Genomic DNA, 130,875 nt, shown 5'->3' with positions numbered 1-130,875 from the left:
ACACGCTAATAATAGGCCTGGGAAATGGGAATAAAAAGAAAAGATGGAATAGTTAAAAAAAACTTTTCAAAATGTAAAGAGAAGACAGTGATTAGTAATGCTTGAATCAAAATAAATAAAGAGTTGTGGATAAGAGATTTCAATACTGTGTCCACTGAAACGGCTTCTCAGACACAAAATAAAACATGATTCAAATATGCCTTCATTGGTTGTCCCAACATTTGATTGATTCTTGCAAGTTTGACTAATACTGTAGAGAATTTCTGTTTTCACCTACACCCTATAAAAAGTAAGACTGTGAGCAATTATATAGGGTTTTAAAATGTCATAAAAGAAGATAAATAAATACATTTGCTGCTTGTTGCAAAGAAATGTCAATATGAAGAGCTTTTCAGCTCTGCAGTTCTGTCAATAAACCAATTTCTGTAACTAAGTCATTTTAAATCAAAATTGCGCTTTACAGTGACCAAAATGTAGAATGATGATCTACTTATGTTATAGTTTAACCCTCTGGCTTCCCTATGGACATTTCTGTCCATTTGGATGTTTTTCAGACCTTGTTGGCTCACTACTTTGGTTCTGCATTAGAACACTGAGAAGAAGAAAAGTCACACATAGGACATAAGCATCCTCTTACAAAAACCTCTTTAAAACATCATAGATTTATATTTTTACATACTTTTTCCACTCTATCCAAAGATCTATCCTACCCTAATCAAAAATATATTTTTTCTTTTAATATATAGAATTTGAACCCTTTAAATGCCAATTTGAATACTTTCCAAGGACATTCAAAGGACACATCTAAAATGTACCCCATTATACTCCTTTTTCTAATTAAAGTTTTCACACTATGATTTAAAGGGTTAAAGTTGTATTAACCGTTAATTCAATGTTTGGATTTGGCTAAATAAGTATGAAATTATTTCAATCTTTTTAAAGGAACTAATTATATATTACAAATAAAAGCACTAAAAACAATTACATTACATATTAAGAAAATCAACACTGAATTTAAAAGAGGCGTATTTTTAATGTTCTGTGTACTCTTGTGTGTGTTAAGATGAATGTAATGAGGTTGTTGAGCACACGTCAGAGTGTAAAAATGCATGTGTAATGGTGCATCCACAGTGTTCGGGGGAGACGGAGTGTGGGAGAGAGCCCTGTGTCTTTGTGGGTCTCTTCAGGGAGCTGGGAAAAGACCCACTGTTTCTACTAAATCATCCAGATCTTCCTTTAGCTCGCTTTGTGTCGCTGCAGTGCATTTAAAAGGCTTTTGATGCATTAAAGGGTAAATAACCTTCAACAGACCAGTAATTGCTGGAGTTGGTGCGTGCTGTTCAAGTTCAGTAAAAGTCCAAGATCCAGTCATTTATAATAACAGTTAAACACATAAAGATAAATGTCACCCCAGTAAGCAAATACCCAAAAACTGCATTTAATAAAGTAACATCATTTCCAATAAGGATCCTAAAAAAAACACTCACCTTCAACCTTTAACAAATGTGTTACAAAAAGCATATGATTTTTGTATGGAACATAATAATGCAAATGTAAACTCTGTGTTTGTTAATTTCCCAGGCAAAACATGAACATACGGTAGTGTATTTGGACATATGTTGAATATATAACTACATCAGAATTTAGAAAAGACACTGGTGTCGTTCAGGTCTGAGGAACTGAAGAAGCTACTTGGATGAGGGGCAAAACATCTTTACCCCTTAAACTTTGGTCCAGTTGACAGAATTCAATTTGATTATCCTAAGATATCCATGCAAAAAATTTAAAATATAACAATATACATTTCAGATGCAAACATGTATTCTTTTACACCCAGCCTTTCTTTAACTCAGCTTTTAAAACCCTGCAAGAAAGCCAATGGAAACTGATAAACTCGTCTAAGTTAAAGCAGCCGCCTTAACTCGAGGTCAATCAATACCAGTAATCAATTTGTCTTGAGAGTTTTGACATGTCTATTACTAGCCCCAGTTACATAACCGACTCGCTCATATGTCATCCTTTTCCCCTGCTGCTAAACAAAGTCACGTGCTCTGACATCAGGTGCCTTGTTTACCCCGGGCTACTCTCAGCATCCTCTGCATTTACGTTTGAATGAGAGATCCCATGATGTATTGTGCTAAAACTTCCATGTGCTCACTTCTAACCAGGCTCCGAACACGTGGAGTTGGCCCTTTCACCCCCGCGGGCCCCCTTTTACTATTCTCCTCTTCCTCCACCTCCCTTCTGCCCCAGCGCGTCCTCTGCTTATGAACGCACCATTGCACCAAACTATAATAGACCTCCCCCCTCCTTCCCCTGCTTTAATTACCATGACAACCCACAGGCTGAGCTGAGAGAGTAAAGGGGGGGAAATAGCCGAGCAGGGAAGACGTGAATGAGATTGGGAGTTCCTTTCCTTGACCTTCGGTTTTATTTGTGAGAGGAAAGGTTTCTACTGAGAGAGGCCTGGGGTTAAACTGACCAATCAGAAAAGTGCCACTAAGACACTGCAGCCAATAGTGGTACAACTCGACACTTGTTAATTCCATCGAGAACAAGTTGTCTGAATTAGAGGGAGTGTTTTGTTTCTGTAGTTAGATGCATCATTTTATATGTGCACTATGGGAAAGTTGAATAAATCTCTTTTGTATCGTTAAAAAAAATGACTGGTAAGACTTTATCACAGCTTTAAATTTGTTTTATTTTTATTAAGAGTATAAGAGGTTTTTTTAAAGAGGTTTTTTTATAAGAGTTTTTTATAAGTTTTTTTTTATAAGAGTTTTTTTTATAAGAGTTTTTTTAATTAATTTTTTTATTATAGTTCTGTGCCTCATTTGTTTCTGTACCTAATCTGTGTTGCAACACTGGAATTTCCCCATTGTGAGACAAATAAAGGTTATCTTATCTTATAATTATTACAATTTGAATAGCCTTAATAAAGCATGAACAAAGACTTAATTGATAGTGTTTTATAAATAACTATGTACCCTAACCTTTTAATTAAGTAGTTATAAGCCTGAATCATCCCTAATAAACTATTTGTTCATAAGCTATTAAGTATTTTTCTTAAATCTGTTTCTGAGTTTATTGAGATATATTATGTTTGATGGAGGTTATAATTCTGTCCAATGACACTTGCGGCTGTAAAAACCTGTAAATGAAATGTTTTTATTTTTTGTTCATTATAACGCTTGTGCTTTAAGTATGTTCTTGGAATCCTAATTCAAAGTGACCGAAACCAAAAGAAAAAGAAGAATGTTAGTAGCTGACCAGTAAAGTGTGACCTTTGACCTAATCATTTCTTTGCATCAGACGAATGAAAATGTGTTGACATTAGCATTTTAATCGTTCTGGATGAGATTTATGATGGTACAAAGATTTTGACCTTTGAACCTTCTCCACCCTAACCTTATGGTGTAAAAATGACCACATGTGTTTTGGAGGATCGGTTACAGCAGTTGAACAGTTGTTTTATTACAATTCATGTTTGACTTTGACATCTTGAATTTGATTTAATATGGAGGCCCAAAACGGCAAACAAACATATATAAGTACCGTAAGTACGTAAAAAAGAGAAATGAAGCCTGCGTAAATTCAGCCTGGAAGACCTAACTCCACACATCTACGTCAAGGCCTCCATGGAAGGACCCCTCTCCCAGCGCCATCATTGCACTCAAGCGGGCGCCCGCCTGTCCGTCTGTGAGAGTCAGATCCCTCACTTCACCATGGACTCTCCCAGGTTTCTGCGCTTATCCCAAAGAGGTTATACAGTTTTTCCCGGCCAAGAAGGAGGGTGTAAGGACAGGGGACGTCTGTGTCATGGCCCTCGCACCTGCTCCTCCCCTCAATCAACGCTCTCAAGTGACTCCTCCCTGCTCAAATCAGCGCCCAGGCAGTCGCATTTAAGGCCCTCAGGCAGATGGCTCGACCGCTCAAACCGTACTGCGACCCACCACCTCCCCAGCTCCTCCTCTGCATTCCCCTCATCCTCTACCTTCTCTTCACATCTACCACCACCAGTCTCCAGTCTCCGGGGGGAGACATCTAATACAAATAGATCATGGAGTGCCCATGATTGCAACGTCTTCGCGCAGTGTCTGACACTCGGACCTGCAGTGTGGGGGCGCCCCAGGGCACTGTCCTCGCGCCCTTTCTCTTCACCCTCTACACTGCACGATACGGACAGCTGTGTCCTGCAGAAGTTCTCTGATGACTCTGCCATCATCGGACTCATCACGGACGACGATGATGCGGAGTACAGAGGACTGGCGCAGGACTTTGTGGACTGGTGTCAGCGGAACCACCTCCTCATCAACGCGGGGAAGACCAAGGAGATGGTGGTGGACTTCCGCAGACGCCACCCCACTGCCCCCTCACCAGTGAACATCCAGGGACGGGACATTGAGAGAGTGGACTCATACAAGTACCTGGGTGTTCATCTGAACCACAAACTGGACTGGACTCATAACACAGACGCACTGTACAGGAAGAGCCAGAGTCGGCTCTACCTCCTGAGGAGACTCAGGTCTTTTGGAGTGACAGGGCCACTCCTGAAGACCTTCTACGACTCTGTGGTGGCATCAGCCCTCCTGTATGGTGTGGCCTGCTGGAGCAGCAGCATCACAGAGAGGGAGAGGAAGAGGCTGGACAAAGTCATCAAGAAGTCCAGCTCCGTCCTGGGCTTTGCTCTGGACTCGGTGCAGGAGGTGGGGGACAGGAGGGTCCTGGCTAGATTCACATCTATGCTGGACCATGAGTGTCGCCCCCTGCAGGACACTCTGTCCGCTCTGGAGAGCTGCTTCAGTGAGAGACTGATCCACCCTCGCTGTGTGAAGGAAAGGTTTCGCAGATCTTTCCTTCCTGCTGCTGTCAGACTTTATAACAAACACTGTTAGTCCTGTACACTCGCAATACTGGCCTAACCATGTGCAATTCTGTCATATGTGCAATTACTGTGAAATTCATGTGCAATCTATGTGCTGTCGTGACACATATTCATGTGCAATTACTGTCGTGATCACATGCAATGGTATTTATGTATTTATTTATTTATTTGTCTATGGGAGTTTTTATTTATTTATAGGAGATCTTCTACTGAAAGTGTTTTTCAGACTTCCTATAAGTGATCTGTTCTTCTGTATCTAACTCTGTATCTACCTGCGTTGCACCAATGAAATTTCCCCATGTGGGACAATAAAGGAATATCTTAAATAACTCTTGAATAAAGCTTGCTAAACAGTCCATTCTCGTGGTCTCTTTGTCTCTCCAGGGGGAAATACATGAAAATATTCTTCAAAACATATGCATTTTTTAAAAGGTTTTTTATAAGCAATTAGAGAGTGAGAAACCATAACTGTGGTCACATTGTTTACATTTACTGTAGATTGCATTTGTCTAAAAATGGAAAAAGTGTTGAAATTAAGTAGTAACTCTCTTGATTTGAGTATATTGGGACTGTCTTGTTCTTATTTTTCTTCTAATTTCAAGTTAGAAAATGCTTGTCTTTAAACAAGAAAAAATCTAATTTCAAGTACTTATAAACTAGTAGAATTTCAGAATTTCATTTTCTTCGTGCATCTCCATTTAGAAGACCATGACATTGATACACCAGCACCTTCTAGGATGTTTTAAATTCCAGCATGGACTGATTGTGATTGTGGCTTTAGAAAACATAATGAGGTGAAAAGTCTGTGGGTCAACCTCTGAACACATATGCACACACACACGCACGCACACACGCACACACACACACACACACACACACACGGATTAGGCGTTTGGATTACAGTCAGGATTAATGGTAAACAACAAAGACCAAAGCGAGGGAACAGTATGGACAGATGTAACGTGCAGTGATACGTCTGTGTTGTGTCTGGTTTGTGCTACTGAAGTCCCAATCATGTTTCTTTTTCTGAAATGGAAAATATAGGAAATTCTCAAGATTAATCACTGAATCGATGTAATCAATGTAATCAATGAATGCACATAGTTCTTTTCAATATGCACGGGCATGGGACAATTTAAATTAACTAAATAATCGTATATTTTTATCATACGTATTCATTGTTAATTTGTCCTTCTCTAATTAGTGATGGATACATGCAAAACAAACATGATGCCGTTTTATTCCCATGTTGCGTTTTGGGGCCTAAATTGCACTGTTGTCGTGGCTTTGGCAGGACCTTCTGGAACACATTTGTGTCACTGGTGGTGGTTTAACACACGACGACCACACTTTCTGCACTGGTTTATCTTTTGAATGATTAAATGAATAATAACACACCTATTTGTAAAGCTCCTTGAAAAGTTTTCATTTCAGTTCAATTCAATATGCAATAATATCTTCAAAAGTCTTCAAAGACGGTTCAAAAGGGTTTCCGAGGTTGTTCCAAATGTGTTTTTGCCATTTTAGATATTGTCGTACACGAATATCTCCAATATGTGCTTTTAAATGTCTGTTGTCAAACGGTGATTTCACGACAGAGAAATTAGGTTGACAAAAGCTGCCATGAAGTGCATATAAATGATGTGACTGTGGTGACTTTGTATCTACACGGTAAGGCTATGCTGCAAAAGAAAACAAACGTACTTCCATCCTGATGTAGAGAGAAGTTGGAACTGGTGTTTTCTGATCACTGGGATGCCGAGGGTGGGCATGGTAATCCTGGAGGTTGGGGGTTTCCTTGAGTGATGTCCTCAATCCTCTTCATCGCACGATTTACAACCAGAACGACAAGGAACGATCAAGCTTTTCAAGCATTTGTGCTGAAGCATATTTTGTTATTTACTGCAATAATGATTCGTGATTTAACTGGTTTACAAACTTTGTTAATTATGCACAAAGCAAAACACCGTCCGTTTGTTGCCATGTGGTTTTAAAGTTTTGTTGTCAACAGTGAGAATTGAAGAAGGACATTTTATTTTATGTTGCCTTTTGCAAGAACTACACTTAAACAAATGTGCATTTCATTTGCTGGTGTAAAGCGGTGGAACTCTTTCGACAATGAACTTAAGAAATATTCAAATATTATTAAATTTAAGTATGAAAGTTAAAAAAAAAAAAAGGGAAAATTATATTAAAAATACTGTAAAGAAAAACAAATCAAATTGCCACCCATTGTCTTTTCCTTTTCAGTTAATTACAAGTGGCCATCTATGATTCTATCTATTACAGTTTTTCACAGTTGCTAACACCCAAAAAATTTGGCACAATCTGCACAACCTTCACTTCATGTACCAATCGCTCGCCCCAAGTTGGCACTACTTCACACTCCCTTATCTGCATTAGACTCTGACTTTCCTTCTTTACACTCTGATGTCAATTACAAATCACCTTGCTGTCAAAACACTACACACAATTTCCGGTTGTTGCACACAGTTCTCAAGTAAAATCTCCAAGCATCAACCTATAACACACAATTCACTGGCAGGGACCACACCACAATTAAGTATGAAAGAATATTTATTGATAACGACGATGGAGCTCGGCGATGGAGCTCGGCAATGAAGGTCGGCGATGGGTTGAGACGATGGAGATCGGCGATGGGGAGAGACGATGGAGATCGGCGATGGGGAGAGACGATGGAGATCGGCGATGGGGAGAGACGATGGAGATGGACGATGGAGATGGACAGTGAAGCGACGATCGAGCCACGATCGAGCTACGATGTAGCGACGATGCAGCGACGATCAAGCACGAGAGTTGGCTGGGTAGAGACTCAGGATGGGGCTCTTTCTCAGGTGATCAGCCCAGCCTATTCAGAAACCCCCCCTCCGTAGATGGTGATGTGATATGGTGAAGATGGTAGAGACATGGGGTGGGAGGGTGGGGTCGAGAGAGCTGAGACGACAAGATATGCTGTGAATAGGCCTTATAAATAGGGCTTCTGGGTAATTAGAGGTGTGGTTAGAGAGTGGGGCGTGTTTACTAGTAGAGTATAGGTTGAGGCCTGGTCCCGCTCCTGAACCTCATTTAGCGATTACATCTCCAACTCCATATATTCAAAACACTACACACAATGTTCAGTCGTTGAACACACAATTTTTTTCAGCATGGAGGTGGAAGGTCTACGAACGGAACCCACAGGGCCTGGTCCCACTGCTCCAGGCCATGGAGGAGGCTTGTGGCGACGTCAGTGTGGAGGCCTGTCAGGGCTTCATGCGCCACTCAAGGCGATTCTTCCAACGCTGCCTGGACAGGGAGCACACTGCCTGGACAGGGAGCACACTGCCTGGACAGGGAGCACACTGCCTGGACAGGGAGCACACTGCCTGGACAGGGAGCACATTGCCTGTTATGTCAATGAGGCCCTCTGGCCTGACAAGAACCGGAGGCATGATGGCTCATTTTTTTGTGTGAGAGGGGGACGGTTTACTGTACAGTACTGTACTGTTCTGTGTGTGCTAAAATTACTGTAAATAAATTAGTTTTATGTTTGACTACAAAAGTTTACAAAAGTTAAGGCCTACAGACATTTTACAAAAGGAGAAATGGCACATTTTCCACATTGTCATTCATATGGTGTGTTCCGTTTCTATAATTGTGTTTTCAGCTTTGCACCTAAGTGTGCAGTAAATGCTTGGTAGTGTGCATACAAATGCTTAGTTGTGTGTACTCAATGAATGGTATGTGTGTGTCATTTGAAAAAATGGCTGTGTGTACCAAATGAAAACACAAGTTCCATTTTGTGAACAGGTAAGAGATTTGATGACAAAGAGTCGTCTTGCAAAGGGAGTGTCAGGTTTAGCATTTTGTGTGTGAGGTTTTCAGATCTGTGTGTTCAGTTTGAAAAAAAGCCGTTATTGTTTTGAGAAACGGGTGTTAACAATTGTGAAAAACTGTAATTGTGCAGAGAATAGGGTAGGGGTTAATTCCTGTTCTTAATGTGTAGTGTGTTACTTGTTACACATTCTCTTATAAAATAACAAATACAATGGAATGAAATGTGAGAAACAGAGTTGTGCGTGGCAAAGTAAGAATAAAACTAAGGGTGCGCTCACACTTGCACAAACACCACATTAACATTGGGACTAAATTTGGACTAAACATGGCTAAATGGGACTAAAACAGGATCCAATCAAGTCTACATCAAAATAAACCTTGGCTCAAACCAGGACCAAACGGCACCTTAAACCTCAGCGATGGAACCAACAAACAATAATCTCCAAACAAGAATTGTAGAGCTAAATATCCAACTTTTAATGGTGCTACAAACATACTTTTGAATGCATTGTCAGAAATGTATACTTTATTGTATGTAGCTGTATGTTGTAACTCATTCCTAATCAATACTAAATAAACTATGAATGTTCTGAAGTTGTAGGAGCAGATGTAAAATTATAATTGGTTGAAATTGAAATCACTGTATACAAAAACAGAGATCGAAATACACAGTTTATCTAAATGGTTGTATCCTATTAGCCAGTCAGTATTGTTATAATATAAAGTTTATCATTAGCTTATCTTATCTTCAAACACTCAAGTCGGTGCAGGAGCTGCTCTTCAAAGGGCATTAGACAATTGACATAAGACCCAAAACAAAATATAAATTGGAGAATATCATTGGAAGCATATTAGAAGATGAATTTCCAGGGTACTCTAGCAAGATTGACTGTTGCGCCATTTGAGAGAGAATGATCACTCTACATCAAGACACTGATGTAAAATATGGTTTCATACAGTATTTATACATTTATAGTGTTTTGGTTTTACATTATTAAATTGTTTAGTAAAAGGGCATATGTAGGTCAAACTTAATCTTTTAAAAGCCATTTCTCGTAATGAAACTGCCATTGACGTGCCAGTATAGAGCTGCTGTTAAGCTATGAGATGTTTTTTATGCCATTAGTTACATTAGCACAAACTATATATAGCTTTTGAGGATATTATGCAACACTAGAATCCCAAAAAATAGTAAAAAGCTCATCTGTACTGCAAGTAAGCGGCGGTTTTGTAAACCAGTAAGCGCAAATTCATAAGTAATTCACAGTCAGGAAGGATTATATGTAGAGAAACCTATTATATTTTGTAACAGATCATCCAATAATAATAATAATATAATTGATTGTACAGTTTTTTGCCTTTTGCCGTGACTTAACCGTTGATTTCAGCATAACTAGTGTAAAAGGCAGGTCGGCTAAAAGCTTATCTTCGACGTGTGGATTGCAGTTGTTTCTAAGGAAATGTCAACAGTGTAAAAAACAGATGAAGAAACACATGAGGAATTCTCGCACGAGTCACCAGCTTAATCACTCCTTCCAGAACACTCCCCACACACAAACGCTAACAAAATAGACTGTAGGCTTTATCATACACTCCCTTTAGTACCTCGAAAGCATCTTAAATACACAACTTAGATCCAGCTAAGTTTTAGAACACAGACAGAACGTCAAAATGATTTAGGCTTCCTTACAAAACTGTACATGTGCGTGAAACTAGAAATGTATCGAGACATTTTTACACAAAGCAGAAGAAGCAATAATGCACTACTCGTGCTGCTGCGCGTCAGTTCTTGCGTTGACCTGTCAATAATTGTGTCCTTGGATAAATGAGGTGCGCTGCCGTCAGAAGGCGCTGTCCTCTCCCTCTTCGCTGTGCGTGCTCAGCTGTGTCCTCCTGTGAGACAAGATGGCCGCCCACAGTCGACACAGCATGCCCCCTCTGAAAGACAAGAGACCCCCAATGACACTGTGGCGAGTGCGGGTGAGACGAGTTACTTTAAAATGAATTGTTGATGTCTTAGAAATACAACAGTGAAAGTTAAAAACATTGACACACCTGTGTTTTTTTATAATCAGATTTCTCTTGTGCATGTAAACATACACTAATTATTATGTTATCCGATTATTCTTAGTTCTCAGATTTCTACTGGCCATGTAAATGTACCCAGTGCTGCTTAAAATTCAGACAAATGTATGTATAACATGCAATAGAAGTATACTACATATACTGTATTTTGCATACCGTATTTTCCGGACTATAAGTCACACCTTTTTTCATAGTTTTGGCCGGGTGCGACTTATACTTATATTTATACTTATATACTTATACTCCGGAGCGACTTATATGTAATATTATTTGTTATTTTCACACTTGCAACCGCATTTCATACTCCAGTGCGACTTCTATATATATATATATATATATATATATATTTTCTTCTCTATTATGCATTTTTTGGCTGGTGCAACTTATAGTCCGGAAAATACAGTATTTTATAACTTTAATAACTTTGCACAACCTAAAAGCACAAGTGATTTTATTCACAATCTAGCAGCGATATTTGAAATAAAATGACTGGTGCTGCAAGGAGGATTGTGTGCCAGAGCGTTCTTCTAACCTTAATCCATAACAATAATAACTCTACAGTGGAATAAATGGTCAATGGTCATAGCGCTTTTCTACCGTCAAGGTACTCAAAGCGCTTTACATCAAGGAACCAGTCACCCATTCACACACACATTCACACCCCAGATATACGCAGACACTGGGGGGCAAGTTGGGTTAAGTGTCTTGCCCAAGGACACAACGGCAGTATTCACATGAGGCAGCTGCGATCACACCGCCAACCTGCGGGCCAGTGGATCTGACCGCTCTGACTGAGCGGGGAGTCGAACCGCCGACCTTTGGATCAGAAGACGAGCACTCTACCACTGAGCTACTGCCGCCCAGAAATGTATAACACTGTGGAAGTTCCTCTGCATCATGTCGTTTTCGCGTCTCATTTCTGCCTGGCTGACTTTGTGGGGCGGATGTGTGGAGGCGGCTCACCTTAAGCCACAGTACGTCAGATCATCCCTGCAGACCGGGCCGTACAGAAGATCCAAGGTGAACTCGTGACACAGCAGCTAGAACAAAGACCAGCGTGAATGAGCGAGGAGTGGGCTTTCGACATTCATCCATTCGCGTTTCAGACCGACCTTGTCAATGGTGTCTTTATCTACAGGGATCGACTTGAGCCAGCGCGCCATTGCCCTCGCCTCAGGAGTGGAGCTGTTCTGAGGGGTGGAGGTGTCATCTGAACAAGGAGCACAAAAGGCATTTTACAACTTCATTTCTGTTGCTAAAATCATTATCCAAAAAGACAGAGGACAAGTCTGAGCACATCTGAGCTGACACAAGCCTGCAGACAAGGTGCGGCTGGGATTCACTCGCACAAGTTTGGTGAAATGCAATAACCATAAGTAGTTATGAGTAATATACGAGCCGTACAGACCATGTCACAGCTTGAATTATTAATCACAAAGATGGGAAGTGTGCCTTTTACGGTTCAGATGGATTAACTAGAGAGAATTGAGTGTCATCATTACATAATGCAAAATTAACTACTATTTGGACAAATTGGGTGTAATTGCCATAACCCATATAGAGTCATTTACCAACTTTGTGTCAACCATTCTAGTCATAAGCTTGACTATATTTTCACTGTTTAAACAGTTAATAATATTAGATGGGCAGATTGAATTGAAGCGAGACACACAAATCCAAAATGCTAAACAATAAACGCAACAAGATAGTAAAAGAATAAAGTCTGCACAGCCATATGTGCTCCCAATTTATCGTGCACCACAGATGAGTGAAGTTTCAGGCGTCAGCCCTTCATTGGTCATCAAAGCTAAACAACAGGGCCTTTATATAAGATTGATTAAATGCCAAGTGATATTTACAATATTTACAAAAATCAGAGTTAACAATAGGTTAACTACAACTGCACGCAATGCAACTTTACAAACAAAACCTACACCTTTAATCTTCCCTATAATCCTATCAAATCAGGGGTGTTATTAACTGCAAAACAAACAATGTCCTCTATATTTTGAAGTGTCCTTGTGGGCTGGCCTATATTGGTAAAACTACAAGGCCTCTTTGAAAAAAAATCTGATTTTTGAGAAAAAAATCATGATCTTAATGAAGACCTTGACTTGAGACCTTTTTGTGAATGCACCAATGTTTGCATCATTTCTGTGTTTGTGTTCCATGTCAGTCTGTCCCACCTCTGCAGTTTGTGGTTAATGTTTTCCCTGTTCGACCAACATTTTTCCATTTACTGTAATGTAATTAAGCAGTGGCAACTTTCTTTGCCACCACTTTCAGATTGGCCAACATACATTTACATTCATAATCAAATATTGCTGTATTTTACATTTTGTAGAGTAAGAACTCTACAAAATGTATTGTATTAATGAAAATGTATTGCAAACTCTGATTTTTGTAAACGTCACGTGACATTTAATCCTCCTATATAGAGCACCAGGTCTGTTTGACCTTTATGTCTGATGAAGGGCTGATGCCCAAAACTCATCTGTGGTGCACAGTAAATTTGGGAGCTAATTTAGCTGTGCAGACTTTATTCTTTCACAACCCTGGCTGAATTTTGTCAAATTTTGTACCGACTCAAACTGGGGAATTATTGTAATAATGAATTCAAACCTAAATATTCTCCAAATATTGCCAATAAACAAGGAACAGAAAACCATAAATAGAAGGGAAAAAAAAATTTACTATAAAAAAAAAACATATTACTCCCAGAAAACATCTGGGTAAATATATAGAGCAACTTGTTGTGTGGAGTTCCTCAGGGTTCCGTTTTAGGTCCAGTCCTATTTTTGCTTTAAATAATCCCCCTGGGAAAGATCATTAAAGAGTTTAGTCACGTGCCCTACCACCTGTTCACGGAGCCTTCTGAGATCCAGAAGCTGAACTCCTTGGTCAGTTGTTTAGTGAAAATACGACAATGGCTGAGAAACAACTCTCTGCAGCTAAATGCTGACAAAACAGAAACACGGATCATTGCTCCTGATGATGCCATTCCAGGGATAAACCAGTACTTGGATGATCTAGGCCAGTCTGCTAAACCAAGTCTTAGAAACCTGGGTGTCATCTTTGACAAAGAGCACCACTCTAAGCAGTTGATACGGAACTGTTTCTTTCAGTTGAGGAAAATCTCTAAACTCTGTTGTTCATTTAAGGGTCAGCTCAAAACCTTTGTATTCAGTCAGGCCTTTTAATTACCGTACAGTTCATTTAGGGATTATTTTACTGTTTATTGTTGTACGTGTACTGCTCACTGTAAGTTTTGTGTTTTACTATTTTATTTTGTTTTATTGTGAAGCACTCAGTAACTTCTGTCTTTGAAAGGTGCTATAGAAATAAAATGTACTTACTTACAAGAAATGACCCATCACTCAATTGTGCAGAATATTTTAGGCCAAAGATGTTGTGAGGCATATTTTCACACAGTGGTTACAATATAGTTGGTGCATATTGGGGGTTTCTCAGATGATTACCAGGGCTGTTGTCTGTGCTCTTGAGTTGGTCGATCTGCTGCTGTTTCCCTTGGAGGGACTTCCTCAGTAAGTCCTGGTACTCCTGCTCCTTCTCACTCAGCTGTCTCAGCAGTCTGCCGCACAGGGGAGGAGAGCTCCTTACTCAGCTTAAAGCGTCCTCAATATTACTTAAGGTTAATCACTAGTTTGTCTCCATTGGTCGACGAATTTACACTGGAACCTGTGGCATTATAATTGAGTGAATGTACCTGCTCGTTTCGACTCGCAGTTCTCTCAAAGACTCGCTGAGAGGACAGTTCTGGACTGATGGAGGACTTGGGATCCTGTTGAACGTTGCTGTGTGATGGTAGTCAAACTGCACCCCCTGCTGGTCAGTGATGCTTATCACAGGAGTATTTAAATCTTCTGGCTGCTCTTCAGGACTGCAGTCTTCAGCCTCAAAGGAGGATTGCAACTGCAGTTTGAGCTCTGAAATAAAAATATAGATTCACTGTTATGACGGGAAGGGGCTGTGCATTATTTCTTTGTTCATTTCAGTAGAAAAAAAGTTATTGCTCTCGTCTAAATCTTAGGGAGTGTCTATGCCATACTTAACCATTATAATGACTGTATTTATTGTTTTTATTTTCATTTAAGTGCATTCGTTTGTTTTGAATCATCATGTTGTGTTTTCTGTAAAAATTCAGAATTTTCCAAATAGTGACAATTTAGTGAGCAAATATCTGAAACATTCACGTATGTCGTTAAAATGTCATCATCCTGGTGCAATACTTTCGGTCCATATAACAGCTGTAAATAAGAGTGTTATTATTATGTTATTAAGAGTATAAGAGTGTTTTTATAAGAGTTTTTCTACAAGAGGTTTTTTTTTTTTATACAAGTTATTGTTTTTTTATTATTTACCTCTGTGCCTAATCTGTGTTGCAACACTGGAATTTCCCCATTGTGGAACAAATAAAGTTTATCTTACCTAACCCTATCTTAAAATGTCAATATCAAATGTTCCCAGTACCTGGCAGAAGAACTGTTATTGCATCTTGCACAGCTTGTCTCAGCAGATTATCCAAAGCAAACATCCAATGAGGCTTCACCTGCTGCTGCCGCAAGACTTTTTTCACCTACACACAGACACAAATAGAGCCAAGTGCTTTGACCACAAGGAAAGTGTGACTTCTAGTGACTTACAGCATCCTGGAAGCTGAAGAGCACCACCTGCAGGCTGTTCAGGGGTACTTTTTCAGCAAGCAGCCTTTTCCGGAGTTTCAGGAGGCCAGTGGTCAGCTGTCTCTTGTCTGGGGAGCGTATGTTGTTTCGTAAGCAGCTAATAAGCTCAGTGATGTCATCATCAGAAAGGCAAGACCCATCTCCATTCTAGAAAGAGGAATAGATTCACTATTCTAGTTCTGATTGTCAATCATTTTGCACTGGAAACACTACAGGGAAAACAACCAACTAAGTCATACACTTAAGTCTATACAGTGTTTTGTCTAGGTGGAAATCTCGGGGTGGGCAAGGCCCACGTGTGACCGTGTCCCCGCTTCCTCGCACTGATTCTCCATAAAACTAACATGTATGGCCTCAACAAAGTTTGTTTCAGAAAAATAGGCCTATTTCGTGTTTTAAAAGACAAAGTCAAAGTGTTAGGCCACAGTAGAAAAGCCCATGACAGTACTGATGATGGTGTGACTGACCTGCTGCCCAGACTCCTGGATGTTGCTGACCACCAGGCTGATGTAGTCGGTCAGGACCCTGTACAGAGTGGCTCTCCTCTCACTGTCCTTCCGGAGCATGAACAGACCCACACTCTCCCCAGTGGAGCAGGGGCTGCTCAGGTCTGCAGGAGAGTCATCAGGGATCCTGGACACATGTCACAAACACTGGATATTAACTGGGCTCAATTTCATTACATTTAGTTTTGTAATAACAATTCATTTGACTTTTTTTTTTAAATCAGATAGTAATTAGATCACGAAAGGCCTGTGAATATGAGCGGGTGATTCTATTGAACTCAGATGAAGCTAAAGTGATGAAATGATAAAGTACTAGTTTGTGAGTCATAAAACCTTTTCCCTTCAAACATTGCATGCTTTCGAGTCTGGGTCTGATGAAAACAAATGTAATAAACGATTTGTTGTTTTTTATTACTTAATTAGTTGACAGTTGTTTCAATACTTAATTGGTTGTGATTAAATAATTTGAATGATTGTGTGAAATGATGAAGGCATCTTCACTCAATCAAAGCCCTACACATCAAAGCCACAGCTGAGGTCTTTCACTAGTAACCTGAAGCATTCTTAGAAACTACTCTGTTACTCACGACAGGAAGCTGCTGGTATTTGTAGGACTTTCAGAGACCTCATCCACTTTGAGGCCGGATATAGTTCTTCTGAGGTCCAGGGAACAGGACAAGTCCACAAAGCCAGAGTAGGAATCTTCTACATCTTCTACGTGGATGGACACAGGCACAGAAAGGCTCCTGTGGTAGTCAGCTGAGAGACAAAACACAAAATCATTGAAATCATCAATCAATAATCAATAATGCCTAAATAAATATTTCTGCAAGTCTTACAAGAAGAGAGAAGATCATTAGCTTCAGGTTCTAGAGGAGCTCTCGGTTTCTTTCTTGGGGAGGACTTGAGGAAGGTTTCTGCCAGAAGCCCTGTGGATGTCGCTCTGTCGTCCGGGTTTGGGTCAAAACATCTCATGATGAAAGCTTTGGCCTGGTCCGACATGCACTCAGGGACCTTGGGGTGGATCTTGAACATGCCAACCTAAAAAGGAGAGTTAGTGCCTGAGCTGTAAATATATATAAATATTTATATTTAGTCCTGACTGAAGCCGGTCCCTGAGGTCCTAAGAGTCCGAGATGGTTCATATGGCACTAACATGTCCAAGTATTTTGGTCCTAGGCCATAGAGAGACTTGTACACACGCAGGGGAGCCAGTGCAGAGACTTGAGAACAGGACTAATGTGATGGTACTTCCTGGTTCTAGTCAGGACCCGAGCAGCAGCGTTCTGGATGTACTGCAGCTGTTTTACAGCTCGTTTGGAGAGACCAGTGAGCAGGCCGTTACAGTAGTCTAATCTACTGGAGACAAACCCATGGATAAGTCTCTCTAAGTCTGGTTTAGACACTATGTTTTTGATTTTGGCAATGTTTTTTAGATGATAAAAAGCTGCTCATGTTATTGATTAGATGTGGCCGTTATTATTACCCCCAGATGTCTAACTTGGTTTGTAGATTTTAGAGTGAGACTCTGGAGGTGACCACTAACACTTTCTCTTTGTTTCTGTGGCCAAAGACAATGAGTTCTGTCTTGTCCGAGTTCAGCTGGAGAAAGTTGTTGTTCATCCACACACTGATCTGTTGGATGCAGTGAGAGCAGGTGATTATGGGTCAGTGGAATCACTCTGCCAGCGAGACAAAGTAGATCTGAGTGTCTTCTGGATAGTTTCAGTGTGATGCGTACTAACCTGCCTAAGGCAGCATGTAGAGGTTAAATAGAAGAATATTCTGAGCACTTAACCACTAAACTTCCAGTGGGTTTCTTTGCATTTACCTTAAACATGGCTGCCTGTGGACTTCCTAGCTCGTGAAATGGAGTCTTGCCTGTTGCCATTTCGATGATAGTGCACCCCAGAGACCAGATGTCGGCCGGTTTCCCATAACCCCGAGGTCCCTGGTCTATGATCTCTGGGGCCATGTATTGAAGTGTTCCTGGACAGAAATACACTTATATTAGGCACTTAAAATACATGTAAACTGTGCTAAATGATATGCGTTTGTCATCATCTCACCAGCAAACGTTTCTGTACAAGGGTTGATTCCCGCAAGTCTTTTTGAGGTTCCAAAATCAGAAATCTTGAGTACTCCGCTGTATGTATTTATAAGGACGTTGTCACCCTAATCAAAGTCAGATCAAATTAAAAACATTCTTTTTTAGAAAACAATACTTAAACTGTGAGTGACATAATTAAATTGTCAAGCTTCTTAAGAGGTACCTTAATATCCCGGTGTACAATCTGGTTGTCATGGAGATATTTGAGCCCTTCCAGAATCTGTTTGGTGTAGAAGATAATAGTGGCTTCATTGTCTTTGAGTGGACCCCATTTGGAGCGCAACAGGGAGGACAAACTTCCTGCAGGGACAAGAAGAAAATGTCAATACCGATTCCACCACTTTAGAGGTTACAAGTCTAGAAATACTGTATAAAACCTGGCCCTTTATTTATAAATGTGGCAAAAGAGTGTTTAACGAATCATGATAATAATACAGTTACATTAAAAGTATAAAACTAATATCAATGCAGCAATTTTCCTAACATTAGCTAGTGAATAGTGCTGCTAACATGACTATACTGAATCATCACATTGAACACACTTAGATTTCTTTGCTTGATGAGGCAAATGAAGTGGTACAAATAAGTAGAAGTTAAATAGAAGTTCTTTGTGTGCCTCTACATTCCATAGGGTTGCGTCAGTCCAGTTAGCAGGATGCCACTGGCGCTACACAACTTCCTAAAAACGCTTTGAGTTTGACACATCAGCTCAAACTCTCTCTTCAGTACCACTGCCTGCGCTTGAGTATTTTAATGAGTATGATATATGTCCATGTGCTGGTATTAAAAAGTGAATGATCCATAGTACCTCCTGGGACCTCCTCCATAAAGATCTTGATGAAGCCATCTTGACTCAGCGACCCCAAGTATTGGACTATGTTTCTGTGTTTCAGCCTTTTGTGCAGAGCTATTTCTTCATGGAGCGGCTGGGAATATCTAAAGAAAAGCAAAGTCATTAAATCAATCTGCACTATATTTTTGCAGATATAGAAGAGATAGAAACATAGGTATAGCAGAGTTTATGCTGATGCTGCCATCTTGGATTAAAAAAAATAAAATTGCCTATTATTTAAAGTAAAATGTGCATGAAGTGGAAGAAGTAAACCAAAGCAGTATTAAAATGAAGATGAATGCTTGAGCACAGTACAAATCTACTACTTGGGTGAAAGTAGCAAATAAAGCAAATGAGCTTAAACAAGAAAAGACCAGACTTTTAAAAACGTTTCATCTAATTACAATTTTGTATTTAAAATAACTTATTTTATTCCGCTTTTATTTGTCACCGGCTTAGTCCCTGCCACCCGATAGTTAATTTGTTTTCTAGCCCGCAGAAAGATGTCGCCACAAAATGTTCCTACTCTCTGCAGATTTGACCAACATCGAGATCCAAACACACTCCCGGTGCTCTTCCCCCACGAGAGTCATAAACCACAGGCATTTCTGGCATGTATTCAGAGGTTTGTTGCAGACTCTGTCCAAATCGGGAGTGTGTTATGGTCACTCGTGTGATTTTGTGTCCCTTACGTGCTGTCCTTCTCAGGGATCTCCTTGATTGCGATGCGGACTTGGTTGCTAAGGTCCCTCCCAGCGTACACGACTCCATACGTGCCCTTTCCAAGCACCATCTTGTCTCCGTTCTCGTTGATCTCATAGATGTACTGCCGATGTGCACAGAATGAAAGAGCACTATGTCAATGGAGTTTTCCAGGCAATAAGAGGAATTTGACATGCGGGCGGGAGGAGAGCCTATAGAGAAGCTACAGGTAAATCTAACTATTCTAAGAAGGATAATATAAAACATAAAGATAATCAAGTGAGAGTAAAGCAGGGCTGTCCAAACTCTGAGTCATTCATTATACAGATCTTTGACAGAGGTGTTGTACTTTTAATAAGGCTTGGGACCTTAATTCTGAGTCTATATCACAATACAATGTGGTGTTAATGAGGTTTTAGTGGTGGACTTAATCACAGACATTTGCAGTCCAACTTTGAGTAGAGTAAAGGACACAAAATTAGAAGAAAGAGTGAACCAATTCAAACTATTGTTCACGAGGTTTTCTAAGGACAGATCTGAGAATTCTGAGAAGGAGCTGGCATGCAGACAGGCCACACTTGACTGAGCAGACTAAAAGTTGTTCTAGGTCTGAGTCTGACCTCCAGTATTCCATTATTCGGAGGGTTTAGGGCTGGATCTGGATCTGCATCTGGATCGTCAGCCTGCAGCAGCAGCAGCAGCAGACAGTTCACCAGGTCACAGAATCTACAGGAAAGACAAAAGGTACTATTCAAATGTGGGAAAGACAGGTTTTACACAATACTCTCTGAAGTGGACTGTGGGATGTAGGTCGAATGATTTGAGCTGATCCTGGGGATTTCCTTTAAGGCGGGGAAGGATATGTGACTCATATTGATTACATAAGACTTGGCAATGGTACATGAACAATACCAATGTCACAAAGTCTCTGTCTCTAGTCTTAGCCTAATAACTACATTTCCAATTGAACAAGGACTATATGACCCATGTTTGACTAATCAATCTCTAAGATGTATGGATAGACATTTTGTCATATTTGTCAATGAATATACATTTTACATAGAACAAGTGTAATAGGTTTATCAGTAATTTGAGATCAGTATTTAATCACATAAAACACTAGTAATGTCTAATTAAGTCTTCTTTAAATAAAACAGAACACCCTAACAAAACAGCATTTGTGCATTTTCACAGTACTCAGAGTCTTTTCAGAGCAAACCCTGACCCTCTGAGCTGTTCATTTTCTATGTTGATTCCTCTGCACACAGTGTTCACTCACCCTTTGCAGTGGGCCTCAGAGGGGAAGCAAAGTTGAAAGTCATCAGAATTGTAGTGGACATAGAGGAAACAGCAGCGCTCATCGATCTTTGAAGCACTGATGAAGAAGAGTGATAATCAGTCAACAACTGTCTAGAATTAAAAGTATTTGTTTAACCAGTGAGATGACCTGTATGATCAATACAGACTTCTCAGCAGTCCCAGGCCGTCTGAACCAGGCCCAGTGCCTCTGTATGGGTCACTAATACAAACCCCCCCTGTCACCCCTCACGACCAGAGGGCCTTGTCTCTTGTCTCCCGCAAATAACAGATGCGGGAGGCGCATGGAGATTGCGTTTGGCAATACAAAACAATCAAAGCTTTGATTTCAGCTTTTATTTCAATTAATTATTAACTTAAATATGCTTCCACCGAGTGAGCTCATGTGTGTTTGGACATTTTTCAAATCACAATTACAATCACAAGTTGTAAAACAGTGATAGTCTGTAGAAGCACAACTTCCTCGTTCACTTTTATTTTCGTCCTCGTTCAACCTCAGCGTCATATGTCAAGCGGAGCCCATAATTGGAAGTGTAGAGCAGGTTTCTTAGCAAATACATATTAATTTGTATCTAAATAAACGTGTAAATGACATGGTGTTCATAGCTGCATGTTCTTGAATTTGGCACAACTCTCATTTAAGAAGAAATTTGGCTTGAGAATCTTCTTAAAGTGGAAATGACAAAGAGTTTCTCAGAAAACATTCTTGAATGAGGCGTATTGCTCATGGATACAGCAACAGCACAAGCTACGACAAGATTTGCTTAACCCATTGTGCAACCGATGTCCCCTAAAAGACAATTTGATAATCCTGAGGACCATAGACTCAATGATATTTGTTTAAATTCATGATTCATAGTCATCACAGCATATTATTTAGATAGGAAGCAAATAACCTGGCAACTAGGGCAAAATACATAAGACAACATTTGTAAAGCGTTATCATAATATGATTCTATTCTACCTGACTCCCCGGATGGCAGAGGCTGGGAAAGTCCACTGATGCAAGCCTTTCTGCAAAAATATTATAGACACATCATTACATTCAATCTGATAAAACAGCTTTTGTCAAAACATCACGGAGGAGATCAAGGAATTAAGACAACCCACAATTACTAAAGCATAAACCAAAGTGAGAACCAAAGTGCTGACAGCATACCTTTAAAGGCGATACGTGTTCCAACTGGACAGTGCAGCTTTCATCCTCCTCATTCACGCACACTATGGCAGGCTGGAGAAGTTTGCTGGGCTCAAGAATAAGCACCTAGAAACCAACAATAAAAGCAAAGATTGAGCGTGGAAAATGCACTTTAGGAATAAGACATTTGGTAGGAATGTGTCACGTTACAGGGCAGCGGTCTTTGGAGATGGTGGGTTTACAGGTTTGCAGAAGCAGCTCCATCCAGAAGTCCATGGTCTCCTCTTTAGGACTTCTCACCTCAGGTAACTTGGCAAACTCACGGTACAGGATGAACGTCTCCATAATAGAACCGACAAACCTGAGGGGAAAATATTGAAATTGGTCAAAGCAAAGGCAGTGTAGGATACAATATTTACATTTACATCTTCACTCCATTGATTATAGTTGAAGAGAGATGCTTGTACGAGTGTGGATACAGTAAGCAGGCATATAAAGTAGTCAATACAATTTACAACATGTCTTACCACATAGGTGCTTTAAGCTTGTACAATTTCTCAGAAGCTTCAACAACTTTCCTGGGATCCTTGATCAACATGTTTGCTCCAAGATAGAAGCCAACATCCCAGTAGTCCTTCATCTTCTCCAGGCTGCCCTTTCTCCCGAGCAGAGTGTTTATAGTGACACCTGGGGCCCAAGAACGCAACAGTTACCAATTGAATCACCAGCTGGGAACAAGATATCTACCAGGATTTCACGAATAACATTCTTTAGGTCCACGAGTTTGATTCTATGCTGTTGCTCAAGCCCAATTCGACAATATTCATAGCCCTGGTATTCACTTTTCTGTCATATGTGCAATATTGAGGACTTTTGTTTTGAATTGTTACTTGTTATAGCCCTACTTCTTAATCACCCATGGATCATATTAATGTGATTATGTTACTTGGCTGACAATAATAATGTATTTGGTGAAGTATTCCGTTAGATGTACTCAACTTTAAAGTGAATGTCTACTTATTGTGAAAAATGTGTGTTTGTTTGTTGCACCGTTTGTAGAAAGAAAACTCACCACAAGAGCTGAGTTTTATATTCTTCTCACTAATCCCTCACAGTTTGAAGCGTACATTACCTGACCAAGTATCACAATGTATTACTCTGATTTTAGGATAGTAACTGTATTCTGAATACCACAAAAGAAAGCGTAACTGTACCGGAATAGTTACCGGTGCTCAAAGTTATTAGTTATAGTTACACCAAAACACTGCCCATGGATACATAACTATTAGTTACAGTGAATGCAGATCTTGTCCATCACATATTGGGGTGATTCTATGTCAAAAACAATTGATTGAACAATTTGTGCAGTGTAGTCCTTCTTAATAACATAGCGTAAACACTTGAAAGACGTTATGTGAGGAAAAAATAAAAACGCATACCAATTTTACGTAGTTCAATAGACGTGTCGAATTCATGTCCAGCTGCCATCAGAAGGACCACATTGTTTATGCCTGAATGGAGTGTGGGCTCTGTCTCAAAAGCTTTGCCATACCTAGGAATACCAAACCATCAGTGCATTTGTCCACAGCAAGATCCACTGTTAAATTTCAAAGCATTTATACCAGTAGCTGGCCTGGTCTCGGCTCTGGTGGTCCGTGAACCCTGAGCTCATGAACGTATCTTTGTAAATGCGACCGCACAGGCAGTAGACGTCCGATGCCACCTTCTCTTCAGACTGCACCAGGGGCAGAATGCACTCTAAGGCCTTGGCTCTGTCTCCTGGGTGATTTCTCCTGGGAAAACGGATTAGATAACAAGAACATGATGCACCTGGAGCCCAACATATCATAGCCACACGAACAATGGGATAAAAGACACAGCCATTGTCACATTTTAATTCGATAGCAGCATGTACCTGTTCAAAGCAAAGATGTAGTGAAACTTGATATTCTGGTGTCTAGCTACGAGGCACATGGGAAGGTTGTTCAAGTTCTCCACCAGGTTGATTAAGGAATCGTAGTCCTGAAAGCAAAAGGAGCAGAGCAGAGTGTTGGGTCATCAATCTGAAATGCAAGCCCTGATTAAACCTTTGCTGTTTGTTTGTCAAATGTATCCTGTAGCAAGGACGCGCATGTTGGTCCTGCTTCCTGTGTCCAGTGTGTAATTTAATTGGAAATAATGACTTTATCTACATCTCCATTACCAGCACTGCAGTTTACAATACCCGCTTTTAGAGTGAGCTTTATACAAAAGCCTACAAAATACTTTAGCTTAGCGTTTGATTGACATTTATTATTTAATCCGTATTTATTACAAATAGATGCACACATTTTATGCCTTTTTATACATTCTCAATATGTAATTTTGCCCATTCTAGATGTCTTGGTCAGGACCTTGGATTTGACCTATATTGCATATTTTAGGGGTTACAGTTAAGGAGATGGCTACCCGGGCGCGGCACTGAGAACTCTTTTAATTGAGAAGTCTACAGACAACCCTCTGTCAGTAACAGCAAGTGGTTTGGTTTAGAAACGTCACAAATTAAAAGTCTGTATTGTTCATGGTCATAAAGTCAATTACAAAGCGTTTTTTATATCGCCCAATCCTAATGACAACTAGAAATGGAAAAACTCTAAATGTTCTAAAGTATACTGAAATAAATCTTCAGTATTCACACTGAAAGGTAAAGCCATCCTTTTTATCCTAAGATGTTGATGCTTTGTTGTGTCATCTATTTCATCTATTTATTCTATTCACTTAATTTAGGCTTACTATTTCGTATGCATGTATGGCCTAGTTTTATTCAATTTCTAGCTAAAATTTGTATTGATGCCATTTTATATATTCTAGTCCTTAGCGTCTACTCATTTTTACGTGTGTGTGTGTGTGTGTGTGTGTGTGTGTTTGTTTGTTTTTAGTGCATTATAAAGCACTTTTTGTTACAGTTTATATGTGAAAAGTACTTTATCAATAAAGTTTGATTGTTAACAAAAACAAACATTTCAAATGCTATGCCACAATAATGGTAACATGCTCTTTATTGATTATGTATTTATTTTTTCAGATTATGGAATATCTTTATTATTGTACAGCACAAAATCCACTGTGATATATTTGTTTCTTTAATAATTAATTTCTAAGCTTTTTTGTGTCTATGAAAGACTAAGGGCGTATTCAGTTGGTCTGGATGGTAATTCTCACTGTACTTATAGAAGTGGACTATAAAAAGAAAACAAATGCATGTGTATGACAATCAGCACACGCATTGGACAGAGCTGACGGGGGAAATCAGAAGCCAACACAGCCTTTTGCCTATGACTTTGATAAATTAAGTATCAGCCCCTCATTTTAATATAACATTTACTATAATTTGTCATTACTGTATTGGGTTGCTGTTACCTGGGATCCACACTTAATTTCTTTACAAACTTTGAGTCTGGTCACCCCACCCTCCGCCACGCCTCGAGTAGACAGATTTGCTCATTTCCGCGATGCATGTGAAACAAATGAGCTCATCTGTCACTTTTCATTTACAACAAAATCAAACTCTTCTCACTCCGATTGTGCATAAATCTGATATTTTTCCCTGGTAAGCAGCCATATTTGTTTGATACTGTCAATCACTTCCATCTTAACTTGGAGAGATGAATTTGGTAACCAGACTGATGACTGTTGAGCTGCACAAACAATACAGAGAAATCTTTCTGGAATTTCCAACATTACTGTGGCACTAAGGGGAAAAACAAATATTGCTCCACCTAGTGTGTGAAGTACAGTCATGTTGTTATTTGGCCAGGTCAAATGTGAAGAACATCCGTACTTTCCATTTAGGCCATGCAATTGAGACGTCCAATTAAAAAAAGAAACGAGCATCATGGTGTCTGGGTTTAGGTCTGCCCTCACCTGGATGTCTCTGTAGGACAGCAGCAGGTTCATTACGATATCAGGCGTGAGCAGCTCCACACTGTCCAGTCGAGCCTCGATCTTCTTCAGCTCCTCGCTCAGCACCTGCCCTCGGAAACGCTCCCTGGCCATGCGGATGTCATGTCTGATCGACTCCCGGAAATACTCACTGCAAAACCACAAAGCTACATTTCAAACCGCAAAAGTAGTGTGTTATGATAGTGTAATGACTTTGCGTCTCCTATTCCTACCTAGATTGGATTTGCACATTGTTGAGCAGGTGAACCAGTCTCTCCACCAGAGGAGTGAGGAGAGGTTCCAGTTGGAAAGGGGGCTGCATTAGTTCTTGGATGCCGTTCATGATGGCGACATCACAAGCGAACACTTTACCCTGAGGTGAGACTATATAGGGGATGAATGTGTAACTGCCACACTGCTCCTATAGCACAGGACACAAGTGGAAACATCAAGCTTTTTTAAAATGCATGTCGTATGAACCAGTGTCATTGAACACAATCTTGTCTCATCTTATCGTTCACTTCAGAAGGGAATTTGTCTTATCAAATGTAAACTCAAGGCAGACTTTTTTGAGATTTTTTTTTCAATAGGATTTGGGTGACCAGATGTGCTTTGGCCACATTGCTGCACAAACTCGCCAAGATATCGCCGGATATCAATGGCCATCTTTCGCTATGTTTTATCATAGATTGTGAAGCGCCATCTACCAAGCCTCCTTGAAGACTTGGGCAAGAAAATAATCAAATTCATGGCCTCAAATTAGACAAATCATGAAAAGAATCTGCCAAATCCAGGGAAAGAAATAAGACAATAACAATGCACAGACGGGCTGGTATTTCTAAGTGTCTAGGTATCAATTTACACAAAAATTTAAGATTAATTAAAATATTACCAAAAATGCAGCAGATTACAGAGAGCAAGACAATTTTTCTCTCTCTCTCTCTCTATCTATATATCTATATATATATATATCTATATATCTATATATAGATATATATATATATATATATATACACCCATTTTTTTTTTTTATTGGGACACCCTAAATAGGATTTAATAATTGTTACAGGGCTTGGCCTAGCACATTATGCCATTGAATATGAGACACATGAGATTTCAGGTACAAGGTAGATGGTAGTATCATTTTTGGTGCATTAAATCTAAAACATTCCAGACAAAAGAGGGGGTACCCTGAGAGATGACCCCATGACGTGCCCTGTACGTGCTGTGTACCTTGACAGCGTGAAGGTCACTGTCCTGCTTGTAACTGTAGAGGATGATGTTGTTGGTCATGCTGAAGCTCTCCCTCACTCCCAGGTGATAGAAGTGAGAAGGCTGACAGAACGTGTCGCTCATCTCCACCACTGCTACATCTGTAAAAGACGTGCGACACACGGTTCAAGCACCGGACTATGCAGATGGGCGTAGTCAGACTACCCCGGGTCATGTCAGCATGCCTGCACTTGCCTGAGTTGTAGACGCTATCCAGGATGTCAGTTGTCCCGAGAGAGATATGCTCTAACGATATGGTATTGAAGACTGCGTTTGCTTCGGCGCACGCTTCTTTTACGCATTTCAGTGACAGGTTCTCCTCAGACTGTGGCACCGATGACTCTTCGTTGACGATGTAGGCCACGGACACGGGTCTAGTCCGACTCCGCGGAGAGATGAGCTGTTTAACGCTGGAGCCGAGCTCCAGTGCCAGAGCGTCCTGCCAAAAACTTCCAGCGCTAGTGGAAATCCACACTGGGTCTTTCCTCTTGTTGTGGTCACGCAGGCTCATGCGCCTCCGCTCCGTAGTGTACATCTTGGAAACTTTCTGAACTTAATGCATGTCACAGGGAAAACCTGTAGGATAGAACTGAGTTGAGTTGTCCCAGGTGTCACCGCCTCCTCCCCAAGCTTATCCAGTAAGAGCAGTCTCCACAGGCCACGCCCCGCCGCTCCCGGTGCACGCCCCGCCCACTCACATTCTCGCTTTAACTAGAGAACAGAGCGACCTCTGCAGTGGAGCGCGCTTCAAACTATTGGATTTAGAATATGCTGGAGTTTTGTCATTAGGTCTATTCTATAGTCATATCTTCACTCAAAGCTGCATGCACTGTCCCGACCAAATAAACGGATAATAATCATTTGACATGTGTATTTATAGCATGATGTTGAAACGTTCACTTGCAATAACGGTGTGAATACTGATAATCACTCACAATATAATACTCACAGTTTGGAGTCAGGATTTTATTAATAACAAATCTCACGCAAGTAAAATGTTCCACTGGTTTATTTACAGTACAAAAATTCTGATTTACAAGGTCCAAGTGGACCAAAATAAAAGCGGAAGTCTTAAATACAAACTTTACTATGAAGGGACATACCCAACAACTTTAACAGCTACAATGACTGAAAGAAACATTTGTTATGTAAAGTGTGACAGTAAGAGTAACATTCCTTACATTATGTACAATAAGAATGAACATTCATTGTAATAGTTTCCAGTCCGTGGTCCAAAAATATACATTTTGATTTATGTGGCACCAAACGTAGTCTACTGTGACTGTATTCAGACTACACAACAACCTGAGAAGTAGAAGTCTTCTTAGAGACCGCTGTGGCAGGGTTAGGCCATTATAGAATACCAACCAGCCATTATCTGAATATAATGCCACATTCAGAGAAACTACTGAGAATCACTCATTTGTCTCTTCACCTGCCTCATCCACTCCCTCATCCTCGTCCTCCTCCTCCCGCTGCTGGGCGTCCACCTCGCTGGTGTCAGAGAACTCATGCAGCAGCACGTACTCTCTGCTGCTGAAGCCAAACTTGAGCACGTCCTTCTCTTTGAGCTCGTAAAAGCGCTGGGCCTCAATGCGCTGGTTGTTCAGGTACGTACCGTTGCCAGAGCCCAAGTCGATAATGTACGGCCTCACCCTGCGGCCAGGAGTCCCATCTGCCCGAGTGTACTCCACCAGTCTGGAAAACAGTCAGGAACAGTCAACATTAATAAAGTGTGGTTTAATACCCACACTTTTCATTTCTTTAAGATCTTTAAACAGGATTGCTTTCTTCCAGGCAGTGATGACTAACTTTACAGGTGGAAAAATTACCAATGTCCACCCTGGTCCAAGTCCCTAATGACCTATTACCTGTACCTATTAAGGCTGCAAAAAGAAGTAATTTCCACTTGTCATTAATGTGTGCAAAGTACACAGTATTTGGGATGCCCAAAACTAAACTCGTACTCTTTATAGTCTTGAACCACTTCCTGTCTCCAAGATTTCTGATGGCCATGGTTGTCGGATGGATTAACCTGGTCTGCTCATGACAAAAGACTTACACAAAGGACTGAGAAACAGAACAGGTTTCTGCAAAATCAATGAGCAAAGCACTTGTGTGCCCAAGGTATAAATTATAGTTTTAATTCTGAATGCTGTGGGATATTTGAGAGGAAATCTCTGTATCACATATAGCTCTTGACAAGACAGTTGATTTTAAGATACATGAATTCTGATGATTTAGGCAGGTGCAAGCCTAAAAATCAGGACTTGGTAAAAAAAAAAAAAAAACTCTAGGAGGAGGTTCTCACCTATACTGGAAAACTGCATGCTGCTTTGAGCAGGATGGATGGTCAATGGGGATATCAGCGATTTTTCTCTGCCGTCCCATTAGATAGGCACTCTGTCTGTGAATGTACATGACCGGGAGGGGCTCATCATTCTTAAAAGGGTACAGCCGCCATCTCCTCTTAGGAATACGGGCTTCTGGTGGTTCGTTATATTTGATGACCACTCCTCTGAATGTGTTTGTGTCTTCTGTGAGAGCTCCAGACAGCTCAAAGTTTGGCTTCTCTTTGTCTGCAGGAGGAGCTGAGCTCTCATTGCTTTCCTCAGTTTGTCCAAACTCAGGTTCTTGGTTTTCCTCGCGTCTCTGGCGCTGTTCCCTTCGTCGCTCATTATGCTGCTGCCGCTCGGCCTGCTGGGAGGCAAATGCACCTCTGTCCCCCCTCCGCTCTCTGCCACGGTTGCGGTCATGTGACCTCTCTCTGTCTCGTGACCTGTCTCCGTCTCGTGACCTGTCTCCGTCTCGTGACCTGTCTCCGTCTCGTGACCTGTCTCCGTCTCGTGACCTGTCTCCGTCTCGTGACCCGTCTCCGTCTCGTGACCCGTCTCCGTCCCTTCCTCTGTCGCGAGGCCTGTCTGTCTCCCATTTGCTCCTCCTCTCTTCTGCTGGGTCATTTCTTCTCCTCCTCTCATCACCACTTCGGTGCACATCTTGCTCCTATTGAAAACAGATTACTACTTCAATAAATAGACTTACTGACAGATATAATGCTTCTTCCATCCAAGGAAGTGTTTCAGAATCAGATACATTTAGCATATTTCAGTGGGCAGACAGTCTCACTGGTGATAAAAGAATAGTGTGGTACTAATGCATGACTGACAACATTTACAGTTTGTCTGTGTAGATGGATAAAGTAAGATTTTATAATGCAACCAGAGGTACAAGAAGAGGCGCATATTGGACCTGCACTGGAAAAACGTGAAGGTTGATGTTATGAAAAAGCTCGTGACATTGGTGATTTGTATATAACGTGTGTGTTTGTATATTTTAAATACATGTAAAAGGGCCTCACGCGTTTGACTGTGACGTCAGCCGTGCCGCGATGTGGACTGCTCCTACTGTGCCTCGGAGACCTGCTGCCCGAGGCGGGAGAAGCCTGGCGTCGCTCCTTTATCCTCACGGGCGATCTAAAGAACACAAGTTAATAACTCGCATAAACACATGACCTCTGTTATGTCCATGTACTCACCTGCTGCCTCTGGTCCTCGGACTGGCGCTGCCGCTGGACCTGGAGCGAGAGCGCCGTGTTCTCTGTGGCCTAACAGGACTGTCTCTTTCCAGCTTTATACTCACTTTAGCCTCGCGCTCAGGAGACTCCCTCCTTTTGTGTCGCTTTTCTTTGCTCATTGTCAAAGATTCTGCCGATGTAAACTAAACAATCATTGCCAGAAAAGAAAGTCGTGTCAGAAAAACAAAAACGTAACGCATTACAAACTTGCACTGTTGCTCAGATCACGTGCTTCCTGTGGTACGCTAATTATGTCCTCCGGTGTGCTTTCTATTTCCGGTCGCTCGTTCCGACCCTGTTTGAACCAAATCTAGACGTTTAAACTAAAAGGTATATAGTAAGATATTTATACTTGTAACTTTAATTTCAATTTAATTTCATTTAATTTCATCATGTGGGATAAATTGAATTGCAATACAAAGCGAATCATGCAAAACTGCTTGGCAATTAAATTACACAAATGGCTTATTATCACTTCTATGGCTAATGTTGGCATTTTGGAATGTAAGAATTGTCTGATATGTAATTAAATGCATTATACACACTTTTATTAATTTTTATCTGAATTTAATATTCTTGTTTCCACTCGGAATAAAACGTAACACACAAAACGCGATTTCCATAGTAACGCAAACATCTACTGGTAACGTTTCCATGCGAGTTCATTGACAGGTTTGTAGCCTGGCATTACTTTAAATCTTCTTTTTAGGCCGATTATTTAACATCTGATTTATACTTCTTATGTTGAGGCCATGATCCCACCTGCAGACTCACTGCTCCAGTATGACAACCCTGTGCTGGTCAGCAGGAGCTCAGGGGCCAAGTCTCCAAAGGTGAGTTCTACTGGAATAAACAGGAAACAATGGGCTCATATAACATAAACTAACGTTAGTACATTTGGTTCCTTTTGTGTCATATTTCTCAACTCAACAAACTTAAAATGTTTGATCAGAAAATGAAAAGTGTAAATTGAAACTTTGCATTCAACTCATCCACTCTATGCGGAATCCCTGGTGTGTGTCCCCCCCCCCCCCTCTTTTTTTTCCCCCAGGGCCGCAGTTTTAAAGTCAGTCCCCAGCAGTCTCCAGAAACCACCCCCGTGCCGCCTCCTCCCAAATTAAAAACAGGACCATCTGAGCTGCAAAATGAGGAGATCCTCAATTCTATTCTTCCTCCCAGGTGGTGAATTCTCTAACAAGGAAATAAACTTAGTGACTATAGACCCTTTAAAATGTTCTGTCAGAAGAATGTTAACACTTTTTGCATACTTTTAACAGTAAGACCATGTAACTTGTTCAAAGAATAACTGACATCTGTTTTTTGAGTCTGATTTTAAGTCTTGATAACAAAAAAAATAAGCAAAAATTGTGTATTTCCAATGTTATTACAAAATATGAAAAGATGTGGGGTGAACATTTCTGTTTGTATTGGTCCAGTAAAACCTCAATATCAGGATTTTTCCCTCATCAAAAATGTTTAGTGTTAATTATAATTTCCTTAATTAAAGCATTATTTTACACGGTGAGGCTTTAAATAAACACATAATGTAAAACACTATTGTAAATGTCTTTAACCCGGGCACTGACATAACTCACATGTAAGGGAGTGGATTTCATTTGCCATTTATTTAGCATATTTTGTGATGTTCTGTGTTAATCCCAGTTTCTCTATTGAAATAATGTTCCACTTCACTTTTGTGCTTCCATTCCCAAATTTAGACTTTATTTGTTTACAAACTTTTAAGGGTCACAAACTTTTACGATATTACTTATTTTTGTGTTTATATTTTCTCCCACAGAGAATGGGAGGAGGGAACTAAACTATGGATCCAGAAAGTGTCCAGTGCGCCTTGTACAAGAACTGAGGTGATCCAGCTGAGTGAAGAACTGGACACAAAGTTACAGCAAAGACAGGCCAGACTGACCGGCATCTGCCCAGTGCGCCGAGAACTCTTCTCACAGTGCTTTGGTGAGAAATGAGGCCTACAACTTGTGTTTTCAACTTGTGTGTTGTTACATGTTTTGTGTTGAACCTTCAGTCATTTTGTGTTATAGATTGGGTCTGCACAATTGCCATATTTATCCTGTGACTTAAACTAGGGCTGCAAGATTGATTCCAGTTGAATCGAAATTTGAATTAACGCAATTAAAAAATTATGAAAGCTGATTTGTTTTTTTAAAGAACCATCAATTTCTCCACAAACAAGAAAATATCTAATTCTGCATTAAATATTTACAGTCTTTTAGTACGGTAATTCAGTTCACAGGCCTATTTCAGTCTTTTCGTAAATCGCAACTCTAATCACAATTTGTGTCAGAAAAGGTTTGACCACACATTTCACTAAAACGTGCATTTTGCTTATTTGTCCCCAGTTTGACAATTTTTGTAAAGTTTATAATCATACTTTCTGGTTGGACATGGGCAGCAAATATGACATATGTAGAGGTAATTCCTCAACTGTTACCTAGCAACCAGACTGAAAACAAGAGCCAAAATCCATATAAATTACACAATAGTTATGACAACAATGATACCATACAACACCTTTATTTTGTTGAATGTTTGTTTAAACTGTCAGTAAAGTGTGTCAGTTAATTGTAAACTGTGTTTTTAATGGCACGTCGCATAATGACAACATCAGAGGGATTTTGTTTTAACTTTTCCATCAATCCATCTTCTTCCGCTTATCCGGGGCCGGGTCGCAGGGGCAGCAGTCTAAGCAGGGACTGCCAGACTTTCTCCCCAGACACTTCCTCTAACTCCTCCGGGAGGGATCCCGAGGCGTTTCCAGGCCAGCCGAGAGACATAGTCTCTCCAGCGTGGGTCTTCCCCGGGGCCTCTTCCCGGTGGGACATGCCCAAAACACCTCCCCAGTGAGGCACCCAGGAGCCATCCGGAACAGATGCCCGAGCCACCTCAGCTGGCTCCTCTCGACGTGGAGGAGCAGCGGCTCTACTGCGAGCTCCTCCCGTGTGACTGAGCTCCTCACCCTATCTCTAAGGGAGCGCCCAGCCACCCGGCGGAGGAAACTCATTTCGACCGCTTGTATTCGCAATCTTGTTCTTTTGGTCATTACCCAAAGCTCATGACCATAGGTGAGGGTAGGAACGTAGACCGACCGGTAAATAGAGAGCTTTGCCTTTCGACTTAGCTCCTTCTTCACCACAACAGTCCGGCTGCAGTGATGCTTGCACCGATCCGACTGTCAATCTCACGTTCCATCCTTCCCTCACTCGTGAACAAGACCCCGAGATACTTGAACTCCTCTTGGGGCAAGGACTCCCCACCCACCTGGAGAGGGCAAGGCACCTTTTTACGATTGAGAACCATGGCCTCGGATTTGAAGGTTCTGATTCTCATCCCAGCCGCTTCACACTCGGCTGCAAACCGTCCCAGTGCATGCTGCAGGTCTGGGTTTGATGGAGCCATCAGGATCAGGGATCCTGTGGTCCCCAAAACGGACACCCTCCGACCCCTGACTGCGCCTAGAAATTGGGTCCATAAAAATTATGAACAGAACCGGTGACAAAGGGCAGCCCTGGCGGAGTCCAACATGCACTGGGAACAGGTCTGACTTACTGCCGGCAATGCGAACACATCTCATGCCCCGGTCATACAGGACCAGACAGCCCTGAGCAAAGGGCCCCGGACCCCGTACTCCCGGAGCACCCCCCCCCAAAGGACACCCCGAGGGACACTGTCGAAAGCCTTCTTCAGATCCACAAAGCACATGTGACTAGTTGGGCAAACTCTCATGAACCCTCGAGCACCCGATGGAGAGTATAGAGCTGGTCCAGTGTTCCACAACCAGGAAAACCACTCCGCTCCTCCTGAATCTGAGGTTTGACTATCGGTCGGATTCTCTTCTCCAGTACCCTGGAATAGCCCTTACCGGGGAGGCTGAGGAGTGTGATCCCTCTGTAGTTGGAACACATCCTCCGGGAACAGAGGGATCACCCGACCGCCACGCGATGTTGCAGAGACGTGTCAGCCAAGACAGCCCTACAACATCCAGAGACTTTAGGTACTCAGGGCGGATCTCATCCACCCCTGGAGCTCTGCCACTGAGGAGTTTGCCAACAACCTCAGTAACTTCAGCTTGGGGGATGGACGAGTCAGCCTCCAATTCCTCAGTCTCTGCTTCCTCTTCAAAGATGTGACAGTGGCATTAAGGGGATCCTCAAAGTATTCCTTCCACCGTCCGACAACATTCCCAGTCAAGGTCTCCATCTGCACCGTAAATGGTGTTGGTGAAGCACTGCTTCCCCCCCTCTGAGGTGCCGGACGGTTTGCAAGAATTTCTTTGGGGCCGACCGATAGTCCTCCTCCATGGCCTCCCCAAACTCCTCCCAGCCCCGGGTTTTTACCTCTGAAACAGCACAAGCTGCGGCCCGCCTGGCCTGCAGATACCTGTCAACGGCCTCAGGAGTCCTACTAGCCAAAGAGGCCTGATAGGCCTTCTTCAGCCCTTACTTTCGGTGTCCACCACCGGGTTCAGGGGTTGCCGCCGCAACAGGCCCCAGAGACCTTGCGACCACAGCTCCGAGCAGCCGCATTGACAATGGAGGTCGAGAACATGGTCCACTCAGACTCAATGTCCCCAGCCTCCCCCGGGATCTGGGAGAAGCTCTCCCGGAGGTGTAAGTTGAAGACCCTACTGACAGAGGGCTCCGCAAGATGTTCCTAATAGACCCCTGCCAAGTCTGTTCTTCCGCCAGTGGATCCAACTCACCACTAGATGGTGATCGGTTGATAGCTCTGCCCCTCTCCTCACCCGAGTGTCCAAGACACGCGGCCGGAGGACAACAAAGCCAATCATTGATCTCCGGCCATGGGTGTCCTGGTGCCACATGTACTGATGGACACCCTTGTGCTTGAACATGGTGTTCGTTATGGATAATCCGTGTCACTCTCATTGCCCTCGTGGGCGTTGAAGTGCCACAGTAGAAAACGGAGTCCCCGGTCGGTGCACTGCCCAAGGACTCCAAGAAGGCCGGGTGCTCTGCACTGCTGTTCGGCCCGTAGGCCGACACAACAGTGAGAGACCTGTCCCCAACCCAAAGGCGTAGGGACGCAACCCTCTCATTCAGCCCAAACTGTGCGTGGAGGTGAGGCCGACTATGTCTAGTCGATACCGCTCAACCTCCCGCACAAGCTCAGGTTAAGCTAAAGATATTTCAAATTATGAGAATAGCAATTTTTTTTAGGCCGTGGCTGCAGAGCCGCGGTGCGGTCAAATGGCCCAGCAGTTTCAGGAACCGCAGCACTGCCATGTAGCCTCATGGCTAACCCTAACCTTAACCCTAACCCTAACCCTAACCCGGAGTGGTCTAAAACGGCACGGTCAAATAGCGCAGCAGTTTCAGGAGCCGCGGCACAAAATAACATGGCAGTTTCGGCCGCGCGCCGCGGCTCTGTAGACACTTTTTTTTTAAGGTTTATAATTTAACTTTGACTTTAATTGTTGACATCAAGGATTTTGCTTTGCAACCACAGGGCCAAAACAATTGTCACTTTATATATATAAAATACCAAAAATGTGAAAGCACCTTTATTTTTTGACGGTGTCTCCCCCCTCCACCCTGAGACACTGTGCAGAAGAGCTGACTCCCGTCTTCACAGACATTTTTAAGACCTCCCAGGAGTCATGCCATGTCCCAGCCTGCTTCAAGTCGTCCATCATCGTCCCTGTCCCCAAGAAGCCCCGGATCACTGGACTTAATGACTACAGGCCTGTGGCGCTGAAGTCATGAAGTAATGTGCCTGGTCTTGTCCCACCTCAAGTCCTTCACCTCCCCACTACTGGACCTCCTGCAGTTAACCTACAGGACTTACCGGACGGGCTCATCCCTCCTCAGGAGGGAGGTGGACCGGCTGGTGTCCTGGTGCAGCGGTAACAACTTAGAGTTCAACGCCCAGAAGACAGTGGAGATGATCGTGGACTTCAGGAAAGTCACAGCCCCGTGCAGGTCGGATCACAGCCGACCCTTCTCACCCTGGATACGGACTATTTGAGCCACTCCCCTCAGGCAGGAGGCCACTCCCCTCAGGCAGGAGGCTGCTCCCCTCAGGCAGGAGGCCACTCCCCTCAGGCAGGAGGCCACTCCCCTCAGGCAGGAGGCTGCTCCCCTCAGGCAGGAGGCCACTCCCCTCAGGCAGGAGGCCGCTCCCCTCAGGCAGGAGGCTGCTCCCCTCAGGCAGGAGGCCACTCACCTCAGGCAGGAGGCTGCTCCCCTCAGGCAGGAGGCCACTCCCCTCAGGCAGGAGGCTACGGTCCGTCCGGACCAGAACTATCCCTAGTGTGATGTTACTTCCAGTAATTTTCTAGATGTTTCAATTTTTCTCCACAAATAGCCACTTGATTGTTGTAAAACTATCATTTATATTTACAACGGGTATAAACACACCAAATAAATTCAAAGTGAATGAAGAATATATTACATTTTTTCTATATAAACAAACAATATACTTTTTGCCGACAGAACAGACTTTGATCTTTCTGACAGTTTTTGTTTACATCCGTGGGCTTGGCCATTTGACACATATTATTAACCATAATTCAGAGCTAAATATATTAGTATTTTTGACAGTTAAACAGTACATTCAATACCTCAGTTTTGTGACAAACAAAAACATGTGTTTGGTGTTGTTCAGATGAGCTGATTAGACACGTGACCATCAACTGTGCCGAGAGGGGTCTGCTGCTGTTGAGAGTGCGAGATGAAATACATATGACTATCGCAGCGTACCAGACTATATATGAGAGCAGCGTGGCGTTTGGCATGAGGAAAGCTCTGCAGTCAGAACACGGAAAGGCCGAGATGGAGGAAAAGGTAAGTTACTGTATGTCGTTTACAGGATTGCAACTGTCATTTTTTGTTGTTGTTTTTATGAAGGATGATGTTGCTTAAAATCTCAATCTCAGTCACATCAATCTGCAAATCACTAATCAATAGGAGGCAATGCTGAATGTGTTCAAAACTGTCCTTAAAGGTAATAGTTGAGGTTTAATCACTTCATACACTTATTTAAATTTAACAATACAACCTTTTCATTCTAATCAGCTCTTTTGTAGTAATATTTTACTTAAACATTTTGCATATCTTCAAAACAGCATTCACAATATTATATCTAAATTTCAATATATTGCACAGCTCTACTTTTAAGCCTTAGTGTTTTAGATTGTGCTTTTTTTTTGTTTTGTTACTGGTATTTTATTTCTAATAGGTGTCTACAATAAATTGAACTTAATTCAAAGCCACCAAAAACGGGCTTGGATAATATTGACAAAAATAAATGTCTTTTTTTAAATGTCGTTTTTTGCTGCATTATCTCAATTGAGCAATTAGGAATGTGCCAAAATGTATCACACAAAAGTTGAATGAACCCTGAAATTAACATACACAAAAATGCTGATATATATAACTTTAAACTAGCCTCGTTTGTGAGATTTCACTTGATATTTCGGTCTCATTTCGAGTCCCAAATGTAACGCTTTTGGGTTTCCAGCAGAGTGCGATGTCCCTCTTTCATGTTCAGCTGTGTTTTTACCCTGCACTGCTTTATCCTCTCAGATTGCTGCCCTGGAAAATGAGAAGCAAGAGTTTATCAAGCAGCTAAACGAGCAGAAGGCCAAATGTGACGCTGTAGAGAAGAGAGAAGCTGAGAGGAGACAGGTGGAGGAGAAGAAGCACTCAGATGAGATCCATGTTCTGAAGAGGGCAAACCAACAGCTCAAGGTACTTCTTAAATCATCTGTCAGGTTTTAATTTGGCAAATCATCTCAATTGAATTACTTTTTTTTTATTTTCAGACCCAGCTGGAAGGAATAATTACATCCAAGAAGGTTTAATCCCTCATTCGTCATGACAGTTTTAACAACAACTGTACATTGTGGCGTTAGTTAGATCTTTTTACTGTAAATTACAATAGATTTTTAAACCAGCAAAAGGCTTTTCAGGGTAGAAAGACGATAGCTCCATTGTCCTCTGGAACTGATAACAGTGAAATTAAGGCATCACGCAGACCCTCATTGTTTCAACCGGTTAAAATTTCAAAGAATTAAATAAAGATTTATTAGTTGTGTTGTATATGATCCAGTTAGTGCTTTGATCTCTTGGCTTTATGGCCTTCTGTAGCAGATGCTGGCGTCTTTCGGTTTTTGTTCTTGTTTTTCACGTTGTGCGTTTCATAATAGCGCACACCCACTTTCTTCTCCTTCTTCGCCCGCTCCATTGCTCTTTTCTGTTGAAAGACGGATATAAAATGAAGATGAATGCATCGTTTTTTTAAGAGACATATTATATATTCTCGTACCTGTTTTGATGTCAGTCTGGGCGCTCCAGCCGGCTCATCCTCATCTGCTTTTCTCTTCTTGTTATTTCGTGCTGTAATGAAATAATTACACATTCACTCAAAGAGTATGTTGTATTTGTGTCAAATTTAGAATTTAAATGATTAAAACATTCACATGCTTTATCTGTGGTTTTAGTAATCTGGGATTGTGCTCGTTTGTGTGTAAAAACATTTTACATTTTTTCTCATGATTAAAATATGAAAAGTGTAATAAATCTAATAACTAGTAAAAGGAATAAGGAAGCTGCGTATCCAAAAATATATTTGTTAAAAATATGATCAAAAACAGTAGTCATACTTTAGTAAAAACTTTAAAACTTTTTCTAAAATGTTTAGGATTTTTGTCTTTGGGAATATTTAACAGAATTTTGTTAAACATTTACCCAAATAGTGTAGTTTTACAACACTTGTAGCAATAAAATGGAAAAAAAAGAAGAAAAAAGAAACTGACTTCCGATACAAAAGATAATACTAGATAAATAATAATTTAAGACGCTAAGAATAAAATAATTCTTAAGAATAAAATAATTCTCAGCGTACCTCTTTTCTGTGCTTGTTTTGCTTTGTGATTCTTCATGTCTGCAAAAGCCTTGTCGGAGAGGGTCTTCGGTATTCTGCCCAGAAGAAAACAGTCAAACAGGATTAAAGACAATCATAATCCATTTGAAATCTAACGGAGAAATATGAATCAATAAAGTCTGGAGGGAAACAGTACAATAACTAGACTTTGTGAAACAACAATAAACATGAAGGCCCGTATTGAACTATTGGCTATTGGCATGAGGCCATATTATCTGCCCCGGGAGTTCTCACATGTGATTTTGATCGCAGTCTATGTGGCCCCGTCTGCCAATTCTGAATATGCTTGTGAAGCACTGCTCTCCTGCACTTGTAGGCTGCAAACACAGCACCCACAGGCTCTCTTCCTCGTCTCTGGTGACTTTAACCACGCTTCTCCCTCTTCTGTTCTACCAACATACACCCAGTATGTTACCTGCCCCACCAGGAACAATAGAACATTGGACTTGTTTTTTGCCAACACCAAGGAGGCTTATTCCTCTTCCCCCCTCCCTCCCCTGGGCAGCCCGGACCACAACCTTGTACATCTGAGGCCTGTGTATGAACCCATTGTGCGCAGGCAGCCTGTGGTGTCCCGTGAGGTGAGGATGTGGTCTGCTGAGAGCGAGGAGGCTCTGAGGGACTGCTTCAGCACCACTGTCTGGACTGAGCTTTATGACCCACATGGGAAGGACATCAACACCATCACAGAGTGCATCACGGACTACATCAACTTCTGTTTTGAAAACATTGTTCCCTCCCGGACAGTGCAGTGTTTTCCAAACAACAAGCCATGGATTAACCGTGAACTGAAGGCTCTCCTGAAGGCTCTCCTGAAGGAGAAGAAGAGAGCCTTAAGGTCAGGGAACAAGGAGGAGCTGAGGACTGTGCAGAAGGAGCTGAGGAGGATGGAGGAGCAGCTGCAGCAAAAGAACATTCAGGGAGTGTGGAGGAGCCTGAAAACCATCTCAGGCTTCAAAATCCCCCCTGCCCAGACAGAGGGGGATCTACAGTGGGTGAATGATTTAAATGCTCACTTCTTGAGGTTTGATCGGTCACCCGCCCCTCCCCCTGCACAGCTGCATGCTCCCTCTTCCACAGCTGGACAATGCCCTGCATCTGTTCCTCTTCGCTTATCTGCCCCGGACCATCAGCTCCCCACTTCGCCTGGACTCACCCATCCCCCCAGCACACGGTCCCCCTGCCAACCACTGACTGTCACAGCAGCACAGATGAGGAGTGAGCTGAAGAGGATTAAAGTGAGGAAGGCAGCAGGACCTGACGGCCTCAGCCCCAGGCTCCTTAAGTCCTGCGCAGATGAACTGTGTGGAGTTTTGGAGCATGTCTTCAACATGAGCCTGAAGCTGAGGGTGGTACCACAGGTCTGGAAGACCTCCTGTCTGGTACCTGTGCCTAAGACACCGCGTCCTAAAGACCTCAGCAGCTTCAGGCCAGTGGCTCTCACGTCCCACCTGATGAAGACACTGGAGCGGCTAGTCCTGGACCACCTCCGCTCCACCGTGAGCTCAGCCATGGACCCGCTGCAGTTTGCATATCGGTCTGGCATCAGAGTGGAGGACGCCGTCATCTCCCTGCTGCACAGCTCTCTCTCTCACCTGGAAAAGCCTGGCAGCTCTGTGAGGATTCTGTTCTTCGATCTTTCCAGCGCCTTCAACACCATCCAGCCGCTGCTCCTGAGGGACAAGCTGGAGACGGCTGGTGTGGAGTATAACCTGGCAGAGTGGATCCTGGACTACCTCACAGACCGACCCCAGTTTGTGTGTCTGACACTCGGACCTGCAGTGTGGGGGCGCCCCAGGGCACTGTCCTCGCGCCCTTTCTCTTCACCCTTTACACTGCAGACTTCAGACATGACACGGACAGCTGTGTCCTGCAGAAGTTCTCTGACCACTCTGCCATCATCGGACTCATCACGGACGACGATGACGCGGAGTACAGGGGACTGGCGTAGGACTTTGTGGACTGGTGTCAGCGGAACCACCTCCTCATCAACGCGGGGAAGACCAAGGAGATGGTGGTGGATTTCCGCAGACGCCACCCCACTGCCCCCTCACCAGTGAACATCCAGGGACGGGACATTGAGAGAGTGGACTCATACAAGTACCTGGGTGTTCATCTGAACCACAAACTGGACTGGACTCATAACACAGACGCACTGTACAGGAAGAGCCAGAGTCGGCTCTACCTCCTGAGGAGACTCAGGTCTTTTGGAGTGACAGGGCCGCTCCTGAAGACCTTCTATGACTCTGTGGTGACATCAGCCCTCCTGTACGATGTGGCCTGCTGGAGCAGCAGCATCACAGAGAGGGAGAGGAAGAGGCTGGACAAAGTCATCAAGAAGTCCAGCTCCGTCCTGGGCTGCGCTCTGGACTCGGTGCAGGAGGTGGGGGACAGGAGGGTCCTAGCTAGATTCACATCTATGCTGGACCATGAGTGTCGCCCCCTGCAGGACACACTCTGTCCGCTCTGGAGAGCAGCTTCAGTGAGAGACTGATCCACCCTCGCTGTGTGAAGGAAAGGTTTCGCAGGTCTTTCCTTCCTGCTGCTGTCAGACTTTATAACAAACACTGTTAGTCCTGAACACTCGCAATACTGACCTAACCATGTGCAATTCTGTTATATGTACAATTGCTGTTGGAATTCATGTGCAATTCATGTGCAATTACTGTGAAATTCATGTGCAATCTATGTGCTGTCGTGACACATATTCATGTGCAATTACTGTCGTGATCACATGCAATGGTATTTATGTATTTGTCTATGGGAGTTTTTGTTTATAGGAGATCTTTTACTGAAAGTGTTTCTCAGACTTCCTATAAGTGATCTGTTCTTCTGTATCTACCTCTGTATCTACCTGCGTTACACCAATGAAATTTCCCCATGTAGGACAATAAAGGAATATCTTATCTTATCTTATTTGTGACTGACCTGACGGCCTTAAGCTGTGACCACCTATAATCTTAAGCAGTGGCGGCTGGTGGTGCAAATAATAGGGGGGCTATTTGACATGACCGTGTTTTTTTTTTTTTTTAAATGTCCAAAATTGAATATTTTACATTGACTGTATGGATACATATTTTAAATACACAATTACCGAATTAATTAAGGAAACACACTTCATTTCCACTTTTGTTAATGATAATACAATGACTTGGCGGCAGATTCAATTTGTGAGAAAATACATTTGACATAAAATTACATTTTACACTTTATAAAATGAAAGGAGCAAATCAAAAATCTCAGTGATAGTGTAACTTATAGTGCAGAGTAGCAATTACTACATGTCATGGAATTAGACATACACCCGATGCTATTCCTTAACACATAGAGAACACAATTCAACTTAGAATATGAAACGACACAGAAACATCAGACATTTGTGTGGCATGCATGGGAGAAAACGCGGGGACTGTGTCAGCCAGGCCGTTGTAAGGAGCCTGGCTGACCCTCCTGCGTCTCACCCCCGCGTCTCACCCCGTTTTTTCCCATGCTGGTTGGTTTTATTAGATATTCTGGAATAGGCGGGTCACATTTCTCATTGGTCAGCCTCACATCAAGGCACTTGGTATTTTTCCGTAGAGATCAAGCCTTGGGTAAACATTACCCAGACTCCTCTGGGTTATCACCCCCCCTAGGGTAAACATCCTTTGGCCCATCTTTACGACCCCTTCACAAATCCAGTTTGTCACACACCCGTTCTTCTCTTAGACTAATGATGCAGATAATATATCACTATTATGCAGATAAAATACATCACAGAAATATAATCATATATTCACATTTTATCACACTACATTAAGAGGAAATAAAAACACAAACAATTGTTGGTGTTTCATAAAACAGCTTCTAAGTGGCATTAGTTACCCTGAACTACATGTGTAACATTTTACATTTTTATATTTAATCATCATTCAGTCGTTTTGGACGTAGCTTTTGTAACAGACGTCTGTAGATGCAGTTTTAAGACGTAAACACGGAAACACGGTATGTGGCATTTCCGCGCGGCGCGCGCACATGTCTATGTCTCTAGCGTAAAAAGCGTGGCTCCATGGCGTAACTTCTACGTTCAAAAGGGCGCTTTCTGGAGTGCCCCATAATCGCTATTTTCCTATGGCAAAACCCATAGTGACGTAGTCACTTTGGTTGTGATTTGATTGGCTAAAAATCCCCATTGCTTTTCTATGGGCTCTGGGGCTCTATTCAAACCGCCCCACGGGAGCGTAGAAGAGTTACGCAGACTGCGCCACGCAGCAGTGCACGCGGCGCGCAAACAAAGTATACATCTATATCTATTTATATATATATATATATATATATATATATATATATATATATATATATATATATATATATATAATATATATGGATATATATTATTATTTTACCCATTAACACAAGAATATAAGATATTTCTGAATAAATTATATTGTTTTTAGACACAAAAAAATTTACATAGTTGGCAGATTGACAGGGGGGGCGGCGCCCCAGCGCCCTTAATGGACCAGCCGCTGCTGATCTTAAGACTGTTTGACACAAGCATTAGCAAACATTGCACTGACTGGATTGTCGAGACGCACCTGGTTTTAGCCCGGTCCAGGAACCTCTGGTAGAAGACACGTCCCCTTCCCATACCCTTTGGATAACTTTAGATCCTCACTTCTAAACGTTTTTTTATTTTCAATTCAAGATGGCCGCCTTATGGTTAGTCAGGGGGCAAAGTCACAATATCTTTTTTTGTCCTGATGAGAGGAATGCGTGTACCGAATTTCTTGGCTCTATGACAAAGTTAACCATGGGCAGGAACACAGGGGAAGAGCCTTTACTCGAATGAGAATAGGCCACACTGGACTCAATACTGGACTCAATAGGTCACTGAATAGGATCGGCAAACATTCTACCTGTTTATGTAATCACAGTCAAGAACCAGAGAGAGAGTTACATCATATGAAAGAGAGAGAACTGAATTAGTCTTGCAGTTTCAAAATAATAAACAGGAATTCAATCTGCTAAATCTTCTTTCAATCCAGTCGCAAAAATCATGTAACGTAATAGTTATATAACTAGTTATATAATATATTCACTATCTAAAAAACATTGCCAAAATCAAAAATATAGTGTCAAAACCAGATTTAGAGAGACTTATCCACGCGTTTGTCTCCAGTAGATTAGACTACTGTAACGGCCTGCTCACTGGCCTCTCCAAACGAGCTGTAAAACAGCTACAGTACATCCAGAACGCTGCTGCTCGGGTCCTGACCAGAACCAGGAAGTATGATCACATTAGTCCTGTTCTCAGGTCTCTGCACTGGCTCCTGTGGCTCAGAGAATAGACTTTAAAGCAGCTCTGCTTGTGTACAAGTCTCTCCATGGCCTAGCACCAAAGTACATCTTGGATATGTTAGTGCCATATGAACCATCTCGGACTCTGAGGACCTCAGGAACCGGCCTCCTGCTGGTGCCCAGAGTCAGGACAAAACATGGGGAATCTGCGTTTCAGTTTTATGCAGCTAAAATCTGGAACAGTCTTCCTGAAGATGTGAGACAGACTTCTACTCTGACAATGTTCAAATCTAAGCTAAAAACAGTTTTGTTTAGCTGCGCATATGACTGAAAGGATTTTTTCTTTGCACTTTTCTCTTTTGTTTGTGATTTTATTAGTTTAGACAATCAGTTGGATTGATAATTTTTAATTTAGTTAATTTTATTGTATTTCTGTAATTTCTTTGTGATTTGAATGCATTTTTCCTGCTGTGTGAAGCACTTTGAATTGCCTTGTGCATGAAATGTGCTCTACAAATAAACTTGCCTTGCCTATAACACAGGATTAATTGGAAGATTATAGAATAAAGAGTGTCTTTGTAGTGTTACACTTTATGGTTTCTGTTGATCTACTGTCCGCAGTCAATCCAGTAGGTGGCGGTAAATAGAACTTTTCTGTTGGCTGCCAACTGCCTTTAAAAGTAACACAACAACAACGTCGGGATGTCTCCCATAGGCGTAATGTATTTTGACTTTTGTAGGTCAAAATACTTTGTGCCTACTTCTCACGGCCTTACGGAGCTAATATTCCTCTTGCGCTTGGGCCTAATGATAAATCCCCAGTATCCTCCTTATGCCAGTCCCTCTTGGCCTCAAGGTAGAAAAATCCACTGCCCTGGACCACAGTGCTTGATAGTTTTACACTCCACATAATTCTTTTCACTTTCAACTGGAAACAGCATTGTCCAATCTGCACGTAAAGATGTTGTATTTTTGAATTTGATCAACTAACGTTAGCTTTTAACTATTGTATAAAGAATTGTGCGCATTCAAATCAAATGTTTTTATTAACTTCCAAATTAGGAAAAATGTTTACTGTTGTTGTAGCAATCTCAAGCTCTGTTGAGACATTTTGTTGTTGTTGTTGTTGTTGTTGTGTTTCTTATAATTACGGTTGTCAGCCAACTGAAAAGGTGCATTTACCGCCACCCACTGTAGTTGTACGTCTTCAAAGTATGTTTTACACTATACCGTCAAAATAAGAGAGAGAAACAGAGGAGAGAATATATATACTTAATACTTATTAAATATTTATTATATATATATATATATATATATATAATCATATTAATATAGATTTGATATGAATTAAATAAGTAGTTGTTGTGTTGCTCTTAATGGCAGCCAACTGAAAAAGCATTTACCGCCACCTACTGTAGTTGTACATCTTCTGTGGTTGTACGTCCTCAAAGTATGTGTTTTACACTACACTGTGAAAAATAAAAAAATGAATAAAAAGAGAGACAGAGAAAGAGATTGAGAAAGATAGAGGGAAGAAAGATAGAGAGAGAAAGAGAGAGAAAAATAAGTCTTAAAAGCCCTACAACAGATACACAAGACTTGGGCTCGTTCTACATCAAGTTTCTTTAAGTTAGTTTCAGCTGAAGACATGTAAGCAATACAGCCATAATCAATAGTTCTTCTTCTTCTTCTTTGGTGTTTCATGGCAGTTGGTGCTATGCAATGGCAGAAGACTTGTGTTGTTGTTGTTGTTGTTTTATGGCGGTTGGCATCCAAGTGTTGCATTACCGCCAGACTTTATTCTTCAGACTTTGTGTAATGCATGGCCATATTCTTCTTCTTCTTCTTTGGTGTTGTATCTTCTTGGTATCCTAAAAACATACCTCTTCACCCAAGCCTATGACCTCCCCTACCCCTAGCCTCTTCTACCCCATTGCCTACTCTTCTACCCCCTGTTACATCCCCATCTTTTTCTCTCTACTTCTTCTGTCTTGTTCATTTTATCTGTATATTAATGTGTATTGTACGTGTTGTCCCCCCTGTCTGTAAATACCCCCCCTTTTTTATTATGTTCAGCGTCTTTGGGTCACTGAAAAGCGCTATATAAATAAAAGTTGTTATTATTATTATTATTATTATCCAATTGTTACATTACCGCCACCTACTGTAGTTGTACATCTTAGACGTTAGACTTTATTCTTCAGACTTCGCTCTTTAGACTTTGTTGTTGTTGTTGTTGTTGTTGTTGTTGTTGTTTTATGGCGGTTGGCATCCGAGTGTTGCATTACTGCCAGACTTTATTCCTTAGACTGTTGTTGCTGTTGTTATTGTTTTATGGCAGTCGACAGCCGAGTGTCGCATTACCGCCAGACTTTATTCCCCAGACTTTGTCGTAGTCCTAAAAGTTGTTCTTCCAGTGCTTTGACCTCCAGTGCTTTGACAAAGCCCAAGAGATCATGAGATGCCTTTGTCATTGTGGTGTATCAGCCATTTCGTTACCATCCACCCCCACATGCGCAGGGACCCAAATGAAGGAAACCCTCACATCCTTCCTGGACAGGGAGAGCATCAGACAGAAGATGCCATTCAACACATCCTGTCTGCAATCCGATTTCCCAGATTTAATGCTTTGCAATGCAGAAAGGCTGTCAGAGGCCACCACAATGCCGCAACACTGCAAAGCAGATTCCGCCCATTCCAATGCCAACCGTATCGCTATGAGTTCCGACGTGAAAACAGAAAGGCGATCTGTCAACCTCTTCTTGACCGCCAGCCACAGGTCAGGCACAAAATAAGCGGCGCCAGTACGCCCACTCTCAGGATCCCTAGACCCGTCGGTATAAATAAACACATCACCTGAGTGCTTATTGATGAGCGCTTGAACGGCAAACTGCGGTGCCCTCCCAGCGACTCCTCTAAGCTTGCCATGCAAGCTAACATCAACAGGAGCTGGGACAAACTTCCACGGAGCTATAGCAGACAAAGCCACCGACGGGCTCACACGCAGATCACCAACCCCCGCAAGCCGCGCCTTCGCATTTCCTACCTGGCTAAAAAACATACTTCCAGCCTCATTCTGCCCCCCATCAACCCTGAGAAAGTCCCTCACCGGGTGAGAGCTCGTGTGACCTTGCACATTCACCCAGTAAGCCAACAGAAGTTCTAGCCTCCGGAGCCGTAACGGCAATTCCCCCAACTCAACCTGCAACGCCGAGACAGGGGAGGTCCTAAAAGCCCTACAGCAGATGCGCAAGGCCTGGGCTTGCTCCACATCAAGCTTCTTTAAGTTAGTCTCAGCCGCAGACATGTAGGCTATACAGCCATAACCAATAGCCGCCCTCATGACGGCCCGATAAATACCCAGGAGCGACCTTCTGCTGGCCCCCCAGTCCTGGCCGGATAGACAACGAAGCAAGTTATTCACCCTTTTGCATTTACCACTGACCTCATCAATGTGCTGACGCCAACTAAGCCTCTCGTCAAAGGTGACCCCCAAGAACCTCACCTCCCTGACCTGTTCGAGCACCTGCCCATGCAGTCGAAGGGAGACGTCCCTATGCCCATTGAAGAAACAGATCACTTGAGACTTCCGTACGGACAGTTTAAACCCCCACTTCAGGGTCCACTGCTCCACCTGCTGTATTGCCCTTTGCAGTTTCGCCTCGTAAAACCGGAGATTCCTCCCTCTCACCCATAGAGCGCCATCATCAGCATAAAGGCTCCTCCCAACAGACCCATCCACGTCGTCAAAGATGTCCTTAATCATAACATTGAACAAGATAGGGCTACACACACTCCCCTGCGGGATCCCATTCTCTACCTCATAGACCCCAGAGTAAGCAGCGCCCACTCTGGTTTGAATACGCCGGCCAGACAGAAAGCTCCGGACCCAGTTAAACAGTTTACCCTTCACACCACACTTCCGCAGCTTAATGAGGAGCCCATCCTTCCAAACCATATCGTACGCCTTCTCCACATCAAAGAGCACCGCAATAACCTTTTCTTTCTGAGCCCTGGCCAGCTGGATATCAGATTCCAAACACAACACGGAATCCATGGTGTTCCTGCCCCTACGGAAACCACTCTGGTGCGCGGGAAGCAAACCCTGACTCTCCAAGAAGTAATCCAACCGCTCGGTAACCATGCGCTCCATCGTTTTCCCGAGCTGCGACGTCAAGGCAATCGGCCTGGCCTACCCGGCTTCAGAACCGGCACCACCGTAGACTGTTTCCACGCAGATGGAACACAACCTGAATCCCAAACACGGTTGAAAAGACCCAGGACTAGCCCAAGCGTGTCATCAGTCAAATGAGAGAGCATGTCATAGCACACCTCATCTTTACCCGGGGCTGTCTGTTTCGCCTTAGAAAGTGCTCTCCTTAGCTCAAACAAACTAAACGGAAGGTCAAGGTCATCTTGAGGCTGGTGCCCAATCAGCTCAGAATTCTGGGCCAAAGTACTCTCCCTGTAGTGCCTTTCCGCAGGTGAGAGATTGTCAGAGCTGTGCACCGACACAAAGGTGCTGGCCAACAGTTCAGCTTTGTCAACGTCGCTGACTGCTTCAACACCATTCTGTATTAGGACCGGGGTCCCGTGACGGCGCTCAACCCCATGCATCCGCTTAATCATCCCCCAAACATCCCCGAGACGCGTTTCTCTCCCAATTTTGGAACAGTACCGCCTCCAACAGGCACTCTTGGCCGTTCTTACAGTTTTCCGCACAACAGCGCGGGCCCTCTTGTCACTTTGCTCTTCTGTACAGTGGCAAATAATGATGATGATGATGATGATGATGTCATTAAGTAACAACATTTTGCCACACTAAGAGGTAGGAAAAATTGCAAATTTGACAACAAATCCCCCAAAAAATGCAAGACCGAGGAATACCGAAAGTGACATCAAGAATCGAATGAAGATTAGCTATAAAAAGAACTTTGAATGACAAAAATCTGACAAAAAATGCAATCTGTGAAACATGCCGAAAAATGGGAGTTGCTATAATAGTGACATTCTTAGACTTGGTGTTGTTTTATGGCGGTTGGCATCCAATTGTTGCATTACCGCCAGACTTTATTCCTCAGACTTTTCGTAGTCCTCAGACTGTCGTAGTCCGTAAAAGTACTCCTTCCATTGCTTTGGTGTTACAAAGCCCATGAGGTCATGATATGTCTTTGTGACTAGAATAGTTGTTGTTGTTTCAGAGACCAACCGGCTTTATCTGAGGAATAAAGTCTGGCGGTAATGCAACACTCGGATGCCAACCGCCATAAAACAACAACAACAGCTAACAAACTGTTCTGAGGACGCAAGGACGTGAGGAGACCTTGCTCAACACCCGGTCTGGAGAGACGGGAGATGGTGGAGGAGAGTGGATCGGTGGTCGAAGACGTTCTGGACGGCGTGGAGGAGCAGCCTTTTCTGGCTGCACGTGCCCGGAAACGTAAAAAGTCCCTTAGCTCGTCCGAGGGTTCTGGGAATGAGCAGCAGGATGAGGCTGAAGCTATTGATATCCGGGGTGAGAGCAGAGACTGTAAGGTGATCATAAAGCTTGCACAGGATAGTGCATCCTTTAAGGAGTGGAATTCAGTGGCATTGTCAGAGAGCCTAACTGTAGCTGTGGGAGTGATCAAGAGTGCAAGTGTCCTTAGAGATGGCTCGCTGCTGGTCGTGTGCAAGGACGCGGCTCAGCAACGGAAGGCGATTGGAACTAAACGTCTGGGTGGAAAGGACATTCTTGTGTCTGATGCTGAAAGAAACACGGTCAGAGGAGTTATCGTAGGTGTCCCACGGCGACGTCTGTGGATGAAGTTAAGGAGAATTTGACTGGAGTTACGGTGGTGGACGCTAGGCGTTTGAAGGTGACCCGGTTTGGGGTACGATGTGACAGCTTGTCGGTAATGGTAACACTTGAAGGGAGGTGCCTGCCTAGTAAGGTGTTCATTGGGTACATGTGCTATAGCGTCAGGCCATATGTTCCACCGGCCCTGCGTTGCTTTAAGTGCCAGCGCTTTGGGCATATTGCAGCGGTCTGCAGAGGGAGGCAAAGATGTGGTAAATGTGCAGGAGATCATGAGTATGGGAAGTGTGACGTGGGAGCAAAACTGAAGTGCTGTAACTGTGGGGGAGAACATAGCTCTGCCTACGGGGGATGCAGGTTTAGCAAAAGAGCTGCTGAGGTGCATAAAATAAAGGTCTCTCAAGGTATATCCTATGCAGATGCAGTCAAGAAAGTTTCAAGTAACGAGTTTAGAGTAAATACAGAGAGAGGAGCCAGCGCTGCTCCCAGACAGGGCGAAATGAGGAAGGCCAGCGTGGCTCCCAAGAAGTGTGAAGGTTTCAAGAGTGGAGGTCCCAAGTGTGCAGGTTCCAGAATTAATGAGAATACCCTGGTTGTGGATAGAGAGGATTTTGTACTCTTTATGGTGGATGTTGTAAACTGTGCTGCTCAGACTCAAAGCAGAACTGAAAGGATCAGGATCATTGCTAAAGCTGCAGGGAGATTCCTTGGAACAAAGGAGCTTGATTGGGCAGATATAGAAAACAGGCTAAAGGCGCTAAATGGGAGTCGGAGTGATGGGGGTCTGCTTGTGGGGAGTCAGAGTGATCAGAGTGACGAGATGGGGGTGGGGGTGGTCTCCTGTCCTCGTCCAGTCTCGTAGACGCACGGCTACCAAGCGGCGACATCAGTGGAAATATTAAAGCCTATAGAATGAAACCTAAAGAATAAAGCTGTACGGTGGAAGCACCGAACGTCAAAGAAGGAGAGGAAGATGAAGAAGAGTCTCCCTGGAATAAAGCCGGTTGTTGTTGTTGTTGTTGTTGTTTTATGGCGGTTGGCATCCAATTGTTGCATTACCGCCAGACTTTATTCCTCAGACTTTTCGTAGTTGTTGTTGTTGTTGTTTTATGGCGGTTGGCATCCGAGTGTTGCATTACCGCCAGACTTTATTCCTTAGACTGTTGTTGCTATTGTTATCCGCCAGACTTTGTTCCTTATCCAAGTGTTGGTTGGTCTCTGAAACAACAACAACTATTCTAGTCACAAAGACATATCATGACCTCATGGGCTTTGTAACACCAAAGCAATGGAAGGAGTACTTTTACGGACTACGACAGTCTGAGGACTACGAAAAGTCTGAGGAATAAAGTCTGGCGGTAATGCAACAATTGGATGCCAACCGCCATAAAACAACAACAACAACAACAACAACAACAACAACAACAACAACAACAACAACAACAACAACAACAACTATTCTAGTCACAAAGACATATCATGACCTCATGGGCTTTGTAACACCAAAGCAATGGAAGGAGTTCTTTTACGGACTACGACAGAGTCTGAGGACTACGACAAAGTCTGAGGAATAAAGTCTGGCGGTAATGCAACAATTGGATGCCAACCGCCATAAAACAACAACAACAACAACAACAACAACAACAACAACAACAACAACCGGCTTTATTCCAGGGAGACTCTTCTTCATCTTCCTCTCCTTCTTTGACGTTCGGTGCTTCCACCGTACAGCTTTATTCTTTAGGCTTCATTCTATAGGCTTTAATATTTCCACTGATGTCGCCGCTTGGTAGCCGTGCGTCTACGAGACTGGACGAGGACAGGAGACCACCCCCACCCCCATCTCGTCACTCTGATCACTCTGACTCCCCAAAAGCAGACCCCCATCACTCCGACTCCCATTTAGCGCCTTTAGCCTGTTTTCTATATCTGCCCAATCAAGCTCCTTTGTTCCAAGGAATCTCCCTGCAGCTTTAGCAATGATCCTGATCCTTTCAGTTCTGCTTTGAGTCTGAGCAGCACAGTTTACAACATCCACCATAAAGAGTACAAAATCCTCTCTATCCACAACCAGGGTATTCTCATTAATTCTGGAACCTGCACACTTGGGACCTCCACTCTTGAAACCTTCACACTTCTTGGGAGCCACGCTGGCCTTTCTCATTTCGCCCTGGCTGGGAGCAGCGCTGGCTCCTCTCTCTGTATTTACTCTAAACTCGTTACTTGAAACTTTCTTGACTGCATCTGCATAGGATATACCTTGAGAGACCTTTATTTTATGCACCTCAGCAGCTCTTTTGCTAAACCTGCATCCCCGTAGGCAGAGCTATGTTCTTCCCCACAGTTACAGCACTTCAGTTTTGCTCCCACGTCACACTTCCCATACTCGTGATCTCCTGCACATTTACCACATCTTTGCCTCCCTCTACAGACCGCTGCAATTTGCCCAAAGCGCTGGCACTTAAAGCAACGCAGGGGCGGTGGAACATATGGCCTAACGTCATGGCACATGAACCCAATGAACACCTTACTAGGCAGGCACCTCCCTTCAAGTGTTACCATTACCGACAAGCTGTCACATCTTACCCCAGACTGGGTCACCTTCAACCGCCTAGCGTCCACCACCGTAGCTCCAGTCAAATTCTCCTTAACTTCATCCACAGACGTCGCCGTAGGGACACCTACGATAACTCCTCTGACCATGTTTCTTTCAGCATCAGACACAAGAATGTCCTTTCCACCCAGACGTTTAGTTCCAATCGCCTTCCGTTGCTGAGCCGCGTCCTTGCACACGACCAGCAGCGAGCCATCTCTAAGGACACTCGCACTCTTGATCACTCCCACAGCTACAGTTAGGCTCTTTGATAATGCCACTGAATTCCACTCCTTAAAGGATGCACTATCCTGTGCAAGCTTTATGATCACCTTACAGTCTCTGCTCTCACCCCGGATATCAATAGCTTCAGCTTCATCCTGCTGCTCATTCCCAGAACCCTCGGACGAGCTAAGGGACTTTTTACGTTTCCGGGCACGTGCAGCCAGAAAAGGCTGCTCCTCCACGCCATCCAGAACGTCTTCGACCACCGATCCACTCTCCTCTGCCATCTCCCGTCTCTCCAGACCGGAGACTAGCTCATCTTATCTTATCTTCTTCTTCTTCTTCTTCTTCTTCTTTGGTATTTTATCGAAAGCCCACGAGGTCATGGGACGTCTTTGTCGTTTTATCCTTAGACTTTATCCTTCCCACTTTCAACTCTTTACTTCTTCTAAACTTCATTCTTTAGACTTCGAGCCCCCCCCTTCATTTCTTCTTCTTCTTTGGCGTTCTTCTTCTATGGTGTTTTATGGCAGCTGGTAGCCAAGTGTTACGTTACGGTCGGCACTAGATCATAAGTTCATAACTCACGGAAGTGACAAATTCCAGTATGCCGGCGTCTGACGGAAGAACTTCACACTTCTAAACGACGGAAAACTTGAACTGAAAGTAAGTCAGATTTGATGGCGGACGCAAACAACAACAACGAAGACTCACAGTCAGGCAACTCCTATTCTGATTGATGATGAAGATGTAGATGCTGTTTATTTGTCTGAAATGTGATTCTGTTGCATTTAATTTCAATGGCAGGCCTTATGTATATAAGGCCTGCTTCAGTTCTCAGGCCTTTTTCATTGTTTATGTATGTATATGTAACTTCAGTTCTCATTAGTTATGATTTTAAATTGTGCCTTGATAATCTACCATTTTAGATTATTCATTAAGACCCTAGACAAATCACAAATGTTAGCAAATCAGCTCGTGTCACCAAGAACCTTCTCACTTTTCTCAATGAATGGTGATTTTATAACAATAAAAACAGGAGAGCATTGTTCAATGATTGTAACTATTAAATTAAGTCGGCCTTTTTAAAAGTACATCATCTTGGTTCATTTTACTTTTATTAGCCAATACTAATCTACTCAGTCTCGACTACACTTGAAACTGTCTGTTGTAGCCTAGTCTAGTTGTAAAAAGTGAAGACTAATCTACTCAGTCTCGTTTTGTAATTAATCTCGGGTAAACATCAATATAAAACTCATAATCATTGGGGATTCAATTGTTGCTTTACATCAAAATCCTGGTTGTTGACTTCCATCGCCGCCATATTGGAATTTGTCACTTCATAACTGGAATTGTTGTTGTTGTTGTTTTATGGCGGTTGGCATCCGAGTGTTGCATTACCGCCAGACTTTATTCCTCAGACTTTGTCGTAGTCCTTAAAAAGTACTTCTTCCATTGCTTCGGTGCGACCGGTGAGGTCATGAGATGTCTTTGTTGTTGTATCCTTTAGAGTCCGACCGGCTTTATTCCTTTCTTCCTCTCCTTCTTTGACGTTTGGTGCTTCCACTGTCCAGCTTTACTCTTTATGCTTCATTCTTTAGGCTTTGATATTTCCATTGAGGTCGTTGCTTGGTAGCCGTGCATCTGCGTAAATGGAGGACTCTCTCAGTGAGGAGCAGGGCGGGGGGGTTGCAGATATCGGGGATGTGAGTTCAGAGTGTAAGGTGTTCATAAAGCTCGCGCAGGATAATGTGTCCTTTAAGGGGTGGGATCCGATGGCGTTGACAAGGAGCCTAACTGTAGCTGTGGGAGTGGTCAAGCATGCGAGTGTCCTTAGGGATGGCTCGCTGCTGGTCGTGTGCAAGGACGTGGCTCAGCAAAGGAAGGCGATTGAAGCTAAACGTCTGGGTGGGAAGGACATTCTTGTGTCTGATGCTGTAAGAGGCACGGTCAGGGGAGTTATCATAGGCGTCCCTACGACGACATCTGTGGATGACATAAAGGAGAATTTGACTGGAGCTAAGGTGGTGGATGCTAGGCGGTTGAAGATGACCCGGGATCGGGTAAGGTGTGACAGCCTGTCGATAATGATAAGATTTGAAGGTGAGATCCTGCCTCGTGTGGTGTGCGTTGGGTACATGCGCTATGGCGTACGCCCATATGTTCCGCCGCCCCTGCGTTGCTTCAAGTGCCAGCGCTTTGGGCATATTGCAGCGGTCTGTTGAGGGAAGCAGAGGTGTGGTAAATGTGCAGGAGACCACGAGTATGGGAAGTGTGACGAAGGAGCAAAACTCAAGTGCTGTAACTGGGGGGGAGAGCATAGCTCTGCCTACGGGGGATGCGTGTTCAGCAAGAGGGCTGCTGAGGTGCAAAAAGTTAGAGCCTCTCAAGTCATATCCTACGCGGATGCGGTCAAGAAGGTGTCTGTTAGTCAGGTGTCAGGATGCGGTGCGGGCTGCCAGTGCTGCTGGTGACTTAGGCGACAGGGGAGGGGGCAGCGTTGCCCACGGCCAGGGGGAGGTCCCCACTGGGATCCCTGTGAGTGTGGCTTCCACGGGCAGAGGCCCTGTGGGTGCGGAGGATGTACTGGTTGTGAAGAGGAAAGATTTCTTCCTCTTTGTGTTGGAAGTGATTAACTGTACTGGTCAAACCGAGAGGAAATCCGAAAAGACTAGGATCATCGCTAAGGATGCAGGGAAGTACTTTGGAGCTGGGGGTCCCGAGTGGGCGGAGATAGAGGATGCGCTGCGGGAAGGCACCCTGCCCCATTCTGGCAGTCGGAGTGGGGGGGCTCCCGATGCGCCGTCAGGTTCCGGGGGCTCATAATGGCGGTGGTTGTCTTGCAATGGAATGCGCGTAGTCTTCGTGCTAATGGCCAGGAATTTAAGCATTTTGTCTCTACCTTGTTGAACAAGCCTCACGTTATGTGCGTGCAGGAGACTTGGTTACAACCTAGGTGGGTTTTGGGGTTACAAGGGTATGTGTGTGTTAGGAATGATAGGGAGCAGGGTAGAGGCGGAGGTGTGGCTGTGTTTGTCCGAGATGACCTAAATTACGTTGTTGTCAGTGTGAGTAAAGCGCCGGAGGCTCTGGCGGTGAGGGTCTGGCTGGGTGGTGAAGCTGTTACTGTGGTTAACCTTTATAATCCGTGTGGTGAGTTAACGTTAGAGTCTTTACATCGGTAAGGATGTTCGGGGAACGGCCATGTGGTGTGGGGATTTTAATGCGCATAGTGCTTTATGGGGAGGTAGTGGTACCGATAGGAATGGGCAGGTGGTAGAGGGTTTTATCAATCAAAGAGAGTTGGTTTGTCTGAATGATGGGAGTGGGACCCGCTATGATATGGGGACCGGTACGGAAAGTGCAATAGATCTTACGCTTGTGTCCAAGGAGTTGGCTGGTGTTTGTAGTTGGGAGGTTCTTGGTAATCTTTCTTTTGGTAGCGATCACTATCTAGTCCGCATCGAGATTGGCTTTGGGAGCTGTGTGGTCAGGGGGACAAAGATCCAGAGGTGGCAGTTGGCAAGGGCGAACTGGGGGGCTTTCCTAAGGAAAGCTGATGATGGTTCTAGGGTTCTGCAGGAAGGAGGATTGACTCAGGTGGATGATCTCAATAGTGCAATTGTCTCGCTCATCACGCAGTCAGCGGTAGGCACGATTCCTAAGAGTGGTGGTGGTGGACATAGGAAGCGGGTGCCGTGGTGGAATGAAGCATGTGGTAATGCTATTAGGGCAAGAAATGCGGCGTTTCGCCGGCTAAGGGTTACCCACACCGAGGGTGCCCTCATTGACAACAAGAGGGCCCGCGCTGTTGTGCGGAAAACTGTAAGAACGGCCAAGAGTGCCTGTTGGAGGCGGTATTGTTCCAAAATTGGGAGAGAAACGCGTCTCGGGAATGTTTGGGGGATGATTAAGCGGATGCATGGAGTTGAGCGCTGTCACGGGACCCCGGTCCTAATACAGAATGGTGTTGAAGCAGTCAGCGACGTTGACAAAGCTGAACTGTTGGCCAGCACCTTTGTGTCGGTGCACAGCTCTAACAATCTCTCACCTGCGGAAAGGCACTACAGGGAGTGTACTTTGGCCCAGAATTCTGAGCTGATTGGGCACCAGCCTTCGACTCAAGATGACCTTGACCTTCCGTTTAGTTTGTTTGAGCTAAGGAGAGCACTTTCTAAGGCGAAACAGACAGCCCCGGGTAAAGATGAGGTGTGCTATGACATGCTCTCTCATTTGACTGATGACACGCTTGGGCTAGTCCTGGGTCTTTTCAACCGTGTTTGGGATTCAGGTTGTGTTCCATCTGCGTGGAAACAGTCTACGGTGGTGCCGGTTCTGAAGCCGGGTAGGCCAGCGTCTGACCCTTCAAGTTATAGGCCGATTGCCTTGACGTCGCAGCTCGGGAAAACGATGGAGCGCATGGTTACCGAGCGGTTGGATTACTTCTTGGAGAGTCAGGGTTTGCTTCCCGCACACCAGAGTGGTTTCCGTAGGGGCAGGAACACCATGGATTCCGTGTTGTGTTTGGAATCTGATATCCAGCTGGCCAGGGCTCAGAAAGAAAAGGTTATTGCGGTGCTCTTTGATGTGGAGAAGGCGTACGATATGGTTTGGAAGGATGGGCTCCTCATTAAGCTGCGGAAGTGTGGTGTGAAGGGTAAACTGTTTAACTGGGTCCGGAGCTTTCTGTCTGGCCGGCGTATTCAAACCAGAGTGGGCGCTGCTTACTCTGTGGTCTATGAGGTAGAGAATGGGATCCCGCAGGGGAGTGTGTGCAGCCCTATCTTGTTCAATGTTATGATTAAGGACATCTTTGACGACGTGGATGGGTCTGTTGGGAGGAGCCTTTATGCTGATGATGGCGCTCTTTGGGTGAGAGGGAGAAATCTCCGGTTTTACGAGGCGAAACTGCAAAGGGCAATACAGCAGGTGGAGCAGTGGACCCTGAAGTGGGGGTTTAAACTGTCCGTGTGATCTGTTTCTTCAATGGGCATAGGGACGTCTCCCTTCGACTGCATGGGCAGGTACTCGAACAGGTCAGGGAGGTGAGGTTCTTGGGGGTCACCTTTGACGAGAGGCTTAGTTGGCGTCAGCACATTGATGAGGTCAGTGGTAAATGCAAAAGGGTGAATAACTTGCTTCGTTGTCTATCCGGCCAGGACTGGGGGGCCAGCAGAAGGTCGCTCCTGGGTATTTATCGGGCCGTCATGAGGGCGGCTATTGATTATGGCTGTATAGCCTACATGTCTGCGGCTGAGACTAACTTAAAGAAGCTTGATGTGGAGCAAGCCCAGGCCTTGCGCATCTGCTGTAGGGCTTTTAGGACCTCCCCTGTCTCGGCGCTGCAGGTTGAGTTGGGGGAATTGCCGTTACGGCTCCGGAGGCTAGAACTTCTGTTGGCTTACTGGGTGAATGTGCAAGGTCATACGAGCTCTCACCCGGTGAGGGACTTTCTCAGGGTTGATGGGGGGCAGAATGAGGCTGGCAGTATGGTTTTTAGCCAGGTAGGAAATGCGAAGGCGCGGCTTGCGGGGGTTGGTGATCTGCGTGTGAGCCCGTCGGTGGCTTTGTCTGCTATAGCTCCGTGGAAGTTTGTCCCGGCTCCTGTTGATGTTAGCTTGCATGGCAAGCTTAGAGGAGTCGCTGGGAGGGCACCGCAGTTTGCCGTTCAAGCGCTCATCGATAGGCACTCAGATGATGTGTTTATTTATACCGACGGGTCTAGAGATCCTGAGAGTGGGCGTACTGGCGCTGCTTATTTTGTGCCTGACCTGGGGCTGGTGGTCAAGAAGAGGTTGACAGATCGCCTTTCTGTTTTCACGTCGGAACTCATAGCGATACGGTTGGCATTGGAATGGGCGGAATCTGCTTTACAGTGTTGCGGCATTGTGGTGGCCTCTGACAGCCTTTCTGCATTGCAAAGCATTAAATCTGGGAAATCGGATTGCAGACAGGATGTGTTGAATGGCATCTTCTGTCTGATGCTCTCCCTGTCCAGGAAGGATGTGAGGGTTTCCTTCATTTGGGTCCCTGCGCATGTGGGGGTGGATGGTAACGAAATGGCTGATACACTGGCTAAACGTTCCCTTAGGCGGCCATCAATTGATGTGGCGGTTGAGTTAAGGCGGTTGAGTTGAGTTAAGCCTCTCCTTGAACCGACACCTTAACGTGGTGGAGGGGTTTGAGTGCCCGAATGATCCCGGGAGCTATGTTGTCGGGGGCTTCATGCCCCTGGTAGGGTCTCCCAAGGCAAACAGGTCCTAGGTGACGGGTCAGACAAAGATCGGTTCAGAAGCCCCCTATGATGACAACACGAACAAGGCAGTTTACGTCGCCCGGATCGGCGTCACCGGGGCCCCATCCTGGAGCCAGGCCTGGGATGGGTGCTCCATGGCGAGCGCCTGGTGGCCGGGTCTTACCCCACGGGGCCCGGCCGGGCACAGCCCGAAAGAGCAACGTGGGGCCGCCCTCCCATGGGCCACCACCCGCAGGAGGATCCATAAGGGGCCGGTGCAGAGAGATCTGGGCGGCAGTCGACGGCAGGGGCCTCGGCGACCAGATCTCCGGACACAGAGACTAACTCTGGGGACATGGAATGTCACCTCGCTGGGGGGGAAAGAGCCTGAGCTTGTGCGGGAGGTTGAGCGATACCGACTAGATATAGTCGGCCTCACCTCCACGCACAGTTTGGGCTCTGGAACCCATCTCCTCTAGAGGAGCTGGACGCTCCACTTCTCTGGTGTTGCCCGCGGGGAGAGGCGGCGGGCTGGTGTGGGCTTGCTGATAGCCCCTCAGCTCAGCCGCCACGTGTTGGAGTTTACCCCGGTGAACGAGAGGGTCGCGTCCCTCCGCCTTCGGGTGGGGGACAGGTCTCTCACTGTTGTGGCGGCCTACGGGCCGAACAGCAGTGCAGAGTACCCGGCCTTCTTGGAGTCCTTGGGAGGGGTACTGGACAGTGCACCGACCGGGGACTCCGTTGTTCTACTGGGGGACTTAAACGCCCACGTGGGCAATGACAGTGACACCTGGAGAGGGGTGATCGGGAAGAACGGCTTCCCCGATCTGAACCCGAGCGGTGTTCAGTTATTGGACTTCTGTGCTAGCCACGGATTGTCCATAACGAACACCATGTTCAAGCACAAGGGTGTCCATCAGTGCACATGGCACCAGGACACCCTAGGCCGGAGGTCAATGATCGACTTTGTTGTCGTGTCATCAGACCTCCGGCCGCGTGTCTTGGACACTCGGGTGAAGAGAGGGGCAGAGTTGTCAACCGATCACCACCTGGTGGTGAGTTGGATCCGCTGGCGGAGGAGGAAGCCGGACAGACTTGGCAGACCCAAGCGCATTGTGAGGGTCTGTTGGGAACGTCTAGTGGGGACATTGAGTCTGAGTGGACCATGTTCTCCGCCTCCATTGTTGATGCGGCTGCTCGGAGCTGTGGTCGCAAGGTCTCCGGTGCCTGTCGTGGCGGCAACCCCCGAACCCGGTGGTGGACACCGGAAGTAAGGGATGCCGTCAGACTGAAGAAGGAGGCCTATCAGGCCACTCTGTCTTGTGGGTCTCCGGAGGTCATCGACAGGTATCGGCAGGCCAAGCGAGCCGTGGCTCGCGCTGTCGCAGAGGCAAAAACCCGGGCCTGGGAGGAGTTCGGGGAGGCCATGGAGGAGGACTATCGGTCTGCACCAAAGAAATTCTGGCAAACCGTCCGGCGCCTCAGGAGGGGGAAGCAGTGCCTAACCAACACCGTTTACGGTGCGGGTGGAGGCCTGCTGACCTCGACTGGGGATGTCGTCGGACGGTGGAAGGAATACTTTGAGGATCTCCTTAATCCCTCAGTCACGTCTTCCGAAGAGGAAGTAGAGACCGGGGACTCGGAGGCTGGCTCATCCAACACCCAAGCTGCAGTCACTGAGGTTGTTTGCAAACTCCTCGTTTTCAGGGCTCCGGGGGTGGATGAGATCCGCCCTGAGTACCTAAAGTATCTGGATGTTGTAGGTCTTGGTTGACACGTCTCTGCAACATTGCGTGGCGGTTGGGGACCGTGCCTCTGGACTGGCAGACCGGGGTGGTGGTCCCTCTGTTCAAGAAGGGGGACCGGAGGGTGTGTTCCAACTACAGAGGGATCACACTCCTCAGCCTCCCGGGTAAGGTCTATTCCAAGGTACTGGAGATGAGAATCCGACCGATAGTCGAACCTCGGATTCAGGAGGAGCAGAGTGGTTTTCGTCCCGGTCGTGGAACACTGGACCAGCTCTATACCCTCCATCGGGTGGGTATAGAGCTGGTCGAGGGTTCATGGGAGTTTGCCCAACCAGTTCACATGTGCTTTGTGGATCTGGAGAAGGCTTTCGACCGTGTCCCTCAGGGTGTCCTTTGGGGGGTGCTCCGGGAGTACGGGGTCCGGGGCCCTTTGCTCAGGGCTGTCCGGTCCCTGTATGACCGGAGCAGGAGCTGTGTTCGCATTGCCGGCAGTAAGTCAGACCTGTTCCCAGTGCATGTTGGACTCCGCCAGGGCTGCCCTTTGTCACCGGTTCTGTTCATAATTTTTATGGACAGAATTTCTAGGCGCAGTCAGGGGTCGGAGGGTGTCCGGTTTGGGGACCACAGGATCTCATCTCTGCTGTTTGCAGACGATGTTGTCCTGATGGCTCCATCAAACCCGGACCTGCAACATGCACTGGGACGGTTTGCAGCCGAGTGTGAAGCGGCTGGGATGAGAATCAGCACCTCCAAATCCGAGGCCATGGTTCTCGACCGGAAAAAGGTGGCTTGCCCTCTCCAGGTGGGTGGGGTGTCCTTGCCCCAAGTGGAGGAGTTCAAGTATCTCGGGGTCTTGTTCACGAGTGAGGGAAGGATGGAGCGTGAGATCGACAGGCGGATCGGTGCAGTGGCTGCCGTGATGCAGTCGCTGCATCGGACTGTTGTGGTGAAGAGGGAGCTGAGCCGAAAGGCAAAGCTCTCTATTTACCGGTCGGTCTACGTTCCTACCCTCACCTATGGTCATGAGCTTTGGGTAGTGACCGAAAGAACAAGATCGCGGATACAAGCGGTCGAAATGAGTTTCCTCCGCCGTGTGGCTGGGCGCTCCCTTAGAGATAAGGTGAGGAGCTCGGAGTAGAGCCGCTGCTCCTCCACGTCGAGAGGAGCCAGCTGAGGTGGCTCGGGCCCCGGGGAAGACCCAGGACGCGCTGGAGAGACTATGTCTCTTGGCTGGCCTGGGAACGCCTCAGGATCCCCCCCGGAGGAGTTAGAGGAAGTGTCTGGGGAGGAGGAAGTCTGGGAGTCCCTGCTCAGACTGCTGCCCCCGCGACCCGGCCCCGGATAAAGCGGCAGAAGATGGATGGATGGATGGTTGAGTTAAGCAAATCTGAAATCAAGCCCGTTATCAAGAGTCATGTGGTCGGCCTTTGGCAGGAATTTTGGAGCCACTGTGTTACTGGACGGCATCTCTATCACATACAGGGTAGTGTGGGTCCTTGCGGGTCTATGGGCAGGAACGCAGGGGAGGAAAGGGCCTTCGCCCGCATGAGGATTGGCCATACTGGACTCAATTGGTCACTGAGTAGGATAGGCAAACATCCGACCGGTCTGTGTGGTTACTGTCGGGTGCCAGAGACTGTCGAGCATGTGCTGACTTGCTGTGAGGCTTATGATAGGGAAAGGGCCGGGTTGGCCTTGTAGTTTCGGAATAATGGGCAGGAGTTCAATCTGCGGAACGTTCTGGCGATCCAGTCACAGGGTTTGTGTCAGGCTGTGGTTGCTTACTTATGTAGCACAGGGCTGGGTAAACGTTTATAGAGGTGGGGGGTGTTGGAGTCTGAGCCGAGGATGAGGAGCAAGAGGATGTTCTAACGCGCTTTGACTTCATGGCCCTAGAAACGCCAAAGTGATGGAAGAAGGACTTCAAAAGGATAAAACGACAAAGACGTCCCATGACCTCATGGGCTTTGTAAAACAACAAAGACGTCCCATGACCTCATGGGCTTTGTACTTCCAAAGCACCGAACTTCAGAGAGGGAGAGGAAGATGAAGAAGAGTCCCCCCTGGAATAAAGCCGGTTGGTCTCTGAAACAACAACTATTCTAGTCACAAAGACATATCATGACCTCATGGGCTTTGTAACACCAAAAGCAATGGAAGGAGTACTTGTTGTTGTTGTTGTTGTTGTTTTATGGCGGTTGGCATCCAAGTGTTGCATTACCGCCAGACTTTATTCCTCAGACTTTGTCGTAGTCCTCAGACTCTGTCGTAGTCCGTAAAAGTACTCCTTCCATTGCTTTGGTGTTACAAAGCCCATGAGGTCATGATATGTCTTTGTGACCGGCTTTATTCCAGGGAGACTCTTCTTCATCTTCCTCTCCTTCCCTGACGCTCGGTGCCTCCACCGCACAGCTTCATTCTTCAGGCCTCACTCTATAGGCTTCAATATGTCCACTGATGTCGCCGCTTGGCAGCCGCGCGTCCACGAGACTGGGCGAGGACAGGAGACCACCCCCACCCCCATCTCCGTTGTTGTTGTTGTTGTTTTATGGCGGTTGGCATCCAAGTGTTGCATTACCGCCAGACTTTATTCCTCAGACTTTGTCGTAGTCCTCAGACTCTGTCGTAGTCCGTAAAAGAACTCCTTCCATTGCTTTGGTGTTACAAAGCCCATGAGGTCATGATATGTCTTTGTGACTAAATTACGGACTCCGACAGAGTCTGAGGACTACGAAAAGTCTGAGGAATAAAGTCTGGCGGTAATGCAACACTCGGATGCCAACCGCCATTAAACAACAACAACAACAACATCTCATGACCTCTTGGGCTTTGTCAAAGCACTGGAAGTCAAAGCACTGGAAGAGGAACTTTTAGGACTATGACAAAGTCTGGGGAATAAAGTCTGGCGGTAATGCGACACTCGGCTGTCGACTGCCATAAAACAATAACAACAGCAACAACAGTCTAAGGAATAAAGTCTGGCGGTAATGCAACACTTGGATGCCAACCGCCATAAAACAACAACAACAACATCTACGAGACTGGGCGAGGACAGGAGACCACCCCCACCCCTATCTCGTCACTCTGATCACTCTAAATCCCCAAAAGCAGACCCCCATCACTCCGATTTCCATTTAGCGCCTTTAGCCTGTTTTCTATATCTGCCCAATTAAGCTCCTTTGTTCCAAGGAATCTTCCTGCAGCTTTAGCAATGATCCTGATCCTTTCAGTTCTGCTTTGAGTCTGAGCAGCACAGTTTATAACATCCACCATAAAGAGCACAAAATCCTCTCTATCCACAACCAGGGTATTCTCATTAATTCTGGAACCCGCACACTTGGGTCCTCCACACTTGAAACCTTCACACTTCTTGGGAGCCACGCTGGCTTCCCTCACTTCTCCCTGGCTAGGAGCAGTGCTGGCTCCTCTCTCTGTATTCACTCTAACCTCGTTACTTGAAACTTTCTTGACTGCATCCGCATAGGAAATACCTTGAGAGACCTTAATTTTCTGCACCTCAGCAGCTCTTTTGCTAAACCTGGATCCCCCGTTGGCAGAGCTATGTTCTTCCCCACAGTTACAGCACTTCAGTATTGCTCCTTCGTCACACTTCCCGTACTCGTGATCTCCTGCACATTTACCCCATCTTTGCTTCCCTCTACAGACCGCTGCAATTTGCCCAAAGCCTTGGCACTTAAAGCAACGCAGGGGCGGTAGAACATATGGCCTAACGCCATAGCACATGAACCCAATGAACACCTTACTAGGCAGGCACCTCCCTTCAAGCGGAATTCGTCACTTCCGTGAGTTATGAGCTTATGATCTAGTGCCGACCCTTACATTACCGCCAGACTTCAGACTTGATTCTTTAGACCCATCCCCCCCTTTCAGACTTTATTCCCCCCTCCCTTAAAACACATACTTTGAAGACGTGCAACTTGCATAGCAACCAGTCAGGAATCAGTGTCATAAAAGCCAAGCTTCTAAAACATCACTTTAACTTTAATTACCCTCATCTTCTCTCTCTTTCTCCCTCTTTTTTTCAACAGTGTAGCATAAAATGCATACTTTGAAGACGTACAACTACAGTAGGTAGCGGTAAATGCACCTTTTCAGTTCACTGCCTTCCACCATTAAAAGAAACACAGCAACAACAACTACATTAAGTCCTCTCATTCACAAGTTGAGTTCATTTGACTTCAGTCGAGTGTGTTCACCTGACGTGAAGTCTGCTTCAATTGTTTTTTCTGCTTTTGTGAGCAGCAGTTCAAATCAAGGCTTTTCACCGACCAAGAAACAATTTTCTTTGGACATTGACCAGGTTTGTAGAAAAAGATTCAGTTAAATGAAATGTTTCGACACTCATTCTAGTGTCATTCTCAATCTGCGAATCAAGACCGGGAACTCCGATATTTATCCTACTCTGAGTAGGCCCTGTCCACCGGATGGGACCTCTTGTTAAAAGGGTGTTTTTGGTTTCACTAGAAACTAACCCTCTTTGTTTACTATCAAACTAGCCTCTTTGTTTACTATCAGCCCTTTAATGGACTATCAGCCTTCTATCTCAACCAGCCTCTACCTCTCCAGTCGTTTTTCATTGTATTGTATTGGTGCTTATACACCCTCAGTACAAGCCGTTGTTTGCCCCCAAATAGCATGCTACTGTGCATTGGCTCTGCAAATGAACACATCTCTCCCCAGCCTCTTTATACCCAAAAAAACTTGATAATTTTGATGCCCCAGTCTTGAAGATAATTGTCACCAAATTTAAAGTTGGTTGGGCTAATGCCCTAAGAGGACTTTGTAAAATTATGTTGCACATTTCCAAGATTAGGCTATTTTCCCATTGGTATATCATGAGAATGTTTCTGTCATTGCTATGGCTAAGCCGTACGAAATATGACATCGGCCCCTGGAGTTTTTGGATCGAGATGGCGAAATAGAATTTTGTGCTCAACGATATTGTTTGTAGGCCATGCTAAAGGCAAAATAAGTTGGATTCTGGAAATGTTTTGTCGCGTGTACACTGTAAATTGTATCATAAACATTTTGATAACTTTTGATGCAGCACTCTTCAAGATGATTTTCCCCAAATTTACGCCCAAAGAGGAGATCGTAAAAGTGTGAAGTGGAAATTTAAGAGATTTTTAACTTCTTTAACTTGTTACTCCCTATTGGGATAACAATGCATGTTTCTCTCATCATTACGGCTACGCCATAAAGAATATGGCATGGATCCAATTGGCTTTTTTGATCCGAATGCAAAATAGAATTTAGTGCAAAAGTCTCAGAAAATTTGCTATTTCTTTCTCTACAGGGGGTGCTTTCAAGCACTGATTCAAATTTGGTCAAAAGAGTAGTTTTGCACAAATGGGCGTCATTTTTAAATGTTCTAAATTTCAAAATTCAACATACAACTTTGCATCTATGCATATTAAAAACAATTGGATAACTTTAGATGCCCTTGTCCAGATGATCTACACCAATTTTGAGGTCAGTGGGCCAAAACGCCCTAGGAATTAATTAAAATTTGATGTGAGCGAAATTGCTGACACTTTAAATTTCCAATTCAAGATGGCGGCCATACGATTAGTCAAGGCGTGGCCACAAAATCTATTTTTGTACACACAAGTGAAGTCACGCTTTCCTATGTCATAGTGTGTGCTAGTCAGTTACCAGGGACCCAGTTAGTTTTGAGTGGGCTCCGCCTACTGTGTCATTGGACAGTAATAATGTTCAAATTTTGCAATACTTGTTTATATGCGCGTAACATGCAAGAGTTAGGGGAATGCATTAATAAGCGATTTAGCGTTCATTTTGTGCACACTTGTTTCGCACTTTCACATTTATTTGTGATGATAACGTTCTTTGTCCCCACTATTATGGTAATTAGTTTGCATGGGTGGAAGAGTGCGTTAGTGTGTGTGTTTAAAGCGGTTTCATGTGCACTTTTGCACTGGTGCTTCACATGGCCTTACTGAACTAATAGGCCTCTTGCCAGCTTGTGGCAATCGGGCCTAATCATAATCCAATGTGAAAACACTGTTTCACATCTTTTAAATATACAGTTTTGGCATAGTATGGGTCCCTGGTCACTGACGGGCACTTCTGTGCTGTTTACTGACAAGTATATAGCCTGACATTGCTTTATATCTTCTTTTTAAACAGTTTATTTAGCATCTATACTTCTTATGTTGAGGCCATGATCCCGCCTCCAGACTCACTGCTCAAGTATGACAACCCTGTGCTGGTCAGCAGGAGATCAGGGGCCAAGTCTCCAAAGGTGAACAAACTGGGAACAATGGGAACAATGGGTTCATATAACTTTAACTAATGTTACTGCAATGGTTCATGTCATATTTCTCTTAACTCAACAAACCTAAAATGTTAGATCAGAAAATGAAAAGTGTAAATCAAAACATATTTTTCTTTCCAGAGTTTTAAAGTCAATCCCCAGCAGTCTCCAGAAACCAGCCCCGTGCCGCCTCTTCCCAAACCACAACCAGGACCATCCAAACAACAATCTGAGGAGCTCCTCAATTGTATTCTTCCTCCCAGGTGGTAAATTATACAACAAGGAAATAAACATAGTGACTATAGACCCTTTAATGCTCTGTCAGAAGAATGTTAACACTGTTAACAATTGACAGAAGGTAAAATCAAGTAACAGTAAGACCATAAAATACTAATTGTGTACTTCTAACGTGGGGTGAACATTTCTGTATGTATTTGTCCAGTGAATACTCAAAATCAAGATTTTTCCCAAATCAAAAATGTTTAATGTCAATCATAATCTCCTCAATTAAAGGGTTATTTTACACGGTGAGGCTTTAAATAAACACATAATATAAAATACTATTGTAATTGTCTTTAACCCGGGCTCTGACATCACTCACATGTAGTGAGTGTGTCGGAGTGGATTTCATTTGCCAAACCCAACTTTATTTATCATATTTTGTGATATTCTGTGTTAATTCAGGAATGGAAGCACTTTTGTGCTTCCATTCCTGAATTTAGACTTTATTTGTGTAAAAACTTTTAAGACTTATTTTTGTGTTTAAATTTTCTCCCACAGAGAATGGGAGGAGGGAACTAAACTATGGATCCAGAATGTGTCCAGTGCCCCCAGTACAAGAACTGAGGTGATCCAGCTGAGTGAAGAACTGGACATTAAATTAAAACGAAGAAAGGCCAGACTGACCGGCATCTGCCCAGTGCGCCGCGAACTCTTCTCACAGTGCTTTGGTGAGAAATGAGGCCTACATGTTTCCAACTTGTGTGTTATACAGTGTTTGTTTCACCTACATGGGCTTGGACATCTGAAACATCTTAACCATGATTTAGAAACTAAATATGATTAGCATTTTGGCAGAAACTGTAAATTCTACACCTCAGTTTTGTGACATTGTGTGAACCCAATTTACATCTGGTGTTGTTCAGATGAGCTGATCAGACAAGTGACCATCCACTGTGCCGAGAGGGGTCTGCTGCTGTTGAGGCTGCGGGATGAAATAGAGGTGACTATCACAGCGTACCAGACTATATATGAGACCAGCGTGGCGTTTGGCATGAGGAAAGCTCTGCAGTCAGAAAACGGAAAGTCCGAGATGGAGGAAAAGGTAAGTTGTGTTATTTACGAGGTAACAACAGTAGTTTTGTTTGTTTTGAACTCAGCAAGTTTATTTGTAGGGCACAATTTGTACACAAGGCACACAACGGGATAACAATGTATTAAAATACAAAAATAGCGTGCTGCCCAGTGGTCGAGTGGTTAAGGCACAGCACACAAGTGCAGCACGAGTTTAATTCCTGATAATTTACTGCGTGTTCTCTCATACCCCATTAAAAAATAAACCTGACCTCTCCTGTCCCATCAAGCCTACTGGCCAGAAAATCTTCCAAAATTGAAAATGATACAGAAATCACAAACAGTTTAAGACAAGAGTGCAAATTAAATAATTTCAGTCATATGCACGATCAAAACATTTTATTTATCTCTCGTTTTGAACATTGTCAGAAGATTTTAGATTCATAAAACTGAAACACAGATTCCCCATGTTTAGTCCTGACCCAAGATGTACTTTGGTGCTAGGCCATCGAGAGACTTGTGCACAAGCAGAGCTGCTTTAAAGTCTATTCTCTGAGCCACAGGAGCCAGTGCAGAGACCTGAGAACAGGACTAATGTGATCATACTTCCTGGTTCTGGTCAGGACCCGAGCAGCAGCGTTCTGGATGTACTGCAGCTGTTTTACAACTCGTTTGGAGAGACCAGTGAGCAGGCCGTTACAGTAGTCTAATCTACTGGAGACAAACGCATGGATAAGTCTCTCTAAATCTGGTTTTGACAGTATATTTTTGATTTTGGCAATGTTTTTTAGATGGTAAAAAGCTGCTGATGTTATTGATTTGACGTGGCAATTAAAGTTCAAGTCTGAGTCCATTATTACCCCCAGATTTCTAACATGAATTGTAGGTTTTAGAGCGAGACTCTGGAGGTGACCGCTAGCACTTTCTCTTTGTTAATGGGGCCAAAGACGATGATTTCAGTCTGAGTTCAGCCGGAGAAGGTTGTTTTGCAGCCACACACTGATCTGTTGGATGCAGTTACAGTGTGAATCCACTGGTCCAAAAAAAAGTGGCAGATTAGAGGTGGGCCAGTCCTAAAGACTGCTCTTCTTTAGGAGAGGCTTTATGACCGCAGTTTTCAAAGACATTGGGAATGTTCCAGGTTGAAGCGACATGTTAACTATGTGAGTGAATGGTGCTAACAAACTGTTCAGCACAGACTTTAGAAATCTGGTGGGTAACACATCGAGGCAGCATGTAGATGAACTCAGACTGGTGATGATCTCATGGACAGTTTTGTCAGTTACAGGTGCAAAGTGAGTTGGTGTACATGCACAACTTTTCTTTGTACATGTATTTTTTTAACCTGGAGCTTTGACTTGCGCCATTTCCGTTCGGCCCTGCGGCACTCCCTTTTCTGTGCCCCGACCGAATCATCATTTCTCCATGGCGCCTTCTGCTTATTTTTAACTATTTTAACCTTCATAGGGGCAATGGTGTCTAGAACATTCAAAACACTAGATGTAACAGAGTTCAACAAATCATTCACATTAGAACATGAGACATTTTCAAAGTTTATCATTTCCATAAACAGTGCACCTGTGCCATCACTTACGTGTCTCCTCTGAACAGCTGCAGGACCAGCCGGTGGTTTGGGAAAAACAGACAGGTCAAAGAAGACACAGAAATGTTCAGACAGAGCAACATCGACCACATTGACATTTGAAATATTACTGTAACCCCTTTTGAAATGAGAAGATCCAGAGTGTACCCTCTGCTGTGGGTGGGGCCACTCACATGATGAGTAAGACAAAGGTGTCAAGGACAACATTAAGCTCTTTAGCGTTTCTATCACAAATATTATCAACATGAACATTGAAATCACCTGTAATGACCAAACCATCAAGGTCTGTTTATATGACTGAAAGTATCTCAGTAATCATCTATAAAAAATTGGCAGGGCTGGAGAGGCTTACATAAAACAATTTTAGCTCAATTTTAAAGGATAAATATTCAAATGATGAAAACACCACAAAAGACAACTTGTGGGTAACTATTTGATCTCTGTACAGACACCTCTACCCTTTTTGTTTTCTCGTGTTTCAGATTCAATATTAAAGTTGGGTGGAGCAGATTCTATTAGAACTACATTTCCAGTGTTTTTGTCAAGTCTATGTTTCAGTTAGAAACATACATCAAGATTATAAGAAGAAATACAACCATTAATTAAGAATGATTTGTTACATAAGGATCTGACATTTAGCACAGCAAGTTTCAGACTAGTTTCAGTGGGTTTCAGTGACTACAGAAATAGCGCTGATGTAACACAGGGTCCCGGCTTGGTTTGATTTTTAACTTTAAGTCCCAGCAATTGGGATGAGGCTGATTAAAATCTGTCCTATCAATCTGCAAATCACCACAAGAGAAGGCAAGTCTGAAAAGCTTGGTTGACTTATCTTAGAGGGGGTGAATATCACTTTTTTTTAGTATACCGATGACAATATTATGTCAACCCAACAGAAATGTGTTAAAACCTGTCCTTAAACGTATTAGTTGAGGTTAATTTTCAAACAAGTGTGAAATGTCTGTGAAATTAATAGTGCAGAAACCAGCTCTTTTGTAGCTATGTTTTTACCATAAATTATACATTCTGTATATCATCAAAACAACAGTCACACTATTATATCCAAATTTCAATATATTGCCCAGCTCTGCTTACAAGCCATAGATTTAGTTATTTTTTTTTACAGTGTTATTTCTAATAGTTGTCTACAATAAATTTAACTAAATTTAAGGTAACAAAAAGGGTAAATATTATTGACAAAAATGTTCAGACAATATTTTAACAATGAGTAATTAGGACTGTGCCAAAATTTGCCTAAAAATAAAATAAATGTCTTAGTTGAGGCTGAAATATCACACAAAAGTTGAATGAACCCTGAAATTATCATGCACAAAAACGTTGAAATATATCATTTTAAAATAGCCTCGTTTGTGAGATTTCACTTGCTATTTCTGTCTCATTTTGATCATTTTAACTCCCACTTGTAGTTCCAAATCTGCCTTAAAACACGGAAACATCGCCATGGAAACGTCAAAAGCGTCACAAAATGTAACACTGTTGAGTTTCCAGCAGAGTGCGATGTCCCTCTTTCATGTTCAGCTGTGTTTTTACTGCATTATCCTCTCAGATTGCTGCCCTGAAAAATGAGAAGCAAGAGTTAATCAAGCAGCTAAACGAGCAGAAGGCCAAATGTGAAGCAGTAGAGAAGAGAGAAGACAAGAGGAGACGGGTGGAGGAGAAGAAGCACTCAGATGAGATCCAGTTTCTGAAAAGGGCAAACGAACAGCTCAAGGTACTTCTTAAATCATCTGTCAGGTTTTAGTCAAATAATTTCAATTTAATTACCATTTTCTTTTTTTTTCAGGACCAGCTGGAAGAAATAGTTACATCTAAGTTGTCAGCGTGATCCATCATTCGTCCAGGAGTGTTCCATTGTCGAAAAAGATTGAATTGTAGTCGATGAGTCTGGGCAGTTTTTCTAAAAGCAGTGTCTAGATCACTCTCAACCGACAGATGCGAGTGGAAAAAAGACGTTTCGACTCTCGACAATCTGCGGACATAAGTCTGAGTTCAGAGTTCAGACACTTGTAGAGCCGAAGATGGAGAATGACTCTTTGATGAGAGTCGAAACGTCTTTTTCTAATAAGTGTCCAGATGAAGCTGAATACTTATCTTTTTTTTAAACTATTTATTGTTTTTTTAAATACACAGCAACAAAAATCACTTAACGCAAACTAACCTATATAAAGAATTAGGGAAGAGAAAAAAAAGACGAATTTATATTACCTCAGATCCATGCATACAGACATATACACATATAATATATATATGTACAAATATATATATATATACACACACACAAAATCCGTGCATGCACAGGCTAGAGCACACACACATTCTCTCTTATGCTTATATAATAATAAAAAATATAGCCCCAAGTGGCAATGATCGGCCCTCGCTGTAAGAGGAGGGGGCCTAATGCACCCCAATGTTCCTTCCATTACACCTACTGCTGAATCCGTGACGCTGTCGCATCTTCTTCTCTTTGCTTTACATATAAAGGGAAAAGTTTGCAAGCTCTGCTGCACAAAGTCCGTGGCTATTAGAATAAAAAAAAATTAATAACTTTTGATGGTCCACCCCTGAAGATGAGTCTCACCAAATTTTAGAATAATCGGGCTAACGTGCTTGGAGGAGTTCGTAAAGGTATAAAATGTCAGCATGTTTACATTTCAGAGATTTGGCGATTTTCCCCATTGGAACATAAATAATAAAATTAAGAAGAGAAAAATAAATAAATTAAAAAGGGTGGGCTGGGTAGGACCGTAGGGAACTCAGAATATGTAAAGAGTAAAGGTTAGCAGATAGTAAGAAAGAATACTTTTCTACTACATCCAAGATGTAAAGTACGAAATATCCAACATTTATTAATTGCCATTCATTACCAAACATGACAGTTTTAACAACAACTGTACATTGTGGCGTTAGATCTTTTTACTGTAAATTACAATCGATTTTTAAACCAGCAAAAGGCTTTTCAGGGTAGAAAGACGATAGCTCCATTGTCCTCTGGAACTGATAACAGTGAAATTAAGGCATCACGCAGACCCTCATTGTTTCAACCGGTTAAAATTCCAAAGAATTAAATAAAGATTTATTAGTTGTGTTGTATATGATCCAGTTAGTGCTTTGATCTCTTGGCTTTATGGCCTTCTGTAGCAGATGCTGGCGTCTTTCGGTTTTTGTTCTTGTTTTTCACGTTGTGTGTTTCATAATAGCGCACACCCACTTTCTTCTCCTTCTTCGCCCGCTCCATTGCTCTTTTCTGTTGAAAGACGGATATAAAATGAAGATGAATGCATCGTTTTTTAAGAGACATATTATATATTCTCGTACCTGTTTTGATGTCAGTCTGGGCGCTCCAGCCGGCTCATCCTCATCTGCTTTTCTCTTGTTATTTCGTGCTGTAATGAAATAATTACAGTTGTATTTGTGTCAAATTTAAAACTTAAAGGCGCAATGGACAATTTTTCGACGATTTGAGAACGCAGGCGGAAGTGCACATGCGCTCTCCCCCGTGCGGACTGATACAACACACACGTGCGTTTGTTTATTAGCGCGACGGATCGCATCGCATCTCTCGTCTCCCGTAGATTTCCGTCTTCTGAGTCAGCTTGAATAGTCTTTCGCCGTCTTTATTTTGTCCCGTACACTGAGGGAACTATATTATGATAGATCAATGCGCTTAGAAACATGGGGACGAGCCACACGCGGCTGCAGGTGAGCAGTAGGTGTGTTTTATGATTGATACGTGGCAGGACTAATCGACAGTCCACACCACGAGGAAATAAGACTCAGATTTGGGCCAAAAAAATCGTCCATTCAACCTTTAAATGATTAAAACATTCACATGCTTTATCTGTGGTTTTAGTAATCTGGGATTGTGCTCGTTCGTGTGACAAAACATTAGATTCTCTAATGATAAAATTATGACATGTATAATATAAAAACAAACATGAAAGTTGTTCAGATGTTTTCAGATTTTTTTCTCATGATTAAAATGTGAAAAGTGTAATAACTCTAATAACTAGTAAAAGGAATAAGGAAGAAAGCTGCATATCCAAAAATATATTATGTCATTAGCCATACTTTAGTAAAAGCTTTAAAATATTTTTTCAAATCCTGCTTTGGATTTTTGTCTTTGGCCATATTTAACAGAATAGAATTTTGTCCCAAATTTGACCAGTTTTACTATTTTCAAAACAGAAAATGTACATTTGACTTCCGATACAAAAGATAATATAAAATAATTCTTTGCGCACCTCTTTTCTGTGCTTGCTTTGCTGCCTCGGTTGCCTCGTGATTCTTCTTCATGTCTGCAAAAGCCTTGTCGGAGAGAGCCTTCGGTATTCTGCCCAGAAAATGAGGTTAAACAGGATTAAACAAGGCAATCATTGTAATCCATTTGAAATCTTACAGAGAAATATGATTCAATAAAGTCTGGAGAGAAACAATACAATGTAACTTGACTTTGTTTTGGCGAATATCAACATGAAAAGTATTTGTGACTGCCCTGACGGCCTTAAGCTGCGCCCACCAACAATGTTTAGACCGTTTGAAAAAAGCATTAGCAAACTGCACTGACCGGATTGCAGAGAAGCGCTTGGATTTGGCCCGGTCCAGGAACTGCTTGTACTTTGCGATCTTCTCGTCCAGCTCTCGTATGACCTCTCGTGACCCCGTTTTGCCAGGCCCGGCGGTAGAAGACGCCTCCCCTTCTCCGTTGCTGGGTTCTGCGTTGTTGCCTTCGCCTTCGCCTTCCGCCTCGTCGTCGCTTTCCTCCACTTCGCCTTCGGAGCCGGAGACGTCGTCCATGTCCAGATCGGGCATCTCCACGGGAACCAGGTCCTCCTCGTTGAATTCGGGCGCCACGTTGATCTTGCCGAAGTTCTGCCGTACGTTAGCCAACATCTTCTGGACGTCGTGTTTCTTTTTCTGCTCCAGTTTAGTCAGTTCCTCAGGTTCGGCCTCCCCAGTGTCCAAATGTTCCTCCTGCGCGCTGGTCACTGCGTCTGGAGGCCCGACAACTGGCAAACGAGTCTTGACCTGAACAAATCAAACCCATGGGATATAACCAGCTAAACATATAAAGTAACATATATTTAGAAGAGCAGTGGAATCATTGAATCATTGTGTCAGTTTTGATTGGATGTAAGAAAATGCTAAAAAATCAATGTGGTTTTGGCAAATGAAACCCAATCTGATAACAGTCTGGTCTAAACACATATACAGTACATATATTTTATTAGTTAATTTAATAGAAGATTATGATCAACACAATCAGATTTTACTGGGCACAGCCGAGTTGAGCCCACAGTAGTTGTTCTTTTCTATGGATCTAAAGATATTACTTTTTTTTGTGAAGATAAAATACTAATAATAATGTTGAGGCAAGAAACTAGTGCTTTTTTCCAACTTGTGTAATAAAATGGCAGATAAAAACACTAGAAAGTCAAAATTGTTGCCTATTTTTTGTTAAGATGTAAAATCTTTAGCATTTAGATCTGATCTGATTTAACTATTGTACATGTATTATTCTACTTCATTATGCCTCCGGTTGCTTCAGTAGGGAACATTCTGATGTCAGAGCATTAAAAAGGCTCTATATGGGCCAGATAAACTAACCCTGGAAAAAATATGTACGGTATCTATCTATTTCTGAACACTGTTGTAAATGCCAGATCATTTTGGTTCAGTGAGTTCAAACTGCACTTTTTTCTACCTTCACACACAGCACCAACATTCCTCCCAATAGCAAATGTAAAATGAAGACATTATGTTTTAAAATACAGTACTTGGGTTGAACTCAACTCACCTCGTCGTCTCCCTCAGGTCCAGGAGGTTTCACAAAAAACGGGATCCGCCCCCTCTGCCAATCATTCAGCACCATTTTGGACACCGTGCTGAGATCAGGCTCGCCGCCCTGAGCAGTTAAACATTCTGGTTTGAGAAGTGTCTGGATGTGACACGTCTTTGTTCTGTTCTAAGCATCAGATTGTATATTGGACTCATAATGTGAACTAAAGACACGCTCATGCACCTTTAAAAGTTTCCCTGTTCGTTGAGCCATTTTTTCCAGGAAGTCTTCAGCAGAGCTCCACGTGGGGATGCGGTAGGTTTTCTGGATGTATTCTGACTTGGCTCTCTCTAGCACTGCCCCGATGTGCTCCTCTGGGTTTTTGATCTTTTCCACCTGAACCTAGAATATGACAGGAACAGAAATATAGCACACATTTTTTAAACCAAATGCACTGCTCCCAAGGCCAAAATGATTATGAAGAAAGAAAATAATCCCTGTAGCAAATGAAAACCTACCACTCCTTTGAGTACAATGTCTGTCTCACTGTCTTCTGACGGATACACAACTCCAGGACAGTCGATGAGGAAGATCCGCCGCATCAACGTGATGTACTGCCACACCTGGACACACAGTGACAGTTACTTTTCGATGCATGTGAAAAAAATAAAGCCCCAACTTGAAACAAAAACAGACTGAAAAATACTTTGGAGTTATAATGTGAATAATACTGAAATTGTCACAAAATGTTTGGTAGTTTAGTAAACTAAACTATAAACGGTTGCAAAAACAGCTGATTAAAATTACAAAGGACAAGAAGTTTTGCAGTGACATTTTCCAAGAACCTCAACCAAAATATTTACAGGCTCATTTTAGAACAGGTGAACAGCAAAATAATCATCAAATTATTGGAATATTCTGACATTAATCACAAACCCCTAGCTGAATGCAAAATTCTTTAAGGAAAAGCTTTTGTTCGTTTTGCCTCCAGCACGTTACAAAAAGGATAACTACATTGGTTGAGGAAACATGCAGGAAATGTCTGGCATTTTACTTTGTAAATCTTTTCTGATTAGATCTGAAGATTGTTACAACTGCGCAAAGACTTGGCAAAGAAACTACTTTATTCCTGGCAGGAATAAATATTTAGTTAATTCAGTTCAGAGATAAGAATATTGTTCTGCTCTTTGTGAAGCTGTGCACACCAACATACATATCTATATGTTTATTTTAGATTCACGCAGAGGGAACCGCCCGTTCTGCCTTTTTTCTGTCATAGGGATTTGCTGCGGTTTCTTTCAGACAAAGAAAAGCCAGGGCTCAGCAGAGGATAGTAGGTATGTCGAACTGTTGTACATTAAAAGCATTTTGCTGACTTTCAAAGATGTAGTGGGAAAAGGAGGAGGGTTGGACATTAGCCAATCAGATTCTTCAGCTTAGTCCAAATTCACAACTTTGGAAAGAACAGACGTTTACTGTTCTTGCACTTAATACTGTGCAGTGGACATCAGTGTAAAAGCCTTCTTCAAACAGTACAGGCAGTAAGAGTGCAAACATTGTCTAAGTGTGTTTGATCTACATTTGCTGCAAGCGCTTTACCTTTGTCTCTCCGGCGAGAGGAGCCACGTTGCAAACCTTCTTTGACCGCAGTGTGTTGATGACTGAACTCTTTCCCACATTGGGGTAGCCAATGAAACCTACACTTATCTGTTTCTTGTCTGTGTGGAGCTGTGGGAGGCCAAAAACAAACAGTCGTTAGCTGTACACAAAATCCAGTCTGCAAATTAGATTTAGCCGAAAATGCACCTCAAATTTTATACAACAAATCAGAGACAAAGGGCGACTTGGCCAAGAAACAAGTTTGTAACATAAGGTTTACGTGCTGATAGCATCAAATTGGATTTTGGTCAGTGGATTTGAAATATGCAATACTCAAATACTGCCAGAGAAGTCGGGGTTACCTTTCCAAACTGCCTGAGCAGCTGAATGAGAGAGCCTTTACCAAAAGAGTTGGTGAGACTTGCATGAAAAGCCAAAGTGGGATATTCCTGGGACAGAACAGCTACCCATCGTTTCTACAAGATTCAAAAAGAAAATGTTCAATTAGTAAGTTTGATTTGTAAAAATGTGGGGCTGTGTCTTACCGTGACCCAGGTGGGTATAAGGTCACATTTATTTAGCACGAAAATCAGATGTTTCCAGGGTTTTTCTTTCTTCAGATAGGTCTCTATACTTTTGGAGCGAGTTCCCATGGGGTCACGGGCATCCAGGACTTGGATGATGACATCAGATGAATCGATCACCTAAAAAAGAATTGAGAAACCATATAACTTTGCCCTCTTTAGTCGTCATAATTGTATGCCAATGTTTCTGCAACATTGTGTTTCCAGTAAAGAAACCTTGGCAATGCATCATAATGTAATTGTCCCGCCACAGTTTCAAAATGAATAAAAAATAGATTAGAATTTTGGAACACTGTTTTTTGGGAAATTGTTTTCATATGTCGACTGCCTTTACAAAGGATGCACCAATCTAACACTGGTACGCATCTGTTACCTGTAAAAGTGCTGTACAAACCTATTGGAGGGTAAACTGATTAGATAGAGCGTGCAAGAAAATATCTTTGAGGTTAAGCAGCTATCAAAATATGAAAGATATTCTACAAAGAGTTCAATAAAAAGGCATACAATTTACAGCAAAAACATCCTTTAGAGCTGGGAAATATTGCCTGAAATCCCATCCGGTATAACAGAGAACCTTTGTGATATAACCATGTATAATAGACACTATAAGTGATGCTAGAAAAAAATGCTTAAACTTGGCATTTATAACGTTTTTGCTGATTTGAGCGAGATTCTTGAAGTTATAATGAAAGTTTAGATTTCACTCCCGACATCGTTTCTTTGTAATTGTGTGGTGTTTTTTTTTTTTAATCTGCAGAGCCTCCCCAGAAAATATATCTGTATTTGTGCATGTGAAATGATCACACGTTATAAGAATGTGCCCATCTCTTTAGTGTTTTGTCAAAGAAATACCTTGTAAAGTTCTCCCCAGATCCTTTTGGACTGTCCTTTCTTGAATATTTCATCTCGCACTTCATCCCTATAACAACATTTTATTTCTTAAAGCGTGTACAGTAGAGTAACCTTCAAATGGGGTTTGGTACATACCGGATCCCAGTGTCCTCTGTGACCAGGTCTTTGTCATTGTCAACGTTGTAACTCTGAGCTGAAGCCTCCGCCTGCTCCACCAGGTTCTTCATATCATCAACCACCAGGTTTGGCTTCTTCCTCTGAGCTTTGGGTCCAAATGTAGTCTCAAAACCTTCTGTATCCAAAATATGCACCCTGGAATTCTGGACCAAAGCATTGGGACAGTTGATATAGGTGTTGGAAATTACTTTGGTGTTCAAGAGATTATATTAAATTATAAACATGTAGTATGGGTTTTTGTTTTTTTATGAATACTTGAGGTCATGTTCCAAATATTACTATGTACTTGGAAAATGTTCAACCACATAAAAAACTCAAAGTAATCATAGCCAAAACTATAATAAACCCAGATTATTTTAGTGGAAAACGTTGACTACTACCGGTAATTGTACACATCACCTCTATAGAAGCCAACGCTCCAAATGTGTGACAACTGAATATTATTAATATTATTATTAACATCTAAAAATTAGATTTTATATATTTTTATATATATATATATATATATATATATATATATATATATATATATATATATATATAATATATATGTTTTTTCATTTACATGTTCAGATGCCGCTTACTCACATGGGCTTTGACTCTGTCGCGCAAGAGGGACATAGGCAGTTTGCTTTGTCTCATCACCACACGATATGGGTCCTTCTGAATTGCTCCCATCTCGTCTTGAAACTTCTGAAGTGAGGATTGCTTTATTACACGTGTATTAGCTGGAGTAAAAGAATTAACAGCATTTCAGTACAAACAAAGATATAAGCACTTCACTATAGATTTTGAAATACGACATGTTGCATAGTGAGGCTTTATACAACTTACTAAACCACTTGATGTTGGGTTCAACTCTGGCAACAGTTCCTGGAGCGACTGTGGACTGGAATGTCAAAGGCCTGATGACTTTCCCATTTTTATCACTGCAAGATTATCATTACAATGTATCAATGACGAGAGATGCTTATGAAAATAACAAGACAGTTTTCTTACCATCTCTTCGTCTGTCTGTACATGTTCAGACGCTTGATGGTGGATCTGTCCCTCATGTTGCTCCCTCCAGCCCCTTTGACCCGGTCTGCAATTAATGAAAGTATATTATTGTTAAAAATATTTGGAATACATTTTTAACTAAATAAAAGTGAAAATGTAACAAGTGATGTCTTCCAAAGAGAATATTTACAAATAGCGTGCATCATTCATGCAAATATGATTTATTTAATAAGAATGTCACCATCTTTGTTGTAAGAATGTCTTTTTGAATGCGCTTTAGAGTTTGTATTGTCCAGCAAACAATAACGGTCATCAAAATATAAATATTATTTGTTTTAATAGTCAACTAGCCATGATCAGTTGCTGTGCAGTTAATTGATTTGGTACCATATCATCCAAACAGAGCACGTTGCTCTCAAAATGCTGGACTTCTGGTGGTCCCAAGAGTCTCTAAAAGCACAGTAGGAGGTAGAGCGTTTAGCTACCAAGCTCCTGTGTTATGGAATTAGCTCCTGTCCATGTTAAAGAGGCCGACAGTCTCTTCATTTAAGACCAGGCTTAAAACGTTCCTCTTTGAAATCGCTTACGGTCAGGCCAGTTAGGAACAGAAATATAAAACCTAGTTTCAGCTACGCTGCCCTAGGAGCAACTATGCTGCGGGAAGTATCCTCTGCTTCCGACTACTTATTCTATCAAACAATATTTAATATTAATTTTCTGTTAATTGCTTTTCCTTCTTCTTCTCCCACTTCTCCGCCGGGAGCGGAACAGGCACATCGATGACCAGTGGACCCAGATGATCCTCGACCCCCTGGAAAAATGGTCTCTACTCCAGATGAACGGTTCTTCATCTGCCTCGAAGAACTGGTTCTACTCCCGAGTGGGTCCAGCTCCACTGTCTACCTCGCGTCCGCCTGTCCGTCTAAAGGAGTCAGATCTCCTCCAGGTTTCTACTTTTTCCCATGGCGGTTTGGTAGTTTATCCAGGCCGAAGAGGAGGGTCTAAGGACAAGGGAGCTTGGGGACATTTGTCTAAGGACACGGGATGGTGGGACACTGCCCATGTCCCTGTGGACATTGTTTAATTCGTTTTTCACTGTCGTCCCTGAGGCAACTGGTGATGTGATTTTGCTAATTTTAGTTTTACAAAAATAAATTGAATTTATAAAGATTTAGTCATACAGGTCATCAATGATCGGTCGCACTTTACTCTTTACCCGCTTTACAGACGATCGTCTGTCAATGAAAGCGTGTGGTTTAGAGAATTTGGATTTTGTTGTGTTGAATTGCATTGATTTAAAAAGTCAGTATTATTTATGTTTAGGAAAAATATTGAAAGTCATAATTGATTTGTTTTTAATCATCAGAAAATATATAATCGAATCCCAAATTGTGATAGAGAACAGTGATCTTACTAACAGACAACATAGATCATTCATTTGAGAAAAAAGGTAACATTTTAAAAGCTTTGCACAACTGGCATCCCAGCAGTGCATGTTGTCATAATCAATATCAATGTTAGTAACAGAGTAAACTCTTCAGAGATATTTAATAATCGCCTGTAAACAAACAGCCATGCTAAAGCTAAAGCTAGCTCACCAGGGTTGCTGCTGGACGAGGACGGGTTTATGGAGCTATTTCCCTTGTACTTGGGCTTCACCATGTTTGCTGCGGTTCCGACACAGTCCAACAAGATATCAAACTGAATGTACACGGTGGATTGTGTTAAAGATAGAGTTTAACTGCTGTTATTCCCATCTGCTCCGAACTGTGCCTCACACGTGTAGTTTAGGAAGGCAGAAGTGACGTCATCAACACAGCGACGAATACGAACCAGTGAACCAATCAGGAGCCGATCCGACTTTTTCCGTTTAATGCATGGAATGTCTTCCAGTATCTTTACAGATTAAGTGCACACGATAATGGAATAATTCAATAGGCATTAAATGTCAGTGATAGTCAGTTATGTAAAGTTAGAATACACAGATAACCTTTCAAACCTGCTATTTGCATTAGTCTCAAGGGAGGGCGCTATTAGGTGAAGTTCAGCAGCGTGTTGCTGTATGTGATTGACTTTGATAAATCTTCATGAAATGACATAATATAATATAAGCTATAAGGAACATGTGTTGGCTCAGAACATGTTCCCTCAGTTTGTCGTTCAGTGCAAAGGTAAACAGGGACAAACTGTAGACTCAGGTCTGGAGAGGCGCCACAGAGCTGAGTTTATACACACTCAGACCCAGGAATGCTCACTGTGCAGCGTCATACAGGAGCAAACTGGAACACAGGATCTGCATTACACTCACATCACAAAATATATTTCCTTTATTAACTAGGCTCATCATTTTTAGCATTGCAAACAGATAGAAGTCTTTATTAGACTGTTAAATGCTCTCTGAGCTGCCTTTTTAATGGATAACATTTTAAGATTTTTTTCAGGTACGGCTTTCTTACCCCAGACACACAAACCACAGGTGATGATGGATCAACTCTTGTGAAAAAATCAGCAATTTTTACACTTTGAAAACACAGAACACATAAACCAAAGACACATTTCGTTTGCACATTACAAAACTACAAAAAAGGAAATCAAAATTTTACAAGAAAAATGAAGAACAGTTTAAGAGCGCTTATAAATTGGAAGACATCATTTTTAGAGTCCCATAAAATGGGAAAAAGCTGAGGACAGTGGAGCGCAATGTTCCTTGGCCTCCCATCAAGGCACTGGAGTGAAAACAGCGGACAGATGATGTGAAACTTTCCCTCTTTGCATCAGCACTTTTTTACACAATGTGGCGCAGGTTGTGTGAAAAAAAGTCTGTTAAGTTCCAGTCCCAGGTTGATCAATATAATAGGCCTACAGGAAATACTAGTTTTTCTACTGAAGTCTTTCTGGTAATGAACGCAGGTATCTTATTTTAGTTTGCAAAGAAATCAATGTAATAGTTCTGTCACACAACCACTACTTTGCAAAACACATTATTGTTTTAACACAGAAGCCAAACAATTAGAATAAACAACAAAATTCTATTCAAAATATACAAAGACCATCAAAGTGCATGGTACTGTTCCATTACTGTAAAAAAATATGCCTAAATAATCAATGCAAAAAAGTTGCAAGAAAAATGCAACCCAAAAAAAAATGCAAACGTGAACATAAAACATCCATGGTCCATGCAGAAGATGTTTGCGCAGTTTGTGCCTCCAGCTAATACACCATGACACCTCACCAGGTGTTGGCTGGTTCCTCTCAATGTGGAGGAGCAGTTGCTCTACTCAAAGTTCCTCCTCGTTTGAGCCGCTTGTACCTGAGCGTGGTCAGAGAAGTTCAGAGCAGTCCACAGCTGTCTTTGATATGATGCCACTGCACACATTTTCAAATTTCAGCCCTCTAAAAAAAAAAAGAAACCTGCACTGATTGATTAAAATGATTGATGCTCAAACTTCAAAACGTCAAATTGACAGTCTTTTAAACTTGGACAAGCCACAGATCAATCATGTGAACAGTGTGAAAAGATTTCTACAAAAAGTTTAGAGTGTTCAGAATAAAAACTAACAATGCTGGATATAGTTATTTTTGCTGCAATGATTTATGTATTTTTTCCCCCAAAACCAACTGACAGGCATTGGTGAAACATTTATCCAAGATGGCAGCGGTCAACTTGCTCTACTCATGGGGAACAGAACACACAGACACTTACAGTGCTTGATGTATGAGCCAAAATATCAATAAAATAAAAAAAAAATATCTGTGTAAAATGTAATACTACTGAGGTGAAAAGTGCCCTCATGACTTCTGGCTGTGAAATGGAAACATTACAAACCCTCATTTAAACGAGAATATTTGTGAATAGTAATTTCCTGGCTTACTTTGTGCGTCTCCATTCTGAACCGTTGAGAATTGGTGATGGCGTCTGACAAAATGCAGCCACATGTTGACAAGCTAAACACCAAAATGTTCTTTCATAGTAGGAACAGGACAGTGTGGTCTGTATAGAGCTCCTGCACCCATGTGACTACATTTTCTGAGGATGCCTGAAGTTTTACTTTTGGAATTTATGAATAACAATACATTTTAAGAACAAATTCAATTAAACACAGTAAGTGACTGACCTGGCACAAGTGTAGATTGTGTAGATAGCACTCTAATTTCTGATACTGATGTTTAAAATTATGTGATCTTCATAAAATAGTAAAAGTTGTTGTACATGTCCCCCCAATATTAATGGAAAACAAAACAGTTTTTGTTTAGGTTAAACAATGAGAGGCTTGATTCACCACTAACCTGTTTAATTGCAGGAATTTGATTTAAAGGAGCCTGATATCCCTTTGTAGTTGCCTGACAAGCCAGTCCCTCCTACATTCTGCAAAAGGGTCTGGAATCGGACCATTGGGGGCGTGAACCGGTCCAACCACTGCCGCTAATTTGTGTCACGTGTCTCTCAAATGCGGAAGACTTTGTGTTACTTGTCTCTCAATTGCCGAAGACATCTCTCAAATATTATCGGAACATTCAGAACAAAATATATAACTTAATTTACCTGAGATTTACAGAGTTTAGTGCGTCGCTTGTTGACTCAGCAGAAGCTGGCAACATTTCTCAGTCTATGTTATTTTTATTCTTTCCTCGTAAGCCACCATGTTTGTTTAGACACGAACGGACAATTTGTTCGTCTGATTGGTTAATCCGCCTGTCAATCACTCCCTTTGGGAATTGGAGCGACTGGGTTGGATTCCAGACCAAAGCGTGTGGTCTTGGCTGGTCAGGCAACCTTTGTAGAGCAAAGACACAATCTTATCTGTTACATAAGGGTGAGTTGTCATAGCTGTATGTCTTAAGGTAAGAATGTAGTCAAATCTCAAGGACGTTTTCTCTGTTTTGGCAAACTACTGGTGGCTCCAAGAAGCAGCTCTGGACCTTCAAAAAGCTTGAAACACCCCTCCTAAATGCAAGTACACACAACTGACATGCTCAAGTTCTCTGAAGTTCTATCCAGAAGTACAAAAATCTATCTCTACAATGAAGTCAGTGTCAATCCCTCGACCATGACAGTTCAGAACGACCCTGTCTGCACTTAGAAACAACACTTTGTTTATTTAACCCCTAATGGAACACTTTTGCCCTCACTCTCTGACCGTTACTCGCCCATTCCGTTCATCCACCATGTTTCTGAGATAATATATGTGTATTTTACAATGTACAGTGATAGTTTGTCCACATCTGAGAATTAAATTGATTCAAATGGGAATCTTGATCTAGAATTCAACTCTTTTGACTTCACTGACTACAAATCACAAACCAGTATAGACTAAATCGATCCTGATAATGTTTTTGAACTGTATATATTATTTAAGCACCACATTTAATGACAAAATCAATATTATAGACAAATTATCTGCTATTCACTTTAACAACAGCCGCTTATACTCTAATTTAGAAAATATTAAAAACTACATGAACTAACTTAAACAAACTTTTCTCATAATAGCAATCCCAGAAACATGGATAAATGTTGACAAAGACATTGATTTTCATTTAAAGGGTTATGAAATGTTTAGTATAAGGTGGTGTCCCCTTATACATTAATAGACTGTAAACTTATTGAAAATATGTGCCGAGCTGTAACTTATTGAAAATAATGTCCCTAGCATTTTTCGCAGAAGGCTGCATTTTGAAGATTATACGGAAAAGAGGGCCAGAAACAACCAAACAATGTCAAATTTGTTGAATGACAAAGTGAACAATTCGAAATGTTGCGTTTGACATTGTTTCGATGAGCCTCCACACCTTTTTTTAAGTCTTGGAACATTAATTTCCAATTTTACAGTAAATGCTATGGATTACAACATCTTATTACGAAAGCTAGAAAATGATGGCATCAGGAGAGTACCACTAAACTGGATGAAGAGCTTTTTAAATCGTGGTGTCAAAATGATTACATCTGAGTCCTGCAAGGGTCAATATTAGGGTCTACACTTTTCCTATTGTACATAAACTATTTATGTAAACTATTCCAAATTAGGAAGTTTGTACTCTTTGCAGATGATCCAAATATAGCAACTTCAGGGGAGAATCTGGTGCAACCTTTGGAACTAATATCTCATGACTATGTAATTGATTGATTGATGATTCAGTATGGGTAGTTTGTTTATGGAACTGAGGACATGAAATTATATTTAAATCGTATAAAGTTTATACACATGTTTAAAAAAGATGAGATGTCCATGAGGAAAGGTGGAGTAGATGTTAGTGTTGGAGTGTCCGGCCCTGTCCTTGTTTTTTTTCCTGTATTTTTATGTTGTATGTAATAATAATGCATTATGTTGCTGTATTAATGTGTAAATTGATTTGTGTGGGGAAAGCTTCCACTATTTCCTTTTCAAACCAGGCAGTTTCTCTATATGTACTAACTACAATATGCCAATTTCAGGAGGTATTAGTTACATTTTATTGAGCAAAAGGCTTTGGAGATCCATAAATTACAAATGAAAAAGAAAGTTGATGAAGCAGCCGGCGCAGCTGGAGATGAAGTCATGACAGTGCTTGCGTCATTTCCTCCATTTTAACAAAACAGCGTTGCTTCTCCTTTGCTGCGTTTCTGTGGTTACGCTGCTTGCACCATATTAATCATTGTATAATCTGCTGGCGAGGCCTGGAGGGAGATGCCGCTAATGAATGATGTTTATGAGTGCTAATCTTTGGCATGTAAACCATAATTTTGCCCTTAGATAAGCTGATATGCTTTTTTTTTTCTACCAGCTCTCTAGTTAAATGCATGTTGAATCTAATGAGTTGTTGCAGTTTTTTAAATCAGCTACTATATTATGATTATTTCCATCCCACTTAAAAAAATGTAATGACTCAAACTAAAGAGGGCCTTGTTGGGGATAAACTATGAAAAAGTAAACATGTGGACTTTTTATTATATAATTAGATAGAAATGTGAATGTTGACCAAGCTATTGTCATGCATTTATCTTCTATTTCTGTGTCATATTTATCATATGGGACACAATATTTTATTGTGTACTTTCTGCTGAAATGATATAGTCTCTTCATAGTTTATCTTTGTGTAAGTATCACCCACAATTTTCCAATTAATTGCAATTAAGTAAAGGGATGTAGGTGGGGATAGGAGGTAGGTGAAAACAGCAATTTTCTGAGCAAGACAATCCCAAATGCAATTTTGAGTAACCAATGCTAATTCATTCTAAAAGCTCATTAAAGTTGATTTTGCAGGACCCCTTTGGACATGGATTGTGAGCTGAATTCTGAATTGAAAACATTTTGCAATATTTTTTTTCCCAAAATTTTGCAGACCTATTTTTACTGCTACTATGTCATCATATTTCCTGTCAATTTTACCAAATTTGACCTTTGAAAATTACTTTTCCATTTGCAGTAATGTGTGCTTTTCCAAGAAGTTGTTTGGTTACCTGCAAAACAACATTCCACCACTGACTACTTTAGCTATTTAGTAGATAAGATTTTCCAGAGTGAAGCAGGTGGATATTTCAGCAACATTAACCATCTGATAAATGAACCACTTATGCACGTTGAGGGTAGTTGTTCATAAATTGCACAAATGCCTTCTTGCATTCCTGATTTACCAAACCTGTTAGCGGGCACTTGTTTAGTAAAGGAATTGGCAGCAGCATTTCTTTTAGCTGGTCCAAGACAAACTGGCTGTGATCATTCCCAGCCCAGAGCAATGGCATGCGGTCAAGGCAATCAAGGCTAGTGACTGACCAATACAATCTATTACATAGTCATACTATATTTAAATGGGTCAGAAATATATCCAAATAAGCCTGTTTTGACCTCACTTTTGGTGCTGAAGCTTGATTGAAGTCTTTTAGTGGCCTCTATGGGCCACCGCGCAATTCTGCGGGAAGCTTGGTTCTTCTTCTCCCGCCCTTTTACATTCTTTGGCCGTGTTCAGAGGCCCGTTCATATTCCATTCTCCAACATGAGCATTTAGAACCAGAGCAGACAGCACATGCGCTGTGAGGACAACATAGCCTCAAACCACGCTGAATAATCCTGTTTGGGAATCTTGGATATTGCTTGTGCAGAGGAGAAGTGATGCAACAGCAGCACCAAGTTTCAACTGACTTAAAAACTTTGTTTGTTGCTAAGGCTCTGTTCACGTTTATAATTAGACATTAGTTAGAAACACAGGTAGTTATTTAATAACATAGAGCGCTAATTTATGTCATGAATTCATCTGTAAAGTGAGCCTATTTAATCCACTCTGCACTTTTTACAACTATGGGATTTTAGCTTGTATTACGTTTTTCACTTTTCTGTTATCCTCTATACTCTATTTTTATACAGTACAAACAGTAGTTGCCTTGCAGGGCTTCAAAATTGTTTTTATTTAATTGTAAGCCCAGCTTTTACTTGTCATAACCAAACCCAGATACTACTTGAAATAACATTTGCCAATAGAAGTAAAATGACCTTTTTACAACAATGTTTCCTCATCACTAAAGTTGTATTTTCATTAATTTATGCAGAGTCCTGCAACTGAGGCTTGAGTGGTCAGAAAATTACAGTTGTCCCCTATTCCTGCCCACAACTCAAAATGAAGAGTTCTAATATGTCACGCAGCCACTTTTCAAAAATAAAAATATGTAAATGACAATCTGCTGCTTGTTTCAGCGAAATGCCACAACAAAGATTTTTTTCTTCCAGTTTTGAACAGGAAGTCAATGGACCTGTTTTTATAACTAAGATCAATATTGCAGTTTACAATGAATACAATGTCAAACTTGAAAAAAGCAAATGAAAAGCATTATCTCCTTTAGAGGTGTAATGTTTTGGTCCTGATACTATTGCTTTGCCTTGAATTATGACACATCACATTATGACATTAAGCTTATTTATCTTGCATTTAGGGGTTTCATTACAGTACAATTATTTTATTTTATTTTAACATGTTTACTTCATATCAGGGAACATTGTTGGATACTGTTTGTGAAATATTTAATCAAATTATGGAGCCTACTTTTAAAAGCATGATAGTTTTGGTCTAATGCCATGTGCACATTGCCAGCAATTAGTTCAAGTTAAGTAGGGATAGTACTCCCCGGAGGTGGGCAGTGGCGTTCCTTTGCTCTAAAGACTTTTTGTGCACACAGCTTGTCTCAATCATTTATCTGGTGCCCTTTCAATTAGATAGGCCCAGCAGACACTCGGAGGTCTGTGTCGGCTTGGAGCGCTAGTGAGTCCGGCTGAGGTCATGGTTTGAAAGGGAAGTGCATGGAGGACTACTGTTTCCCCCCAAACACTGGTGATTAGACAGAGGATCAAAGAGGCCACTGGACCACCTGAACTCCGCTGGCACTGCACCGGGCCAAAGGGCTCTGGAGATGCCGCACAAGCTGCTCCACTCAGCCTGAGCTCCGTGAGAACAGATCTGTGATGGAACATGCCCCATTAAGTGTGCATTGTCACATTCAAGCATAAGAAGATGAGCTAGAGGCCAAGAGGCTACAGTTTCACTACAGGGAAGAGAAGGAAGCATATGGGAATCAAATGAATACTGACCTGTTTATCCTGGTGGGTCTGACGGACCTCCACCAGCATGACAAAGGAGGTAGCCAAGAGAGGATTCGTTATTTCATAGCTGTTTTAAATTGTACATTTATTGGAGGAAATATAGACAAAAAGGAACATCTCAAAATGTATTTGGATAATCCTGGTTACTGAGATGATATTGAGAAGATATTATTGCAATCAATCATGTGCCAGAAAAAGAACAGCAGACTTTGCACCTCAATGTTAAGACGGATGCACAGGATGAGTAGGAGAAACTGATGAATTCTGAGCAAATGTGCAAAATGTGGGTGTAAATATATGTTAGCCTAAAATTAAATTAGAATCATTATATATAAATATACAAGCTTAAAAAATGGAGTCTGTGGAGCTCCGGGTTGTTCCCGGATTTGTCTGGGACTTCCTCTGTAATAGTCCTAGACAAATTTCCCAGCAACATACACTGCCTTTGGTCCGTCAGGAAGTCAGTAATTCACCTGCGGATGGAGTCGGGCAGGAGTAACTCAACACGTCCTCCCTGCTCGGCTCCAGAATAAGCTCTCTGAGCTTGATGAGAAGATGTACGAGTCAACACCTGACTTTCATAATATCATGTAATCAGTTCTATTGTGTAGAACCACTCCATGGAATGGCCCATAATGACCTTTTAAAGAGAACAAACTGGGAAAAGCTGTGCCCTTTAGCATGCAAATTCCTATCAATCTGCCAGTAATGTGGTTTGGCCACATGAAATCTTTCCCTGCTGATGACAAACTTATCCAAATGTGTGTTCTGTGTGGAGAAAACTCAGCAGACATTGGTTCCCAACTGAGGGAGGGACTGTAAACAAGCCTAACATATGGCCTGTTGGGCTATGAGCAGCAGGTTGTGGTACTGCAGAACATTATGTGACTATGAAGCTGCATGGTACACAAGACAATTGAAAATGGAACAAAGTAACAGTGCAAACTTGTCTTGGTGAGATTGTTCAGGTCAAATAGGGTGGATGTGGGTTTATTAATTTGTATTTGACTACCATTCCCAAAGTTGACTGTTCTATTCTCATCAAAACTGCAATAAATGTTGCCCACCTTATGTGCATGTGGTATGGGGATAGTGTGGAGCTCTAGAGCTGCTTATAAATACAGAATTATGACATAACATTTATTTAATGGGATTACAATTATTTCTACAACAATACAACTTCACTAAACAGTCTTCCCTTTAAAAATTGTAACTGACTAGGAAAATTCATCCATCCATTCATTGTGTCTTTGAAGGGAAATCTAAATATGTTAACCATTACTATATTGTATAACCAACTATATTCATTTTACGAAACTGTATTAAAAGTATAACCAACTATAATCACTTTAGATTGTGTTACACTTGGGTTAACTCCCACACATACACACAGCACATAGTCCATTGTTCCATTTGAGACACTCACTGCTCCTTTTGAGACATTCTCTGATAAGGACGGACACCTTCCCGGACAGCTGCAGATTTCAAGGCCACAGACGTGCGCAAGAGCTCATGGAGGAAGACTGAAAAGAGGCGTCAATCGTCATATTTCTGGTGATTTCTGTCATGTCTGTGTGATTTTAAAGCATTTTTCCTGCTGTCTGAAGTACTTTGAATCGCCTTGTTTACAAATTGTGCTCTACAAATCAACGTGCCTTTCCTTGCAGCAACCGCATCGCTTCAGACGCTGCACCGAGCCTTCAGTCAATCTCACACGACATGCATTATTATTTCATTCTAATAGAAGGTTTATGCGCAAGCTAACATCTTTCATAGCATGCTTTGCAGCCAGGAGTATACTCTTGACCCCAGTACCACAGGGGTCGAGGCCTGCTGGGTTCTATATAAAAGCTAGAATACTGGTGCAAATGTGGAGCAGGGATAAGTAACTAATCACAGTCTGTCTCCAGGAGGAACCATACCCCATTCCGAAAGAATGCAGCAGAAACTCTGTGGTGATTAGGAGTGTGCATGTAGGCCATAGAACCTCACATGTGGAGATTTCCTAGGACTGACTCTGCACACGGGGTGGACTTCTCTAAGATGAGGAAATGAGATGTAGCTTTCCAATGTTAAAAACTGCATGAGTCAGCATGCTTGTAGTGGTTGGTATTCAAATATCAAGAAGTGCGTGTGATTTAGAGGTGCGAACAAGTGCATACTGTTGTTGTGTCTATAGGCAAGACACTTCACCCACCTTGCCTATGGCTTCAGAGTCGTTTTGTCACGCTGCTAAAATGTCTTGAATTTTTTATACAAAGAACATTTTGATGAAAACCTGTCACATTTTTTTGACAAAACCTGTAATTTTCAACACAAATAAATGACAGATTAGGTTTTATAATCATGTGGTCTTCTACCGCTTCTGATATAGATTAAAATGATTTCTAAAACTGTTCAGAAGAGGTCAATTTTTTTGCTGTTCAAATGAGGATCTAGTTGACATAAGTTGTGGTATCAATTCGTCTCTGGGTTTTTATGCTTAACTTAGATACTTGACAACCCTACTTTGGGCTCTCGTACACATTGGCAGTTTTTCTTACATTATTAAGATAAGATAAGATATTCCTTTATTGTCCCACATGGGGAAATTTCATTGGTGCAATGCAGGTAGATAGTAATTCTTCCAAGGAGCAGTTATTGGCATAGCACCTGTATGAGTATGAGGTGAATAAATATTGCTAATATTATGTAAAGCGTCTTTGAGTGTCCAAAAATAAATAATGATAGACATTACGATTAGAATATTTAGCTGACAATGGTTTGAATGTATGAAAAAATGTCAGTGCTGGAAATCTCAAAATCAACAAAGACTCGTCTCATTAGGGGGGAAATCATTAGAATGCTGACTTGTAATGCTGACAAAGAGAACACTACAATTGCAGTTTTGGCTAAATAGCATGCCAATTCTATTCCCCGAATTCTTTGTGGTGGCCCTAAAGGGTTGTAAATTAAACAATCTTCCTCCACCGAATGTTTTCTAAAAGGTTTGATCTGGCTAAAGTCTTGGTCTTTAGGGTCTCGTCATTTTAGCCATTTAGAGTTTGGAGTTACTGAGGTCGCGCTGCCCTTCCATTCACTCCGTCTGAAGGAACAAGGAATGAAGACACTGCGTTTGACGTCTGCATGGGTTATTGTTGAGCTGAACCCATTTCAAATCCCAAGACTGGTAGCCTATTTATGGGCTCTTTCACGCCTCACCTGCTTCCAAAACATTCCATCATTTGTGCACCATTAACTTGGCTGAAGCTGGATGTGGATTCCTCAGATTACACTTTCCACTCTCCTGAACTCAGAGGCAATTTTGACACATTTGTGACACTGTGTGTTTTTTGTGGCCATCCAGCGTGTAAGCCAGGGGGCAGAAGATCAGCTCTGTAACAAGCCAGTTTCTTTTCATTCAGCGGGTTACAGCCGGTTCCTCTGGGGCCTTTAGTCCATCATGACCTATAGCTCATCGAGTCTGTGAGCAGTAAAGTGGTCTAACGTAAACAGTGATGTCATCCAGTAGTGCAGTAGGAAGCGACATGTTCCCACACAGCTGACAGGAAACACAGGTTTGTCGGTGACGTGCTAATGCGTTTTACTGGGAGCGTGGCAGCGGGATAAGTTGAATGTTTTATCTGTAAAATAATAATAAAACTGGCAAAATGCACTACAAGTTGGACTTTCCATATACTCTCCACAATAAATGTTGTAATACTTTTGCTGATTTATTGAATCAGTTGGTGTATCAGGCAAAAAGGGACGTAACGCTCCAGCTCAATGACAGGGGTGTGGTTACCAACCTGCGCCAACAACCTCCACCAATCGCTCAAGGGTCATGCCCAAGGATACAAACAGAACTGGGATCAAACTAATTCCATCTACTGCACATACCTGCATGACTGAAACTGAGAGTTACCGAGTCAGGGCTGATGTTGACAATTTCCTTTGTCAATGCAAATGTCTCCTTTTCCAAAATATCAGACAACCAAAAACTGGTAGTACACATGAAGACCAACTTTTGTTAATCCCAACATCCGATTGCAAATAGGAACTATATCTGTTTGGGGAAATCTCCTTATTGTTTCAAACTGAATGGGCTTTTTGTAGGTGTCACGGCTCTTGCCTCCTCACGCCTTTTGTGTGAAACACAGCTGAATCCTTCCAGATGTGTGAGGGCTGGAGCGTGTGAAAAATTAAAAAGCACTTAAAACTCGGCTAAATATTTCAAATGAGTGAGCAGATACAATGAATCTGGAAAGTATTCACTTTTCCCACATTTTGTTATGCTACAGTCTTATTCCAAGATGGATTATATACATTCTTTGCCTTAAAATACGAATGCCAAACAATACCCCAATATAAGTTCTATTTATACAGGGAGGGCCTTTGAGAGCAAGCTCTCATTTGCCCTGTTAGCACAAACATTTAAAAAAAGTAAAACAAACAAACAAACAAGATATAAAGATAAAATGTTGAGATAACATTTAATAAAAATAAAATAAAATTAACGTATATATAAAAAATGTTGAGGAAAAAACGCTCCGATAACAACAATCTACTTAATTATTCCTTAAACACAGACAATAATGGTAGATAAAACAATTTCTGTATGGAGACACTGGGAATAAAAGCGCACCAATAAAAACACAACAAGGGTCCTGACTCCGTCCTTAGTCCGGGTCTGGCATTAGCACTTTTCTTAGTAAATGTGTGATTTAGGAGCTATTTCTTATTGCATTTATCGTAAAATCAGAACAAAATAAACTCCTTGCCCCTTAGTGCGGATGATAAGTAGGTGGGTGTGTGATGAATATTGCACAGCTCCCCCAGCTGTCTCTTGTTGGAAACCCACCCACTGGAAAATAACACATTTCCGTACGCCAAACAACAAGTTAGCAACAACTTAATTCATTGATTTTACGCATAATAGGGCTACATTATCTTATACCATCTTCAAAGGGAAGCTAATATTCTGGGCTGGATAGTGTTTATCATGCTTTAATGCAGTAATAAGTGCTGCTACATAGAGGAATTAAGAAAGTACCAAATCATAACCCAAGTTAACCGCATAAGGCACAAAAGTACTGTGGGTATCAAAACCCGGCCCCTCTTGATCAAAGAGCAGACTTTTGCAATAACAGTTTTCTAGCTCCTACACAGCATCCATCACTCTGAGTTCTTAATCCCTATTTATTACCTGCTCTGTTAAACTGCACCTGTTGCACATAAAGGACAAGCTGCTGGCTTTGGACAGGTCACTAAGAGCATGCACCAAATAAACACTTCTTCACCATGTCTTCTGTCTCCCCTAAAGGTCAGAGATCCACAACGAGAAACAACTCTTTAGTCTTTGTTAATAATGTTAATAGAAGTATTCCTTAATATAAACTTTGCATTGACTAAAAACAATACTCTATGGGTGATTTAGATTTTTAGGTGCAAATTAGATACAAATAAAAGAGATACACTAAGCTTTAAGTCGCATGACATGGTGACAATGTTCTCTCAGTCAATGATCTCTCAGTCTGAGCAGATTTCTTTCAGGTTCTCTCCCATCACCCCAAAACATACCCAGCATATCAAGTCCTTATGGCTTTTGACTTGCATGTTGCCTTTAAGGCACAACTCTGTGGGCCAGGCTTGTCCAAATGCTGGCCAGGGTCCAAAACCGGTTCGGAGACAAAGTATTTCCTGGCCCTCAAGCTTCTTGAATTGACCCAAACTACAATAGCCAGTTCTTTTTACTGTTAGTTTATTCAAATTTCACTTTATAAACCCCAAATCATACATTAAAGAGTGTCCCGTTTAGGTTACAAGCATGAATAAATGTCATGACCTCTGCAAATGTTTGGTTTTCAGTTTTCTCCCTGAAGGTATAACATAAGCTTTCACTCACAAACATAAATATTGGTTAACTTTGTGGCCCCTGTAGTGACATTTTTCCTCTGTATTTGACACATCATTCAATGCCGCTGGGGCTCACCTTTCTTTTAATACTGTAGATTTTATAGTTACATCTGTTTTTTAGTACTTTCCTGTTTAACAAGTATAGTCATATATTTATTCAATTTAATAACATTTATTTCCTCACACCAATCAACCAATTAAATTCAAATAAACAAGGAAAGTACTAATAAGCAAATGATGATAATTAATTTCAATGGAACCGACACGTTTGGGTTTCACACTGAAGAGTACAGGACTCAGTAAACAATCTACAAATTGCTCACAGGCCAATAATTGAGTTTAAGTGGTGCGGTAGGAGCTGCACCCTATGGAGAATCAAATAACAGATTACTGTGGGAGCTGCCAGTAAAAGTTTGATGATGAACCAAAAGATCATTTTGTTTATCAGAAGATATGGCTCACAGCACACATTCCGCTAAATCAAATGTTATGCTTTTGAGAGCTAACTTGGAGAAGTATGCAGGAAAGTTGCCATCATTTTGGCTATTGCTCAACATCTGTGGGGCATTTGAATGTGCAGTGTGAAGATGGAGTAGGTTTTAGTTGCCATACAATAACAGTACTCAGGACCCCACCCATTTGTTTGACGAAAGGAAACAGGTTGTGGAGAGCCTATCATTAGCCTAGCATGGTGGCCTGATAATTGAACAAGATGAAAAAATTATAATTAGCTCCCAAATGTAGGTGTGCAGACTTCATTCTTTGACTAGTCTTACATGCTACTTAGACTTTTTTGTGCGCGTCTCTCTTCGGGAACAATGATAATGACATGTTTCAGCTGTGTCCTACTGTTTGCCCTTCCTAAAGCAATCGCACTCATAAGTATAGACGTAAGGTTTGTGAAGTATCTTCCCAAAGGACACGACAACCATATGAAATGAGAGGATGTTCTATCTCCTGGTACTGGGGCCCATGCGTATGGCCACTCTGTACACACATCTCCTGCTGAGGACCTTTGATGTCAGTCTGAACAGTGAAACTACTCAAAACTGCAGCTGAAGCCGGATCAGGACAGGCACACAACCTGAAACATATTTGAACACACAAACCTTTCATTAAACATGTTTATTCCACAAAGATGACATAAAACTACTGTACATCAAGTAACTAAATATATATTCTAATTTATCCTGAAAGGTATTACGTGAAGGGGGAAATGAGGTTTTGATTTAAACAATTTACTAAATGGCTTGAACAGCAATTATTTAGGAATATATATATGTTTGCGTAATAATTTGAGGAGGAAAGAGTTCATTTGGCATCAGAAACTAAACTGTAAAATATCATTGATACACCACATCACATGTATATAGTGAAATACTTTTCCTGTGACTACTGTATACCAGAGGGAGATGGATCACATCTGGCTAAAGTGAGTAATTACCAAGCATTTCATGTCTACTTCAATCAACAACATGAAAGACGACACTGGACATTTTTTATTGAAATGAAAATCATGTGATTCTTATTCTTTTGTTTGTGAGGAAACTAAAAAAAAAGTATTGTAAAAGATTTTTGATTAACTGTACTATTAAAATGTTTCTAAATAGCACTAAAATGCATAGTCTGTGCCACTACATCTGGATTGGGGGTTTATTTGTCCAATCCTGTGGCACAATGTTCAAGAAGTAGCAAAAGAAAGCTGAATTCTCTCAACTAGACAACGTTTTCAGAGTCCATATCCATCCAGTAATTCTCCACCACACTTTTTCAAATTTAATTTCACTTTTCCTACAACAAGGCAGTGGTATAGAAGTATTTGTACGACCTAATATTTTCATGTTTCTGTACTGTATTGCAGTCTTTGTAATATAACAATCCAGCTATTTCTGCCTCATTGTTTGAACTGATCCCTCAAATGCTCTGTTATCCTTTGAGCTTATAGAAAATCTTGCAAAACAAAAAAACTGTAAGATATGTACTGCTAACATTTTGGGTGGAAAAGACAGATTTGCTGAGATGAATCAAACAGCTTCAAAGTCAAATCCTCACACATGTTTTATATTGAATCATTTCTTGTGTGAGGACAAGTACAAGCTCACAATCCACCAGTGAACACCATGTTTTTGCCAAAGCCTAAATTTGCCTATGGCCACTAACGCCGTTTTTGTGGTCCTGTATTTTGTACGGAAACATTTGCTATTTTTTTAACTTTATCTGCAAACTAATGGATGAGGTGCAATGAGGACACAACTTAGTGCATGCTGTTACATGAGCAGCAGATCCTTCTCCGTTCAATTATTCCATCAGTGTATTGTATTTCTGGGCACGATGCTTGTGTGAGGTGGAAGCACAGACAAACACCTCTCTGCTTCTGTTTTAGTTGGTGCTGAGTGTGCTTCAATTTAATAATTGAGGGGGTCCACTCAGAGGCATCCCCCTCTAGTAGTATGTGGTCTGCTCTAGTCCAGCTCTGTTCTGGGACGTGCTTTAAACTCAACCCAGGACTGTTACATAACAGGGCTGTAGCATTATAGTTTTACTCTACTTGCAATGTGATGTATTTATTTATTTTGTATCTTAACTCTATTCAAAGTATATTCCAATAGTCTATAGTTAAATGGTTAGATTTATCTATTTTTGTTCATAGTTTTTTTAAATCTTCATTCTTGATTGCATATTTTCTATTCTCTGTTGCTGTTTTGTTCCCTGCATTGTAACAGTTGATTTTTCTCCATTGTAGAACAGATAGCAGTTGTCTTTTATTCTCTGTCTCTGTCTGTGTTCTAGTCTGTGCAGCTCACATAAATTATGCTACATAGTTCAAAAAACCTTTATGGGGTCCCACAGGGATCCATCCTGGGACCATATACTGAATTGAATTTGGCCTTGAGTCCAGTTCAATTGTGCTGTGAAGTTGTGAATGACTGAAATATGAGTAAGACATTCTAGGAATCCTGTGTTAATGACCTCATTAGCCTCTGGCCTCTCCTCACACAGCTCTGAAAAAGTTGAAGCAGAGTCAGCCTCAGAGCCGCTGTGGTGATTAACACCCTGGACAGTTCCAGAACATCTGTGGGAGGTGAAAGAAGTCAGGAGAAGTATAAACAAAAGAAATCTGTCTGCACGTTCACTATGGAGGAGCACACAATCATCTCCAGATCTTCTGACATGCTCACCAGGCCTCCTCAGTCAACATTGCATATGTAAAGTGGAACTCTGGGCTCTGAATTTGTCCATTTTCAACCACGAGCGCCTACCTCATTTCAGATTAAAGCACTCGACTTTCTCTTAATCTGTTCAGTGAGTCTGTAATCAGTAAGGTACAGACCTGATAGTGTTTTAGCCCAGAGCCAGAGGAGGTTTATGCACTACACACTGACCCTTTCGCACTTTTCACCCTTTACAGAAAAGTGTAATCCATTTCTAGGTACTGGGTGCTACTTTAAAGGGAGATCAAAATGTCACAAGGTCTTCATAATAAGCATATGAATTAAAAAAAATGCTCTGTTTCATCTTTGGGTGGTCTCATCCTTCTAAGCTTGGGTTCTCTACAGAGGCTTGGGAGCTTGAGAGTTTTGCGCAGTGTCTTTGCTGAACAAATTATTATATCAGGAGCCTGCTAGTAATCAATTTAAAGATCACAAGAACAAAACTTGTTTGTCATCTTAAGCTTCATATTTCTTTTGCTGTTTCTTTCTTGTTGTTCTTGAAATTTAGAACATTATAAATGCTGTACCTTTAAAAGCCATGGAAATATAAATTTAGTTTTTTCTCCAGAATTATAGCATTCCTGCATTTACTCTAACAGCCAAGCCATTTTTTGAGAATTTTCTTGGGCCTTGAGGCTGAGCCAGGGGCCTTACTTGGTAACAGATGATTTGATATGGTTCAAATCTGGGCTGTGCCTAAATTTGAAATGTCCTCTTCCTGCCTATTCATATGTTTCCTTTTACGATGAATGGGCTTAATGGTAAAAGACCAGCTCTTTAAACGTCACCATGAATTTATCAGAAATCTCATAGAACCATATCTTTATCTTCTGCTGGCTCTTGTTACTGCACAAAAGCCTGAGCACATTTGCCGATTTATGGCCTTGACCATGCTCGCCTCACAAAAACCTTCCATATTTATTAAACTACAATGGCTGCATTACGTATGTATTTACATTAGGCTGTTGTTAGGTCTCAAATCCAAACATTGTGATCTTCATAAAGTGAGGCAAAACTTTGATAAAACTTCCGTTGTGGTTGAAAATATTGAGCATTTTACAAGAATCCAGTGTTGAACAATATTGAAAGACAAAATTCCTAAAACCAGAACCTTTAATTTTTAATTACTTTTAATTTCTCTAAGTGTTAATGACACATGTTTTATTGCTTGTAATGTTTATTACTTAAATATGTATTACCTCCTCTCCTCGTTGATAGTTGATAAATACTGTGGCCTCTAGCAGAAATGGGAGCGAGAGGGTAGGGACATCTGGCAAACAGTCGAGTCTCATGGCCATGTGGTAAGAACTCCACCATCGGCAAGCGATATAGGTTGTTTTCAGAACAACTTTATTCCATGATGAATGATGATGATAAATGTAACTTCAATGTGAAAAGTATAAATCAGTGGGGGCTTTGTGTGTCTAATGTACTTTTCAAAGCAGACGTCGGTTGTAAAATTGGAAGAATGAGTTGACAATGCCAGAGCACTTTATCCGAGTCAGCTGCAGTCCGACTGCATTTATCAAAATGACATGTCTTTTTATTTTTATAAAACTGTAACTTGAAACTTTTTGGATGATTTATTTCTACCTGAGCTGACTTAAGAAGGTTTGTGGTTGGCTGCATAGATCATTACTGAACTACACATATATTTTCCTGTTACAACGTAAAATGATTTAGGTCTTCCAATTATCTTTGGACCCAATAGTGACCAAAGATCTCAGATTTCCAGATTTAGCCAAACATCTGCTTTTACAATATAACGCATCAATAAGTATTGTGCTCCTTCATCAAACACACGTAACATACGCTCCACCTGTTTCGAAATGTCCTTTACAGTAAAATGATTTGAATGTAGAGTAGTGCATTTGAAATGTGAACGCAAAGGTAGTATTCTAATGGCTCATTCAAGAACAAGTATGGCCGACACATGTTGGCAGCATCTCTCAGCCTGGTATTCCCATTGGGAATGGGCGGGTCTTACCACAGAACAGTATTAATATCGGAGTTCTCGACCTAAATTCTGTTATTGACAATGACTCTTGGATGAGAGTCGAAACGTCTACTTTTTCAAACTGAGTCCAGATGACTACAACTGAAGCTTTTTCTACTATGGAACACGCCTGGACGAATGAGGGATTACACCGACATATTCATTGTTTTATGTTGCACTGTATCACCAAAGCAAGTTTCTATGTTTGTGAATTCTGTTCATTAGCAATGGCAATAAACCTTTTCTGATTCTGAATCGTTTGGCCTGGAGAAACATGCAGAACTTTTATAGATATTTACAAAGAAGGAGTTATTATAGTTAAGAAATAAAACAAAGTAAGCCCCATGATGACCCTCTGACTATTATTTAAAAATATATTTAAAAATGAGAGCTTTCAAAGGGATTAAAAATATAAAATAAATCTAAATTATATAAATGCATTACTAATCCAACAGACAGTCAACTAGATATTAAAATCAAATGAGAAAGAGGGGGCAATTGCATTTTGATGGACGATAAATGGGAAAATATATGTAGTTCATAGTGGAAGACCAAAAAAAAAAATCACATAGAAATGATGGTCATGTGTTTTGGGACTGTCCTGTTGTACAAAAATATTGGATAGAAATTAACAAAGCAATCCGTACTATTTTCGATACCATCCCACTCAGTTCCGGAACAATGTCTTTGGGTCTCAAAACCCCTGCCATGGACACATTGCATGGATATCTTTAGAACATACTCCTGGCAGCTGGGAAGAAGGCAAACACAGAAAACAAATTGTGCCGGCGACTAAAGACTGAACCAATGTCATAATCAACAAAAAAATCCCTTTGGACTTAATTGGAAAATTGACAAATTTGACAGACACTGGAGTAAATGGGACCCTTATTTTGTCGTATGGCCTGGGCTATTCTCTAACAGGCCTGGGCTCTTCTCTCCCAGGCCCAGGCCTGGGCTCTTCTCTCCCAGGCCCGAGCCCGGGCTCTTCTCTCCCAGGCCCGAGCCCGGGCTCTTCTCTCCCAGGCCCGGGCTCTTCTCTCCCAGGCCCGGGCTCTTCTCTCCCAGGGCTCTCTCTTATATCTGAGGGTGGAGTGAGTCTGCATGTCCTTCCTGTGTTACCAGGTTCTGTCTGGGTTCGCAAGATACCTCTTATTGTCCCATGTCCCTTGTGACAGGCCACATTTCAGGGCCTAAGTTCATTGTTTGGCAAAAAGATATGTTGATGTCATTTAAAGACATCTAAATATTTCCAAAACACAAAGATAAGAACAAAATCAAAACTGGACTTGGTTGGATGTCTATGCAATAGCCTTTTTCAGGATCATTTTTGTTTTTGAAGATGTATTTGATTGCCTAATTAGGTCACTGAGTAGTATATTATGATTTATTTTTTATTATTTTATGAAGTATGGATCATTTTTCTATCTGCTAAGGGGGTGCACCATAAAAAGTTTGAGAAGCACTGTAACCATCTATTTTTTCCCCCTTTTTTTTCTAAGTATCTTTCACTGATTGATTGTGTTTAATAGGTCGTTAACATTAAAAGTTATATAGTTATATGTTTTGAATTCACCCTGGTCGAACATGACACATAAACACATGAGCTCCTAATAAGCCTGGGAGTATGATCATAATGCCAAGATGAGGTTCCTAACCAAATATAGAGCAAAAATTCCAATGTGAATATCAATGTGAATAAAATCGCCATGACAACAGATTCAGAACCAGCCTCACTTGGCTGTTTGCATTTAACATAAAAAAAGAAGACATTAAAGCCGCGGCAGTGGCGATGATGGCTCTCGCCTCCCCGCGCGATCGCCTTCCCGCGCGACCGCCTTCCCGCTCGACCGCCTTCGTGCCTGACCGCCTTCCCGCCTGTCCAGAGGCAGGAAAATAAAGAGGAGGAACTACAAAAATCGAGTGAGACTACAAAATGACCCGGGCTACAGAGTGGAAACGCGTCAAAAATCCTACAATCTCCCTCTCTCTCCCCCTCTCCCTCTCTCCCTCTCCCCCTCTCCCTCTCTCCCCCTCTCCCTCTCTCCCCCTCTCTCCCTCTCCCCCTCTCTCCCTCTCCCCCTCTCTCCCTCTCCCCCTCTCCCTCTCTCCCCCTCTCTCTCTCTCTCTCTCTCTCTCTCTCTCTCCCCTTTCCCTCTCGAGTTGTGTCAGAAAGAATAAAGTCAAAAGAATAAAGTCAAAAGAATAAAGTCAAAAGTATTAAGTCTAAAGAATAAAGCCTAAAGAATAAAGTCTAAAGAATAATAATTCTAATGCGTCACGAGAGGAAATGTCCCATCAAAATAAAAGTGGAAGAGGAAGTGAAGGCATTCATTGCGCCTCTGCTGACCAATTGTGAAAATACACAATATCTGCAATGCACTTTTTTTCACGGCGTCTCGAGGAGAATATAAACCATGAGTTTCAAACAAATCAGACAATTTTGAGTTTTTCACACAATGGGTAGGGGGCGCTATAGAGTAAATTTGTTACATGGGTATTTATTTCCAACCAGATCATAAAAATATGAGCTCCGCAGATCAATTCCATTAGGCGTGACTTGTCCTTGAAAACACTGAAAATTAAGCCTTTTTTGAGGGCGTGTTACGCAGAGACTGTAAAGAATATCAACATTCTTTTGGATATTTATTAATTTCAATGTCGTTAGATGCAAAAGGTGTTGTTTTGAGCTCGATCGGACAAAAAACCTAGGACAAGTACAATTTAAAAAAAAAAAAGTCAAGCGTGGCGGTGCCACTTTGATTCGACATGGCTGACTTCCTGTTTATCATAGAGCGATGCTGTCAGGTGTGTTTTACTCGTCAAAGGTCAGAGGTCAAAGGTAGCTCTATCACTGTCCCAAGTCTCATGTGCCTAGGCCAAAGATTAAGCGTTTCATATTTTTTCTTTTTTGAACTAGTCAGCACTGTTGCGACGGGCGTTCTCGCAACCTCCATTTTATTGGAGTTCGGGCCGAGCCGATCGCATCTATGTCCCCATGTGTGACATTCATCAATGTTAGAGGGTCAAAAATGCCCGAGTTGTGGCAAAATTTGACCATGAAAAACTATAATAATAATAATAAGAAACCATGGCAAGAACAAGATCTACGTGTGAGCCCTTCGGTGGATTTCTCTACTATAGCTCCTTGGAAGTTTGTTCCGGTTACTGTTAATATTAGCTTGCATAGCAAACTTAAAAGAGCCACTGAGAGGGCCCCGCAGTTTGTTCAAGAGCTCATCGACAGGCACTCAGATGATGTATTTATTTATACCAACGGGTCTAGGGATCCTGAGAGTGGGCATACCGGTTCTGCTTATTTTGTGCCTGACCTGGAGCTGGCGGTCATGAAGAGGTTAACAGATCGCCTTTCTGTTTTCACATCGGAACTCATAGCAATACGGTTGGAATTGGAATGGGCGGAATCTACTTTGAAGTGTTGCAGCATTGTGGTGGCCTCTGACAGCCAGGTGGAGCAGTGGACCCTGAAGTGGGGGGTTTAAACTGTCCGTACGGAAGTCTCAAGCGATCTGTTTCTTCAATGGGCATAGGGACGTCTCCCTTCGAGTGCATGGGCAGGTGCTCGAACAGGTCAGGGAGGTGAGGTTCTTGGGGGTCACCTTTGACGAGAGGCTTAGTTGGCGTCAGCACATTGATGGGGTCAGTGGTAAATGCAAAAGGGTGAATAACTTGCTTCGTTGTCTGTCCGGCCAGGACTGGGGGGCCAGCAGAAGGTCACTCCTGGGTATTTATCGGGCCATCATGAGGGCGGCTATTGATTATGGCTGTATAGCCTACATGTCTGCGGCTGAGACTAACTTAAAGAAACTTGATGTGGAGCAAGCCCAGGCCTTGCGCATCTGCTGTAGGGCTTTTAGGACCTCCCCTGTCTCGGCGCTGCAGGTTGAGTTGGGGGAATTGCCGTTACGGCTCCGGAGGCTAGAATTTCTGTTTGCTTACTGGGTGAATGTGCAAGGTCATACGAGCTCTAACCTGGTGAGGGACTTTCTCAGCGTTGATGGGGGGCAGAATGAGGCTGGCAGTATGGTTTTTAGCCAGGTAGGAAATGCGAAGGCGCGGCTTGTGGGGGTTGGTGATCTGCGTGTGAGCCCGTTGGTGGCTTTGTCTGCTATAGCTCCGTGGAAGTTTGTCCCGGCTCCTGTTGATGTTAGCTTGCATGGCAAGCTTAGAGGAGTCGCTGGGAGGGCACCGCAGTTTGCTGTTCAAGCGCTTATCGATAGGCACTCAGGTGATGTGTTTATTTATACCGACGGGTCTAGGGATCCTGAGAGTGGGCGTACTGGCGCCGCTTATTTTGTGCCTGACCTGGGGCTGGCGGTCAAGAAGAGGTTGACAGATCGCCTTTCTGTTTTCACGTCGGAACTCATAGCGATACGGTTGGCATTGGAATGGGCGGAATCTGCTTTGCAGTGTTGCGGCATTGTGGTGGTCTCTGACAGCCTTTCTGCATTGCAAAGCATTAAATCTGGGAAGTCGGATTGCAGACAGGATGTGTTGAATGGCATCTTCTGTCTGATGCTCTCCCTGTCCAGGAAGGATGTGAGGGTTTCCTTCATTTGGGTCCCTGCGCATGTGGGGGTGGATGGTAACGAAATGGCTGATACACTGGCTAAACGTTCCCTTCGGCGGCCATCAATTGATGTGGCGGTTGAGTTAAGCAAATCTGAAATCAAGCCCGTTATCAAGAGTCATGTGGTCGGCCTTTGGCAGGAATTTTGGAGCCACTGTGTTACTGGACGGCATCTCTATCACATACAGGGTAGTGTGGGTCCTTGCGGGTCTATGGGCAGGAACGCGTGGGAGGAAAGGGCCTTCGCCCGCATGAGGATTGGCCATACTGGACTCAATTTGGTCACTGAGTAGGATAGGCAAACATCCGATCGGTCTGTGTGGTCACTGTCGGGTGCCAGAGACTGTCGAGCATGTGCTGACTTGCTGTGAGGCTTATGATAGAGAAAGGGCCGGGTTGGCCTTGTGGTTTCGGAATAATGGGCGGGAGTTCAATCTGCGGAACGTTCTGGCGATCCAGTCACAGGGTTTGTGTCAGGCTGTGGTTGCTTACTTATGTAGCACAGGGCTGGGTAAACGTTTATAGAGGTGGGGGGTGTTGGAGACTGAGCCGAGGATGTGGAGCAAGAGGATGTTCTAACGCGCTTTGACTTCATGGGCCTAGAAACGCCAAAGTGATGGAGGAAGGACTTCTAAAGGATAAAACGACAAAGACGTCCCGTGACCTCATGGGCTTTGTAAAACAACAAAGACGTCCCATGATCTCATGGGCTTTGTACTTCCAAAGCACCGAACGTCAAAGAGGGAGAGGAAGATGAAGAAGAGTCTCCCTGGAATAAAGCCGGTTGGTCTCTGACACAACAACTATTCTAGTCACAAAGTCATATCATGACCTCATGGGCTTTGTAACACCAAAGCAATGGAAGATAAGATAAGATAAGATATTCCCTTTATTGTCCCACATGGGGAAATTTCATTGGTGCAAGGAGTACTTTTACGGACTACGACAGAGTCTGAGGACTACGAAACGTCTGAGGAATAAACTGTGAGGAGACCTTGCTCAACACCCGGTCGGGAGAGAGGGGAGATGGCGGAGGAGAGTGGATCGGGGATGGAAGACGTTCTGGACGGCGTGGAGGAGCAGCCTTTTCTGCCTGCACGTGCCCGGAAACGTAAAAAGTCCCTTAGCTCGTCCGAGGGTTCTGGGAATGAGCAGCAGGATGAGGCTGAAGCTATTGATGTCCGGGGTGAGAGCAGAGACTGTAAGGTGATCATAAAGCTTGCACAGGATAGTGCATCCTTTAAGGAGTGGAATTCAGTGGCATTGTCAAAGAGCCTAACTGTAGCTGTGGGAGTGATCAAGAGTGCGAGTGTCCTTAGAGATGGCTCGCTGCTGGTCGTGTGCAAGGACGCGGCTCAGCAACGGAAGGCGATTGGAACTAAACGTCTGGGTGGAAAGGACATTCTTGTGTCTAATGCTGAAAGAAACACGGTCAGAGGAGTTATCGTAGGTGTCCCTACGGCGACGTCTGTGGATGAAGTTAAGGAGAATTTGACGGAAGTTACGGTGGTGGACGCTAGGCGTTTGAAGGTGACCCGGTTTGGGGTAAGATGTGACAGCTTGTCGGTAATGGTAACACTTGAAGGGAGGTGCCTGCCTAGTAAGGTGTTCATTGGGTACATGTGCTATAGCGTCAGGCCATATGTTCCGCCGCCCCTGCGTTGCTTTAAGTGCCAGCGCTTTGGGCATATTGCAGCGGTCTGTAGAGGGAGGCAAAGGTGTGGTAAATGTGCAGGAGATCATGAGTATGGGAAGTGTGACGTGGGTGCAACACTGAAGTGCTGTAACTGTGGGGAAGAACATAGCTCTGCCTACGGGGGATGCAGGTTTAGCAAAAGAGCTGCTGAGGTGCAGAAAATAAAGGTCTCTCAAGGTATATCCTATGCAGATGCAGTCAAGAAAGTTTCAAGTAACGAGTTTAGAGTAAATACAGAGAGAGGAGCCAGCGCTGCTCCCAGCCAGGGCGAAATGAGAAAGGCCAGCGTGGCTCCCAAGAAGTGTGAAGGTTTCAAGAGTGGAGGTCCCAAGTGTGCGGGTTCCAGAATTAATGAGTATACCTTGGTTGTGGACAGAGAGGATTTTGTACTCTTTATGGTGGATGTTGTAAACTGTGCTGCTCAGACTCAAAGCAGAACTGAAAGGATCAGGATCATTGCTAAAGCTGCAGGAAGATTCCTTGGAACAAAAGAGCTTGATTGGGCAGATATAGAAAACAGGCTAAAGGCGCTAAATGGGAGTCGGAGTGATGGAGATCTACTTTTGGGGAGTGAAGAAATGGAGGTGGGGGTGGTCTCTTGTCCTCGCCCAGTCTAATAGATGCACGGCTGCCAAGCACCGAACATCAAAGAAGCGGAGGAAGTCAGTCCCTGGAATAAAGCCGGTCGGACTCTGAAAGATGCCAAGCGACGACATCAGTGGAAGTTGTTGTTGTTGTTGTTTTATGGCGGTTGGCATCCGAGTGTTGCATTACCGCCAGACTTTATTCCTCAGACGTTTCGTAGTCCTCAGACTCTGTCGTAGTCCGTTGTTGTTGTTGTTGTTGTTGTTTTATGGCGGTTGGCATCCAAGTGTTGCATTACCGCCAGACTTTATTCCTCAGACTTTGTCGTAGTCCTCAGACTCTGTCGTAGTCCGTAAAAGTACTCCTTCCATTGCTTTGGTGTTACAAAGCCCATGAGGTCATGATATGTCTTTGTGACCGGCTTTATTCCAGGGAGACTCCTCTTCATCCTCCTCTCCTCCCCCGACGCTCGGCGCTTCCACCGCACAGCTTCATTCTTCAGGCTTCATTCTATAGGCTTTAATATGTCCACTGATGTCGCCGCTTGGTAGCCGTGCGTCTACGAGACTGGGCGAGGACAGGAGACCACCCCCACCCCCATCTCGTCACTCCGATCACTCTGACTCCCCACAAGCAGACCCCCATCACTCCGACTCCCATTTAGCGCCTTTAGCCTGTTTTCTATATCTGCCCAATCAAGCTCGTTTGTTCCAAGGAATCTCCCTGCAGCTTTAGCAATGATCCTGATCCTTTCAGTTCTGCTTTGAGTCTGAGCAGCACAGTTTACAACATCCACCATAAAGAGTACAAAATCCTCTCTATCCACAACCAGGGTATTCTCATTAATTCTGGAACCTGCACACTTGGGACCTCCACTCTTGAAACCTTCACACTTCTTGGGAGCCACGCTGGCCTTTCTCATTTCGCCCTGGCTGGGAGCAGCGCTGGCTCCTCTCTCTGTATTTACTCTAAACTCGTTACTTGAAACTTTCTTGACTGCATCTGCATAGGATATACCTTGAGAGACCTTTATTTTCTGCACCTCAGCAGCTCTTTTGCTAAACCTGCATCCCCCGTAGGCAGAGCTATGTTCTTCCCCACAGTTACAGCACTTCAGTTTTGCACCCACGTCACACTTCCCATACTCATGATCTCCTGCACATTTACCACACCTTTGCCTCCCTCTACAGACCGCTGCAATATGCCCAAAGCGCTGGCACTTAAAGCAACGCAGGGGCGGCGGAACATATGGCCTGACGCTATAGCACATGTACCCAATGAACACCTTACTAGGCAGGCACCTCCCTTCAAGTGTTACCATTACCGACAAGCTGTCACATCTTACCCCAAACCGGGTCACCTTCAAACGCCTAGCGTCCACCACTGTAACTCCCGTCAAATTCTCCTTAACTTCATCCACAGACGTCGCCGTAGGGACACCTACGATAACTCCTCTGACCGGGTTTCTTTCAGCATTAGACACAAGAATGTCCTTTCCACCCAGACGTTTAGTTCCAATCGCCTTCCGTTGCTAAGCCGCGTCCTTGCACACGACCAGCAGCGAGCCATCTCTAAGGACACTCGCACTCTTGATCACTCCCACAGCTACAGTTAGGCTCTTTGACAATGCCACTGAATTCCACTCCTTAAAGGATGCACTATCCTGTGCAAGCTTTATGATCACCTTACAGTCTCTGCTCTCACCCCGGACATCAATAGCTTCAGCCTCATCCTGCTGCTCATTCCCAGAACCCTCGGACGAGCTAAGGGACTTTTTACGTTTCCGGGCACGTGCAGGCAGAAAAGGCTGCTCCTCCACGCCGTCCAGAACGTCTTCCATCCCCGATCCACTCTCCTCCGCCATCTCCCGTCTCTCCAGACCGGGTGTTGAGCAAGGTTGTTGTTGTTGTTGTTGTTGTTAAAGTACACCTTCCATTGCTTTGGTGTTACAAAGCCCATGAGGTCATGATATGACTTTGTGACTAGAATAGTTGTTGTGTCAGAGACCAACCGGCTTTATTCCAGGGAGACTCTTCTTCATCTTCCTCTCCCTCTTTGACGTTCGGTGCTTTGGAAGTACAAAGCCCATGAGGTCATGGGACGTCTTTGTTGTTTTACAAAGCCCATGAGGTCATGGGACGTCTTTGTCGTTTTATCCTTTAGAAGTCCTTCTTCCATCACTTTGGCGTTTCTAGGCCCATGAAGTCAAAGCGCGTTAGAACATCCTCTTGCTCCTCATCCTCGGCTCAGTCTCCAACACCCCACACCTCTATAAACGTTTACCCAGCCCTGTGCTACATAAGTAAGCAACCACAGCCTGACACAAACCCTGTGACTGGAACGCCAGAACGTTCCGCAGATTGAACTCCCGCCCATTATTCCGAAACCACAAGGCCAACCCGGCCCTTTCTCTATCATAAGCCTCACAGCAAATCAGCACATGCTCGACAGTCTCTGGCACCCGACAGCGACCACACAGACCGGTCGGATGCTTGCCTATCCTACTCAGTGACCAATTGAGTCCAGCATGGCCAATCCTCACGCGGGCGAAGGCCCTTTCCTCCCACGCGTTCCTGCCCATAGACCCGCAAGGACATAAAGCTGTGCGGCGGAAGCGCCGAACATCAAAGAAGGACACTCGTTAGATGAAGTCGAAAGAATAAAGTCTGGCGGTACTGCAACACTTGGATCCAACCGCCATAGGGACAGATGAGATGGTAAGTGCTCTTATCTCTGTATTGAAATTGTACTGATTAAACATTTGATTCATTTTATTTATTTTTTTTAATTCTTGCCTTTTCTTTCATAAACGAGTACGCCAACATTATCTAATTTTGACATTCTGTTATTTATTTTTGTCTCCACAGTTCCTTGGTGTGGCGAAAATGAGACGCTTCAAAAAGACATTGTTTCTCTTACTTGCAGCTTTGGGCGTTTTAATGCTTCTGTACAAATACATAAATGATCCTGAGGAAAATGTCAAAACACGCTACGGAGAGAAAAAGCCTTCTCCAACAGCTCCGACAGTCAACTTTTGGCCTCATGGCCAAAAGTGTGAACAAAACACGTCTGCGGCCAACATCTCAGGCTTCAGCTCTCTCCCTGATTACATTAAAACCTTTCTCTACTACCGCCACTGCCGCCACTTCCCCATGCTCCTGGACATTCCCGACAAATGTGGTGGACCAGAGAAATCCTCCGAAGTGTTTCTCTTAATGGTCATCAAAAGTTCACCCGGGAACTACGAGCAGAGAAAGGTGTTGCGCAAAACATGGGCCGGGGAACGACAACACAAAGGCCTGTGGATAAGAAGGATTTTTGTTTCTGGGACATCAGACAGCGGCATGGAGCAAATGAGGGTAAACAAGCTTCTTCAGCATGAGCACGAATTGTACGCTGACATTCTACAGTGGGACTTTGAAGATTCGTTCTTCAACCTCACCCTGAAGCAGATTTTATTCTTGGATTGGATGGAGCAAAACTGCCCCCACGCTCGCTTCCTGTTCAACGGCGACGATGATGTTTTTGCCAGCACAGATAACATGGTTGGGTATCTCCGCGATCTTAAAGATAATGATGGTGGTAAGCATCTGTTTATAGGGGATCTGATACAGTATGCACGTCCCTTTCGATCACCAAGGAGCAAGTACTACGTGCCGGTTCAGGTGCAGGAATCAAACTCGTATCCTCCGTACTGCGGCGGTGGAGGCTTCTTACTCTCCGGCTTCACTGCTACAGTCATTTATGACATGTCAAAGTCCATCCAAATCTTTCCTATCGACGATGTTTACATGGGGATGTGTCTGGCCCAAGCCGGCTTACGTCCCGAATCGCACTCGATGGTGAAAACCAGAGGGCTGCATATTCCCTCCAAGGATGGCTATGACCCTTGTTTCTACAGAGAGGTTCTGCTCGTACACCGCTTCCGCCCCAAGCAAATATTTCTCATGTGGCTCCAAATACATAATCCGGATCTGCACTGCAGTTCTTCCTTCAGTATAAATAATATTTAATAGGAGAATGGAAGCACTTGAACTCAAAGGGACAATGGGTAGAAAACGTTTTGCTTTCTTTTGCTTTTTTACAATGAAATGATGTTGAGGCTGAGCAAAATAATATGTCTGTTTGCCGTAACCCGACCGACCCGGTGTGAAACTATCAGCATTTTGTTGAAAAAACGTCATATTCTTTTATTTTTCAATTATTTTGCCGACTCACCGACCGGTCTTCCTTAAACCAAAGTGTCGAACATATTCATCACGCTTGTTATCCTATCTTTCATCCTCATAGCTAAGATAACGCACTGCACAACGCATGTGCGTCTTCATAGTCAGTCCCCCACATGCGTCTGTAACGAAACAGACCGCGGGTTAATGACGACAGATTGCCTTGAACAAGTTGCAGTGCCTCTGTCTTTCTTTCTTTGTTGTTGTGTTATGGCGGTTGGCATCCAAGTGTTGCATTACCGCCAGACTTTATTGTTGTTGTTGTTGTTGTTTTATGGCGGTTGGCATCCGAGTGTTGCATTACCGCCAGACTTTATTCCTTAGACTGTTGTTGCTGTTGTTATTGTTTTATGGCAGTCGACTCTGTCGTAGTCCTTAAAAGTACTCCTTCCATTGCTTTGGTTTTACAAAGCCTATGAGGTCATGATATGTCTTTGTGACTTGTCGTAGAATAGTTGTTGTTGTTGTTGTTGTTGTTTTATGGTGGTTGGCATCCGAGTGTTGCATTACCGCCAGACTTTATTCCTCAGACGTTTCGTAGTCCTCAGACTCTGTCGTAGTCCGTAAAAGTACACCTTCCATTGCTTTGGTGTTACAAAGCCCATTGAGGTCATGATATGTCTTTGTGACTAGAATAGTTGTTGTGTCAGAGACCAACCGGCTTTATTCCAGGGAGACTCTTCTTCATCTTCCTCTCCCTCTTTGACGTTCGGTGCTTTGGAAGTACAAAGCCCATGAGGTCATGGGACGTCTTTGTTGTTTTACAAAGCCCATGAGGTCACGGGACGTCTTTGTCGTTTTATCCTTTAGAAGTCCTTCTTCCATCACTTTGGCGTTCTAGGCCCATGAAGTCAAAGCGCGTTAGAACATCCTCTTGCTCCTCATCCTCGGCTCAGTCTCCAACACCCCCCACCTCTATAAACGTTTACCCAGCCCTGTGCTACATAAGTAAGCAACCACAGCCTGACACAAACCCTGTGACTATAGTTGTTGTTGTTGTTGTTGTTGTTGTTGTTTTATGGCGGTTGGCATCCAAGTGTTGCATTACCGCCAGACTTTATTCCTCAGACTTTGTCGTAGTCCTCAGACTCTGTCGTAGTCCGTAAAAGTACTCCTTCCATTGCTTTGGTGTTACAAAGCCCATGAGGTCATGATATGTCTTTGTGACTAGAATAGTTGTTGTTTCAGAGACCAACCGGCTTTATTCCAGGGAGACTCTTCTTCATCTTCCTCTCCTTCTTTGACGTTCGGTGCTTCCACCGTACAGCTTTATTCTTCAGGCTTCATTCTATAGGCTTTAATATGTCCACTGATGTCGCCGCTTGGTAGCCGTGCGTCTACGAGACTGGGCGAGGACAGGAGACCACCCCCACCCCCATCTCGTCACTCTGATCACTCTGACTCCCCACAAGCAGACCCCCATCACTCCGACTCCCATTTAGCGCCTTTAGCCTGTTTTCTATATCTGCCCAATCAAGCTCTTTTGTTCCAAGGAATCTCCCTGCAGCTTTAGCAACGATCCTGATCCTTTCAGTTCTGCTTTGAGTCTGAGCAGCACAGTTTACAACATCCACCATAAAGAGTACAAAATCCTCTCTATCCACAACCAGGGTATTCTCATTAATTCTGGAACCTGCACACTTGGGACCTCCACACCTTCACACTTCTTGGGAGCCACGCTGGCTTCCCTCACTTCGCTCTGGCTGGGGGAAGCGCTGGCTCCTCTCTCTGTATTTACTCTAAACTCGTTACTTGAAACCTTCTTGACTGCATCCGCATAGGAAATACCTTGAGAGACCGTAATATTCTGCACCTCAGCAGCTTTTTTGCTAAACTTGCATCCCCCGTAGGCAGAGCTATGTTCTTCCCCTCAGTTTTGCTCCTACGTCACACTTCCCATACTCGTGATCTCCTGCACATTTACCACATCTTTGCTTCCCTCTACAGACCGCCAAAAGCGCTGGCACTTAAAGCAAAGAAGGGGCAGTGGAACATATGGCCTAACACCATGGCACATGAACCCAATGAACACCTTACTGGACAGGCACCTCCCTCCCGGGGGGCCGACTCTGTGGAAAGGTGTGTCTATGCTCGTACAAAAAATCGCGGAAAGGGGGGGTTTTCCGGCCGTTTCCGCGGATCCGCGCGGATCCGTAATTAGGGGTCCTTTTTTTTACCTTTTTCTGCAAATAGGGTACTTTTTCAAGCAATCTTGGTGATTTTTTTGTTTGTTGACTGTGTTATAAATAGAGTGCTGAGTTATAAATAGAGTGCTGAGTTTTGTGCTATGAAACTTGTGTACATTAAAAAAATTGTTATATGTGCTAAATAACTATCTGTACATAAAATGTCTGCCTTGCATATGTGAGTTATGTTCATGTGCTTGAACATATAGTAAGTAGGGATGCGTACCGCTACGACGGACTGGATCTGGACTTGTAAAAACGTTTCGGTTCAGGTCCAAAAAAACCGAAACCCTGGTGATTCGGTTCTGGACTCATTAAAAATCTACCACTCACATTCTATATCCTTTTTGTTCTAGAATCTAAACCATCTTAAAACCTTCCATAGATCGCGAAAATCGCGCTAGAAAAGACGTAAATACTGACATCGCTGTCAATGGCACGCCCAGAGCATCAGCGACGCACGCGTCTTCCCCCGCGGCAGAAATTGAAGCCGGCGCAATGAGTTTAAAGACGCGAGAGACCGAACATTCGGGAAGATCGCTGGCTTAATTGAATCGTTTTAAGCCGCCGCGTGCGTCGCCGCTTGTGCCGCTCCGTGAGTTAGTTTAACGCTTGTTAAAGGAGCGGGTGGGTGGTTTGGGTGTAAATATTGTAACTTCTCGCTCAGGTCAGTAATGCTGGTTTAGTGCTCACAAGTTGTCACTTTATTTCTTGAACAGAGTTGGTTACTGTTGGCCGTAACCATGGTGATGGAACAGGAACATCAGAAACCACCTCGTCTCCTGAGCCCGCTCTTAGCTCCGCCCCAGAGACCGCGTACGCGCACTAGAGACTAGGGTCGCTACAATATGAATAAAATAACTGTGTTATGTTGTGATGTAGCATTTATTTAGGTGGGTTAATGTGCAATAAACATATTTATACATCTAAGTAAATACTAAGTCAAAGTAATATTGTTTAATTGCTGGATTCATTAATTGGAGCTTATATTTTGTAACAGTATTTGTATTCTACAGTTGTTAAATATGGTCTTGTGTTTAATGCTGTTAATATGATGTATTGTGTGTAGTGTAAAATATTTTCATATTCTATTTTTGATACTGCTAAGTTGATTGATTTATAGTGGTTCGAGTTGACTGTTATGCTAGTTTTTGAAGGTTTTTACATGACTTTGATGCCAATGGATCTGAAAAATTAAAGAGTGGAAATGTTTCTAAAGGCATTAAACTTCAAGTGTGGGGAACAGCCCAGTCAAACCAGTAACACACTTGACAAACATAGTATCAGCTGAAACAGCTGTCCCAATACCAATACTCAACTTGCTCTTGTTCGGAAGTTGTTCCTCTAGTAAAACACATGAATGTGTGTTAGCTCGTAGCTTGTGATTTGTAAGTTGTAACTTCTGTTAATAAACAGTGAATAAACCAGATAAATTGAGTTTATTTCAGTCTCCAGTTAAGCCTTGTGTTTGATAGTCATCCTTGTTCAAGTGTCAACTTAATTTAGTGAAGTAGCTTGTGTTATGCTGTTATAACATTATGCAAAAATGGCATGAGTTCAGCCGGACTCATTAGGTCCGGACCTGAACCTAAACCTCTGGATTCGAATCCGGACTTGAACCTGAACGTGGGTTTAGGTATGCATCCATAATAGTAAGCTATCTTGATCTGAACCTGTTTTTTTGACAACTCATTGCTATAAATATCATTTTGTATTTGTATATATGTTTGAAATAAAGTTATTTCTGAGAATTTTCATGTCATTGAATTGTAAATTTGTATAACAATACTATGGTAATATGTTTCAGTGCGCTTTTCTAACTTTTAAAGTGAAAAAGGGTATATTTTCAGGCTTTGTCAATGAAAAGGGGTACTTTTTGGTTGTGGTCAGTGAAAAGGGGTACTTTTTTGGGTTTGGTCAGTGAAAAGGGGCACTTTTTCAGGGGTAAGGAGGTCAGTGATTAGGGGTGTTTTTTCAAACCTGTGTACGAGCATGGGCACTATATAAAAGCGAGAGTCGGCCCCCCGGGACCTCCCTTCAAGTGTTACCATCACCGACAAGCTGTCACATCTTACCCCAAACCGGGTCACCTTCAACCGCCTAGCGTCCACCACCTTAGCTCCAGTCAAATTCTCCTTAACTTCATCCACAGACGTCGCCGTAGGGACACCTACGATAACTCCTCTGACCGTGTTTCTTTCAGCATCAGACACAAGAATGTCCTTTCCACCCAGACGTTTAGTTTCAATCGCCTTCCGTTGCTGAGCCACGTCCTTGCATACGACCAGCAGCGAGCCATCCCTAAGGACACTCGCACGCTTGATCACTCCCACAGCTACAAGCAGGCTCTTTGTCAATGCCACTGAATTCCACTCCTTAAAGGTCCCATAACATGCAAAATCGACTTTTCAGAGCTTTTAACCTTCTTACATTGCTATTTGTGCTTCATATATGTACCCAGAGTGTTTTTTTGATTGATTCCCGCAGTTTTTAGCTATATTACAGACTATCTCCTTTCCTCAAATCTCCAAACTGACGGGGGTGGGTGCAAGACCGCGTCATAACCACAGCCACGCGTCACCATCCCCCCTCCGCCTCCCCCCTCTCCACCAACCTCCCTCTCCCGCCCCCCGCTAGATCTATCGTTTGTCACTCACTCGCGCGGCGGGAGCGGCGCACGGCGGAGCTGACAGCTGTTCAGCCCGGTGGAGGTGACTGAACCCCGGGCATGCAGACTGACGCACCGCTGTCTGCGCTGGAGCTCCGGATATATAAGTTTATCTGTTCTGCGGACAATGTAGAATTAACATCGGTTTAGTACACACTTTGTTGATCTGAAGTTTTATCGGTTGTCACTCACTCGCTCGCGGCGGAGCTGACAGCTGGTGTAGGTGACCGAACCTAGGGCATGCAGACTCACGCACCGCCTGCCTGCGCTGGAGCTCCGGAGAATAAACGCTGTAGAATAATAAGTTTTATTCAGGCGTAGAGCCTTTGATCAAAATTGTGACTTGTGAACCATGGGACTATTGGGCTTGGAGATATCTGGAAGAGTCGTGATTTAGGCATGAAATATGGATCTGAGTTGATTGATAGCAGCTTTTTTAAATATCGACCTCTGTGTAGCTCATTCAAGGAGTTTGTGGCCTCTGAAAGCACTGGGGGCTCCATAATGTACGTTTGAGATCACTTTCCATGCTCTATCAGTGCAAAGGAACGCAACAAGTGACGGCCAAGGGGCGGCAACGTATGACAAGGGGACCGGCCCCGTCATCTTTCACCGCCGCTAGAATCGAAAACGTGATTATTGAGTTAGTTTGTTTACACCCCACCGTCTCCGGGGTGGGCGGGGCACACACGTGCTCTCTGAGACTACGTCACGGATTGGGCGGGGGAGCCAGATCGCTCTTCGCAAGGGTGGGGGCGAATATCAAACCAAGCCGTCTGCATTTCCGGGTTGGTGAGTGGGGTCCAAGGTGTGGGTGATATTTCTTAACTATTATGTTATGGGTGTTGCACAACCCTTATTATTATCAATTATACACTTAGGATAGACTACGAAATGTGAAAAAAGCATGATATGGCACCTTTAAAGGATGCACTATCCTGTGCAAGCTTTATGATCACCTTACAGTCTCTGCTCTCACCCCCGATATCAATAGCTTCAGCCTCATCCTGCTGCTCACTCCCAGAACCCTCGGACGAGCTAAGGGACTTTTTACGTTTCCGGGCACCAGCAGCCAGAAAAGGCTGCTTCTCCACGCTGTCCAGAACGCCTTCGACCATCGATTCTCTCTCCTCCGCTATCTCCTGTCTCTCCAGACCGCCCACAGCGCAGACCCGACTGGCCAGGGACCCTGGAGCATACACCCCAAACATTCCAGCGCGCGTCAACGGACCTGCATTCATACAATTCTTCTTCTTCTTTCTCACCTTTGGCATTGGCGGTTAGCGTTTAAGTTGTTGTTGTTGTTGTTGTTTTATGGCGGTTGGCATCCAAGTGTTGCATTACCGCCAGACTTTATTCCTCAGACTTTGTCGTAGTCCTCAGACTCTGTCGTAGTCCGTAAAAGAACTCCTTCCATTGCTTTGGTGTTACAAAGCCCATGAGGTCATGATATGTCTTTGTGACTAGAATAGTTGTTGTTGTTTCAGAGACCGACCGGCTTTATTCCAGGGAGACTCTTCTTCATCTTCCTCTCCTTCTTTGACGTTCGGTGCTTCCACCGTACAGCTTTATTCTTTAGGCTTCATTCCATAGGCTTTAATATTTCCACTGATGTCGCTGCTTGGTAGCCGTGCGTCTACGAGACTGGACGAGGACAGGAGACCACCCCCACCCCCATCTCGTCACTCTGATCACTCTGACTCCCCACAAGCAGACCCCCATCACTCCGACTCCCATTTAGCGCCTTTAGCCTGTTTTCTATATCTGCCCAATCAAGCTCGTTTGTTCCAAGGAATCTCCCTGCAGCTTTAGCAATGATCCTGATCCTTTCAGTTCTGCTTTGAGTCTGAGCAGCACAGTTTACAACATCCACCATAAAGAGTACAAAATCCTCTCTATCCACAACCAGGGTATTCTCATTAATTCTGGAACCTGCACACTTGGGACCTCCACTCTTGAAACCTTCACACTTCTTGGGAGCCACGCTGGCCTTTCTCATTTCGCCCTGGCTGGGAGCAGCGCTGGCTCCTCTCTCTGTATTTACTCTAAACTCGTTACTTGAAACTTTCTTGACTGCATCTGCATAGGATATACCTTGAGAGACCTTTATTTTCTGCACCTCAGCAGCTCTTTTGCTAAACCTGCATCCCCCGAAGGCAGAGCTATGTTCTTCCCCACAGTTACAGCACTTCAGTTTTGCACCCACGTCACACTTCCCATACTCGTGGTCTCCTGCACATTTACCACATCTTTGCTTCCCTCTACAGACCGCTGCAATATGCCCAAAGCGCTGGCACTTAAAGCAACGCAGGGGCGGCGGAACATATGGCCTGACGCTATAGCACATGTACCCAATGAACACCTTACTAGGCAGGCACCTCCCTTCAAGTGTTACCATTACCGACAAGCTGTCACATCTTACCCCAAACCGGGTCACCTTCAAACGCCTAGCGTCCACCACCGTAACTCCAGTCAAATTCTCCTTAACTTCATCCACAGACGTCGCCGTAGGGACACCTACGATAACTCCTCTGACCGTGTTTCTTTCAGCATCAGACACAAGAATGTCCTTTCCACCCAGACGTTTAGTTCCAATCGCCTTCCGTTGCTGAGCCGCGTCCTCGCACACGACCAGCAGCGAGCCATCTCTACGGACACTCGCACTCTTGATCACTCCCACAGCTACAGTTAGGCTCTTTGACAATGCCACTGAATTCCACTCCTTAAAGGATGCACTATCCTGTGCAAGCTTTATGATCACCTTACAGTCTCTGCTCTCACCCCGGATATCAATAGCTTCAGCCTCATCCTGCTGCTCATTCCCAGAACCCTCGGACGAGCTAAGGGACTTTTTACGTTTCCGGGCACGTGCAGGCAGAAAAGGCTGCTCCTCCACGCCGTCCAGAACATCTTCCATCCCCGATCCACTCTCCTCCGCCATCTCCCGTCTCTCCAGACCGGGTGTTGAGCAAGGTCTCCTTACAGTTTTAGTCCAGGGCTTGTTCTTCCTCAGACCCTTTGCACAAGGTATTATTCGTCGCAGACCCTCCGCTGTCGGCGCCACTTAACTGTCCACAGGACATGCCAGGCTCTGTCAGGGTGTTTTACGCAATCCATTCTGGGATTGACACAAGCCCAGTAGCGTCATCACAACAAACGTGTCCCCCGCATGTTCCCCCCGCTCGCCTTCGCTACCAAAATAAAGGATAGCGGCGTACGAAAGGTCGATTGAAATGTCTTAAAATCGTGAGATTTTGTCTCCTGATCGGGTTGAGAGAGACGTTTTCCGTCATTGACTGTTGAAGCCTGACCCCTGGTGGTCACTCCGACTCAAAAAATTGCAAAATTTGGATCTTTTTTTTTGCCTTCAAAGTAAAAAAAATAAGAATTTGCCTACCGTCCGAGCCACTTGAAAAATGTTGACTCGGGTTACAGCAAACAAACAATTTATTTGGGGTAGCCTGACTTAAAATATGATTTCACTTTTTCCAGTAGATAATCTGCTGATTGTTTGCGGGTGTTGTAGATTTCTTTTTTGAATCACGTCAAAGTCTGTGTCGTGCCCCTGGATAAGAAACAACCCAACCCAACCTCTTTAACATTAAATTGATTTAATGTTACAGAGACCGTAAAGAATATCAATATTCTTTTGGATATTTGTTACATTTCAATGTCTTTAGATGCAAAAGGTGTTGTTTTGAGCTTGATCGGACAAAAAACCTAGGACAAGTACGATTAAAAAAAAAAAAGTCAAACGTGGCGGTGCCACTTTGATTCGACATGGCTGACTTCCTGTTTATCATAGAGCGATGCTGTCAGGTGTGTTTTACTCGTCAAAGGTAGCTTGCAAGAACAATGTCTCGTCGTATTCCATGTTCCATGGAAGGCTCGAGCCAATAAAAGAAGGTCAATTGCCTAAAGCAAAAATGTTACATTGCTGATCTTTGGTTAAGCATCATCAAAATAAGTAAAACATTTAATATAATTTTATTATATTATATCCGCCGCCTCCATCTTGTCAAATCTTGCCCCGTGTTCTGCCTTCATCTGTGTGGCCATTACTTGTTCCAGCGTTATGTCTTTTCGCACTCTGCCTGTTATGCCTGCGCTGTGGAGGCCCAATGAACTAACTTTAGCTTGACATGCTAGCATCTTTAGTAGGTTACAATCTGTCGACTTCGTCTGAGTGGATTTCGGTGTGTTCTAGCAGCAGAGAATGCAAAGCCACTTAGTCCATGAGTGCCATCTTGGAAGTCACCCCTCCTTTTCTCAGTCTACTGCAAAATTTCCTCATCCATTCCAACCTCTATTACTGCAATATCCATATAAAAGATCCAACCGCCTCCAAAAACTGCAAAACATCCAGAACTATCGCCCACCCCCTCACCCACACCCGCTCCAGAGATCACATCACCCCTATCCTCGAATAACTCCACTAGTACCCTGCACAATCTCCTTATCACCTTCAAGCCCCTCCATAACCTGGACCCTCCATATCTCATCGACCTCCTCCATCAACGCTTTCCCACCCGCCGCCTCAGATTATAATATAATCTGAGGGTGTATATACTTTGACCTATAAATGCCATCAGACAGCTCCAGTGCCCAGTATTATATTATATTATATTTTAGTATAGTAGCGTTCTATTGTTAACATGGTCTATCATCACCACTACTGTGATGGATCTGGGCAAAATGGTTTGTTTGGACCATTTCTGACAGAGGAGATTGACTGGTAGCGCAATAAAAACAGCCACATTTATTCCGACTTCTCCCTTTGTTTATATATGGGCAACCAGATACCAACCATCTGTACCAGACTTTTGTATCACTGCGACTTATGATCCTTGTACATGCTCCTGACAGTCCAATAAAATGATAGCCTTGAGACAGAGACAAACTCCCAACTTTTTATGAAGTGTTTATGGCCTCATTTGTGATGACACAGACCAAGTAGTTGGTTTACTGCATTCATATGCATGTTGTCAGCCGGCTGATGGAAAACACACTCCAGTTATCAAGATGTATGTTAATTATGTTTTTATGTCTTCTACAGATACAACACAGTGTATGTGGTGTTTTATGCACTTATTTTAACCAGAATGAATGGTTGATACCGGATGGTTTATTGACTAATTTTAAGAGCTTTTCAAATGTCAAAGATGAATCAAAATTCCTGCTGGCCGAGCAGGGGTGAATTTGTGCACCAATTACTGGTATATGACTATCTGTTTAAGCCCTTTTATACCAATCCAACAATATTCAGATTAATACATTTTTTTCAATGTTTTCTTGACAAAACATGCATGTTTTTATTTTCGATCTTATTTGTCTGTTTTGGTTTGTGAACCAGTTTAGTTTCTTTATTTAATTATGGTTTAAGTATTACCGTTTCTCACATACCACAAGTATATGTCTGGCAGCCAAATGTTAGTTGTTTTTATTTCCTAAAAAAAAAAAAATAGAAATAAAATTGTATGTTATGTACTTGGAACAAACCATTTCATTATGTGTAAAAATGTTTTGAGCTTTGTTTTGACAGATGGTTGTCAGATGATTTTGTGGGACAATGGTAATAATGTTATGTTTGATGGATATTCAGACGTCTTTGGTTGTAAGATAAGATATTCCACACATGGGGAAATTTTGTGCCGAGACATAATGCTGGAGTCATGAACTATAATTAGTCATCACCATTATGCTCCTTAGACAGTCTCCTGCAGCTTCTGCTTTTGGCTTTGAGCTGCTTCTCAAATGTTCAAACCTTTACAGAGTTGATGCTTTGCTATCCCAGGGACTCTGAGTTAGAACTCCCATGGGTGCACAGCCATAACCATGAATGATAAATAAATAAAGCATTGAAAAGCATTTAAAAAAGACTTACCCATTGATAAATAATAAATAAAGCATTGAAAAGCATTTAAAAAAGACTTACCCATTGATAACTGTCGGTGTGCCCACCTTGCAAGCAGATCTTTCAAATGTTCTACCATTATCAGAACCATCTCGGAAACATTTTGCTGGTCCTTTTCACCTATTGACTGCAGAACCTTCTTTCATTTTTTCATCTGAAAAACATTGCCAAAATTAAAATTATAGTGTTTGAACCAGATTTGGAGAGACTTATTCATGTAACGGCTGCTCACTGGCCTCTCCAAACGAGCTATAAAACAGCTGCAGTGCATCCAGAACACTGCTGCTCGGGTCCTGACTAGAACCAGGAAGTATGATCACATTAGTCCTGTTCTCAGGTCTCTGGCTCCTGTGGCTCAGAGAAGAGACAGAGAGCAGCTTTGCCAAAGTACATCTCGGACATGTTAGTGCCGTATGAACCGCACTCTGACTCAGGGACCTCCTGCTGGTGCCCAGAGTCAGGACTAAACGTGGACCGGCCTCCTGCTGGTGCCCAGAGTCAGGACTAAACGTGGACCGGCCTCCTGCTGGTGCCCAGACACAGGACTAAACATTGAGAATCTGCTTTCAGTTTTATGGAGCTAAAATCTGGAACAGTCTTCCTGAAGATGTGAGACAGGCCTCTACTCTGGCAATGTTCAAATCAAAGATAAAAAAAAAAATGTTTTGTTTAGCTGTGCATATGACTGAAAGGATTATATTTGCCCTCATCTCTTTTATTTCTTAGACTGTTTTGTGATTTCTGTCATGTCTTTGTGATTTAATGCATTTTCCCTGTTGTGTGAAGCACTGAATTGCCTTGTGTTTGAATTGTGCCCTACATAAACTTGCCTTGCCTTCCTCTCACCTCTTCACCATTACCTGACTCAACAGATGAACCAGAGTTGAATGCAGGCAGTTATTTTTGGAGCATGCATCTTTAAAAAAAAAAAGCTCTAAAACCAAAATTTCAGAGATAAAAATTGTGAAAATAAAGTAACCTCCAAACAATCACTAATGTTTGTTTTAGGATCTTCGAGCTACATTTCTGGTGCTGGCGACAGTGTGTAAAAACAATCTGCTCCATTCTCATGATAAATCCTTCAGCACAGAGTGAGGAGCCCGTGTTTATCCAGTAGTCCTCCAAACACGGCTGATACAGGAACAAGCCTCAGCTCTGCACCACTGCAAATGGGGACCTCTCACATGATGTCTCATTTAAGAAAGTTTTCAAAGAAAAATACAATTTATATCAGGTAACCTTAACCCTAACCCGGCACAGTCTAACCTGGCGCGGTCAAATAGCCCTGCAGTTTCAGGAGCCGCGGCACAAAAACCCCATGCAGTTTCGGCCGCGCGCCGCGGCTCTGTAGACACTCCCTTTATATTAAGCCTAATAATATTATTTTAGTATACATAATGTTCAGCAAAGATTATAATAATAAGATTATTATATATTATTATTATTAGGATTATTACAAGATAATGATATGTAATTATGTATATATATATATATATATATATATATATATATATATATATACACACACACACATACAGAAGCAGGAAGAGCACATATAAATATATAATTTATATGACTAACTACAGGAGAAGTTTCAAATTGCTGTCTTTAATTTTAAGATGTATTCACATGTATTGTCTATCTAATAATGCGAAAACTCCCTTTTACCCATTTCATTTCAAATGAATAGGCTATACATAGGCTGTAGAATTTTGTCCTTGTGCCAAAATATAAAATATAAAAGGACTGGTTTGATCTTTATTGTATATTGATTTTAAACAGCCTAAATAAACTAGTATGTAGGAAATGCATATGTACTGGTGTGTGCATTATCATGGTGAATTGACTAAAATGCGTCTAAACTCGTAATGGGCGGGGCTTGTGCTGGCCTTGAGCAGCGCGCGCCTCGGATGCAAATATCACGCTCTGCGCGTTCAGCTCCGAGTCAGATGCGCCTTTCGCGTGGAGTGAGGACCTAACCAGCGCGACAGATACGCACAAAGTCAGCAGCACTGAGGAGATCTGACCTACTGCGATGATTCGAGCCTTATCTGCTGTCACGCTGCACTGTAGCGTGCGTCTAATCACTTCGGAGACATAAAAGATGTGATTCTTCCGATCTTTCTGAAGGGGAACTTTTCTCTGATTAAAACCGCGGAACGCACCCCATGGGCCTCACGCGCAGGTGAGTGGATTCTTTTTCAGAACAGAGAACTTAGTCCCATCTGAATTACCGTCTCACGTTTGTATCAGTCTTTATTAAACTGTACACTCCAATATGCCAAGCCTAATGGATGTAATTTGACATAACCACAACCGCGTTGAGTTCGTTTCAGTGGCGACAGTAACGTTTGGCATCATGCGACTTTTGGATGAAGAATTGAGAAAAAAGAAAAAGAAAAAAAGCTTACTTACAAAAAGTTACCCTGAAGAAATAGGCCTTCTCAAATTTCTGAATGGCCCACCTTACTATACATAACACAGTGAACCATGACAAAACCAAAAAACACATTAGTAAATTTTGGTTTTCACATCATAGTTACTCCTGGAAATATAAAAAGACTACCTAAACAGAGTTAACAAATACATATTCAACATCAGCTGAAACAGATTTATCAATTTACTATTGACCTACTTAAATAAACTAAAATAATAAAAAAAAAATACAGACTCAAAAAACATGCAGCATTTTCAGGTCCACAATTCTTGTTCCCCTATTTTGGTTTGTTCTATAGCTGCTTTTGCTCTGTGAATTACAAACCTTTATCTGCACTTTAAAGATCTGCTATTCGTCTTGATGATACAACTTATTTAGTCCAAAAGGATTCATGCTTTAAAGATGGGGCTGAAATTGAAACAGCCATTTTCCATCCCGTGAAACAAACATACTGACTTAGTGTCTGAAGTGCTATCTGAGGACGGCTCCACTGATAACCCACACTTATGACCTCACTGACTGTCTCCGGGCTCGGAGCAGAGGAAGTCCTGGTCTGGTTCTTCTGTGAGCTGTGTGCGGTCCATCTATAACCCTTGGTCCTCCTCTCAACCCCAACGAGCTGATAATGGGCCACAGCTTTGGGGACGCTTACTTGTGTGGGCTTTGCTTTCACATAAAACCAATCAACACCTCATTTCCCCCTCCGCTTTTCTTCTCCATCACCTCCTCATGGCGTTCGCTTCCCTCTCTCACTGAGGCCAGCACTAGAGAACACCAGTCCTTGCAAACTATTTTAATACAGCACGAAGGGGCAATGTTCAGAGTGACTGGACGTAACACCCACAGTGACACAAAAGACCTTAAAACAAAACACAAGTGAAATTTGGAGTAAAATGTTTTATTCTAAAATGAGAAATTGGAACAAAATGTATTTTGATTTCATCACCGTGGCAGCAGACGGAGGAGAGGCACACTGAGTTTTTGCCCACCAACCAGAGGGTCATTTGTTCAAATGTTGTTCATGTGTTGTATTTCTGGGCAATGTACTTTTCTTCATCCCCATTTCATAATATAATTCCCTATCAAATAAAGTCCTAAGTCCTAAGGACTAAGGACCAAAACAGGTTTACTCTGGCAACATGATGTCACATTGAAAAACGTGCTTATGTACAGAAGTCTTACGTTCATGACTTTTCTATTTTATTATTTTATTGACGAGACTAGAAACAGAACAGAAAGAGAGAACATTCAACCCCTTTTTTTTTCAACATTTCAACCAATTTTATTAGTAAATTTAAAATATTTTCTCTTTAATGCATGGCTTATTTGATATATCTTGCTTTTATTATTGTATGTTACACCGAATAACCAAAGCAAGTTCCTAGCCCATGAATTTTGTTCACTGACAATAGCAATCTTTTCTAATTCTGATTCTGAAAATCAGAACAGCAGTTGCCTCGCAGGGTGAAAGTGAAATAGAGAAGCAGATTAAACAATGTTCATAGGAAATTAGCAAATTAATAAATGTTCCCTGTCCTTAGACCCTCCTTCTAGGCAAGGGAAAACTACAGAACCCTTTGGGAAAATGTAGACACTTCTGGGAGAACCACAGTGAAGGATCCTACTCCCATTGAAGGACTGGCGCAGCAGATATACTGTGGAGCCAGAACCACTCACGAGGAAAGATGGTGGTTCATCTAGCAAGACAGTTCATCCAGGCAGATGAAGAGCCATTCATCTAGAGTATAGAGCCTTCCTCCAGGCAGTTGAGGAGCATCCGGATCTACAGGTCAGATCTGTGAGATGGGGGCATCGAAGGAGCAGTCGGCACTGGAGCAACATCAGCAGTGAAACAGTAGCACAGGGGAGTGGAAGAAGGAGAAAAACATGTGATCAGCATTCCTAAATATGTAGTCCGGCTTTTAGTCCAAAATCTGTCAAATTGGCCCATTGTCAATTTTTTTTTTTTTTTAAATTGTTTTAATTCCGGGCCCGTCCTTGATTGTTGTTTCAGTTTGTGTCATAAATGTCTTTGTGATAGCCTTTTTCCCTTCAACCAGAAGTATGCTTCTAAGGCAGGGGTGGGCAAACTACGGCCCGCGGGCCACATCCGGCCCACAGGGCCTTTCAATCCGGCCCTCCAAACTTGTCCAAGTATTTAAAAAAATAAAAAAAAATAAAAAATCTTTTCCTTTTTTGCTGCACTTGTATCCTTAATACATGATACATACATGTGAAATTAATTCAATAAGATTGATTCAATAGCCTGTATTTGACAGAAAAAATATTTGATTTGATATTTAATTGTTGGGATTTTTTTTTTCACACCAATGATCGCCCTCCGCTACTTGCCTGGATTTGAATATGGCCCTCGGAGGAAAATAATTGCCCACCCCTGTTCCAAGGTATCCATTTATTGTGTCCATGACTGGAGTTTTGAGACCTAGGTACAGTACTCAAACCAAAACACATGATAATGGTGGGCTGTACGGCTACCACATTTACTAGTATTTCATGCTCATGACCTTCCATGTTAGTTTGTGATCTTGATGTTGAAATATGTCCACAAACGCTGAACACTGTGGGTGTTCTGTCTTTCTGTCTACACACACTTTTAGTCAGAATGCCATGTCAACACTTGGATACCAACCGCCATAAAACACCAAAGAAGAAGAAGCAGCAGCAATACTGCTGACATAACTTGAAGACGTACAACAAAAGAATAAAGTCTAAAGTATAAAGTCTATAGTCTAAGACATACAACTACAGAAGAAGGGAAGGATACCAAGAGGTATCGTTGCTGTTAAAGCTTCAAGTGATAGCCGAAAGCATAGAAAGATCTCAAGCCCATCTGAGTCGGAAGGTTCTGGCAGTGAGAGGCAGGAGGAAACTTCTAATGTCGGGAATGAGAGCAGGGTCATTGTTAAAGCTGCAGGAAGATTCCATGGAACAAAAGAGCTTGAATGGGAAGGAATAGAAAATGTGCAAAAGGCGTTAAATGGGAGTCAAAGTAAAGGAAGTCTCCATTTGGAGAATCAGAGTAATCAGAGTAAAGAAATGGAGGTAGGGGCGTCGCTGGTCTCCGGTCCACACTCAATCCAGTAGATGCACGGCTGCCGGCCGCCATTGAAAGCAACGACAACAACGGAACTAACTCCAGGAATCACAAGTACAGTAGGTGGATGCCAGCCGCCGTGGAGCACCGGGGAGGAAGAAGAAGAAAGAAGAAGAGGGACAAAAGGAAGGGGAGAAGAGGAGAAGACGGTTGGTAAGAATGAAGTCTAAAGAATAAAGTCTAAGATGTACATCTACTGTAGGTGGCGGTAATGTAACATTTGGATCTAAAGAATACAATCTGGCGGTAATGTAACACTGGAATATCAACCGCCACAAACACCAACGAAGAAGGAGAAGAAGAAGAAGAAGAAGACGTACAACTACAGTAGGTGGCGGTAAATGCACCTTTTCAGTTTGCTGCCAACCAACAACAAAAACAACAACAAGACCCCTGGTATCCTGTGTCTTTGTCTGTTAGCCCATCTTCTCTGATGAAAGTGATCAATATTTTCTCATATTCAACCTCTTGTATGACTAAACATAATGTGCTGTATTTTTTTTGCTAGAACCAACATCACAAGTGCCAATGCGCAAACTGTGTATTTTATACTTTGCTTTCTTAAAAACAAATGCAAAAACACTGCCTTTGCAATAGCAGAAAGCCTTGGCCGGCGGCACAGGTTGCATTAGTAACTCTGAGCTCAGAGTTGTGGCACCTTCTCGAGTTCGATAAATTCCCAGTGTGGGAGCTCTCTTTCAGCACGTAAATAATTGATAGATCAAACTTAGGACTTACAAAGGGGGCAATTTAATCTGATGACTATTTAATGAGGCCAGCTTAGTTTCACTGAGCTCAATCCAATGTGGCCAAATGTGGGAAAAGGGCACAATTTAACAGCTAAAGGAGAGAACTTTGAGACCGAGCCCAGGTGCCGCCGAATGTCGAGGGAGAAGAGCTCTAAAGGTTCTGAATGAAGAAATAACGAATTGATAATCAGACTTTAAACTGGTAACTTTTATTTCTGGAGTTCATTTAAAATCCACACTGGAAGGGATTAAAAAACCCTATATTATGAAGAATGGACTTTTTCCAGCTTTTGGCTATTTTATGATGTTGGATCCACTAAAATGTACCTGGATTTTGTCCTGCTTCCTACTGTGCATGTTCAGTGATCAGGCATGTTTTATGTTTAGCACGCTTTAGGTCGTTCTCCATCTTTGTCTTGGTGTAGTCGAGACATCCTCAGTAAAGTTGTTCTGATCATTTCAATGCCCAAAGTGGCAACGTTATTCAGCACTGGAAATACTGGAAGTACGTCATAAGGCGCTGGTACAGCTGGCAGCCCGGTGTAAACGCTCTCTCTTCTTTCTCACACTTATTGTGCTTTATCTCCTATATTTTGTAAATATAGTTAGTATATTTTTTCTATTTTACTGTACGATAGGGACACGCGCTGGAATAGTTTTTTTAATTCAACTGTTTTTGACTTTTTTCGGCTGGATTTGAGCGTTTTTCGTTGCGTTCGTTGTGTTGTTGTGACGTGAGCTAGCTCCGAGCGAGCCCACCAGCCCCCCCCCGCGCCCTCCGGCCGCGCTAAAGTACGGCGTGTCGTCGGTACACGTTTATGTACACGTTTATATGAAAGAGGAACTTGACGAACGATCGGGACACGCACTGGAATCGCTTTAAATTAACTTGTTTTGACTTTATTCGGCTGGATTGAGTGTTTTCGTCGTGTCGTTGCGATGTGTCTTGGCTCTGAGTCCCCCGGCTCCGGCCCCGCCCCCCGGCTCCGGCCCCGCCCCCCGGCCGGCGCCATACCGCATTTCCACAAAGGAGGAACTCATGAAACTGCGGAGAACAGTCGTCTTACCCGGAGATCGTCACGTTATCCCGTCGCAATACTGACCTAACCTAATACTGATGTGCAATTCTGTCGTATGTGCAATTGC

At 42.9% G+C, this 130,875-nt stretch overlaps 5 protein-coding genes and 1 pseudogene across 8 annotated transcripts; 3 read left to right on the top strand and 3 right to left on the bottom strand.

The window, feature by feature from the left end:
• Positions 1–9,378: 9,378 nt before the first annotated feature.
• Positions 9,379–27,894, bottom strand: LOC140374133 (mitogen-activated protein kinase kinase kinase 5). The gene is made up of 28 exons (XM_072460938.1): positions 27,504–27,894; positions 27,270–27,409; positions 26,270–26,457; positions 26,019–26,187; positions 24,031–24,137; positions 23,738–23,908; positions 23,555–23,667; positions 22,643–22,802; positions 22,326–22,476; positions 22,137–22,241; positions 21,942–21,991; positions 20,940–21,035; positions 20,281–20,386; positions 19,651–19,784; positions 18,935–19,062; positions 18,290–18,426; positions 18,086–18,191; positions 17,848–18,005; positions 16,856–17,057; positions 16,604–16,775; positions 15,978–16,143; positions 15,472–15,657; positions 15,299–15,404; positions 14,535–14,754; positions 14,287–14,399; positions 11,920–12,017; positions 11,771–11,847; positions 9,379–10,660 (listed from the first exon to the last, which is right to left on the bottom strand). The coding sequence occupies exons 1-28, from the start codon at positions 27,841–27,843 to the stop codon at positions 10,564–10,566; spliced, it is 3,996 nt and encodes a 1,331-aa protein (XP_072317039.1). The 5' UTR covers positions 27,844–27,894; the 3' UTR covers positions 9,379–10,563.
• A 405-nt stretch (positions 27,895–28,299) lies between these two features.
• snip1 (Smad nuclear interacting protein) lies at positions 28,300–31,149 on the bottom strand. 2 transcript variants are annotated; one of them, XM_072460836.1, is made up of 5 exons: positions 30,844–31,149; positions 30,667–30,781; positions 30,196–30,311; positions 29,620–30,105; positions 28,300–29,006 (listed from the first exon to the last, which is right to left on the bottom strand). In XM_072460836.1, the coding sequence occupies exons 1-5, from the start codon at positions 30,999–31,001 to the stop codon at positions 28,724–28,726; spliced, it is 1,158 nt and encodes a 385-aa protein (XP_072316937.1). In that variant the 5' UTR covers positions 31,002–31,149; the 3' UTR covers positions 28,300–28,723. The 2 variants fall into 2 exon arrangements, with proteins under 2 accessions (XP_072316937.1, XP_072316938.1); XM_072460837.1 differs by having other exon boundaries at positions 29,620–30,087; positions 30,844–31,147.
• A 382-nt stretch (positions 31,150–31,531) lies between these two features.
• On the top strand, positions 31,532–38,798 carry LOC140374060 (axonemal dynein light intermediate polypeptide 1-like). Of its 2 annotated transcripts, none has more exons than XM_072460839.1 (6): positions 31,532–31,715; positions 31,934–32,061; positions 32,681–32,850; positions 37,537–37,715; positions 38,457–38,621; positions 38,696–38,798. In XM_072460839.1, exons 1-6 carry the CDS (start codon positions 31,635–31,637, stop codon positions 38,732–38,734), a joined length of 762 nt encoding a protein of 253 aa, XP_072316940.1. In that variant the 5' UTR covers positions 31,532–31,634; the 3' UTR covers positions 38,735–38,798. The 2 variants fall into 2 exon arrangements, with proteins under 2 accessions (XP_072316940.1, XP_072316941.1); XM_072460840.1 differs by having other exon boundaries at positions 31,532–31,719; positions 31,950–32,061.
• A 135-nt stretch (positions 38,799–38,933) lies between these two features.
• gnl2 (G protein nucleolar 2) lies at positions 38,934–82,713 on the bottom strand. Of its 2 annotated transcripts, none has more exons than XM_072460833.1 (16): positions 82,492–82,713; positions 80,894–80,978; positions 80,729–80,823; positions 80,483–80,622; positions 79,853–80,037; positions 79,718–79,784; positions 78,827–78,985; positions 78,644–78,757; positions 78,282–78,410; positions 77,201–77,305; positions 76,926–77,084; positions 76,701–76,808; positions 75,471–75,931; positions 75,148–75,236; positions 39,199–39,269; positions 38,934–39,126 (listed from the first exon to the last, which is right to left on the bottom strand). In XM_072460833.1, exons 1-16 carry the CDS (start codon positions 82,553–82,555, stop codon positions 38,983–38,985), a joined length of 2,175 nt encoding a protein of 724 aa, XP_072316934.1. In that variant the 5' UTR covers positions 82,556–82,713; the 3' UTR covers positions 38,934–38,982. The 2 variants fall into 2 exon arrangements, with proteins under 2 accessions (XP_072316934.1, XP_072316935.1); XM_072460834.1 differs by lacking the exons at positions 38,934–39,126; positions 39,199–39,269 and adding exons at positions 73,733–74,150; positions 74,222–74,289.
• Positions 67,857–72,758, top strand: LOC140374061 (axonemal dynein light intermediate polypeptide 1-like). The gene is made up of 6 exons (XM_072460841.1): positions 67,857–67,977; positions 68,131–68,252; positions 68,770–68,939; positions 69,135–69,313; positions 72,453–72,617; positions 72,690–72,758. The coding sequence occupies exons 1-6, from the start codon at positions 67,897–67,899 to the stop codon at positions 72,729–72,731; spliced, it is 759 nt and encodes a 252-aa protein (XP_072316942.1). The 5' UTR covers positions 67,857–67,896; the 3' UTR covers positions 72,732–72,758.
• Positions 82,714–111,306: 28,593 nt separating the features above from the next.
• On the top strand, positions 111,307–112,469 carry LOC140374168 (N-acetyllactosaminide beta-1,3-N-acetylglucosaminyltransferase 3 pseudogene; annotated as a pseudogene).
• The last annotated feature ends 18,406 nt before the right edge of the window (positions 112,470–130,875 follow it).

This window comes from Eucyclogobius newberryi, unplaced genomic scaffold (genome assembly GCF_026437365.1).
Source record: "Eucyclogobius newberryi isolate DKJ021-1_F unplaced genomic scaffold, fEucNew1.0.hap1 SCAF_3, whole genome shotgun sequence".
Lineage (NCBI taxonomy): Eukaryota > Metazoa > Chordata > Actinopteri > Gobiiformes > Gobiidae > Eucyclogobius > Eucyclogobius newberryi.
Note: the sequence above shows the minus strand (reverse complement) of the source record. Positions and strands in the feature narration are given on the sequence as shown.

What these genes read in the sequence shown, in the direction of transcription:
- LOC140374133 (XM_072460938.1), bottom strand. Translation starts at nt 27,843, where the DNA reads ATGTACACTACGGAGCGGAGGCGCATGAGCCTGCGTGACCACAACAAG. An exon ending in TATTGAACTACGTAAAATTG is followed by an intron (nt 22,803 to 23,554) that starts GTATGCGTTTTT and finishes CTTGGGCCCCAG; the next exon opens with GTGTCACTATAAACACTCTG. An exon ending in CTGCGAGTCGAAACGAGCAG is followed by an intron (nt 14,400 to 14,534) that starts GTACATTCACTC and finishes CCTGTGCGGCAG; the next exon opens with ACTGCTGAGACAGCTGAGTG.
- snip1 (XM_072460836.1), bottom strand. Translation starts at nt 31,001, where the DNA reads ATGAGCAAAGAAAAGCGACACAAAAGGAGGGAGTCTCCTGAGCGCGAG. An exon ending in CTGACGTCACAGTCAAACGC is followed by an intron (nt 30,312 to 30,666) that starts GTGAGGCCCTTT and finishes TGTTTTCAATAG; the next exon opens with GAGCAAGATGTGCACCGAAG. An exon ending in AGAGGAAGGGACGGAGACGG is followed by an intron (nt 30,106 to 30,195) that starts GTCACGAGACGG and finishes AGACGGAGACAG; the next exon opens with GTCACGAGACGGAGACAGGT.
- LOC140374060 (XM_072460839.1), top strand. Translation starts at nt 31,635, where the DNA reads ATGATCCCACCTGCAGACTCACTGCTCCAGTATGACAACCCTGTGCTG. An exon ending in ACTCTTCTCACAGTGCTTTG is followed by an intron (nt 32,851 to 37,536) that starts GTGAGAAATGAG and finishes GGTGTTGTTCAG; the next exon opens with ATGAGCTGATTAGACACGTG. An exon ending in GGGCAAACCAACAGCTCAAG is followed by an intron (nt 38,622 to 38,695) that starts GTACTTCTTAAA and finishes TTTTATTTTCAG; the next exon opens with ACCCAGCTGGAAGGAATAAT.
- LOC140374061 (XM_072460841.1), top strand. Translation starts at nt 67,897, where the DNA reads ATGATCCCGCCTCCAGACTCACTGCTCAAGTATGACAACCCTGTGCTG. An exon ending in ACTCTTCTCACAGTGCTTTG is followed by an intron (nt 68,940 to 69,134) that starts GTGAGAAATGAG and finishes GGTGTTGTTCAG; the next exon opens with ATGAGCTGATCAGACAAGTG. An exon ending in AGTCCGAGATGGAGGAAAAG is followed by an intron (nt 69,314 to 72,452) that starts GTAAGTTGTGTT and finishes TTATCCTCTCAG; the next exon opens with ATTGCTGCCCTGAAAAATGA.
- gnl2 (XM_072460833.1), bottom strand. Translation starts at nt 82,555, where the DNA reads ATGGTGAAGCCCAAGTACAAGGGAAATAGCTCCATAAACCCGTCCTCG. An exon ending in TACAGACAGACGAAGAGATG is followed by an intron (nt 80,824 to 80,893) that starts GTAAGAAAACTG and finishes ATAATCTTGCAG; the next exon opens with TGATAAAAATGGGAAAGTCA. An exon ending in ACATTGTACTCAAAGGAGTG is followed by an intron (nt 77,085 to 77,200) that starts GTAGGTTTTCAT and finishes GTCATATTCTAG; the next exon opens with GTTCAGGTGGAAAAGATCAA.